This window comes from Cyclospora cayetanensis, unplaced genomic scaffold (genome assembly GCF_002999335.1).
Source record: "Cyclospora cayetanensis isolate NF1_C8 unplaced genomic scaffold, CcayRef3 CcayRef3_contig_23, whole genome shotgun sequence".
Lineage (NCBI taxonomy): Eukaryota > Apicomplexa > Conoidasida > Eucoccidiorida > Eimeriidae > Cyclospora > Cyclospora cayetanensis.
Genome location: NW_020312181.1, coordinates 34,202 through 136,177, shown reverse-complemented (window position 1 = coordinate 136,177; position 101,976 = coordinate 34,202). Strand labels below are relative to the sequence as shown.

Below are 101,976 nucleotides of genomic sequence, written 5' to 3'. Positions count from 1 at the left end.
CACGGAAGAGATGCATGCGACAAGGGTTTGCCATGTGGCCCGTTCTGTTGACTTCGGCGCGACTCGCTCTGAGATACGGAGGTACGTGCAATCTCGCTGCTGGGCGGGTACCTATTGTAGATGCTGCACTTGCCTGGAGGCGGCAAACGCCCTGGTTCCTCTGGTGCCAGAAAATGGCCGACAACCGCTTTAGCCTCAACTGAACGAGCATAACGCACACCGATCTTTTACACAAGGGACATTCAGAAAACGGCAACTAGGCATCAAAGCTAGCATTTTCTCAGTGTTCTCAGACGAGGCGCGGCCAGTCTTGCGGAGATCTCCAGGTACCTCCATCTGTGGGATGCACGATGATATGTGCTTGCGTAGTGGGAAAATCGAGGCGGGGTATTCCTGAATCGCGTAAGCAAGTGCAAAACAGCGAGCCAGACTTGGAAGTTTATTTACGCTGCCGACTGGGGATGAATTCAGCAGCTTCGTACCCCAGAAGCCATTGTTAAAGCACGCATGTATCCATGAAGCTCAGGGGGTGGGGGCACGATTTCTTGCAGGGCTGCATACCTATGGCATTTGTAGCCAAGGATGGAGAAGTATACAGTGCTGCATGTAGCGCCAGGATGGCCGATGCCGCTGAGGCAGAATGCCACAGCAAAGCACGCAGAAGGGCTCTTAAATGGGGGAAATCCTTCAAGAACAAAATGCCTACGCAACACCGCAAAGCTGAGCCATCCATGTGGGCGTATGTTGTCTCAAAGGTCAGATCATCGGCTCATGCTGCCCGGAAACTCAGGCTCTGCCCCTATAGGTGATCCCTTAGAGTCGTGGGAGGGGTTGGAGCCCGTAGACCCCAGGGCCCCTTCCACCAGCATACAAAACCTGCCATATCCCTATATGCAGCGAAAACGTTGAAGATAGTCTGCAGTAAAATGAAGACTTTTGTGGGAATCGGCATACCACGTAGACGCCGCATCTTGCGCCAAGTCGGCAGCAGGGCGCACACAACGAAACCACCCGAATCCCTGAAATCTCCTATGGAAGGAACAAGCCTATATACTAAAACAATTCGTAACAGGACGCGAATTCCTGCAATGAAGTGAACACCAGGGGCCTTAAATACGGTGCCAGAGAAATGACGTGGCCTCAGAAGAGCCCTGGGCCAAAGCAGAGAGTGGAGCGGTTCGGTCCCTGCAGTCACGTTCGTTGTAAAACGCAGTCGTGATGCTGCCACTGCTCCTTCCCCTTTTACTCCCATTTTTTCATCGATTTTAAATGAGAAAAATAGAATGAGCATGCCGAAGGGTCAGAAAAACCGAGGGAGTACTGGAGTCGATGGACCCTAGGAGGAGCCTGCCGGTCACAAGACGTTTTCTTTGCTTAGAAAAGTGCTGAGGAAATCTCTGCTATTAGCTGGATGTTCGGAGTAAGATAAAGCTTAAAGTGTTTATGGCTCCGGTGTAATGTGAAACTTCCTGCAAGGGCTTACAAATACCCCGATTACCCACCGTAACTAATGTGGACGGATTCTTGCAATATTCCCAGCAGTACAAACTGCATTATTACTTCGTTATTGTAGTATCAGCTCAGATAACAAGTAAGAGGTGATTCCTGTGAAGGACCCGAGCGTGCGTTCGCTAAAGCCTATATGACTGTTTATAATCACCCTCAGATCCTTGAAGGACACATGCTTTAAACATTGCTTTGCTGTGCTCTAGAGGAACAAAACTAGAGGTACCAAGACACATTACACCAGCTTGTATCGCTTGGGTTTAGGTGATCCATAGGGCACCTAGCTGTCGGTAATAGCAAGACCATCAGCAAAGGCGCTTACACAGTGGAAAGTCATGTAGCCGAGCTAGGTATAAAAGTGGAAGCCCTCACGTTTTTCGTGGAAACTACTCTCTTCTGTGGACACTTTTGCTTTCTTCACTAATTTTGCAATGGAGCTTGATGCCAGAAAGAGGAGTACAACTTAGTTTAGCCCTGCTCACTAATTAGGGCAGTGGAGGTCCCAAGAGAGGCTGTACAGCCGACACAGTCCCTGCTATAGATCAAATGGCTCCCATGTGTGGTCTGATCCTATTCATGGAGCATCTTTGTGCTCTTTCACGTACCCTCCTGAGGAAACACCGACTTTGGAATGGGAAGTTCGCCTTCGAGGTCATGAGAGCACACCAAGAGCCTTCAGAGCATGGGGAGTGAGGTATCACTCCAAGAGGTATATCGTCAGGCGGTCAAGCACTCCTGCACTTTCGTAATGTTCTAGAGACTTTAAAGTTGCGTAGACCAGCACTGGGTTGAGGGTGCCTATTAGCGCCGAGGCAGTATGTTTTCCTCGTTAGAGGGAATCGCCCCGCAACCGCCAGCTCCTAGGGCTGTGAAGGCAGAAATGCGTGAATTGCGGTCAGTCTTCAAATTATGCCAACTCCAAGTACTACAACGAGCTCTAATTGGACACTTCTTGCAGCCCTCATTCCTCTAGACATGATGAAAATCCGCCAAGCCTAGATGACGTTTGCTCTTTCAACTAGACAGCGCTGCTGTACTGAATGTTCACTGCTCTGCCTCTGGCACCTCAAAGCCTAGCATTGCTGTACTGAATGTTCACTGCTCTGCCTCTAGCACCTCAAAGCCGCACACTGCATGGGCCAAACAAAATGCCATCAAGTATCTGCCGTCCCTGGAGACCCAACAGTAACAGAACGATTTTACCGCCATTTTTATGCGGGCTACAAACCACCACACACATCTGAACAACTCCCTCTGGTTCTGTGGTGCACCGCGAGCTACCTCTCCTGCGCATTTGGCTGCTGTTTGCCCCTTCCTTCCCCGATAGTGGGGGGAACTGCCTTATTTTGAGAGCCCCGTGGATACTTTCCGGGGACCACGGCGGGAGGCGGCAGCCGAGGCCTCAGTATTGGACGCCAAACATGGGGAGGAGTTGACGGTAGCCGCTGCAACTGTTTGGGAACCACGCGGGGTGGAAAGAACTGAACATTTCCCACTGACGCCACAGCTCGCTTCTGGTGCTCGCTGTCATTTCCTAAGTTCCCTGGAAGACGTGGCGAAGTCGCAACTGCGGGAAGGGGAGCCTGTACTGCTCTAAGCATCTGCTGCGTCCTTTCAGCCGCTTTGGCGGGCTCACGTGGCGTGCTGTGGCTTTCGACCGACGCTCCGGCAGCTTCGTTTGCTGCTGCTGCTGCAGGCAATTCCGAGCCTCTTCCCTCCTCGCCAGAAAGCTCCCGAACAAACAGCGCCTTGTTAATAGAGGCTGCAAGGTCCAGGGCCGGAAAAGACGGTTCATCCAGCAGAGCATGCAGCGATGCCCGGTAGCTCTTCGCGTCCAACTTTGAGTTGCTCTTCGCTAGTAGAGCGGCAGCAGCAGCAGCAGTAAGGCCGTGCGGGCGCTTCGCCTGCGCGTCCTTGGGATTTGCAGGACCGCTTGCCGCTACGCTGGCAGCAATTCCCTCACTTGCGCTCGGAGGACCGCTGACGGGAAGGCGCACAGCTACAGACGTTTCGTGCCCGTGAGGCTGTTGCACTGCACAGCAGTTCGTCTGCTCCACCGGCACTGCCTGTTGCTGGTCTTGCTGCTGCTGCTGCTTCTTCTTGCGCTCCATCGATGAGGAAGACAGAGAGCTCTGGGGCGGTGCCAATGCGGAGTAGCTCGCGCTTCGTCTCGCTGCAGAGATTGCAGCAGCAAGCACAACATCGGCTGCACCCGTTGAGAGACCCTAGTCAGCAACGAGCCGGCAGGAAAAGCAGCAGCGGCGAACCGTGCTAAGCCTCAGAACCGGTGTGAGCGGATGGCAATGCTTCCAAGGCGGCACGCTAGCTCCTCTGCCTTAGCTTAAAGCTCAGAGTCGAAGACTGATAGCGAGACGAGACTTTGTCTTACGGGGGGTACAAGGCTGGTGATGGTGGTGCTCGGGCTGCATTAGAGCCGCGCCAAGCCCGCGAAGGCCTCTCGGTGTCGCACACGTAGCGGCAATAGGATCACTGCATTTGCGGGTGAAATGTGCATGCAGTTGTGATCCTGTCGTTGCGGCTATCGCTGGGGCTTTGAAAGTGGCCCCTTGATCCTTCTTTGGGAGGGCAGCTGCGAAGGGAGGCTCCCCGGGAGACGCTGACTCCCCTGCGGAGGGGGCCTCTTTTTTGCCTCGTCGCTCCTCCTCCGCATTCCCCTGCTTGGGGTCGCTGGTGCTGCTATTGGTGGCAAGCAGGACGGCGTACCGTTTCGGGTGCTGCTGTATATCCCTTAGCGTTTGCTTAAAGGTTACCAAGATGGCGGCTAGCGTCGAGAAGGGCGAAGCACGCATAAGACCACCCCACCCTTCCCCCGCCGCAGCGGCTGCCGCAGCACTCGGCCTTTGTGGCTCCTCTCCATAAAATCGAGCCAACTCTGTGACGCGTTCTTTGCTCGCTGCATACCTCTGCCGGACTCCCTGAAAGCCTAAGGCAGCTTCCCCGTGGAGGCGGCGAAGCTTTTCGATCTCTGAAGGGCCCCAAAACTCGTTCGACGGCTTTGCCTGCTGTATTTGCTGCAAAAGAAACTGCGTCTCGCGATGCAGCAACGCTGCTGCGACATCCAACGCCTCATCCGAGAGGCGCGCTGCCTCCTCCACCAGGGGCATCTCTTCGGGCAAGCCCTCCAGCCTCAAATCCGGCAGAGACGCCATCTGCAAATACATGTACATACATATATATATATATATGTAAACCGCCTCACCAGCATAAATCGAAACGCTTCCGACTGTATTCTAGAGGCTTTGACCTCTGAAGGCGCATCGATCCTTTCGGCCCACCCCACACGAAATCCCTGCTCGCCTATGAATCCCCCAAATATACCGCTAGCTAGCCGTCGCTCCATGCGCGCATCATCGCATGCAAAAAGGAAAGCGCGGCAGCCATGTGTGCAGTCTATCCGCAAGAGGCTAGTCCGAGACGTACCAGATTGACAAGGATGTAGTGCAGCGAGCTGAGGCGGCTGTCGACGGTGCTGCGAAATTCCATCAGCTTCAGGAGAGAGGTCAACGCAAACCCTCGCGTCGGCAGAGCCTCAACCGAGGCAGCAGCTCCTGGCAGCCCTCGTGCACTGTCTCCCGCTGCACCGCCTTCTTCTGAAGACTGTGTGCCTTCCGGGGTGGCAGCAAGTCGAACTCCGTGATTTACATAATTTCCCCACTGCAGCACAGCCTGCAGAAGCACGCGAAACTTGCGGCTGCTGCGACCCTGCGCAACAACAGAGGGGGGAGGGACAAGCGCAAACACGAGTCAGCTGGAAATCAGGTGTACATACACAGCCAAAGAAGCCGGTAAAACGCGAATTGCAGGGGCGGCACGCAGGGGGAGAAATAACAGACGAAAAGGGAGGAAGTGCAGAGGAGCACTGGCACATGTGCGCCAAAGTGCCAGATGGGCAAAAGCGGCAACAGCAAGGAGACTCGCCTGCTCGGCTGCTTGATCCACGAGGTCAAGAGCGTCATTTAGCTCCTTCAGCGTCTTTGGGGCTAAGAGGTCAAAACGGACGACGCGAGTCCGCAAAGAAACTCCAGTAAGCCGCACGAGTGGTAGCATTTCCGCCTCTACATCGCGCAGAGGAGGGGTGGTTGCTGAATCCGCTTTCGGATCCTCGGATGTCTGCTGTTGCTCCTGCTGCTGTAAGTACGCCTGGAAAGCTTCGAGTTCCTCCGGCAACGGACAGACCTGCTCTAACCGATCGAGAAGCTCTAGCGAAAAGCCGCTGCTGTCAAGGCACTGCAGCCGCCGAGCTGCTTCCTGCCAGCAACATCCAGAGCAGCATTACACCACGCCTTCAGCAGAATAGCACTGCAAGCTTAGGGGTTTTGCGCGGCAAAACAGCACGCGAACCGAGAGTGAAGAGCACACTTGTTCAACGAAGAACGGGGTGGGCAACATAGCCTTGCCACAGGCATCAGGGAAGGTACCTTGGTGGAGAGCGAAAGCCGGGCAAGAACTATGGCAACATTCTGAGCGCGCTTGCTCGAGATCAGCTTGACTTGCTGCACTTCCGGCCTCTTCGTTGCCCTCTTCGAAGCCGCTTTTGTTGCGGCTGAAGACTGCGTTCGGGAGAAAAGGCGACTCAGAGCAGCACCGTCTACAAGCGCGGAGGGTCCTAAGGGGCCAAGGGCGGGCATCTCGCTGAAGACTGTCCCCTGCGCAGAGAAAAATCGCGCGCACACGGGGGCACCCCTCGAGTTGAGGCGCGCCAGTAGGGGCAGCAACAGCGATTAAAAGACAAAAAGAGAGCGGCAGCCCCCAAGAATCCCAAGCAACAACCATGCAGCACACCACGAGCAACAGAGACACCCGCATGTGGCAAGAGGACTCCAGCGCGCTCGTCCTGTTGCAGCTGCGCTTCAAACTAAGTGCGTTCCCAGGAGCAGCAGCACCGGGGCGAAGAAAAGAAGGCGCGCGCGGGGGTGAGAAGGCCTCCCTAGCAGAGCAAGAGCAACTGGAAGAAGATCTGGCTTACATGGATCTTATCTCCTGAAAGCGCCTTCCAGTGTATCTTGCGGCCAAGTGGCAGCGCCGCCTCTGCGAGCGGTTGCTGCTTCGATGCTGCAGCCGCAGGCGGAGGCCTCTTTCCTCCCGGAAAGCCCTTAGGCGGAGGTCCTGGTGCCTTTGCGGTGGCTTTGGCGGATGGGGGGGGGGGCGGCTTCGAGGCGTTTGCCTTCCCCGCTGCAGCAGGAGCTTCCGCTGTCGTAAACGGGGGGGGAGGAGGCCTCCTGGGGGGTGGTTGCCCTGGTGCCTTGCCTTTAGATGCGGCAGGAAGGGTTTGGGGGGAGCCTCCTGCTGCTGCAGACATCTGCGCATCCTTTGGAGGGGAGGAGGGGGGGGAGGCAGCGGCGTCACCGCATGCGGAGACTCCCGGAAAGCTGGCCTTGCAGTCCTCGGAGGAGAAAGAACCTCTCGCAAGCGGGGCAGCTGCAATGGGTGCGCGTGTGGCTGCTGCAGCTCCTGCTGCATCAGCAGGCAGGCAGACGGCCGCTGCTGCTGCTCGTACAACGGTGCCTTCTGCTCCAAGATTTGCAGCCACGGCCACATCCGACGGAAGAGACACACGCAGCACCCGTCCATCAGGCAGCTGAATTGCAAGAAGCTGGCTACTCGATCCGGCAGGTCCAGCAGAGGGCAGGGAGGACAGCGCCGCTGTAGTGCCTGATGCTTCTCCACCTGAAGACGCGTGTGCAGATACCAACGCTGCCGGAAAAAACCCCACGCACGGCGTCTTTCGTCCTTCTGCTGCTCCCTCTGGGGAAGCCTCCGCCCCTTCCGAGGGCGGCGGCTCTCTACTGGTCGCTGCTCGCGGCCGTTCTCCGTCAGGAGAAGGCGTCTTCACCGAGCTCGAAAGGGCAGCCTCCAGAGTCGAAACACTCAAGGCACCTAAGATCGAACAGGTAGCCTCATCTGCAGTGCTTCCTAGCGTAGTGGAACTGCTCCTGCCGCCAGCGGACTTCGAGGCAGGAAGCTCTCTTGCTGCGAATGCCCCCTCTGCAGCGGCACCAAGGCTGGCCTCCCCTGACGCTGCCTCCGCGGCGAATACACCTTTCCGAGGCGAAGCTGCAGAGCCAGTCGCAGCTTTGGCTTCGGGGAAAGAGTCAGCGAGAACATGCGAAACAGCAATGCTCGACACGACAGCAGCCCCCCCCCTTTCGACGGAAGAAGGGCCGAAAGGCGCTCCAGGCTTTCCAGCGTCATAAGACATTTCACCGACGTTGCTTAGAGCTGCGACAGTGGAGGCTGGTGGTGAACCCGTAGCTTCTACAGTTCGAGACGCTGCGGAGGCAGACACACTTGCTGCTGCTGCTCTTGCTGCTGCTGCTGCAGTCGGTTGGGCCTGCTGCACTTGCATTTGCAGCTGCTGCGTTTGCACTTGCATTTGCATTTGCTGCTGCATCTGCATTTGCATTTGCATTTGCTGCTGCATTTGCATTTGCACTTGCTGCTGCTGTGGGGAGGGGGGAGGAACTTTTACGCTTGAATACTCCGCCTCGAGCGCCGCAGCGGGGAGCAGTGGCCTTATGGCAGGAGCATCGGATGCCTTGGGGGAGGCGGCAAACATCCCAAGACCGCCTCCCGTGGCAAGGGAAGCCGTGGAGAGGGGCCTCGTCTCTTTCGAGACGAGGCTTCTAGTGAGTACTTGCTGCTGCTGCTGGTGGTGCTGTGCTGCCGCTGCAGCAGCCGCTGTAGGAGACACTGCAGCATTCAATCGTCGGCTTTGCCCAGGCCTCAAAGGCACCGGAGCTATTCGTGAGGGCCTTTGAGAAGACACCGGGGGGGGCTGATGCAAGCTCCCCTGATGATGGTGTTGTATTATCCACTGCTGGTTATGCAAGAGTGGCAACGTCCTCGCTACCCCTGTCGTTGGGGCAGCAAGGCTTCCTGGAATGCCTGTACCAAGAAGCTCCTCCTCTCCATTCCCCCGATCGGCTGCGCAAGCCTCCCCGAATGTCGAGGTGCTCTCTTGGGGATGCTGCAGGGGGGGAGGCGTAATGACTGAAGGCCCTTCTGCTGGGGTCGCTCGCGGAGTCGGCCCTTGCTGCTCCTGCTGCTGCAACTGTAAGTAATGCGACACCTGCCTTTGCAGGAGGTGCTGCTGCTGGAGCCACGGAGGCGGCAGCGCGTGCTGCAGCAGCCGAGTGGCGTGAGCTGCGGCAGAGGCAGCAGCAGCAGCACCCGCAGCAGCGAAGTAATACGAGACCAGGCTCATCGCCATCGAGAAATCGTTGCTGCACAGCTTGAGGGCAACGGCGCAGCTGTCGCTGCTGCAGCCTGAAGCCTCCACAAGCATCTGGAGAAGCCTCTGCAACACCAACAACAACAAGTGCAAGAGACCCGCACCACACGGCACCACAATTATTGCAAAACTACCACACACTGCCACCAGCAGCACCACACCAAGCGATTCAAAAAAAAGGAATGAAGCCTGCGGAGCTACGAGCAGCCGCAACACAAGACAGCTTACAGGATCTAACCGAAGACAATGCCTTGCCGCAAACTCTCGACGGCTCGGCGTAGGACGCTTCGTGATGTGCAGATGTCGCTGGAAGCCTGCAGTCCTGCTGTCCCCTGCATGCGCTGCTGCAGAGGCTGCTGCTGCAGCGCATGCGTGCTCTGCAGCTCCCAGCAGAGAAGCCCCCCCAATATCAGCGCCACTCGTACTGCTGCAGGTGCTGCCGCGGCGGGATGCATGGAGTTCAAAGGCATGCAACTGCTGCTGCTGCCTGTGCTGCAGGTCTGTGCCACTGCTTAGGCCGAGGGTGTCCCTTGGCTGTTGCCATCGCAACAAAGACGACATAATACCGCTGACCAGAGACTTGCTCGGTGGCGATTTGCTGCTGCTGCTACTCATGCTGCTGCTGATGCTGCCAGCAGAGGGGGCTGACCCCACTGTCGAGTGAGCTGCTTCAGTGGAGACGGCTGCGGAAGCAACGAAGCCCGAAGGAGGGATATCCGCGTCTTCTTCTCGCTGCCCTTCTCCAGTCGTTGAGGAGGCACTGCAAGGAGCAACGCGAGAGGCGCTGCTGCTGCTGCTGCTGCTGCTGCTGGGGCCGCTCTCCACATGCTCAAATATGAGTGACACACGGAGGCGCTGAGAAAGTGGGGTAGACGAGTCCAAGTCCTCTCCCCGCAGCTCAATCACGGACTGCTCGGAAGGAAGAAACCCTGAAGCCGAAGGACGCCGCAAAAACTACAGCCGCAATACCAGAGGGCGCCTATTTAAAAAAAAAAGAGAAAGAAATAAAGAAATGAAGACAGAGATAGAGAGATAGAAAGACATGAAGAAAGAAAGAAAAAAATAAAAAAGACAGAAAGAAATGAAGACAGACAGAGATAGAGAGATAGAAAGAAATGAAGACAGAAAAAAATAAAAAAGACAGAAAGAAATGAAGAAAGAGAGAGAATTCAAGATCTCAGCCCTGCAGGCCTTCCCTACGGACGGGCAAAGTGGTGGCACGGCTGCATTCTTCACGCGGCATGCACACAGTTTTGTTCAGCGCTAAGCATCAGGCTGGTTAAACTTCTTCACCTGTGTGCAGCGAGTATGTGGCGTAGATGTGCTGCTGCTGCTGCAAGTGTCTGCGGTGCGAGTTGGCTTTCCGCAAACCCTCACACGCCCCCTGCAGGAGGTGTGAGCCTCCACTATCGGCAGGGTTCTTAGTCACTGGAAGCCTTGGCACAAGCTGCCGTATTGCAATTAAGACATCTCCAGAAAGCACAAGGTGTCGGGGGCTTCCATCTCGCGCGTGTGCAAAGTCGAAGACTGCTGACGCAGATCCGTCCTGCGCAGCGGCATCACACGCAGTCACACCCACTCCCCACAGGGTGTGCGTGCCACGCCACCTCCATTCCTACCACCTAGGTTGGCTCCTGAGGAAGCTTGTGCTGCTGTGAACGCTGCAAGCTTTCCGAGCCGAGAGGAACGGCGCGCCAACCGACACACACAATGCACAGACTTCTGCGTTCCGCCAGGCTTCACGCGAGCCGCTAAAAGGCCACACGGCAGCAGGTGTTACTGGTGATGTTGGGGTTGTTGCACGTGGGGTGAAAGCCGCTGCTACCCATTAGAGAAAGCACGCACCGACAGAGAGTCTGCTGCCATCAGCTGGTAATCCGAAGCGCATGCCTGCAAAGAGAAGTGCGTGTGCAGCTCCCGCTGGTGCTGCTGCTGCAGGTGTCTCTGCTGCAAATGCTGCTGCAGCTGTCTCTGCTGCAAAGCTGCAAGGGCACGCCCAGCTGCAAGGGCCCCCCTCCCGCCTTCGCATGCAGCGTGTGGAGCCTCTCCTGACGTCGTAGGAGACACTGGCCAGTCTGCTCCGGCAGCTGCGGAGGCTGGAGAACCGCCGTCTGACAGAGTGTCATCCGCGGAGCTGCTCCAAGACATGCGACAGGCAGATGCAACTGCTGGACAGCAACACGTTACTCTGCTGCTGCTGCTGCTCAGACACGGAGCAGAGATAGGTAGAGACACGTAGGCGTCGCAGCAAGCCCCTAGATAGCCGAGAGGCCCCCCTGGATCGAACAGCAAAGGGACGTCATCGGGGCTGCATGCGCTCTCGATTGCCGCCACTGCCGATGCTGCTGCACCCGCACACTCCGTAAGCAGCTGTGTCTGCTGTCTCAACGCTTGCAGGAAGGGGTGATGGATCTGAGAGGCATCGCTTGCGCAGCCATCCAGTCTGCAGCACCACACATCGACAAAAAGTGGCCTCCGCAGCACCGAACCATCCAAGCGGAAGAGTAGCCAGCCTCCTAGCAAGCAGTCGACGACACAGCAGCACCCAGCTCTACGCACAGCATTCAGGCAGGAACGTACTGCTGCTGGGATTTTCCGGGAGTGCGTTGCTTCAGAAAGTAGCCGGCAAAGCCCTTACGCTGCGATCGGCTGCCCCCCATATCTTGCTGCTGGGGAAGCTGCAGCTGAGAAGGCTGCGCAGCAGTGGCAGAAGGCATCGATACTAAAGGTGCTTGTTCCTCAGATCCGTTGCTGCTGCTGCTGCTGTGACTTTGCCGAACGGGGTGTCCAAGAGGCAAAGAATCTCCGGAAGCTACCAGAGGCACAGCTGTGGCTGCGCTTCCTGCGCTCGACGCTAAAAAGTGACGGACCAGCACGCTGCTTTGCTCTTCAGATCCTTGCCTCCTGGAGCAGCAGCCGCTACAGCAGCAGCAGCACGTGGCAAGCTCGTACACCTCGACGACAATAAGCGCAGCGGGCGCAGCAAAGTGATCGATCAGCACATTCTTCAGACGGACGCTACGAGCCTCCACTCCTGTCGCCTGCAGTTTGCCTCCCGCGCCTCCTTCTTCTCTCGAGGAGCTGCCCTGCGTCAGAAAAACAATTAGAAGCACAGAAAAACAATGAGAAGCACAGAAAAACAGTCAGAAGCACACAAAAACAATGAAAAGCACAGAAAAACAATGAGAAGCACGGAAAAACAATGAAAAGCACAGAAAAGCAGTCAGAAGCACAGAAAAACAGTCAGAAGCACAGAAAAACAGTCAGAAGCACAGAAAAACAGTCAGAAGCACAGAAAAACAATGAGAAGCACACAAAAACAATGAGAAGCACAGAAAAACAATGAAAAGCACAGAAAAACAATGAGAAGCACAGAAAAACAATGAGAAGCACGGAAAAACAGTCAGAAGCACAGAAAAACAGTCAGAAGCACAGAAAAACAATGAGAAGCACGGAAAAACAACAGCCGCCACGGTGCAATCACGAAAGGGCCGAGAGGCAACATATGCAGGGTTCCAAGGAGCGCCACCCAGGCCTGCAGAGTTAGCGCCCTCTAATCGTCTAGCAGGAGGGACGTGCGAGAGGAGACGCACAAAGCCTTGACGGAGAAGACTCTCAAAATACGAGAGGTAACGCCGACACGAGGGGGGCCAGCGATCGGCTGGCTTCCAGTGCAAAACTCCGCCTCCCCCTTGTCCGCTCACACTGCTGGGCTTGAGATTTCGGGGAGTGAAGGTACAGTCTTGAGCGGCGAGCGAGGCGTTTCCCAGCATCTTCAGGAGCTGGTGCTGCGACAAGCTCCAGCCTGCTGCGCCTAAGCTGCTGCCGCACGCCATGGCTGCGCATGCCAGCAAGAGCAGAGCGCCACAGCCGCTTTTGGGGTGTAAGTTGACAACTGCGAGGTTCAGGTGTCTGTCGAGCTGCAGCCAAAAGCGGAGAGAGGAGCAGAAATCCACAAGCAGCTGCAAGGGGGGGGACCCCACTTCCGTCAAGCTGAACTCGAGAATCTGCCACCCAAAGGCCTCCCCGAATTCCGCTGCCAGGCTGCTAGTGCCGCTGCTGATGGAGGCAGGAGTTGAGGCTACAGCGCTCGAAGGGCAAGGGGCCTGCCTGCTCGCGTTGCCGCTGCAGCTCCCGCTGCTGCGCTGCTGCAAACCGCCAATTGCGTGGCTGCCGCTAGCGCCGTTGTTACGACAACAAGTGGTGCTCCCTCGAGAATAGATATCAAAGACGACAATGACGGGGGGAGAAGCTAAGAGGCGTCCAAGCTGTCGTAGGGCTTCGCGACGCTTCATGTCGAAGCTGCTGCCATCTCCAGTGCCTTGCGCTGCTGGCAGAGGGGATGCAGCTTCTGCAGACTTCCCTCCAGCAGACTTTTCGCCCGCAGGCAAGACGGCACGGCCACTCTCGACTGAGAAGGGGGCAAGAGAGTGAAAGGAGGGAGCAGCAGCCGTGGTAGCAGCAGCTGCTGCTGCTGCCGCCGCTGCCGCCTCCACAGCAGCAACAGCTGCGGCAACAGCTGGCAACGCTGCAGCCTCCTCGCCTTGGAGCTCCAGGGCAGCCGCGTTCTCCAAAGCAGCACTGGCAGCCGCCGCTGCCTGCGCCACTAGTGAGAAGCCTGGCTTGCAAACAGGCGTACTCTCTTGCTGCTTCTTGATGAGGCTGTGGAGGTGTCTGTACAGTCCGTTGAGCAGCGTGAGTCCGGAAGAGCCGTCTGACGGCGTCGGCAGCTGCTGCAAGAAGCGGCGCAGCAGCAGCATCACCAGCTGCTGCTGCTGCTGCGGCGAGGGTGCCTGGGAAGGCGGAGGAGTAGGGGACGCATCTGCCGCTGCAGTGAGGACGCTCATGCCCTCCGCAGCAGCCGCTGCAGCGGCTGCTGCAGGGAGCACTGCAGCGGCAGCAGGGCAGTCCGCATCTCCTAGAGGCATTAGGCCCCCCCACCTGGCAGGAAGCAGCAACGACTGCAGCATGCACAGATAGAGCATTAGCTCGTTGATGCCATTACGCTGCAGCACACCCGAGGTAGAAAGATTCCATGGGCTCCTCATAGCCAACAAACGCGGCCCTATGAGGCAAATTTGCGGCGGAGGCGCTGCTGGCACTGGCAGGGGGGGGCACCATGCCTGCTGATTTTGGAGACACTGCGACTGCGCCGAGCGCTGCTGCAGTGGCTGCTGCGTAGGCAGCGGAGGCTGCAACGATGGCTGATTGCGAGGGTTGTTCGCGGGAGGCGTCCTTGTTCGCCATGCAGCAGATGCATTTTCCGCAATAGCAGGAGCAGCGATTGCCTCCTCGCTAAAGGGCCCTCCAAGCCCTCTTTCCAGTCCCCCTGGCGCTGCTGAGTCTTCTTTCGAGGACGGAGCAGCTGCCTCGGCTGCTCCAGATAACCCCTCTGCTGCCTCAGTTGCCGTTGTTGCTGCTGTTGCTCCGGTAGTAGCAGCGGCTGTAGTCGCTGTGGCGTGCTGCAGGGCCTCTTCTCCGGAGGATATCTTGGACGGCATCAGAGAGCTTGAACACGAAAGCTCTACTGCACAGGTCGCTGCCTCAGTCATAGTCGTAGATATCGCACCCGCTGCTGCTGCTGCTGCTACTGCTGGTGGTGTAATTGCTTCTACCGCTGCAGCATGTGCTGCCTGCGCCGTCTTTGCAGGATAGGACGCAGCTGTGAGATCCTGAGCTGTTGCACCCCCTGATTCGCGGCACGACGGCGTTTCTGGTAGCGATTCAGTTCGTGTCTGCAGCATCGTTGGAGAACCAGCTGCAGCAGCTCCTTTTGGCTCGGCTGCCACACAGGTGGGTGCAGTAAGCGCGTGGGGTCTCTCTTTCTCCTGCTCTAGCGTGCATGTGTCTTGTCTAGTGTCTAGGAGGAGACGGCTTTCCATCGGCAAGCGCGTGCTCTGCAGCAACATCTGCTGCTGCACAGTCCCCGTTTGCGCCTCCGACGATCTAAGAGGAACAGGGCGCTGGTCCTCGTGCTGCGAGCTGTGCTGCTGCTGAGGTTGAAGCTGCAGATGGGTGCCATCTTGCAGCTGTGGAAGTTGCGTGCGTGTGCGCAAGAGCGAAACTGGGTAGCTGTAGTTGCCGCCAAGCAGGCTAGAGCTGCTGCTGCTGCGGTGCAATATCTGTTGCGGACGGTGCTGTTGGAGACGCCGCAGTTGCTCCTGGGGAGATAAAGGCGCGGGGAGGCGCTTGAATGCCTCTCCTGAACCTCCCATGGGGCTGCTTCAGCGAAGAGATCAGTGGAGAACATCATGTAATCTGCCTGTTGTTATCTTCGCGAGGTTTGCTGCATTGCTGCTGGGGGATGCAGGGGGGGAATCGACGACACGTACATATTAACGTCCATCCAGAGACACAGGTGACTACAGCCTGTATATTGGCAATGATTTGAAATTGCTGCGTAGGGTTGTACCAATGGTGCTGGCGGAGAGTGTTGGCTATCGCTGTTGCAACATGTCCTCAATGGGGAGCGACGCCAGGCCGGTCCTGCTCGTGTAAAGGGGATACCGTCAGTTTGATGTCGATATCGGGTGAGGGATTAGCACCTCTTGCTGAATTGGTTTCAGTCAGCACCTGAAACAACACGGCTGTGCAGCAACAGCCGCAGCAGCAGCCGCTGCTGCTGCCGCTTACCTTGCTCTAGTATTAAAACGTCGTCTGTAGATTGACGTCTCCAATAACTTTCTTATTGTTTGAACGGTTATATTGTTGCTGCATGTGCTGGCAGCACGGGAGGGTCGCATGCATCGCACTGCGCTTGAGGCAGTCACCTGAAGCAAGGTGAGGGCATAAGATCAAAAACGCTAACGAGCAGCATTTGCACTAACTTCCCTACCTCAAGTACATTATGTAAAGCAAAGTAGGCAAGAGGCGAGCTTACTCAAGACCACGAAGACACGCGCTACTTTGTTCCTTGAGGGGCCGCCTGTCACCGTGTAACCGCTGCTGCGGCGGGCAAACATGCACAGACAGTAAATACAACTGTAGCTGTATGTGAGTGTATACGCTTCTCACCTTTTCCATGGTTATTTAGCTAATGGCACATTGAATTTTCGCGCAGAACGGGTTACTCCTATAGGTTCACTTACAGAACGTTCCTGCTCCAGAAGTCAAGGTCAGTGTGTGCGGAATCCCGCAGCGCCCAAAGGCTACACATGCTGACACGATGGCGTTCATTCCTTCTTACAAGCCAAAGGTTTCTGAGACGAGGAGTAGGAGAGAAGGAACCCTTTTGGAAGGCGCACAGTTTGACCCTCGTGCGTTTATTGCGCTCCTTACAAGGCATCCCCACATGGAAGCACCCTACGCAACAACATTCCACGAAGACTAACGGGAAAACATCCATTCCTTCAAAAGCGCTCTTCACCCTCTGTGCGCTCACCCAACAGGGTTCCAGCCTGATGAGGTGGAGGATAGCCAGTGTAAGTACATGTAGCTGCACCGTCTGTGTAACGGGCAAAGCTAGACACACTTCCTACTGCATGAGCTATACCTAGATAAGCAATGGTAAAGAATGAGCGTATTGCTTGTCTGTGCTTTGCACCTGTTATTTGCTGTAAAACAGAGTTTCCATACTAGCGCAAAAGGCAAACATACACATTTGGTCTTTTTTCTCTGCTGGCTAGGTTATATTGCAAATTATAATACATCTGCTTTATTTGGCTCATTCAATTTTCTTTTTGATGCAGAGCAGAGCAAGTTTATTACAAAAACAATCAATTCTGCATGCGTGTGGGCTATATGCTCTGTCTACCTAGGCGTGAATGCTCGGAGTGCTTCGAAGAGCAATGCAAACCCTAGATATCCGTCACCCCTCAAGTCGGAGCCCCGTGGGGCGCAGGCTGGAAAATGAAGAAGAACATTTGGAAAGTGCACTTCACAGCTGTGCGATATAGCCTCGTACTAAGATTGGGTTTCAGCGTCTTCCTTCGGAGACCTTAGATGGAGCATTTTATACGGTATTACAGCGGCTTGCAAGCCTGGATCAACTACCTCAACAGGCCTTCCACCAGTGTCAACTTCCATCTCGGAAAGGTATATTTTACCCACGCTGCTACCAAAGAAAAGCAAACTTAAACTACCCGAAGCCCTAACCAGCATCGAATGCCTATTGTAGGGAAGTATGGCATACCATTGTTTTCAGAGCCAGTTGATCTGCTGGGCGACTGCTGCGTCGAACCATGCGGTTCTACCAGCTTTACAGCTTCAGCTAAGGTTTATGGAACGAGTTTGTCAACCCCAAACCCAATTTAAGACTTTGTAGTCAAGAAAGTGACTGCCCTTATCATGCATACATACTCGATTCCCTGCTGGCGACCCTTGGGATTCCAATATGAACAAAGACCACCAGCCAGGTTGCTGCGAACTGGTGCCCCTTCAAAGAAGTCCGAGCATTCATATCTAGCTGCATTGAGCATCAACCGCACTCACATACAGCACACTGTCTTGTCGCTTCTTATTGTAACTAGTTTACAGTACTCTTCAAGCAATGCGATACGAGCGGCCAGACCAAGTAGTCAATTCATTGCTTAGTCCTCGCTGAATATGGCTAGCATAGTAAACATTGATTAGGATTAAGTTACTCCACTACATATTTCTTCCTCTAGTCCCCCCTCCTACCTCATTATGGTAAAAGGACCCCTTTTCCATGCCCGTCAGCTGAGTTCAACTGCGTGCAGGACAGCAGAAGAGTTCCCACCTTATCGCCACTCTCCAGGAGGGTGGAAACCTGAATAAAAGTAATAGTAAGAAAGGCAAAATGTCCACTAGCGTGAATATAACAGTAAAAGGGAAAGGGGGGACCTACTTTAGCCAGCAACATGCATTTTGACCATTCCAATACGATGGCGGCGGTAGGTTGCCTGGCTGTCATGGGGGTGGGGAACCAGGCGAGCCTCTAGCTACGATGTATCATAAGTCAATAAAATCGCCTGATGGGTATCAAAGCTTATGATATATCAGCAGTGTATCCCTTCGTCATCCAGAAATTTGTGCATGCCACTACAGCTGCGCTACGCAGCATAGCCCGTTTCAAGCCCCAAGAGAGGCACAAGCAACAATGTTGACACAACTAACCAGAGTGGCCTCCGCACTAATTTAACTTCATGAAGAGCGTCAACAATAATAATCGAGAACTTTCAAGCGGTAGTACCCATGGATAAAGGTTGCTCCTTCAGGCAAGGAACTTGCGCGAGGGTTGGACAATTTCCGGGAAAAGCCAGTGCAGTACAGGGAGTAGATTTCGATCCAAAGGCAAGCGTAAATGTGTTTGCAGGCAATAAACCCCGGAGCTGCTTTCCCGTCGACCACTAAGGTTGGCGCCCAAGAGAGTATCTCCTTGGAAACTCCCTCTAGCGTCTCCGCGCCCCAGAGTCGTAGTATCCAGCCACTCTACAACTCCCTGTGGAGTTTCTGTCTCCACATTGGCCCCTTTCCTGCCCTGTAAAGGTAATCAGTAATTCAAAGAGTTTTGAATATTCTTCAAGAAGTTAGCGCTGGAAGTTCCGTGGGCCTTCAACATCTGAGGAACTCGCTAAAGTAATAAAGAGAATTCATTTAAGGCAAAACCCCCGTGGTCTTAGCCATCTTGCCGCAAACTATATCGCTTGGTCGCCTTCTGGTACGCCTTGCAAGGCTTACCGATCCACCAGAACTAAGTCTCTGGGCTGCCAACACACAGCCAACTGCCGCTTTGCATCATTACGAGCATATCTGTTTTAAGCTTTGTGCATACGTTCACCTGCACTGGTCAGGTGTTCCCTTACCTTCCTTACTCTCTTTGCTACTAACGGAGGCTGCTGACCATGATTTGCCAGGTCCAGGCCCGAGCATGAAAGTTGCTCCTCGAGGAAGATCATGGTTGCGGAAGAGCCATGGGTAGCGTAGTGTACTATTGTAGTATGAACCCAATCAGCGTAAAAAACGATAATCAACCCAACAAATCATGATTGTGTGGTCATATGGCTGTAAATGCTGCAGAAGTGTGCTATTGGTGCGCTTTAGCTGCCCATCTTCCTCAGGGTAGTTTTCAATGGTCACAGATTAGGGCTAATATTTAGGCAGGTCACAAGGGAACGCAAGAACATACAAACGACCTTCGGTTCCTTATCCGTGATGATACTCCTGCGGAATCTAAAAGCCTTTATAGGATCATTCAGAATAATTGAACGGCTAAATGAGCCGCGAGAGAGCTAGGGCAAGGGACGCGATGGGCATATTTGGCAAGTTGGTATATCATGGTATACGTGCTATGCTGACCCTTGACTTCCGGCAGCTCAACAATGGTGCCCGTAGTCCCATCAGGCGAGGGCCTTTTAAGAGCCGAAATGCTTGCATCAGACCTGATCTAGCAGGGATTTTGTGACTTCAGCTGCTGATCAGCTGGGTATGAGACTTTAGTGGCTTCGCGCGCGGCGCGCACCGCAGGCCCAGTTGAACAGTGAGCGCTTTTTCATTGTAAATCTTACCATGGACTGATTTTCAAAGGTCACGCGTTTTCAAAAGTCGCCACTTTGGGGAAAAAAAGGAGTATGGGACTGTCGGAGTCCCCGAAGTTTTTCTAGTCACAGGTCATCCTCAACGAGGTAAACTTCCCCTCAAATTTTATTCTCGATTTTGCGCTGCATGCAAGTCAACGAAATAAGACTCTTGCAGTGTAGATTGGTACCGTGAGTCACAACATACGATAGGGTTGTTCTCCATATTAATGTCCGTTTGGGCGCTGTGAGAGCACCTAGGCAACCACCGTGGTGATACCCACAAAAAGCTTCACTGTACAGTCGTCCTGTAGGAGGTGGACAGGCCAGCGAAATGTTTGAGATAAGCCAGATCACAACCACCCTGTGCAAGCTGCACTGAAGACTGGTGGTTGACCTGGAGAGCAAACTAACGCCCATGTTAGAAGTCCCGGCTTATTCCGCTCCCCACCATACCGCACGGAGTTCCTCTTTCTGCGATGAGTACCGGTGCTCGTCTTTGATAAAGTGATGAGAATAACAAGCAATGAACTAGTGCTTTGGAAAACTCTAGCTTGATGCAAAAGGGTAGTTAGGACCCATGGGTAGGTCACTAATATCGGCTGACAGGAAGGAGTGACACAGGTAATCGACCAGCCACAGTACTGGAGGAGCTGTGGGGCTGCCGATATTTAGTAACTGCCCACCCCAATGGCCGTGATACGTTCCTTGTTCGAATAACCTTATCGGTGCAGCCATGAGGAGATCTGTCGGCTCAAAAATAATGCCTCTCACCAGCTGTGGAGCTAGCGCATTCACATCAGTTTGCACGGCCACCTTAGCGGGCAAAATTACGCTCTAACACATTCTACTAGTGTAGTGGCATTAAACTAATATTAATCAAGAATTTAGCAATTATTTTGTCTGTTCGTATATCTCATTTTTTGAAGGGTACTGTTAGCTCGCTATAATAAGAGATGATAGTGTGTGCCTGTGCAATAGATGCTATGTGCAACTAGGTGTGGGTGCTTCCAGGGTCTAGACGGTGCAGCTATGCCTTCCCTCGTCATCCATCTTTTCTCGTGCGAAGATATGACAGGCTTGGACAAGAAAAAGGTGAGGGTTTTCGAGAAACATTCACAACTTTCTCTTGATTCTGTATTGAATTTGGTGTGAAGTGTCTCCGACAGCGATTTCAGGTGAAGCGTCACTGAATTTAGTTGCTTCCACCTATACTGATGGTTTGGCATGAAGACTGAGGTTCATGATCGTGCTAGTTTGAAAGAGTGGATGATTCCATCATCATTCATTCTGGCAAAAGGTGGAAGAAGTAAACAGCTGAACTCAATGGCTTCTAAATGTCTACTAGACTGCAATTGAAGGGATTCAGGCAACAATGGACATTTTTCAGTGGGGCAATAATAATTGAGTAAGCTTCAAGCGAGCATTAGTTGCATGTGTTCACATATTCTTCCTTTCGCAAAATAGAGCTAGCTTCGCACCATGCAAATGCTTCAAGTTCTCAGGGGCAACAGCTACTAGAACCCACTTTAAAGTCCCACTCCTCACGCCGATAGCCTCTAGGTTAAAAGGATGGAGGAGAGGATCATTTCAAAAGCACCTATATTGAATTCCTGTGAAGTTTCAAAGGGGTTTTGGGGCTAAGGGCATTCTTATGGATGCCCGACGAGGGGTGGTGTGGCTAGCTTTGTAGCAGCTCGCTGTAACGTATGAATCACTGCAGCTAACTGCACAATTTTGGTGTGTGTACACAGGATTTACTGTGGGACCTCTGGAATCGGTACCCTGATGAGCGTTTTATGCCCTTATGCTAGGCTACCGGGGAGCGCGACTGTCCGATATGCGGCGAGCACAGCCAGCTGTAGCTCCGCTGGCCTCTCTCTTGATATCTATCCCATAGCAAAGCCCGGTGAATACAGATCCCTTGGCGAGGTTTAGGACGTTGTATTACATATTGTAGCTGTCCCCGAGGCTTTGGGCTTGGCACCGCTGCGAAGGGTATTACTCAGAAGCTCATCGTACCAGTAGCATTACTGGACTCATGCAATGTCCGCGAACTTTGTCCCAGCAGCGTGTTATGGCAGTGTGAGCATAAAGGCGTCTCATCAAACGCAATAGCCAAAAGAATTCGGTAACCCAGCACCCTGCTCGACTGGACGGGAACGGGACGCCGCTGCTATATTAAATGACCTAAAGAAGCGAACGCAGATGGCAAATCAGAAGCGAAACTAAAAGCAGGAGAAAAGCAAATCCTTTAATGGAGTTTCACTTGTAGATCAGGAATCTGGCGTCCGGCTGGCGGATCAGCGCCCCCCGTTGAAGAGCATTGGCCAACCGGCCTGTTGAAATATTCAACCCAGGAAATTAGTAAGTTGGGTCAAAAGGATGACTGCTCAAGAACTGATTCGGTCGCTATGTATTCTAAAGTGGCGAGGAGGCAGATATAGCTCGGACACGCAAAGTGCAAACTAGCAGCAGCGTTCGCGCACTCAGCTTTACAAGCGTGGGGAGCGCCCCCCACGTTAAGGCCTGAGCGGCGAGCCACTGAGGCAGCCGCCTCAGCCTGTCAGCCAAATCCTGGTTATAAGAAATTCGAAACGAGCTCTACTTCTCTTCAGAGTGAAGAGGCAGAACTTTGCTGCTCCTGGTTCCCGGGGGCGCCAGCGATCCCGGTAGGCCTTGAAGTAGGCCCGTAGCTGATGGGTTTCGCAGGGAGAAACAGAATGTGGTTTTCCTTGATCCCTAAGAGTCAGCAACTGCAAGACACGCCAAAGACATTACGCAACTGGCGGCCATTTCATCTTTGGTGCCTGACAGCCTAGGGGCTCTGGGATTCCCTCGTATGGTAATTCCGAGAAGCACCCGCCCCTAGAATCCTTCCCTTTTGGCACACTAACGCTTCCTAGTTTCTACACTAGTTGGTGGCACATTTCAAAGTTCCGTATGGCAAGAAGGAATGATTCTGTGGTGTATGTGGGTCCTTCAAGAAGTGTCCCGTTGCGCTCAGGTAGTCTTACATTGCGCGTATGACGCCGACTCAAGACATCGGCGGCAGCGACTTTGCTCTCCTTTCTCCCCGCGGGTGAGCACAGGGCCGCAACCGCCCGCCTGTGTGTATGTTGCAATCGTTGAGGCTGGGAAGACAGTGCGGCCGTACGAAGGCTTTCCCACAACGGTGAGAGTACATCCACTGGTCCTCTATGCACTCAGTACAGCTATTGCATGCCCAAACACTCTTCATACAGTATTGTTTAGGTTTTTCGCCACTATGTGCTGCAGAAGTGCTCCCGAGAATGAGTTCTCAGTCCAGTGCAAGCGCCGAGCTGCAGCACCAACAGCAGCCACAGGTCTCCTCAGGGTTCTTAGCTCAACGCCAGGATGGGCTGTTACAGCAAGATTCTAACAGGGCATCCGTTTCTTCGGTTCGGCTGTCAGGACATGATGCTCCTCGACAGATCAGCGCCACTACTCCTTCGGATGCCAGCAGCCAGCCGAGGCACTCCGGCTCCCAAGACGGCCTTGCTGATGGACTCGTAGACGCAGCAGTTGATTGCTCATTGCCGCTCCTGAATATGCACGGGCTCCAGAGGCCTTCTGTGCAGAGGACTTACGAGCCGTCGGCAACCAGCAGACCGCTACTGTCTGCACGGTCCGACGACCCTCCTCCAAAAGGAGTGAAGAAGGCAAGCAGCTATAGCAGGCATATAGCTGTTGCAATGGCAGCAAAAGGGGCAGCAGGACAAGCGATTCCCGTAAATCTTTTTTCTCAATTTTTTGTTGCTGTGTATGTTCAGGTGGAGCCTGCATACAGTGAAGAGTCTCAGGTTGCTGTTGGTGGACTCATGCAGAACTTGCTGGCAGAAAGCAGCGCAGCGCCTGATAAGGATGAATGTGGCTGCTGTAGGGATTCATGTGGCAGCAAGGACGGTGGCGGGAGCAGGAGTTCGTGTGTATGGGAGTCTGTAGCCAAGGCGTTGTTGCAACAGAGAATGGAGGAATATCACCAGCTGCCAGTAGACGCTGTTTCGGAGGTGCCGCAGCAGCAGCAACCCCCTGGCACGGCGACATCGAGTCAGGCAAGAGACACAGCAACCCACAATGCCTTGCTGGCGCTGATCCATCGGTTCGAATCCAATCAAGATATCTGTTTAAAGTCGGAATTTGAGCGCAAAGCAAGAGAGAGCACCATGGCCTCCCCCCTGACCCGTCCGGCAGTGGGCAGCAGCCCATCTGGTGTTGTTTGGCCTTCTGCAGTGGCGGCTGCTACTGGTGTTGATACCCCGTTGTATGGCCTGAACGACACCTCAGACGCAGCAGCTGTTTCTGCGCTCCTTAGTCTGCAAACACCCAGTAACATCCGCTTATTGCTGAATGAAGGCTCTTCTAGTGGGACGAGGAGTGGCAGCTCCCTACAAACCCTTCCTTTAGCTGCAGCTGCGCCAGCAGGTGCTGCAGCAGAGGACATTGAAAAGCTTAATTTCCGTCGCGCTACCACGACTGCACCGCCAGGCTGCTCCCAAGTGTCCATGGTATTACCGCAGGAGCGGCTGTTTTCTGCCCTAAAGCTGCACGAGCAGGGACAGGTGCACTGTGATGAGATGCAGGTGCAACGCGAGCAAGCAGGCTTGCCGTTGACATGGCTCAGGGATGCGGTGCAGAACGATTTGGGGGAGCTTATAGGACCTCTAGACAACGCAGGAGGCAGCGCTTACTGCCTCGGAACGTCGGGGTTAGGACGGCAACGAGGGCCTGCTGTCGGATTGCCTAGTCGCAGCTTTGCTACAGGCACTGCAGGAGAGGCACCGAAAGCTGTCTCCTCGTCGCAGTCCTGCAAGGAAAAAGAGTCACTCCAGCAGCAGCAGCAACGGCTCCCACCACACCAGTCAGAGAGGGGCGCCTCCCTCCACGAGGCGGAAGCCGATGCACGGTTGACGGCTTTCCTCAGTAGCATGTTTGGGGAAGAATCGAGAGGCACTATGCCTCCCGGCCTGCAGCAGCAGCAGCAGGAGATGTCTGTGAAGATGAGAGCTGGCAATTCTTTTGGAGTTATTGACAACGGCGAGGAGGTGTTCCTACATCATGCCCTCAGCACCCCTGAGGCTGCCTCCCAGCTGGCCACCACTGGAAATCCGAAGCTCTCTGGTGTCGAATTGAGCCGTCTGATATCTGCAGGAGGCATGCAGCAGCAGCTGCAGCATCAGCATTTGCAATACCCGGAACCCAAAGGTGAAGATGGGGGGGGGACAGAAGTGGAATCGGCAAACCGAGCTCTAGGAGAACTGAGGCCCGCCTGTTGCTACTTCCTCCTAGGGAAATGTGACTTCAGCCGATCTTGCGTTTTCTGGCATCCTCCCCCCGAAGCAGAACCGTCCCTGCTTGTTTGTAAATACGGGAGGTATGCTTCACCGCGAACTTGAGCAGTGGTTCCGTTAGCACTACAACAAAGGCACCAACAGTCAGGTACAACGTGCACTGCCTGCCTTTTCTGTGTGCTATGCTTGTAGAGTTTGCAACGCCCAACATGGACACCGCGTGTCCTACAAGGAATTGGCTGCCGTGGTGCATGCCTTTGTTCGGCGCTGCCCCCAATTAGCTCCTGGGGAGTCTGGACGCTTGTATCATTACCTCCGAGTTTCTCGCTCTCAGCCGCAACAGCAAATAAAGCAGCTGGGCGGAAGGCCAGTCCCCACGCTACCTCCTTACGTGAGAACTAAGCTAAGCGGCTTAAATACAGGCTTTCAGCCCCGAGAATCGTTGCCAGAGGTCGCTGTGCGAATCAATGCGATTGTCGCACCGAACGATGCCGGGGGGTGGGTGGGGGACGGGGGGTTCTTTGCGCTCGACAGTAATGCTGCTGCATAGAGTCCTTCCGTTTCCTTTATTTTGTGTGATTGCCAGATTGTACATCACTTCTACAGGATCTTAGACAGCGTGCAAGGCCGTGACCTTTCGGCCGTGAATTCGGTCTGGCGCCGTTTGTTTGGCGAGCCGTTCCCATACGCTATGTGGGTCATGTTTTCCGTGTCCCTCCCTGAAGATCGGGTTGAGACCTGCAATAGTGTGTGATTGTTGTATATATGCATACAATTTTCATGACCCCTACCTGTTGTCTCTCTATTAGCCTTAAGGTGGCTCGGCCTCCGTGTTGAAGTCGCTTAAGTTCCTTGGGATATCTGTGTGCAGGTTTGGTTTTGAGCAGTTGCGCACAGCCATTGCCTCCATCCCAGGTATCCAGCTTACAACGCGCGGTACAAATGTAATTATTAGCCGACGTAGCAGGAAGCCGGCAACTCCATCGGGGGACACTCACGTTTCTCTGTTGGCATTACCGGACCGCTTAAGGCCTCTCATTGAACAGAGACCGCAGGTATCTCAGCAAACGAGTCCTCATAGTCAATCTGCTACCTCCCTGGCACTCATCACTAACACTGCTGAGGCCCTCGTGGCTCAGCAGGCACACCAACTCGTCGCTGATACCTCGAGGACACCCGTGCTGATGGAGCGTAAGCAAAACAAAACAGCACATCTGGGCAATCCTTTATAGGGCACGTTCCCTCCCCCTAGCCCCGCACCCCTCCACCCCTCACCCGCCCGCCCCCCTCAATTTTACGCATGCAGCTTAACCGGGACGAAATAATGCGGCTATGGAGATAATTCTGCAAAAGGGCTCTAATATTAGCGTCCGTAACTATTGTGCCTCCATTGCAGGCATAATGAAACTATCGCAAACTGCGCCAGGTTCACTGTGAAGGGCCACAGGCAGCTAGGAGGCAGCCAGCGCCTCTGTGTACTTCTCTTTTGGGTCCTCGCTCTGTTGTGTAACATTGCATCTGTGTACTGGTCGATCCTTTTGATTAAGGATCTGTGTTTCAGGGCGCATTCCAGGTTGGCTGCTAGAAAGCGGCACTGGTTGCTCTCCTTGGACAAGTGTTGTGCCAGCTGATCTTGAAGGCTTCTGAAATCAGTGTACTATATATCAGCTGTTATTTTAATGACAAGTAATAGAAGCCCAATAAAGCCCTCCAGAGTCCCCACTCCTGAGGCAAGCGCAGCCGTCATGGGGCGCGTGCCAGTGTCTTGGAAACAGTTGCTCCGTTGTAGCGTTGGCTGGCACATACGGGAACCCGCGTCTTCTCTACACCTCTTGTCTATTCTCGAATGCCAGTGAGCTTCTTTACTAACTGTCTTGTATATATATTTAAGGTAGCCTTTTGTGGTACGTGCTTTCATGGTGGGCAGGACAGCTTGTATCAACAGAACCTATCGTTGCCTTTGTACCAATAATGCGTAACACATCAAAAGGGGAATCCTCAGTTAGCTGTTTCACTGGATTGAGGGCCAATTTAGAACAGTAGTAGTGATGGGTATGCAGTTTTCGGCAGAGCAGTTGGGTTCGTCGCTATAGCTATAGCAGCCAAGGCTGTGGACTATAGCTAAATGCCAATAGCGTCTGGGGAAAGGGTGCGTAGGGTTGAACCAGCAGGTGCTGGGCAGAGGCCTAGGGGTGCAGAAATAGGTATTTGTAGGTATTCAGTGGCTATGTGTAGGCAAGAGAACGCGCAAAAGGGGTGGTGCGAAGCAAGCCTACGTTGGATGGGCCGCTCTTGGGTGTGGGCAGCAGCTCGACTTGATGCCTGGAGTGCCTGCTCCCACACGTGGGGCAGTGGCATGGAGGAGTAGAAGCCATGCGTTGTAGTCACACCATTCGCTCAAATCCGTAGTACGGCACATGCGTTCAAAGTGTCCAGCTTGCGTTAGAGCTTCCACTGCTTAAAAACGCGCTATCGGTTATTCGTAGCACAAAGTGCATCCATAACTAGGGTGACCAAGGACCCAGGACACTGCATTCTACCGCAACAGAGGCTGTGAGATTATGCAGCATGCCCGTGTAAGCAAGCAAGCATAACTCCCTTACTAGGTGCCTGGCTCCTGTCAATCGTAAGCTTCATTTTGAATCTACATTTTTGACTCTGCTTCAAACGCGATTAGCACCTGGCTGAGACTCTGTCTGGCATGCAGGAGTGGCGGTCAAGCACATGTAAAATGCAGTATAGGCTAAATGATAACCTCTGCGGTGAACATATGCACGCTTTTTGGCGATCGAATGGCCACAGGCAGCAAAGTATCCCGCACAACTAGAAAATTACGTGCGGGGAGCCGGTCTCTGTACAATTACGCTAAGTAGGTTATTGCTTTGCTACAGAGCCAGATTTTATGTGAAGGTAGTTGTCGGTCCTTGCTAAAGTACCCGAGTATGTGTGAGGATCGAAGATAACATCAAATCGAGGTGAGTCTCCAGGACCTTATTTGCGTATATCCCTATGGACCCCCCTTCGAGGCCATGGTCATGAGAGCCCCATACCCCTCGAGTTCGCAGAAGAAACTCAGACCCCCTTATCGAATTGCTTCAGCAACGGTCGCTGGCTCTTGGGTGTCTTGAATTTGCAGCGCCTTTGGCCAAATGAACTTTTCCAGCTCATTAGCATACTTGTAGTATATCGTAGATGGTCCATTGTAGCGACGGCAGTTGGCGAACATCCGCCTTAGCTCGGAAAGGAATGCCGCCTTCGAGGGGAACTGCTTCTGCACAGTTACCGACACAGTGGCGCAACACACAGCTGCTGAGAGGGAGCAGAAAAAAGGGATAGGAGCTATAGCCCTATCCCGCCATTAAGCACTCCGTAGGGTCATGTTGGACCTAATACTTGAGCATGCGCACGCAAAAGTCGGGAGAAAACGCAGCTCTACCTCCCCAAGGTAACGCTGCACAGCGCCAACTGAGGAGCTGATGCCTTTATCTCTCTCTCTCTGCATAAGGGGAGAATTTCCGCTTCAAAGGATGGCTCGTGCCAGGAGAGCTGGAGCCCTTTCCCTTACTTTCTTCGCTTTTTTCTTCATAGTGGAGATGTCAGTAGGCTGCGTAATAATCTCATAGTAATCTGGAGCTTCGTCCTTTGCTACTGGTTTATGAAAAGGCCAGGCACTGTGATGCCGTGCAAGAACATCTAGAACCTGCACGATCTGCTCGTGAAGCGGCCGAGCCGCCGCTGCCCCTTCACTCCCGGGGTCAGTTGTCGCTTGAGGGGCCCAGCCGTACTCCAAGACACCTGGTACTTGAGAGGGATGCAACACGAGATTCGGCTCTTTCTGCACGCAACCAACAAAGGAGGCTGCCACCTGGACTTTTACGAACAACGGTTATTTAATTTTAGAGTGTGTCGGGAGCGCAGGAAGAGGAAGAGAGCCAGGATCCCAGGACCGAACGACTTGACAAACATCGTTACCTGCCAACAGGTTAGCCCAGGGAACACGCGGGGAGGCTTGAGTCGCATGATGGCTCTCTGCACAGCTTTCTGCTGGTCGTTGAGCATCTCGAAGAGACGCAGGTAGTCAACCTTTGGAGAGATGCGGCATTCCATAAGGGTTCCTCCTTCATAGTCTTTTATGAAGCCGAACCATCTCTCCTTTGGCATCGAGATCTTTTGTGTGAATCCCTGCTTCCGAAAATAACCCACAGCGAAGTTGTCTGTACGCAACACGCACACAATTCGGTACCTAACCACTTTACAAGACACTGCCCCTGCACCCGTGCAGCAAGCGCCACACCAGACAACGAAGCTGAGGGCAAGGGGGTCAACACCTGAAATTTACCTGCGTAAGTCAAAAAGTACTCAATGCCACTCTTTTTCACGTGTTCCTTGAGATGGTTCATCAAGCGGGTGCCATAGCCCTTGACTTGTTCGGACGAAGTGACAGCAAGAAACGCTACTTCTGCAAATTTCTGCAGACGCGAAACAGACCCGTAAAAGACCAAGAGAGACACTCATGACATCTTCGCGCAGTCACCTCTTGACCTTGTGCCAAGGCACGCAAGCCGGGTTCCCTCGCTTGCGTGCTCTTCGAGCACACTTCGGAGCTGTTTCCGAATTAGACCCATCCGGCACCCCTGTTCGAATTTGCTGTAGCTGAATAGATATGCGAGAAATATCGAGCCAATATGCAGCTCCTATTCGGGAGTGCGTAAAGCTCGTCTTCGCAACCACTTGCCTGCTTGAAGTAAGGCCTGAAACAACACCCTCCAATGATTTGCTGTTTTTTGATGAGACAAAAAGTATAGTGGCTCCTATCGAAGACTAGCCGTACAATGTACTCCCGAGGCATCTTAGGGAGTTGTCTGGAGAAGATGTTTTTCGCGGCAACAAGGGCCATGGAATGTAGCGGCTGGCGGTCGTTTGTCAAGCAAGCAAAAGAGATGAGGCCTGACTGCTCCTCCCTAGCGGAACCGAAATCGCGGCTCAAGAATCCCAGTCCCGACTCCGACACCAAGAAAGACTGTAACAACACACACAGGAACAGACATGAACAGGCTCGTCCTTGCCCTCAGCGGTCGTGTTACGTCCACTGACGCCTTATTTCAGCCACAGCCGCTCCAGTGCAGTAGTCATTACTGCGCTACCGAACGAGGAGCAGAAGCTCCCGAAGTGCTCAGATGACCATCAAAGCACACGCCAGCAATTGCCTAGGCTGATGCCTCTGCTATAATGCCACATAAAAGCAGCAGACTTTCGAGGTAGGACTGGAGGTCCAGGGCTGTATGTATGTATGTATATGTATATATATCTGTATATATATATGTATATATATATATATATATATATATATATATATCTGCATATATATAAATATCTGTATATATATGTACCTCAAGAGTGGCATCGTGAGTCGTCACTGACTGAAGCGCTGCGTGTCTGGAGGCTGGGCTGAGACTAGCCTCATCGCAGAGTCTATGGAAGACTGCAGCGCAGCAAAATCCTAGGGGCCCCCCCGAGAGGTCTCGCAACAGCGGTGCACAACAGCAAAGGAGCAGAGACCGCAACATGCCTCGGCCGAACACACAACTCAAGGATGCTCCTGTTGGCTGCTTCCGTTGCAGGAAGTCTCTCCACTCCCTACAAACACAGACATTAGCACCTCAAATAAAGCCGCAGCCGCTTCGATTCTGAACTCTAGGGGGGGTGTAAACCATGGCGATTCAGACACACACAATAGGGACCCGAGTGCACATTTCTGTGGGAGCAGACCCCCCCATCGACACCTCATAAGCGAGAGCGCGAGTTCGTCTACTGCGTTACTGGCTTTAAAGGAGGAGGATGCATTGGGGAGGTGGAATTCTCTGATCGGACCAATAGTTGGTTTCGTAGCTTCTGTCTGGTGGCAGGGCGCTGCACTTGGTCCGCTCCTCGGGAGTCATCAGCTGCATGGTGTTGAGCGCTGCAGCTACAGCCCGAGCCAACTCCTCAAGTGCCTCCTGTCCTAGAAGACGTCCATCGTGAGGCACGAGCACCAACAGCAGCCGGCTGTCTATTGCCTTGGGAGGGTGCAAGGACGGGAAGGACAGACCGTCTGAGGCAGCCCCTTCGGAGCGGCTGCTAAGGCCTCCTGCAGCTGCCGCTCCGGAGCTGCGACATGCAGCAGTCGCAGCTGCAACACCACTGGCTGCTCTGCGGCTAGGCGTGCCAGTGATACTGCCGCTTCCGGGGTTGCGCTGCTGCAGCTGCTGTTGCAGCTGGTCTAAATGCGTAAAGGTGAACGGAGACGGGGGGACAGGCTGCTGAGATTGAATAAGGATGGGCTGCAGCACCTCCTGCGTGATGCGATGCACGATATCGGATATGGAAGCTTCCAAAGGAAGCACTGATTTGAAGGCGGGCACTCCATTGCTGCTGCTGCTGCCATGACCAGTCCCAGGTGAGTACGCAGTAGCGCCTGCTGGATTCCTTTGGATTACTGCGCCAGTGGACCCCACCATGGTGCTTCTGCTTATGGGGAGGGGAGCTGATGCCACTGCTGCTCAAGCGCCTACTGCGATAAGGTTGTGCAGGCCTCGACCGTAGGTGGCGCTCTCGACAATTTCTTCGTTCACCTACGTGTAGCAGCAGCAGCAGCAGCTGCCGCTGCTGCTGCTCCTTCTCAATGTACGCTGCTGCTCGCGCCTCGGGGTCTTCTGGCAACTGATGGAGGGGAACTAATGCAGCAGCTGGAGGAGCAGCAGCATTGTGAAACAAAGGGGATGGCAAGGCCCTCTCAATAATGGCTCTAAAACCGTATTTCAACTTGTTTCATGTTTTCACGAGGCTAAAACAACAACAGTAACCTGAGTTCGTGGGGCCCTGCATGCAGAGTGCTGTACTAGGAAGTTCGTGGGAAGGGGCCCCCAGGAGTGCATCGGCGTCTGATGGCTCTGGACCGCAAGACTAAAGATACCTCAGCCTTTTGCTGTCAAGTGGCATAGACGAGGCCTCTGGACTTCCTCTATCCCTAAGACCACAAGAAACGAGGTATGTGAGGCCGTCCACGTAGAGGAGGAGACGATCCAAGACGAAGTTAGATTCAGTGACAATGCCTCCATAGGCATTCAAAGTCGTTATTTCAGTGAAAGCTGCCTCTGCAATAATAGGAAGGGCATACTGGGAGAACAGAGGCTCGTTGGCAGCATACAGCGAGCTCTACCAGCAGGTGTATTAGCTAGACATACACCACGAGGAGCCAAGGCGGCCTTCTAAACATCGTCGGCAATGGGGAGAATGAAGCTTACGCAAGTCGCATGAAGACTGCATGCCGCTACGATGCGGCAACCTCTTTTCTGCCAGCAGGAACAGCGCCTGCTGGTGCTACTGTTGCTGATGCTATGCACAGCAAGATTACCGAATTGTAGTTCATCAACCGTTAGCAGCAGTGGGCATGAGAGCAAGGTCTTTTGTGGAGGCAATCCAGCCGCGTTCTTGCTGAGATGCCCCTCCATGAGTCCGTGTAGCAGCTCCTCTGATGCGGCAGTGGCAACCAATGCAGCACAGTACCGCAGGGATCTCACTGATGGGCCACATGGCAGCGTGTATAGCGACAACAGCAAACGCCGCTCACAAAATACCCGAATATGGGTGCGAAAGGTATGTATATATATACATATATATACGTATATAGATGGCCACTTAACCTGCATGGAGCAGTCGAGATCGAAGGAGTGCTGCCTTTATCTAGTTAGCTATACAGCATAAGCACAGTGTTTTATGCAGCGTGCGCAGGTGTCTGCATGGGTGCGATATTGCAGTTTTTGAACCTGCGGGATCCTGAGGAGCCCAGGCCTGAGCTGTTCGATGTGCGATGGAAGGACTCTGAGCCGAAGGTAGCATGTAACACGAGTTGTCGCTGCCTGCCTTTGCCTTCTTCTTTGCCTTCGTCCACACAGGTGGCATAGATCCAGTGTGACTCGCCTTACGCTTTAGAATACTTTGACGGATTGGCTATGGTGGAATACTTATACAGGTGGAGGTACTTGCCCTCAAGGTGTCTATGACTTGCGTCTTCGCTCCTGACGGTACAACAGAGCCAGCCACCCTCCTCCAAGTACTGCCAGCTACCATAGTGCAGTTCCTCGAGCACGGAAAAGCCCTTGTAGCTTATGGTAGGTCTTGATACTGAGCAGTATGATGGCTTTGGCCCCGGAGTATCTTCCCCTTTGTGGCTGGGTGTGCATAGCGTGTGTGGACGACTGCTGCATTCTAGAGACTGCCATTTCAGGAACACTAAGTTACAGAGGCACAAGCGGCAAATCCTAAACCATGAGAAAATTAATAAAGCATTGAGAGCACGCCAGCTGTAGGGCTGCTTTGTGACTGTGCATGCTCTCATTCAGACGACCCCCTCCACAGCCACCGCTTCCTTAGGCGGTCAGTGCTTGGGATTTTGCAGCGCGTGGGGAGCAGCGGGAGTGGCGCTACTACTGCTGGCGCCAGCACAAACAACAGCACAGGCAGTGGAAATATGATTGCTGTGCATGCACAGCCAGCCACAGATTATGTCTTGGGACAGATCCTGGACGCCTCCGCCCTCATTGGGGCGGCCCGCGTTACCGTAAAGGGGAGACCCAAGAAGAAAGGCTTTGAGGGAGTCATGCAGCGCCACGGATTCAAAGGGTGAGATTACCTTCATGGCCACCCTCCCATGGGCTGTAGCATCCTCGACCCACCTTTGAGGAGCATGTAGGCATAGTAACCAGGAAACTTGGCTGAAGTAGAAGTTCGAAAACGGCCTTTTGTGTTTTTTATCATCAATTCGAATTTACGACAGTCCTGCGCAGCTGCTCTCTGCTAAGCTTCGGTGCCATGAAGAAGCAGCAGCCGCTTGTGACGCTGCTTCTCTTCACGCAAGAGTTCTATGCTCTACAAGCGCTTGCTGGCTTTTCTGCTTGCAGGGGCCCCGCTACCCATGGCTCAAAACATCACAGGGGCCCCGGGTCAACGGGGGCGGGGACAGACCCTGGACGGGTTTTGCCAGGCACGCGGATGGCTGGAAGAGACCCGAAGCAAACCAGCACAGTGCGGGATTTGCTTCTTCTGGGTGTGAATCTTAAGACTAACGCGCTGTTGGTGAAGGGCGCGGTGCCTGGACACCCCGGGAAGACCATTTTAAAGGTCCAGTGGGACAGAGCGAGGCAGCAGCACCTAGAGCTGCGCCAGCGGCTGGCCAAGGTGGCTGCAGAGGATTTCTTGCAGCAGAAAAAGGGGCGCGCTACCTAGTGCTTTGTAAGCGCTCCCGTGAATAGCGCTTTTCCTTAAGTACGATTTCTATTTCACAGGCAGCCATGGGGGCAGCATCTGCTTGTCCATTTCTAAGGAGCCGCTACCCAGCAAGCCGCACTGCCCCTGAAGGGCGTTGCCGGCACAGCAGTGTGCTGTAGGGGTACACTGCTGCAAGATCAGGAGTGGTGTTGCTGCAGCTGCGGGCGCTGTTGAAGCAACATAGAACACGATAGGATATTCAAGCTTCGCTGAACCTTCTAGTTCAAACGCTAGGCGCTCCATCAGTGTTGCCCAATAACTGGTACACCATATGGGCTCCACACTCCCAGGCTAATATTATTGGCTGGCTAGGCATATGTAGCTTCCCAAACGTCGTGATATCAGTACGGGCAGAACCACCCGCTTAGAAGGCACGGGGTAGGCATCTTCTGAGCAGCTGACATTCTTTTTGATGCTCCAGCCGCGACAGGATGCTGCGTGGTCTTGCTTCACTACCTGAAGTCAGCGAACCAGGCTCCGCTGGCTTGAGAAAGTTGAACGCTTCTCATTCCATGTCCTCTGAACCCTTGAAACTGCAGCTGAGAATTGCACTGCTCCTGCTTCTGTCTGTACTTGCGCTCCTTAAATACCAAATTTTGTGGCCAGGAATTGCGTCGTACGCCCTGCCACTCCTCACCCTGTGTAGGAGAGCCTAAAACTTCAGGTGCATACGCTACTGCCCCCTCACCAGCACCTCCCACTGCTACAGACACAGATGCTGCCTCGGCGTCCACCAAGGTTCCTGACATTGCTGTATCAGCACGCCCTACCCCTGAGGCTTTGGCTTGGCTGCTTCCCTCGATGCAGTCCGTTCCTTCCTTACAAAGCCCACTATTTGGACTCCCTGCAGCCGGAGCAGCAGCACGAACAGTGCGTGCAGCCGCTGCTGCCACTTTTGGCACCTCACTAAAGAGCAATACGTCCGACGCGTGTGGCTGTTGTTGCTGCACCATCGGCTCTTTGCTACTGGAAAGGCTATCAGCGTGCTGCCGCCGATGTGGGTTGCTGAGAGGATTATTTTCAGCTGGCCGTTTTCCAATTTCATGTTGCCGTGCCAAGGTTTTTGTGAGGCTCTGCATCGGCTCCTCCAGCGAACAATGCGAGTGCATCTGCTGTTGCACACGAGTGGCGTCCTGTTGCAGCCCCTGCATCGAGGCAAGCAGTACCTGCTGCTGGCGCTGCTTTCCTAGCTCCTTATTTGCTGACCATTCAGGCAAAGAGTTTATGCTTATACTCCCCTTCGATGTCAATAAATCTCGCTGACAGCTAATGCCCATCTGCGGTCCTGACGCTTTCTGATGTTCCTCTGAAACCTGGCTACCCGTAAGCCACGATGCGTGCTGCTCCGAGACAGTCCAATGCTGCGGGTCAAGCGCCAGCTGCTCGTTGTGTTGCAACTGCAACTCCTGTTTCTGCGAGGAGCCTTTTTCAGCCAGGTGCAGGTCCGCTAAATCCATCAACAGTTGCTCTTGGTGCTTTTGCTGCGCATCCGACAACAAAATCTGTTCGCTGTCGAGGTAAGCAGGCAAAGATGCCCGCTGCACATAACGGCTGGGAGAGGTGCGAGAGGCCACCTGATGCAATGGATTTAAAGGAGGTTGTGGGTGCCACTGCTCCCTCAAGCACTTGTGCTGCTCTTTTGAAATCAGGTACTGCAAGTGCTCTTCCTGATTTTCAGCACTCTGCGAGAGGGGCTGTAGCTGCTGAATAGGCAGCTGCTCTCCCGATTGGCGCAGCTGCTGCAGCACCGACTGAGGGACGTTGGTTCGAGGTCTCTGTTGCTTCTGACGTTGCCACGCACCTGGCAACGGCGAGGTGGCGTCCACCACTGGAGAGTGCTCCTGCTGTGGCTGCTCCACCTTGCTGCTGCGGCTGAAAAAGTCTTGCCGCTGGCGTAGGAGCTGTTGCAGTGTGTCTGGTAGGTGCTGCTGCTGCTTCTGCTGTGGAAACAACTGGCCCCTGTCATGCGCACCGTTCTCTTGGAAAACATCAGGCATACAAGGTTGTGGCTGGTGCTCATGTGGCAAGTCTCCTGACTTATCTGTCTGCCGCAGCGGCACGGTGAGATTCAGAAAATGCAATCCAATGCCTCTGCCAGCTTGGTCCTGCCGCTGGTGTAGCTGCATGTGATTCAGCATGTTTTGCATGCGATCATGATGCTTCTGTCGGGGCTGCGGCTGCTCCCTTGTTGAGCGCTGCCTCTCTTTCAATACGGGCGAGCCACGCATTTCCTGTTGCAGTGGGTGTACTTGCTCCTGGACAGGCAGGGGTTGGCTACAGCGTTTTTCTTGAGTCACGCTCCTTTCCTGTTGCAGTGGGTGTACTTGCTCCTGGACAGGCAGGGGTTGGCTGCAGCGTTTTTCTCGAGTCATACTCCCTTCCTGTTGCTGCGCTGGCAACGTGGCAGCGGGCTTGCGGTGTACTACGGCTGGCAAGGCCTTGTGGGACTGGCGGCAAAGGCTGCTGCTGCTGCGAACGCCTATTTGAGGTGCTTCTGAAGGCGCGATTCTTTGGAATTCTTCTGAATGGCCTACCTGCTTCGCAGCGTGCAGTTGCACGGGCGGAGATTGTTCACGACGCCTTGTGGCTTGCTCCACTGGTTGTTTTCGTCGCTCCTTCACCGCTGATAGACGATCTGGCGGCGATGAGCTTGCCGAAACTTGGAGTCCAAAGCGGCAGGGGTTGTCACGCAGCCGCAGTTGTTGCAGTTGTTGCTCAGAGGCAGCGGAAAGCATGGACTGGCACTGAGCTCCGAGTTGAGGAAGTTGTGTGTGACCAAGCCGTTCGAGCAGGTCGGCGAGGTTCGCTGGAGGTGCCTCAGCTAGCGACATCCTCCGCTGTTGTTGCTGGTGGTGCTCATGCACAGCCAACGGATAGACCGTCCTGGCTGCTGACTCAGACACCTCTTCAAGGGCAGTCGATTGCTGTGGCCGTTGTGCTTGGCCAGAAGTTCGCTGCGATCTGTTTGACTTTGGCTGCTGCGCGCTCTGCAGCCTCTCTTGTTGCCTTAGTACTTGTTGCCCACTGCTGCTGCTGCATACAGGCTTCTGGAAAGTCAAGTCTTCATAGTATTCGGAGCGTTGCCTGTCCACGTCGGGAGGTCGCTGTTTCTTCTGGACGGATGCTCCCCGCTGGTGCTGGTGGGGATGAAAGTGCTGCTGCTGCTGAAGCTGCGAAGACATCTTTTGGGCTGCTAAGGGAGGACTCCCTGCTGACGTGGAGCAGAGGAGAGCGCGAAGAAGCAGTCGATCTTCCTGAAGTTGCTGTTGATGATGAAGATTCTGAGCACTTTCTCCCCGCTGCCGCTTTTCCCAATCCTCTATAGCGGCGGCAACAAGTGCAGGGTCAGCAAGGGAATGGAGTGGTTCATCTGCGTCTGGCAGAATAACGCGGGCTTCCTGTGGAATGAGGCGCAGCAGCGGCCAGAAGATAGCGGCAGGCAGCGACGAAGCAGCAGACTCGAGGAAATACAGCCGTCGTTGCTGCTCCTGCTGCTGCATGCGTTGTAGTACTGCTTGGGCTGTCTCAGCAGCCTTTCGAAAGGCCCCCGCGAAGACGAGACGTCTGGTAGTCTCCTTGGCTGCTGCTGCGAACGCCGACGGGCATACATACAGCCGCCGCAGCTGGAGCAGCGCAGAGGCAACACGCTGGGCTCTGTTGCTGCATGCTAAGCCACGCTCATGGTACTGCCGCAGCATCAGACGTCCCCGCAGACAGGTGCACAGAAGTTTTCGCTGCTGCGAGCAGTGCCCTGCCCATCCCTGCCGCTGCCTGTGTGTCAAAAGCTTTTGCTGCTGCTGGAGCCGAGACATCTCTTCCATCGCTGCTTCCTGGTCAGCTGCAAGGGCCTTCAGCTGGTGCGCCGCAAAGTGGGAATACGCAATAGGAGGGGCAGGCGTCGCTGCAGCAACTGTGGAGAACGCTCGCGTGTGGAGGGACGTCAGTTGTTGCTGCTGGGTCAGCAGATCCGAGAGAGCTCTTTCTGTGTCAGCAGTGGAAGAAAGAAGCTGCTCGGCTGTAGCTTTAAAGCGTGAGGCGGCTCCTTCAACTTCCTGCTGCAGCTGCTGCACCTGCTGGAGTACCGCCGCGCGGTCTGCAAAAATCGTAGCTGCGAAGGCGCGAATGGCTGGGATGTTGATCAGGGATGCCGCTGAGAGTTGCGCTTCCTTTGAGCTGCTTTCGCCGCTCGCCGGCTGGCTGGCTGCTGCCACAGGATTCCTTGTGCCCCCCCCTGGGGGCCTACTGCTCTGACGAAGCTGACTTGCTGCAGAACTTGCCAGTGGTCCAAGCATAAAATCGACGAGGTGGCTGCTCCCCCTCGATTCGTGAGCACTCAGAAGATCTGAAGCGCCTGTACGCGCTGGTGCTACTCCCACTGCCCCGACAGCGGAAGGAGTCGAAGGTCCACTGAGTGGCAACCCTTCGCCTGCAAGAGCAGCAGAGACGCCAAGAAAAGCATGAGACGTAGCGGAGGCAGGAGAAAGCCCTTGAAAGGAGGCCATATCTGCGGCTGCATCCTTTTTTCCTGCATCTCGTTTGGCACCTTCGGGGAGAGCAGCAACTGGCATTTGCAGGGCTTTCCCCAGAAAGCCTAACTGCTGACCCTCCGTGTTGTTTTCCTTCCCTGTTGAACGCTTGTCAGCGCAATGCCTAGTTTCTGCAGCCAGGCCGCATAGCTCAGCCTCTACGAAGGCACCTGGTGCGGCACGACAGGCGTCTGAAGAGGGTGGCGTGGCCAAGTCTTTTTCGGGGAACTGTACTGTCGTGTCGGAGGGTAGCCGTTGAGGCATCGTGGATAACGGTATACAGGCACTTGCATCAGGAGTTTCCATCCCTGACAACGCTGTTGCAGATCCTGACGCTGCTGATGACGGCATTTGAAGCGCAGTCCCAGCAAGGGAAGCAGCAGACGCGTCGACTTTTGTGTGGCCCTCCTGAGCGTGTTGCTTCCGAGCAAGCTGCACAGAGGCAGCAGGGTTCGGCAAAGGCGTAGTGGTTTCAGCTCGTTGCTGCAGTTGCTGAAACTGTTCTTGCTGCAGTCCATCGTCCTGACTGAGCTGCTGCAGTAACAACAGCACGGGGTCAAGAGGCATGTGCTCCAGTTTAAGAAGCGCATCGTTAAACCCGATAACAAGGCTCTCTTGAGCTTGCGCCTGCTGGGAGAGACGCAGCTGTAGAGCATCAGTCCACTTACGGGTTAGCTGTGCGTGCCTCAGGAAGGACTCCAAGACAACCCTTGCAGCTCTACGTTGCCCTTGAAGACGCACCCGGAGATCGGCTGCCACAGCAGCAGCATCGCGAGCCGCGCTAAGGACCGAGGCAGCTGCCACTACGTTGCTACCAAAGGATTTAAAGGACACATCCCCGTCGAGCAATGCAGCTGCCCTGAGAACTTTCAGTTCCCCACTGGCAAGCCGCTGTTGGGTTTTTGCCCAAGGAAACTGGAAGCAGCCCCTCCTGCTACACATGCACTCTGGATGTTTCTCCTGACGAATCCCAGCACTCCCTCCTTCACTAGCAATTGAGGAGGCACCTGCATGCGCTTGTCGAGGGTCTGCAGCCGTGTGTGCGACAGCCACTCCCAATACAGGGCCTGATGGAACGTCTACTGGAGTGGCGTGTGTCTCGGCAGCAGAATCGAGCGGCAGCTGCGCTGCAGAGGACCCTGTCGCTGCCGTTGCCACTGCTGCTTGCACCTCGGCATTACTTATGCTATGCTGGAGGCACATCAAAAGCTCTGACCTGAGTAGAACAAGTCCAACTGGACCGTCAGACCGAAGCAGACTGTTAGTGTACACTGTGTTGCTGCCGCTCCCCTCCTGAGCTGCTCTTGCAGCAGCAGCCTCTGCTGCTAGGCTTCTCCCTGTGGCCTCCACAAGGCAAAGGCATCTTCGGGGCTCTGAAAGGCAAGAAGCACCTCTTTGATATGTTGTTTTTCCTCTCAGCTGATGGGGTTGCTCATCCTCCCCAGTCGTGAGAGGAGGAAGGTTTGGGAGAAGCTCGTGCTGGATGTGATGCTCAAGGCTCAGCCACGAGCACACTTCTGAGCCCTCGAAGGAACAATCCTGACCACCAGGTGTTGAATCATGCGGTTCCTTGCCAGAAGAACGGAGCGGCAGGGAGAACCTAAACGTCTCCCCTGTGAGGGCATCCAGCAAGACTAGCTCACGCGAGCTCTTCGGATATCCTTGGCGGAAAGTCAAGCTCTCACTTGTACCCCCGGACACTCTTAGTACACTGAGTGCCCTCATAGGCTGATATATGGCTTTGTAAATGGAGAGAGAAAGCGTGTGCTGCAGAATTGGTTAGCTGGTCTGAAAGAGTTGTTTGCGTTGATGGCTGCACAATAAGAAAAGAGAGTTGAGCCCTGATACAATTCCCAAGGAAAGACCTTCTTAGACTCCTTTCAATGGCACTGTTCTAATACTAGACAGAAACGTTAATCAAGGGCGATACCCCCGGCTCGCCTCCGAACGTAATGGAGACAAATCTATCGAGTCACAAATGCTCGTAAAAGGGCATTCCACCGTGGCACCTAGAATTCTGCTTACTAAGAGGTCCAGATCGCCACTGTGTGCGCTGAATCTGCAAACTGGAAGTAAGAAGCACAGTACTTCATGTGGAAGCCTCCTTAGCACACCACTGGTCAGACCAACACGTGTGCGCATGACCATCTTGCAAGAAGCCCCATACTCGAGCCACATTGTAAATAAGATGAAAACATGTTCTTTAATAAGACCGGATTGACCGTAGCTCAGCCCACTCTACAGCCCTGCTTCTGGCGCATGCCCACCAGTCAGGTTCGGTTGCTCGGGAAAAGCGCTACTGTTCACCTCAAGAACAATTTTTTACACTTCTTATTGAATGATACTTGAGCATATTGAGCCAACATGATGACCTTTATACCATTTGAGGCCCATGGCTGCATGTAAACTAGTGCGCGTTCTTGGACAGCGGCCAATTCAACGACTGCCAGACAGCGTTGTAGCCGCCGTCCTAGTAGGCACCTCCTCGCACACATACTCTATAAAAAGTGACCCTATAATAATGATTTAAGCAGTGTTCTATCTGCACTGGGCGCAATCTTGGCAAGGCACCCTCACAATTTCATGTAGAACAGGGCCTTCTGCACGCCTCACGACTGGTAAATCCTGTTCAATAAAAATTTTATTTCCCCGCTTATAATTTGCCAAACACTAGAATCACCTGACCTTTACTTTATCCTTAGATAGCATAGTTATGCCAAGCTTAGGATAGCAGCTGCTGTAGGGTGGTTCCTTGTCTTCATTTAATGTAAGAAAACTCAGCCCCCAAGTTATTCTGTTTGTCCCTTCACATAGGCCAGCCTGTTCCATGAGAGATTAAAGGCACGGCTCTAAAAAGTAGCCAGCGCGCGTATGTGGCTCTAGTGTTAGAAGCACTTAGGGGGAAAATCGAAATACCAGATGCCCGTATTTCCTGTCCATGTTAGGCTTGGCACCTAGCTTGCTACAATAAATCTTGCGCTGAAATGTCATAATGCTCCCCGCGGATCTCCATTACGGGACTCTCTGTCAAATTTTCTCAATTAAACTAAATTTGATGTGTCCATTCAGAAGGTCCCGTGCTACGAGAAAGCAAAAAGACAGGACAAATGTAGATGGATCCTAAATACACACTAGTTCAGTAGTTCTTAAGCACGTTAATACAGCTGGTACTTGAGCATGATTAATTTCCGAGCCCAAACCCAACTATTCAGAAGGTAAGGACAGCACACCAGGAAGTGCCTGCGCACGAAATTCAATTTATAGAACACTGTTACACTAGTGATCAGAACCCGCATTAGCAAATTGTCTGATAGACAACATGGACCAACTATTTTCTCAGGATTCGACCTCACAATCCCTTGATTACAAAGCCTAATTCACTTTGGCGTCAGGCACCAAGTGGCGTTCCGCACTCGCACTCGCTAACTCGAATATATGTTTGGACTTGCTTTCGCCCTAATCGAACTGCAACCGCAGGTTGTAAAAGGTTTTATGAGCCTTTCAAGGCGAGAGTGGCTGGCCCTACAGATGACTATCTAATATTTAGCTGAAGTATTCAAGAGCACCTACAGCACGTACGGCTTGCGCTTCAGCTGTTGCATAAGCAGAGATATGGGAAAGCACTCAAGTATTTGTTTTCCGTGAGACTAATTGGGTTCGTGAAATTCTCCGTGTCAGATGCAGGAATCGAGGCAGATGTAGCGAGAATTGAATCAATCATGGCGTGGTCGTTACCTTTGTGTACTTGCAAGGTCATCGAGAAGTCATTCGGGCTTGCGTCTTCCTGTCAAAGTTTCATACTAAGTTTGCTCGCATTACTGCTCTTTTGATTGGTCTTGGTAAGTAGTGGCATTCTGCGACCTGGAGAGGGTAGGTTAACCGCGCAGCAAGGGCGCCTATTAGCCGCCTTGCAACCCTAGAGTGCTCGCGCTGACCAATTATGCACGTGATGTCCTGCTAACAACCGGACCTCCTGACCTATCAGTGGGAACTATTTTCTTCCAACATGCTACGGGTTCTCGAAAGCAGAAAATTATTGCTTCTCCTTTTCTCGCTTTCATGAAACTAGAAGCGGCGGTGCCGACTGAGGGTAAAGAACTTAATACTGTGTGGTAAGGCGTACATAATGCCGGCACTTACTATGTTGGCGTTATTTTACAGCTTATCCAGCTCTAAGTCTTTATTTTGGCGTAGAAAGAGTTTCTAGATTTTTGATAGTCATGAACCAACTCGCTGGCTTGGGTGGCTTCTCTAGTGAACTATATAGTGAGGCTTTTTGAGGGCATCACCACGTGGTTGCCAATTTGCTCTCCAGGCGGCGCAAGGGTCAATATTGTGTTGCGCACCTGAACTTGTCGGTGACTATTTTCTGTCTCCATTGAAACGGCTTGATACTCATGCGTCCGCTACTAGCGTCCGAATTCATTATATCAAAAGGTTTAGCACCCCAACGTCGAAACTTACCTGGCGTAATCTAAAAGTGCAGGCTTCACCGCTTATGCATTTCGAATTCACCCAAAAATTTCGCGTGGCACAAATGCATAACCATGCTAGTCCGGGCTATGGTGGGATGTGCACTAAAGCAGAGGAGCTCGCAGGGTCCTTCTGTCGGCCTGAGATGCGTCTCGCGGAAGAAAAATATGCAATACTATGCTTAGAATTTCAGCAGATGAAACTCCGCGTTTCTCCTCAATACGGCGTTTTGCGTAGCCTTTCTGCTCTGAAGTCAATCGGCCTGATTTGACCATGGACTTCGTTGTTGGACTCCCGGAGGTCAAGGGTCGATAGGGCATCTACATTGCCGAGAGAAATGATATATTTCCCCATTCCACCTTGTGCTTCAGTTTCCTGATGGCTCAGGAAGTCGCTAATTTATTTTGACATATGTCTACAAGCTTTATGAATTCGTCAGGAGCATTACTGCAGCCAAAGTGCGCTAGTGCGTTCGTGTCTGTTTGGCCCACGTATGCCCGGCCGTATTTTGACCCCTTCAAATCGCTTGAGGTACATGGGCAGGTGGGTCTCACTAGCCGCACTCTTCTGCAGTATAAGGGGTTTCTTTCCACGTAAATCCAATATCTTAGCTTGAATGTATATCTTCTGCTGTGTGGCTTTATCTACAACAGTGTACTTGCCGGCACGTAGCACATCCCTATCCCAGGTCCATACTGAGACACCCCTCTGCGATCCGAGACTGGGCCTGGTGTTGTAGGTCCCGCAGACACCTTTCGCAGCGAAGCTATTAATATCACAGCAGGTCAATACATGCGGAATGCGCAAGGCTTTAGAGAGACGTGAACGGAATTACGATAATTGGCGGTGGGCCGTGTATACAAGAAAGCAAGCAGACGAACAACTATGCAGGTGGGTGTCAAAAGATCATCCGCCATTCTCTCTCGATCAATGCTCTTTAGCATTGTCTCGAGTTCCCTGCGATTCGGAGTTGCTATAGAGCTTTAAATTGATTTTCTATAGCTGTTCTAAAATCATCCTAGTTATTCGCGAATTTTCTCGCGCAGGCAGTTGATATGTGTAGACGCGGACTCTTCGCTAGGAGCCATAGAGGTGCTGGATTCTAGGACCAAGGAGAGCCAGGGACGCAATAGACGAAAATATTTGGTGGAATGGGATGGGTAACGCAAGTTGCGGGCGTTATTATCAATCGCACCACTGATTGTCGCTACAGACGTTTCTCCTTTTGTTTTTTGATAATTGGTGCTCCACAGCGCGTTTTCTGCCTGGAACACCTGTCTGGCTTCATTGGATATTGGTTGGGAAGCTTCGGGCTTTAATTAAGATGTACGTCCCCTCGGATGCACTTGCAGAAACTCTTCGATATGCAGGCTCTATATCCTTCCTCAGAGACTTTTCGGTGAGGCGAAATCGATCATGCTGCACACGCCGGGTGTTTAGGCTTCCAGATATTGTTCCACGAGGCTTGGAGGCATTGCTGAACTAGTGAGTACTTTGATTTCCTTTTTACCTTTAACATTGCTCTGTTTTCTTGTAGCAGTGCTCTGATGATGGCGAGTTGTCGCGCTCGGAGTTTTAATGACTTGTCCTCTGGGTCGTTTTTGGCTAGAGTGTGTCTCCTCGTCCCCTTCTATATCTTTCTACAGGCCGCAACTCCCTGTACCGTTCTCATTTGCACTGTTTTCGCGTTTCTGTCTGCCTGTGTGGTGGATCTGAAAGGAAACATTACTGCCCTGCACGCAGTTGGTCTCGACCGACAGTGGCACAACACGATGGCATAGGTTTCGAAAAAAAGGAAAATGTCGGCTAGGCCATACTTTGGCACCTTCTAACCCATAGGTCATATTCAATTTAAATGAGTAAACTAATTGCTTTGTTTGCTTATTTTTACAGAGCAACGTCAGCTCGATGCATGAAGATGAATTTTTGTAAGCTTGTGCACCAATGGCTATGAGCATCTAGGTATGCATGCTTAGAGCACTCAGAAGGTGCAGCTGCGCCTCCCCTAGCTGTCCTTGTACCCTTATCTCAAGAGCATGGAGGGCCACGGGTATGAGTGGGAGGAAGATTTTGGTCTTAATTTTATTACGCTTCTATTTAACTTTTTGTTGACATTGAAGCTGAGTGTCTCCCTACGAAGAGCTTAGATGGAGGGTTACCCTAGTTGTCATTGTAAAACAGCGACCCAAAGGTTTTGCCGTATGGAAATATAATCGGGTTACAAGGACCTTCCCCTCTCCTTGAACTGCCTGAGAGTGTGAGGTTTGGTTTTTATCAGGTACTAGCCCGCTACTTTAACCTCGAATGGCTGTCCCCTCCCCCTGCTTTGTAGCGCCAATCATGCGCTTCACGGTGTTGACACGCTAAGTCACTTCCTAGACATTCAAGGCTCACTAAATTTCGTCTTCGGCTGCCTTCTTATGTCACCTACGTAGGAAACATTCCAACCGCAATATAAACTCGATAGAAAGCTATTGTGGTTGTTCGAGAGAACTTCCACCTTCGTTGCCTGCGGCCTTTAAAGTTTCCGATATGAGGGGAGAGGGGCAGCTATGGTGAGAGTAGCTTCAGCATCTAAGCATTCAGAGCATTTACAGGTAGTTGCGCATGGTGTCAAGCGTACACGCACACAACATTGCGGTTCCATGTATTGAACTTACAGCAGTACCGAATAAACACTTTTTACAAGCACACGCGACCAAACAGTACACTTTTGAAGCTAGCTTATACTCAAGTCAAACTGGTGTAGCAGAAAGTGTCGAAGTGTGGCTTTGCTCTCTACAATAACCAAGGGGCATTCCATGCCAAGGAGCCACTATGGTTGTTGTGTCGACCAAAACACATTTGTAAGAAGTCAGTAGGGTCCACAAGAGAAGCACCAAGTATCAAAGGGTGTTTATCACTCCTGATGGAGGAAAGCTAGCAGAAGAACGCACTGAGAGCATCTAGGATTTGCGCATGTCGTATATGCGGAGCGTTACATTGTGGAACATACACTGTTCACTCCCTATAGACTGCACGACGCACAGAGTAGTCATTGGAAGCTAATTCTACACAAAATATGGCAATAGGACAAGGGTAAGAACTAGAGTGCTAAGGGCAGAAGCAGAGAAGCCCTACTGAGGTCCTGCAGCCGACTCCCCCTCCTCAGTCGGACAGGGGGGCCCTACATTTTATTTGCCATGTGTTACGAAATCAAAGACATTTCCTACATTTGGTTTAGCTAGTTTATTACTTCTTCACGTTATTATTCCACCAGTCTGCTGGTGCAGGCGGAAACCCCAGCAGACTGTTTTTCTCACAGTCGCCTCCGCTTGCGTCCCCATGCTTCTCCATGTTTTGCCTCCCGTTCCCTCCCTCCTACGTTGCTTCTAGTCCTGCCTCTTCGATCGCAACAGTGGGAGTGTTGGTGCTGCTACTGGCTTCTGCATTAGATAGGGGAACTGCATGCAAGCTTCTCTTCTAACTTTCCTGGTGTTTTACTTGGGACCCCTTAAGGTAAACCTGACTTCAGCCCACAGCAGGAGAGAAAGGGGTCTTCCGAAACGCCCTAAGGAAGTGTTTCGGGGTCCCCATTAGCTCCTTTGTAAGACAAGTTTGTTGAGGGGATGTTCTCGGAGATTGGCTCTTGGGTTCACGACGAATCAGACGGGCCTGATATCGATTTGGGCACCCCTCATCCTCCAGAGGTATCTGGAGGAGCAGGGGAAGCAGGGGGCCATCCACTGGATCTGGACGACTTTCTTGGGGACTATGAACAAGCACAGGCGCCTCAATGGTCTGCATCAGACTCATCCTTACCGCCACATGCGGCCGTCAATCAGAATATAGCTGTGGAGGCAACTCCCAAAGGAGTCAGAGATAACTGTCCCCTCCTTCTGGAAGAGGGCCTTTCCAGCAGTCACCCCAGCTCGCCTGCAAAGACTCCAACGATGCGCTCTGGGCTTGCGTCGAGTGCATCATCTTTCCCGAGTTCCCGAGGACTCATGGGAAGATGCAACCACTATGAATCTACCTTTTCTTCCCAGACAACAGGAAAAGGTCTTGGCGCTATTCTTTCGTTTTTGAAGTGTTTGGGCAATCGTTGGAAGAAGGGAATCCTTAGGGGTCCCCTATGTGCAGCTGGGTTTCGCGGATTGTGCAGGGCGGTCTATTACTCAAGGCTCATGGCTTATATGTATATTGGAGTCCTGGCCCTCAATGCGTGGATACTGATTCGCTACATTCTGTGCTCCCCAGTTGACTGTCCCCTCGTAATAGCTGAGGCATTCGTCAGCCTCATGCTTCTCCTGGAGGTAGCACTGCGGGCGCTTGTTATGGTAAGTGGTCCACCACGTAACTATAGCGTTTAAGGAATCATCATGTCTGACCCCTGTGATTTGTGTATGTCTCAGTGAATCTTCACTGTAAGGGTATGACCTTGCGTCCCATATGAGTCCTGCCATTCCTCCTTTATTCGTACTTGCGTGCCTGCTTGCTGCAGGGCCCTGCATTTTTCTCTTCTTGCGCGCATCTGTTTGACTGCGGCGTGACAGTCCTGTGCTTGGCTTTGCTTATTGGCAGCGGGGACCTTCAATCCCTCAGCCGGAGACCAAGGGCCCCTCCCGAGTCCCCTGATGACGTGTTAAGGCCATCGTTAACCGCCCTAAGAGTTTCCACTCAACTCATGCGCATCGTACCTCTGGCACTTCACCAGAAACGCGCCAGGGTAGGTTCGTCCCGCAACAGAACATGGCCTATACACCAATGGGTTTTGGTTTGTTTTGTCTTGGATTTAGAGCATGGCCCTTCTGTGGAAAATTTTGCTTTTAATGGGGAGTGACTAGGGGGTGCAGCTTTTTGCCGATTGCATAGAGTGGAGGAAGTAAGGCGCTCCACTGTAGCATAGCTAAATGCGTGCCCCTAAAGGTGCGTCTCTATTGTAATTGATGCAGCTGCCGCGTGACGAAGTTGACTTCTCCCGATTGGGCGTTGAAGACGACCTCTGAGGCATCACGCGCCCTGGAACCTGATAACCATTTGGGGCTGTCTCTTCCCAATGTTTGTCGTCGTTCTGGAGTTCACCGTTTACAAACATAACCTCGTCTTCTCATTCCCCTGTTTTTTCTGTTTGACAGTTCCTAGGAGTCCTGCTCGTTCCTGAGAGAGCTCTCCTTAACCCGAGGCTTACGCTGGCGTTAAGCTCCCGCAGTGTTGTCGAGAAGATTGCGACCTCTTGGCTGGTAGCGAGAGTATGAGGCCTCCCGAGGTCCTCAGCTTCCCATTTATTCGATTCTCTCGCCATCCAGCATAGCTTACACCCAATGAACCAGGATGTGGGCGAGGGCCAAGACCTCGGCGCCACCTTCATGTGAGTGATTTGTAGTTGTATCGTTTGTCAGTAAGCTTTGGATATCTCTATATGATTTTTTGTGCTCATTTTTAGGATGTGCAGCAGCTACTCAGCTACCGCAGAGAACCCATTACGCTACAATCTTATTGGGGTAGTCCTCTGCTGGTAATTGCAGCGTACGGTAGCCATGCAGACAATTTACTTGAGCAGCCACGAGGGTTCCGTGGCCCTAGGAAAGATGTCTGCAACTGAGACTCACAAATAAGGGACGCAAAAAGGGAAAAAAGGGAAAAAAGAAAAAAAGGGGCAAGATATTGAGAGGGGCAATCGAGAAACAGATTGAAAGACGGCAGTTGTCCGTTGGCCGTAATGGGTGCAGCATAACGACCTCAGACAGGATTCAAGGACAGAAGCGCCTTGCGCTTGCGAGAGCATGTGGCATGCATATAAATTCATCTGGCCGGTCTTTTGTCTCTTCACCCGCCTTAAAGAGACCTGGGACAGCCACGTTGAGCAACAAAAGCGCAGCATTCTGGCAGTGTCCTCCGAGAAGCTTCGGCCAGTTTGTAGGCGTAGCACACCACTAAACGGCGTCGTCAAGGGGCTGAGCCCATAAAGGAAAGTACCGGAAGCGCAGCACTTAATAGAGGAGTGGCAGTTTCCGGCACATAGAGATATCTGTGTGGACTTCTGGAGACGCAGGAAGAACGTTCACACTGTGCAGCGAAGGTATATAGAGTACAGCTGGTCAATGCATGAAAATGCGTGCGCAAAGCTCAAGGGAGATAATGCTGGTAGTGGCGTTTGGCTTTGCATTTCGACGGCGGTTATTTGGTTTCGGTGGATCAGCAGGCTTTTTGTAGCTGCGCCTAAAGGTGAGCAGACAAAGGCCCGTGCGGCCAGCTAATTAGGACCATTTGCCATTCCCTCTAATCAATACACGTTCCCACTCTACCGAGTCCCACGCAAGTTGGACGTGCCATGAGACTATTATTTTGGCTCTTTGAAGCAAGTTCAAAACTCCCCGTTATTATCGGACTCTTCTGCATACTCACTTAGCCCGTGTGGAGGCGGAAACTCCGCAGGTAGCGGTAGAGGTGCCCGGGTTCAGGACCACTCAGCGCTGATAATACACGACGGGGGATTCTATCAAAATGGGGTATGAAAGCTAGTTACAGTGGCTGATGGAAGAGTAATTTGGGTGCTATTGTCTGCGGAAGCAATTGTGACTCTGCTTGCCTCACACTGCTAAACTCCACGGACGGCACTCCTTGAGCTTCCTGCTAACTACGTTTCCCTCAATGCTTGTTCTCTGGATGATATGCCTATTTTTATCTATGGGTACTGCTTGAGAAACCTTCGACTTTAATTGCAAATGTGTCGAGTAAAGTCAGGTTTATGAGCAGGCGCCCTCACATCTGTTGTCCCTGTATTCTGCCTTTTGCCTCCTTTGGGATTTGAAATCGACTATGCTGCATACACCAGCTGCATTTGCATACAAAGTATTGGTGTATGAGGTGTGGAGGCACTGATGAGCTAGTGCGTATTTCAGTTGCCTCTACATATTTTACTGTTCTTTTTTCTCGTAGCAAGAGGCTCACACATTCGAAGACTCCGACGAGAGCGATTTACCGTGCCGCCTCATCCGTGATGCTCTGGTGCGTTGCTCCTTGCTGGCTAGTGTGCATGCTTTTCTTCTCTTGTATATTTTTCTATGGGAGTTGCTTACTTTGCTTTTCTCATTTGCACCGTTTTCCACGTTTCTGCGTGCGTAGGGAGGGGCGCGAAGGCGGGGACCTTTGCGCGGTGCTGTGCGTAGCTACTCTTCCGGAAAGGAATGGAGTGCAAAGGCGTATATTTGAAATTGCTGTGGGTTTGGTAAGAATCTGGGCGGCTGAGCTGGTCTACTGCACTTTTCCAACTTAACCCATTAAGTAAGAGTTTATGAAATGTTGACCGATTAGATTGTAAAAGTTCGCTTTTCTTGTGTATTGCAGGTTGGCGTTAGCTCACTATTATAAAACGGAATGTTGCGTGTGTGTGCGCTAAAAGTGAAACTAGCTTCGGGTGTATGGAGAGCTGAGTGGATGCAGCAACACGCACCCTTGCTATATTTGTCTCCTCATATCGAAACCCTGAGTGGTAGAGACAGGGGAAGGGATATCTTACAGAAAGCACTAAAAAGCCTAGTTTTTTTCATCATGCAGGTAAGCTTTTTACGGACACCTAAGACTGCGCTCTACATAATACCATCTTCTGCACACGCACGCAATATTGCTTTTGGTTGTATTGAGCAGTTGCTACGCTCTAGTAATTCAGATCTGCCAACACTTAAACCAAAATGGAGTTTCGATTCTAATTCTTAATGTGTAGGCAGTGTAGAAAATGGTGCCTCACGGCTGCTGTGCCTGCTACACTCCTAGGGAGTACAAGTAAGAAATGGAAAATTAACATTAGTGACGCCAGTGGGCTTCTACTTCTGGGCTTTCGTAATTCACTTTTTTCAATCCAGCCTGTGAATTCTGAGTCACCAAAACGCAGAAGCTCATTAGAAAAGATCGCCATCACGTCTAGTGGATGCTGAGGAGGTGCTTGAGGTTTAGAATCATACTCGAAAATATTGGTGTTTCGGTGCCTTGTAAAACCGCCTCCCCAGCAAACAACCGCGGGAGCACCCTGCATCAATCTGATGTCCTAGGATTAGTTTATCTCAGAGACTTAGTGCTACTGCAAGATCAAAGGGGGCACCATCGCGTGAATGCGCACTTTGTCTGCGAACGATGCGTTCATTCCTAATAGATTGTACTATTTTGCCTTATTGTCCAACTAATAGGCTTATCCTCATCACTTAGCGTGAAGCATGTGTGGTATGTGGGTGCCTGTGTTCTGCTTATCTTGTAGTTCTTCGTGCAACCACCTGTTTTTACACTTCGCTGGTGTAGACGGCGTTACAAAGAACTCAGCTGCAGAGGCCCTGTCGTAGCCGAATATAGCTGATTCTGATTTCTGTGAAGAAATCAATAATTCAGAATTCGTAACAATGAACTTTGTTTCATGCTGGTGCTAGAACGCTGCCGCGCTGCCCCTGTGGGTTACTGCCACAGGGGTGTACAGAAAACTCGGCTAGTGAGCAGCAATCCTTGTAGTGTCTTTTGATGCTTCTCCTAGTGTTTTTCGTGATTTCAGTTTTACTGTGAAGTAAAATTAAGCACATTGCAGGATATATCTGTAAAATTCGAGCACGTCTGCACCCAGCTCCTCGTCTTGCCTGCTCGTGTCTACTGTTGGCTGTGCTCCGCTATTCTTGGCACTGACGCAACACCAGGTACGCAGAATTCCTCGGTAGGTATTCTCTTCGGTGCGTCTAATGGACAGATCTTTAGATCTCTTTAGTGCCCTGGGGCCCACCGTGTGCATCCTTGGGTGTTTCTGTCCTGGGCCCTTAACTTTTCCTTTGGCATCGAGCTTCGCAGTTGCTGTCCGTTCTCCCTAGCTGAATTACCATCCCCCTCTCCGTTATGTGCCATTTGGAAAGGCTCAGGGATATCACATGCTTCACGAGATTATGCACACACGCACTTTGGTGCTTCCCCTGCTGTTGGTGCTAGTATTGCTCAACCCGTCTGTGCTGAGCTCGTTCCAGTTGATTGAGCCGGGTTTACTTTCGAAGCACTCGTTGGGGTATATTGGAGGACGCATGCCGGCGTCAGCAGCAGCAGTAGCAGCGTCAGTTATGGCATTTAGACCGGCCAAGATGCAATCAGCAGTTCATGCAACACGCCGCTGCTTGGTACCACTGTGTGATGCTTCTTACTTGGGCGTCCATTCTCTTTGTACTCGTGGCTGTTATCAAGGATCCCCGAGACCTCTTCATCCCTCTGGGGTGCAAGTGCAGCGCAGCGTGTCTCTGTTTGTCGCATCCAGAAAGAAAGGTGTCGCCACAATGGTGCAACCCCAGCCTCGCACAGTCAAAACTGACCCTGAAGAGATGCCTCTTACGGCGTGCTATGGCGCTACAAAGGTACAGAGCCCTTGCTTGCGTTTGGTGTTGCTGCTGTCGTGTGAGATGCCTCCACAGTAATTTCAGCGCCTCTTGTCTCTTTCCTTTCTTGTGTAGGTGTCCTTTTCAGTAGAGCCCCTTTCTGCCCTGAACAGCTACAAGGGAGACTGCGTGGTGTTCGTTTGCCGGGGATCGCTTCCTTCAGAGGCCGCGGAGTTCGATGCCCAACGAGGGGGCCTCCTTGCAGGTGCCCTCGCAGAGTCCGATTTCAAGGGAGATGCTGGGTGTGTTATATGTCCTCTTGCCCCTGATACCTTCTACCCCTCACTCTTTGATGGTGGTTCGCGTCAATGGGCTTGTTTCTGTCGCAGCCTCTCGTATTGTCTGTTTCTTTTGCTCATTGCCGTTACGGCTCTTCGGGCCCCTCGATCCGTGTATGCGCTGCTGCAGCTGCCTCTGTAGCGTGCGTGTGGGTGAAGACGGCCCTCGTTATTTGTGTGCGGTTGGAGTCGGGGAGCACAAGACATTTGATGCCACGGTGGTTGGTACTGCTGTTGCTGCTGCACTGAGAGAAAAGAACAAGCTGACATCTGTGGCGTTATATATCCCGGATCTCTGCCAAGGCTGCCCCTGTCCAGAGGCCCCGAAAGTCTTCGCCAGAAAGCTTCAGGCAGTACTAGAGACGATTCTTGTGGAACTGAACGCAGATAACAGGTCTGGTGCCGATGATGTAGCTGATAGTTTATGCATGCGGGTTCCGGAAGGTCACTTGGGCTGCGGAGGGCGTCTGGGGAAGCCAGTGTGCGGGGATCCTATGAGATGTACGACAGTTTACGGATATTGATTTCGGGTTTGTCCTCTGTTTGCGACATGCAGATTCAAGGGTACAGGCACCAAGAACCCTAAATCTTCCAGTTTGGAGAGGCTGACGATCTTTACAGCCAACGAGGAAGGGACACGAGTCGTTCTCAATGTGAGAAATATTGGGCGTTTCACGCTAGGCTTCTGCCTGCACGCTTCAAGCTTTAGAGCTTGATATCTGAAGGCTTTGCTGTTTGTCCGCGCAGTCTGCCCGCCTAGTTGCTGGTGGGATTCATCTGGCTCGGGAGTTGGTAAACGCCCCAGCAAACGTCTGCACCACTGTCACCCTCGCAAAGGCTGCTGAGAAAGTAGCAGCTGAGGTGAGTTCCTCTAACACTTTCATCTGGGCCTCTGCTGGAGTCTCTCAAGACTCAGTGTGCTCCATTGCGGTTGAACAAAGGCCATAATCTGCGCACGCCACATCGTATACGGTAGCAGGAGTGGCCACGAGTCACGAGTCAGGGCTCGCGTAGTTTAATTTCTTTCACTGGTGCATATGTGGAGTTCTTGAGGCAAGACCATCCTCATCTAGCATCTTTTAGGTGCATTTATGTGTGAGTGCGTATTGCAAATGCGTTTCTAGGGGGGATTGGAGTGTAAGATATTGGGTCAGTCTGAAGCAGAGGCCCTGGGGATGGGTTGTTACCTGTCTGTGGCCAAGGGTTCCATGTATCCTCCGCAATTTATCCATTTGACTTACAAGCCCCCGGGTGTCTGCAAAAAGAAGCTGGCGTTTGTTGGCAAAGGACTTTGTTTCGACAGTGGGGGCTACAACATTAAGAGAGCGGAAACGAATATAGACCTAATGAAATTTGATATGGGCGGCGCCGCTGCCGTGTTGGGGGCAGCTAAGGCTATTGCGTCTCTGAAGCCAGAAGATGTGGAGGTACACTTCATATCGGCCGCGGCAGAAAACATGGTCTCAAGCCGATCCTACAGACCCGGTGACGTCATAACTGCCAGCAACGGGAAGACAGTGGAAGTGGGAAATACCGATGCAGAGGGACGCCTTACTTTGGCAGATGCTTTAGTGTATGCGGAAAAGTTGAACGTTGATGTCATCGTGGACGTTGCAACGCTTACTGGCGCCTGCATCATTGCTTTGGGAGAGAGCTATGCCGGTCTCTTTAGCCCCGATGATACTCTGGCTGAGGAGATTCTCAAGTGGTAGGCGTGGGATCAGCACAATCCTGTTCTTTTTCTCCGTATCTGTGTCGTGTCTGACTGTTCTACTGGCTGCTCGTACTTCACATAGTGGGCCTTTGCATCTGTACCTGGATCTTTACTTCCTTGTAGAAGATTTCTCTGTGCCCTCATCTGCTTCAAACACTCCTGGTTGTCTCGCCTTCCTTATTATCCTCCCTGTTGCTAGACTGCATGGATTGCACTGTTTTTATTGCTACCCTCATGCCTCTTGCAGTGCCGACCGATCCTGCGAGAGATTGTGGAGGATGCCTTTTGTCCCGCGGTATCGAGATCTTCTAGACTCGAAGTGCGCAGACCTCAATAATGTGGCAACCAAGGGAAAGGGAGGCGGTGCCATCACTGCTGCTGTTTTCTTGAAGGAATTCGTTGATAAGGTAAATCACAAAGAATTAAGCCGAGGAACCGGCGATGCAGATTAAGAGGAGGCGGGAAGAAAGTGCGAAATACAGGAGCAGCATTTTCTCTTGGATTTGTTCGGTCTTCACTTGTGTGTGTACCTTGTTTCTTTCTCGCACCATACGCCTCTATCTTCTTGACCGGACGTCTATATTCTCAAATAATGTTTGTGTTTATTTACCTGCCTCAGACTCCCTGGGCCCATATTGATATTGCCGGGCCCGCATGGTGCTCCAAGTCCAGCAGCGGTACAGGCTATGGGGTCAGAACTCTTGTAGAACTCGCTCTGTCGGCTACTAAGTAATCCAAGGCCTCCAAATAAAGCTCCAGAGGGGCCTTCATTCCTCCACTGTTGCCCTTTGCAAAGGCCGTCTTTGTGTGGGGTTCTCTGGCATCCGAAGTAGCCACGCTACTCAAATAATACCGGAGCCACAGTCAGTGGATGCATTTGCTGCTTGCCGGGGTAAGAGCGAGACGCTGAAAGGTGGGGGTTCTGGGAGACTCAAAGGTCTCACCACCTTACTGGTCGCTTGTGCATTAGTTTCTGTGATGGAAGTTCTTTCATGTTTGGCTGCGGCTTAGGGCATAAATGCCTCATGCTGGGAAGATAAGGGACTAAATGCTTATTGGGCAATGCGTTTGAAGTCGCAAAGCAAACAAAACGCGCGAACTACACAACCCATTGAAAGATACGACCGGTAAAGAAAGGGCTCACCAAGACCTTGTTGCTTTTGATTGAAGTATCAGGAGGCTACCACATTTGCCTCCCATTTCAAGTTCAATCGTCTCTTAAAGACAATTTTAGTAAATATATTTTAGCCCTGTCTCTATGTAGCCGTGCAACGTGAGACAAGATGCTTCGAAAACGGTTGCGTCGTCTACTCACTCGTCCTGCGCGGTTAGGAAGGTAATGGCCAGTGGCATGTAACCAACAACTGCCTCGATGTGGTTTTGATGCACTTACTTTTGAAACTGATAGGATGCTTTGTAACTCACCAGGGTTTCAATATTGTTGAACATACTTCCTCCGCCAGAGCGGGGCACACACACGGACCAATTCTGTTCCTGTCCATCTAGCCGGATAAAACACCATTTTCTTCGTCTGTCAGATTTAGTGTAAGTGGAATAGTGAGCAAGCAGTTTATCAACTATGCATGCAGAGGAACGTTACCACGATACTAGGGCTAGAATTCCCGGTGCGCATGTGGGTCCTCCATTGCCAAGACGACGGGGCTGACCCTCAAGCTCAAGTTCGACGGCCACCGGAAGAGCCGTAGCTGAAGAATCTGGTCACTTATAAGGAAAGCCACACTTGTGCAGTTTCGACCCACGATGTCAGGTGCTGCGTGGTTTGATGTTGTCAAAGTAATGGGAGTGGCAACAGGGTGAAATAGTTCAGTGTGCTGTTGACATGCGGCAGAAATTAACGCAAAGGAATAAGTATGGTGTCTTGAATTAGACTGACACCACGTAGAGCACCTGGCGAAACGCCTGCAGGCATGGAAAGACCACTGAAGGCTCTTGCGTAAGGAGCATGCAGACGAAGTCTGCCGCATGGGTGTGCTTTGAAAACAGCGTCTCTTTCACGCCCTCGCAATACTTCTGCCCTCTCTTAATAAACGAATGGAAATAGGCCATAACAGACAAAAAATATAACAGGGTCCTAACTGCACTTGTGTTGCTTCACTTACAGCATGGATAAAAGAGTCACATGCCAAGAATCCATTAGTCCTGACTCTTGATTGTGGAGTGAACTGGTATGATGCTGAGTGCAGGCGTTTCGTGCAGTGTTTCGTACAACTCATTTTCAATATAACTTGCTGGCGATCTGCCGCTGAGCCCGAAGTCCTCCCACACGGTGGGCACGCTCACTATATCTAAGCAGGCGTCACGGTGCGTAGGCCAACAGGTACACGCAAGGGAGCATTTCGTGACGGAGTGCAGCGTGCAGTGACATCTACCTTCCCCTGTTACACTAGGGCGCGCCGGAGTCCATCCCCGCTTGCACGGGGTGCGATGATGAAAAGGTCTCGGAAGTTCCATGGAATTCGATTGACATTTCAGGGGGACGCAGCTCTATCATGTGGCAGATTTGCTTCTCATGAAGCGCATCCTGATAATTTTATCCGACTACCCTGAAGTGTCACGCCAGGTGGTCGCGCGGCAGGTAGCTATGCAGCGAGCAAGCAACCGAAGGAGTAATTCAGCGTTTGGGAGCAGACTAGCTCAACGTTTTGTCTTTGGCGGAAAAACAAGAGTCAAGTCGGGAGTTAGAACCTACATATTTGGGCCAAGCCTACAGGGCAAGGTGGATGAGGAAACAGAGGGAATTAGAGCTTTGAGATAGCTTCAGACAGCCGCTCAACAACACATCAGCTTCCATTGTCAGAAATTCCGGCATATGTTCGGCAAGTGTAAGAGCATTCAAAGATCCTAAAAGTTTGGACAACGGGACTGACCCCAGTTGAAGCTGGCTGCCTGGCTTGCAAAGACGGAGCATTAGAAGAGCGGCAAGCCCCCTTTAAAAAGTTTTAGTGCACTGAAGCCTTCAACAGTGGACCAAGCCGCCGCTGAACATCCACCACGCGTCGATTCTGTGCTAATACTAGCTCAAAACAGTGTCTAATAATTGATTAAGTTACTTGACGGTGGATGTGGAATGGATCTGCTATCCGAGGACACGGGACAGTAGTGCGACCTACCTATCCACTCGCCAGCACAGTTCCCAACGCTTGAATGTGCTCACCGGCGACAGAACAAAGAGGTTGGCCAGGCTACGGCAGTTTATAGCAGTTTCGAGTCAGGAATGTTTTAATTACCATGTTTCGAGGCTTCTATGCTGAATTCTTTCAACTTGATGCAATGCTATGTTTGCCACGGGCCACCCAGGGAATGCGCCCACGCAAGCAAATCTGCGTGCTGTGGAGGTTAGTGTGCCACACAGCTCTGACTAAAAAGCCTTTCTTGTCTTCTCCACAGCGACTGATCCATCCAAAAGGCGAGCGGGGTAGACTTGGTTCCTCAAAAAGGTGAGGGAGTGCCTCCACTCAGGCGGCTCAGCAAAGCATTAATAGACAACGGCTTCTGAGCATGCATGCTACCTTCGTAGCCCTGCATTTGGATTTGTATTGATGAGCTTGATTCTAATTTATAGCAAACAAAACCAGGAACGGGCGAATATCGAAAAGGAGGTGGCGAATGTGCTAATTGATGACGAGCTGCCGGAAGGATCGCAACTCTCTGGTGTACCAGCACAATGAAATAAGATAATGCTCGAGCCCACTCCATTCCATGTTTCGCAGTATTAGAAGCCCTCATGAGACAAAGCGAAACTGAGACCTGCCGTATAGTTGTTGAAAAAAGCAAAGTGCAGGAATCTACTAGCACATTTCAACATGAACCGGTGTTGCTGGCGGAAGAGGAAGAAGGGTAGTGTGTGTTCTACAACTCTAAGCCCCTAAATATGATCACTCTGAGGTAGAAGTATTGAGCGCCTCATTTGGACGGAGTAGTTACCCGTTAACAAATTATTTTACACATGACTTCGCAGACGCTTCGTAGAAGTCTTTGTTCGCCGAGACAACAGGCATCAGATGGCGTTTCCCGTTTGCTCTGCAAAATGGAGTGGAACTGCATGCCGCTTGGAATTGTAGATACCTCAGGAGCAGCAAGTGTTTTAGTAGCTGTAGCAATTAGAGATGTGTATCATGAATAAGTGGACGACTGTAAACACGGACGATGTCTTCGTTCTCTGCTGCAATGTTGGAGATCACCTACAACAATACGGCTTGCATTGCAGCTGCTGAGGAGAACAAGGTGATGTATGAGGCACTCAGGTATTTGTTTTTCATAAGACCACTAGTGGTTTGGGGACACTCTGTTTTGGCTCCATGGATCGGACCAGATCCGGCAACAATTAGAGCAAACGGGGCGTGTCCTCCACCCTTACAACTTCACAGGGGCACTGCAGTGCTTCCTGAACTCGCATTTTACCACGGAGATTTCCCTCTTATTTTGCTTAAATCGCTGCTAGTCTGATCGACATAGTTAGAATAACGCACGGCGTGATATGGATAGAGGAAGGTGATGCAGCAGGAAAGACGCATATCGGTCGCCTTCTTAACTTCTTTGGTACTGCCCTCTTACTAGCGTTCTGCCCAACAGCCGATGCTAGCAACGTATCAATAATTGTTAGTTCCCACCAGTAGCTCCCTCAATATAGTATGAAATTGTGTAACTTTGACACCAATGTGTCTGGTATTTTGGGTCACATCCAGCAAGGCAAAAAGGCAATGGACTACTACTTGGATAAATGCCTGCTGCGGTTTAGAACAGTACTCTCCATCGCCTGTACATTTCAACTTCATCCCGCAGTGCTTTGTTTGAGTGAAACCTATATCCACGCTCTGTGGCGCGATGAGCGAATTCATTTTTACGATGGCCAAGCTCTCACAGTCTTTTTGGTGACCTGAGATGCGTCCCGCGGCGAGGGAGTAAGCACTATCATGACCAGATTGACAGCAGCGGGAAGCGGCGCAATTCTTCCAAGCCTACAACTGATACAGTCGCTCAGTTCCTAAGCTGATTTGTATTGATTTGGCCGTCGTCTAGTGTCAGCAGCCACCTCTAGCAGCAAAGGGGTTCACAGAATAAATGTCTGGTGCACGTGGATGTATGCGCACGCTTTACAAGCGATGATGGAATTATGGCAAGCGATGACTGATATGTTTCGAGCCACTTTTTCTAGTCCTGGTGGATCGGCACGGTAAACTATGTCCACCAAAAGGTGATCAGACTCCTAATTTTGCGCCCAGGTGGCTAGGATCATTTGCTGTCCTCTGTTGATTTCCTCGAGTGTTGCAGTTGCCACCGAACTAATAGTATTGGCTTCCTGAAGGTGTTATAAAGCTCTCCCAATCAATTGTGGACTTTGCCGTGCATGCGAGAGGCTTCTGTGGAGGCGAATGATCCACATGCGACTGTTCAAGTGCTGTGCCATGCTAGCCTCGGTTGTTGAATGAGAAGTCGATAAGCGGGCTGTGCCACCTGGGTTCAGAATTCGTGGATTTGTTTGGCGCACAACGCGTAGCGCTACAGAGGATAGTTTTCCAGTTGGATGGTATCTGTGCTTCTCCCGCTTGTGCCCTATGGGATGTAGCTACCTTTGTGTGTGGGTACTTATTGCAACATTCCCAATAGTAATTGTTACGGTGCTACACATATGCGCAGAGCCTCTCAGGTATGCTGTCTCTGCGCTCCTCGTTTTGTTATGGGGGCTGGGAAGCCGACTCTGCTGTATGCACCCGCTGTATTGGCTTGCAGACATTGCTCTTTCAGATGTGAAGGCACTGCTAAACTACTGCGTTTTGATTCGCTCTACAAAACCTTTTGTGATTAATTCTTCTCGAAGCAGAATGCTCGCATATTTCAGTGCTCCTGGCTATCGAGCCATGGCACCCCTGCCTTCGCATTACATGGCTCCCTTGCTCGTTTTGGGCTAGTCCTCGTGTTCTTATATTCATTGATTTCACTTAATGGGCACACTTTGCCTTTCTCATTCGCAGTCCTTCTGCCTTCCCATCTGCATGGGAAGTGGCACTAGGGTGGAAACGCTTCCGTGTCTCTTCCGCTTAGACGTCCAGCTACGGAACACGCAGGCATGTGCATGCGCAGGGAACGAGACGAGCTTCTTTGAAGTGGGAGTCGACAATCCTCTATTAAGTTCGTATCGGCTCTGGGGCTAATCTCCTCCCTCCACAGATCCTTATGTAGCTCTGCAGCACGAAGTGCCTTAGTTTTATGTGATATTGAGCGACAGCCGGTTTGAGACAAGAAGCATATTCAAGCAATTGAGCTTAATATTAAAAATTTGATAGATGACTGAAAAAACTAGCGTTGAAGAGTATGTTCAAGCCTAGGTTGGCCTAGTGCAGTATATATACGTGGGACGGCCAGATGAAAAGGGCAAGGGCCACCAGGAGCCCCTGCCTACTTCGTTTTTCAAGCCTGAACGCATAGTTTAGTTCATAGGTATTTGTATGAGGGCAAAGGTGTCAAGGAGAGAAGGGATCTAGGGCCTTGAACACAAAAACAGCAACTGCAGGCCCCCAGGCACGCTGGGAAAACCAGGCACATAGTGCACTCCTGTTTGCTACGCTGCAAGAAATCTCTAGCCTGTTGCGTAGAAAGAGCAGCACATGGCATTATCTTGAAAAGGTGGAGAATTCACAGAGCTTAACTTCGTAGGGGGCCCCTCTTGCTCACCGACCCGAACACCATCTTGCGCTTATTGGAGATACCGCTTGCTTGCCCAAGGCCCAGTAGCTGCTGCTATTTTCATCCCCTGATCTGAAAACTTGTATTACCTTTTATGTGTTCCTTGGAGCTTAGCGAAAGAGCAACAGCGAGAATAACGGGGCATAAGGAGATTCCAGTTATATCTGGACACTGGGGGGAGGGGGGCCGCTACTATCCTGGTGCAGCTAGGGGTGGGGGCCCAAGCACCTGAAATGCGCTATTTTAATGGAAAGCGCGCAGATAAGAAGCGCCCAAATCCTGTGGCTGCCACACTGTGCCCTCTGAGGCCACGTCGGGCGGAAGGGTCTGTTCTGCTGGGGTCTCCAGAATACTGAGTCTCCCCCCTGCTAATTCGTTCCCTCGGTTCCGCTGATAACTGCCACGAATGAAGGCCACTTCAGCTCCGCGGATAGCCCCCCTTATGGCAGGATTTCCTGGGACGCCGTCAGGCCTGAGCTCAACGGCCTTGGGGGCCCTTGCCACAGCACCCCCGCCACTCAGTCGGACTCTCGGACGGCTGGGCACGGGTTCCTGGATGCGTCTAGCCTTAGAACGGTCGTCGGCTCTGATCTCTGGGGATGAGAAACTGGCTTCTGTGGATCCTCCCGCTTCGCAGCAAGTCGGCAGTCACCAGCACGAGTCCCCTGCACAGCCAGTTGCTGCTGAGAGGCAGGACCCCCCGACAATTCTGGGGGAGGGCCCTGACAGGCCCGCGTCTTCGTTAGATCAGAGGAGTAGACCCCTTAAAGGGAAGCGAGGCCGCGTAGGGGGTGTGGAAGCCGCCTCTTTCGAACCCGATTTGGAGCACCAGGGCACCGAAGGTGAACCTAATGAATCCGCAGGGGGAGCACAAAGACCCCGGAGGCAGGCTCCGCCTACCGGGAAGAAGCACAACAAGAAGCGTCGCAGAAATCTTGAGGAGGTAGCAGAACATGCTGGAGGCACACACAAGGGCTCCCGCGGGAACTCGCCAGCAACAGCAGCATGCGCAGCAGACCCTAAGGTGGTTGCTCTGGGGAAGGAACGACAGCAGGAGGAGCAGATGGAAGCGGCAGACGCCCTCGCTTCAATCAAATACGATGTGGATCTCCGGACAGGCCATGTACAGGCCCCCGAACAGGTGGTACCGCCTCAAAAATACCGCATTAGCACCAAAGGACTCCAGAGTGTCACTAGGTCCCAAAGGATCCCGTCAGAGATGGAGAGTGACGCTACCTACACCGAAGTGCAGCAGCGGTTGACAGACGAAGGACCATCACAGAATATTCCTGGAGGAAAGTCGCCAAGTGCAGGGGGGCCCTCCACAAGGGCCCCAGGAGACTTTTCCTTTGTTGTCGGACTCATTGGTGGTCTCGCCGTCCCTGCCGCTGTTGACTCTGCTACGGGGTCTCCAGAAGACGATCAAGAGAAGGAGCGGCAGCACGCAGAAGCGCGGCATGAAAAACGCCGTAAAGGGCACAAGGCGACGAGACGGAAGCACGATGAGGAATCCTCACACCCTACCCAGGGCCACCCCACAAGGGGTTCGTTGAGGACCTCGAGCAATTCTACTGGCACTGCCTCCGCGCAGCAGCAGTCCCAGCAGTCTGGACAGCAAGAAGATGTGGCAGACTGCAAGCGGCGCAGCGAGCGGCGTCAGAGGCGAAGGACCATCGAGCGCCGTCACCGTCGGCCTGAGGTTGCCTTCTCCCCACAAAGGCTTCCCCAGCTCTCGCATTCGAGCTCTGGAAAAGGCCCTCAGGAAAAATCGATTCTCTCGGTAACATCTGCATGCCCGACTTCGCCCCCTGGGCCTTCATGTGCCTCGGTTGGGATTCAAGCAGATGCGGCTTCCTGCCCCTTCTTTCCTTCGCTTTGGACGGGCGACTTTGCTGCTGCGTCTGAGCGGGCCCACAACGAGGAAAAACGGAAGCTCATGAGGCTCCTGGGCTCCTCTGAGGGGGGGGCTTCCCCCCAGGCTCCAGATCATGCACCCCAGTCGGCAAACCCTGAGGGAGGGGCCCTCCTGCGGCAGCCGTGGCCGCTCCCCGCTGCAGTTTCTTCATGGGATGGCTTTAGGAACGAGAAGGCAGCTAAGTGCCCTGTTGGAGATCCTCTGGACGAGGAAGGCACCTCTTCTAGCAGTGACTCTCCTGCAAGTCCCGCAAGAAGCTCCCAACGACACTTCCAGGGTGCCCCCGTTTTCAAGCCTCGTTACGTTTCTTTCGGCGGCAGTGTTAGCTGCACCCTGTTTGCTGCTGGTGGGGCGGCAGAGGCACAGAAAGAGAGAGACGCGGATGCCTCCATGGCCCTTGGCTCAGGCCTACTGGCCTCACCTGCCCAGTGGAACCCAAGCGGAGACTCTGCTCGCCTGATGAGGGCCCTCAGAAGGACTCACCGCCGCCTAATCCTTGGGGGCCAGTCTGCAGTGCTCCGCAGCGACAGCAGTAGTGAAGAAGAGAGTAGCAGGGAGCCATCGCCATGCCCCTCTGTGGAGGCACAAGATCCTGCCGCATCTGATGCTCCGCATGTTCAGGCTTCACCAGCAACTCTGGTTGAGACCGCTACTGCCTCTTCAGATCAAAGGGCAAAGGCGAACGAAGGCGATTCTGTGGATCCGACGTCCTCAAGGAAGATTCATCTGCAAGAGGACCCTGTGCTGCAAGATACAGCAGCAGCCACTGCAGCATCAGTTACTTTGCCTCCGGCAGCCTCAGTAGTTTTACCGCCAACAACAGCTCCACCCCCATCGCTGGGTGTGGCGAGCGGCCGAAGCCGCCAGCCTCGCAGCAGTGCACCCCCGGCATTCGGCTCCCACTTAAACTCCTGGAGACTCTCCAACAACGGCAGCGACTCGGATGGAGAGGCAGGGGCGAAGCCTTTGCAGCTAGATGGCAACAATATCAGCAATGACAGCGGAACGACCAACAGCAACAACGCGGTGGTCGCAGCGGGAGCTCCCCTGTCAAGGCAAGGTCCTTTAAAGCACCAGATTACAGGCCCAATGGAGGCGGCAGGAACACCAGTGGCTCAACACTTCAGCTGTGCTGCTGCTGCGGAGGCAATGGCCGACGCTTCCACCCCTCTGATAGTGGAGGCCCCTGCCGTTTCTGGTCGATGGGAGCCTCCGCAGATCTCAGTGGCGCTTCAGAACGAGCAGCAAGAAAAGCATAAGACGTTGATACCATCTGCATCCGCCGCTACTGAGGAGCTCGTCTTGGAGACCCCTAACGGGCATTCTAATGTTGTTTCTGCCATTGACCAACTAGACGCTGTGGCCATGGCGAGGCATCCACGCGACTCGCCGCCAATCAATCTTCTGTCATCTCCACGAAAGGAAAGGTCCTCCGAGGCGGAACCTATTGGGTCCCTCTCCCTTGAGGGAAGCCCCATGGGAACGTCTAGAGAAGAAGCTACAGAAGTAAAGGGGAGGCATCAAGATGTGTCGATTAATTGTTCAAACAGGTACGAGGGGTCTCTAGAGGCACCAAAAGATTGCCGGATATCTCAGGAAGCACAGGGGCCTTGTGAGGAGCCCCATGAAGAAAGCCTTCTTAAGAAATGGGAAGGCGTGGACGTTGAGGGGGATGAAATTGTTCTATCTGATGGGAGGAATCCCGAGGATGCGGAATGGATGGCCTCACCATCTCGGTCCGCACATGCCTCTCCCCTGGTGGTTTCGGTTCCAGATAGTGAGGTAGAGGTTGCTTCTCCACTATCGTTGATGCTTGAGGAGCAGCTGCAGCATCAGGCAGCCGTGAGAGATGCCGCAGCAGATACCAACGAGAATCTTCCACGGCAGCAGCAGCAGCAGAACTCGAGGGGAAATACCACCATCTTCGAGGAAGCAGAAGATAAGGCTCAGACCTTATTTGCGACAGCGCCAGCGGAAGCGGGGAAACCAGGCCTTTCAGCCCTTTGGTTTAGAAATTTGGGAGAGATAGGCCTTGATGAGCATCGCCCCGCTACAGAGCCCCGAGTGTCGCGCTGTGGCAGCCTGACTCCAGGTAAAGGACAAAGTGTCTACGGAGGCTTTTGAAGAGCCTCCAGCAAAGCCCAACCCGTAAGACCCAAGCACATAGCCGTATGGCCAAAATCACGTCGTTGTTCTGTGTCTGGTGTGCACTAGAAGATGCGGAAGAGGCAGAACGGCTGCTGGAGAGTTATGTCGAGGAGCCTCTTAGAGTACGCTACGGAATTCCCTTGCGCCGGTAAGCCCCGATGGAGAATTTCTGAATGCCAGATTGGCTGTATGGCACCCGCAGCCCCTGAATGCAGGGGGGCTGGAGGGTTTCCTTGCGACCCCTCTGGCTGACCGTTGTTGTATGTGCTGATAGTGGGAGGCCTGAACATTGCGTTGTGTGTGCATCTGGACTCCTGACTGCTATATGTTCTCAGACAGACATTGGAAGCAGTGGGACGGGGGGGCCTCCTAGATGACGAGGCAATTAATCTGTACTGCTCTTTGCTCCAAGAAAGAAACAACCGAGCACTGCTGTGTGGCGAAAAGTCAGACTCAGCTCCACCTATTACTCGGGAACTGCACGAGATGAGGCTCGGGCACGCTCATGGGTTCACGCATCGTATTTTGGAATTTGTACGACTCACGATTAGGAGTAACATGATTCAGGAGTCTCGGTTTGTGTTGCTTTGCGGATTGCAGAGTCCCCCGATGTCTGTTGCTGCCCTCCCACTTCTACAGTTCCCTTGCAGCAAATGGCTTTGATGCTGTCCGGGTAAGAGCGTAGTCACTACGTTCTTAAGATGCAAAGCTGCGTTTCTGAACTAGTGTTTAGAGTTGTAGCACTGTGAGGGCCTGACCACCATGAGTTCCTTCGTGGGTGCTTAGGGGACCAGACCAACCAACACTCTAGGGCTCTCCAACAAGGATGCCGAGGTACCGCTTTCTTCATAGCGTGGTAGCATTCACGGAGAGTTTGAACTCTTTATTATGTGTCTCAGCGATGGACTCGGCGTGGAGCGCTGGATATCTTTTCATATGACATGCTACTACTGCCAATCCATGTTCCCCATAGGGCCCACTGGGCCCTCGGCTGTGTACTTCCGAAGTGGGCAAAAAGGCCATGACGGGCCCCTAATGGGGCTTTTAAGACCGCTTTTGCCCTTGTTTAGCAAGTTGCTGGTGCTGATGTCAATATGGCAGCGGTAGCAGCCACACTCGCTGCAGTGTCCCTAGCACCAGTTAATTTATAATGGCTGAGAAGCAGTAAGCGGTAGTACATAGTTGCGGTCTTGTGTGCTGGAGAGCGTTCTCAGGCAAAAGAAGATTTTATATTTTGATTCGCTGAAGTTGGATCAGGATGCCATGAAGTGAGGCCCTTTTACGGTTCTGCACAGAAGGGAAAAATTCGGTGTTTGAGCTTTGGGATTTTGGTTCGCACTTTGGAAGTTCTGAAATATATACAAGTATTGGATCTACGTCTTATGATTTAGGGTTTCGAGTGCTTAGGTTCTACCGGACTGTCTGCAACTACTTGTCCGCGGAGCACCGAGACAAAAGGGGGGTCTGCTGCCCTCGCTCAGCATGGCGTGGTATCGTTCCGGTAAGTGTAGGAAGTAGCTGTTAAAGTTTAGGGACAAGAATTTTGTGCGCTTGCCTATTGTCCTTTTTGGAGTTGTACTTGTTACTTGCGTCTTTTGAACGGTGCTTCCTGAATGGAGATTTACTGAAGTTTTTTTCGATATGTGCAGCACGGGATACCTCAGCAGCACAATTCCGTGGACTGCGGAATCTTCTGTTGCGCATTCGCGGAATTTCTCTCGGATGGCCGAAAAGAGTTCCCCTCTCTCACCCCGCAAGCGATCAGAAACCTTCGACTCCACATGGTGTGTCCTTCAAACACGAGGCTTTAGACCACAGTCTGGGAATGATAATAGCTGCCTTGTGCTGAGGATAAATTTTTTATGAATATGATCGTATGCGCACGCCGTTTTCCTTCGCTGCAGGTCCTACAGCTGCACAAGGGCCTCGTAGATTAAGATCCCCATTTCGTTCGGAGGCTCTGTTTGGGTCTGATGTGGTCCCCTCCCGTGAGGCTTAGACCTCCATTAGGGGATATCGGCTTTGTTCTGAGTCGTGCTACGCAGAACATCATGTCTTTCCGCTGTCCAGAGGCCTCTAGTTCCCCCGGCGCTCCTGCCTCGCCCCCCACAAAAGGTCGACACGGATTATCTCCGTTGGATCACGAAGGCTTCTACTGGGCCTTACCCGCCATGCCTAAGGGAGCATAATAAAGCCCTTTGTGGGCATCCCTATACGTAACATTTGAAGTGGTTATTGAATTTGTTAGTAGTAATGCGACACTTTCTCCATTTGGCATTAAATCTTAGACTTCATCGAAAGTACTCTTCCTCGTACACAGAGCAACGTCTGGGCCTCCTCGAGATAACACGCAGAGCCCTGCAGTCTCTATACTTGCATTGTTTCATAATGACTCAGCTCATCTTCTTGAGGAGCACTGCAGAATTATCTAGCGAAGAGCAGACGATAACAAGAAAGGAAGCGAGGGGAACACATCCAGTAGACACCTGGACTATTACGGACTTAGTGGAAGTTAAGAGAGTTTACAAACTCCCAGAGGTGTACAGATCTTCTATGTGCTGTCAGGACCCTGTGGAATCTAAGGGACTCGCATGGGCTCCATGGGTGTCGCTGCCCAGCACTAGAGGACGTGTCGTAAGGGCGGTGGGTGCTTTCGTCTCCGGGCACAGCAGTCTCTACAGTTTCTGTGCTTGATCAGGTAGCATTCTTTCATTATTATCAAGTATAGCACGGCCACCAAAATCTACTCCTCTGACTAGTGTTTCCATACGGAGACACTTCGCCTTGAATCCAATGCAAAACTTCTTGAGCGTGTTGGGCTTAGCTACAAAAAGCACTTTCCACCACACTATAGCCAGCTGGGAATTAGTGAAGCATGGAACAGTTGGTTTGTCTTTTCATGTGTCTTATTGTCCCGAGGTAAGGCTTGGACGATACAAGAAGCAAAGGCGTGTGTATTTACTATATGTTATGTCCATGTAGCTATGACTACTCAAATTGCTTTACAGATGCAGATACGCGCACCCTAGCTGAACCGCTGACCCTCATGTTGGGTCGGGGAGGAGGGGGGCCGGAAAGTATATCTTTGGAAGTACTCAACAACGTCGATTAAGTGGTGGAGTCTGCAGTAGAGTGCTGCCTGCGGACAGCTGAGATAGAGCGTTACATGAAGGCTTCTCTAAAAAAGGCCTCCCTTCTTTCCTTACCCTCGCCTTGCCGCGTTGCGAAGTAATGGGAGAGGCGCAGCTAAGGCGAAAGCTCCTGTAGGCTCGAAACACTCCAAGCATTCACATCCTGCTGCATCTTGCAACTAATATACACAGTGTTGACTCTCATGAAGTTGCGCTTCCTTTGCTCTAAAAAGGATAACATTTGCATTCAGCAATAGCAGAAAATCAATTTTTCTGTTGATTCGTATTTCAATACAGCTATTATTACAGAAAGAGCCCACGTCTTGCTTGGCACGCTGGATCAACTAGCTCTATCGCTTCCGTTGGACAGTAAATAGCGAACGCTGAAATAGCTGCACTCGCAGCAGCAGTACTACGAAGGCAGCGAACCCAACAGAGCATGCAGCATAAGGAGACTTAAAAATGTATTTATTTTTCGCATTTTACTGAACAAGGCAATTTTGGACAAGTATGCAAGTTTCCTCCTGATGTGTTGATATATCACTGAAATTATTTTTAAATACATATGAGCTTTGTTGTTCTGTTAATACCCCCAAGATCTTTTATGCCTCTAGTACACTCTGCTGGGGGCCCGAAGGGGCCCTATAGAACCCCCGTGGGGAAAGCGTAGTGCACAGCAGGACCTCTCTATTGGTTGCGCGTGGCTGCCCCTCGGCCTATGGGAGCTTAATTTTGGTGAGAAATTTTTTCTATCACGGAATAATAACTCATCAGGGGCCCAAAGGAAGGAGACACTCTTGCGCCCCCCTCCAGACATCCAGCACAGAGGAAGGGCCCCCTGGGCCCTTCAGCTGTGAATAGGGATCTACACTCAAAAAAATCCCATCGAGGGGTGTCTAAAGGCCGTGTTATGGGGCAATGGGGGCTCCACAGGGCCTTGAATCGCGAGAATTCGCCCGTATGTTTCGCAGGGCATCGCCATGACGTCTCACTTGGCTGGTATGCTCGGGCTCTCCTCAATCCCCTTGTGTGTCTGCTTTGCTCTTCCCTTTATACTCATAAATAGGCTCCACTAGGGGCCATGAAGGCGGGGACCAAGCACACATGGGCCGTCTACACTGGGTTCTCTTGGGGTCCTTGCTTTTGCGGCAGCTCACCGCTGCAGCAGCAAGGTACTCTATAGTGATGGCCTCCTCTTTAGCCTTTCAAGGATACCCTCTTCCATGCGAGCTGCGTACGAGCTCCTTTCCCCTTCCTAATGTGAACTACGCCGGGAAAGGGCCTCGCTGCTGTGGTCGGTTTCCTCTAGGGGACTTGCCACAAGAAAGTGGAGGCTTTCATTCCTTACCGACCTCCTCAAGTACGGCCATGCATGCAAAGGGCCGTCCAGGGGGAGGAGGTGGTGTGGGAGCCAAGAAGAAGGCGCAGCCTCAACAGAAGCAGCAAAAGCAACAGCAGCAAAAGCAACAGCAGCAAAAGCAACAGCAGCACCTTGGAGGGTTTGACAAGCATAAAAAGGCAAAAAAGGCAGCAGGAGGTGGTCAGACTTCATCGAGAGACTCAGGCGGCTCGCATGTGCGCCGGAAATTACATCGTGCTGCTGAATCTAGGCCAGAGGCCCCAGATATCTCGAAAGCAAACCTGCAGGCTCGGGATCTGCCATATGATCTTGTGGGTTGTAGTCCTTTACGTGAAGACACCTCTCACTGCTGCCCCCTCTTTAATGCATTCTCTTTGAGGCTTGAAGTCTTGGATGTGGAGCCCACAATTGGGGTTGTAGCTTGGCTGTAAGGTTTGGGCTATTGTGTGACTATCAGGTGTCTCCCGATGTGTTTGAGGTATACAAGGCCTTTGGGAGGTTGGCAGATCCTTTTGAACCCCACGGGTCGCTGCCTCCTTCTCGTCGACTCTTCATGGATAGGCTTTTTAAAGGGTTCACAAGGTAGAGTTTGCACAAAACGCCTAAGAACTTCGGGTTTACGGGACTGCTGGGAAGAGCGAGTGTTACCTTTTTGTACCTCTCTCCTTCGTGCCCCTCTGATGCGCCTCATGTGTTCTTACGCTCTCCCTTTCCTTCTGCGTATCACTCGCATGTTGTCCTATGGTGCTGCCTTCAGGCTTGAGGGAATCACAGAGGACCAGTTTCGCATCCGGTTGGAGTATGACTGGCGTTTTGTCCTTCCTCTGGCGAAGGACCCTCTCGCACCTCCGCAGACTCCGGAGGCTCCAGGAGGTTCAAAGGCCCCTGAAGCTGCTGAGGCCGTGAGTGACGGGAAAACACCAGAGGATCAAGTAACCATGGATACAGCCGCGTCATCGCCATCTCCATTTGAAGCTCTTGACCTTAAACTATGCCAAGGTCTGCCTCTCCAGTCTTCAGGCAGGGGCCCTGCTGCCTTTTTGGCAGCCCCTGTACCCTCAACCCCCAAAGCATCTCACAATACCCTTGAAATTATCCAAGGAGAGATCTGTTACCAGGGAGGGAGGCCCCCTGTGGGAGATGCAGTTCCAGCATTGTTACTGAAGGGGGGCAGGACTAGCAGGGAGACCTGCAAATTATCCACGAGGGCATGAAGTGATGGATTAGCCGCGCTTTGGTTGATGAAGGTAGCGTGTATGCTTCCACCACCACGATCTTTTCTCTTTATGATGCTGCGCTGCAGCCTGGGCAGCAGCAAGGGGCCTCCCACTCGTTGAGGAGGAAGCCACTCGAAAGCAGCGCCAGGTGAGCTTCTTTCCCTCTATCATTCTGATCCCGCTAATAAGCCAAAACTTTTGTACCTCAAAGTCTCCCAGTGTGTGTGCTGCTAATGGTCTTACCTCAGCAAACCAGGGCCATGAGGCTGAAAACAGCCTTCCTGTGGGCTTACAGCCGCTTGTCTCCTCCCCACTTAGGACCGCAAGGAACTCCTGAGGCTTTGAAGGCTCTAACACCACCGGAGCCCTTGCCCCCCCGTCAGGTGCTAATGCAGGAGGCACGTCGCCGCATCTCCGCAGAAATAAACCAGCAGGGACTCCATCCAGCGATTCTGGAGGCCCTCTGGCATTTCTTTGCACAAGGAAACGCAAGTAAATGCGCATATGTTAGGGCCCCAGTCCCACGGATTGCTCAGGAGCTCGCGTCAGGGGGGTTGGGGGGTTGGGAGGCGTCTGCAGAGGTATGAGATCAGGAGGGGTTCACCGTACATATTTGATAGACCACGTCAGAATAGAAAACTTTACGTTCGTGCGGGATGGGTTGGCATCATGTCATGTTAAGCCTCTACGTCTCATTCGTCGCTTCTGGAGAGCCCTACTTCATATCTAGGGCCTGAAGAGCCTCCCTTCTATCTGGCGTGGCAACCCCTCTCTTGTGATCCCTTTTTAACACGAGTGTGCGTGCTGTCCGGCCTATTTCAGTATTAACAAAGGATCAGGCAGCGGAGCGTATGGACTTCTTGATAGGGGGCCCTTCAGGGGGCCCCCGCCTGTGGCTGGATGCATCTGAGGTTCCTGGGCTGTTGGAAGGGGGGCAAAAAGGAGCTCAGAAATCGGAGGCCCTGCATGTCAAGCATTTGTTCTTCCGTGGAGGCCGTCTGCTCTACAGGAACCCTGCGGCGGTGTCTGCCCCAGGGAGGAAGCCAAACCCAAGGGGCCTTCCCCCGCGCCTCTCGGTAGAACGGTTTTGGGGCTGTCTGGGACAGCAAGTCAACAGGCGCATGCAGAATTTTGATTGGGAGGCCCTCGAGGCACGGGAAGCGCAAATCGAAGAGGAAAGGACTATGTTTCTCAGCTGTATCCGTAAAACCATCCGTAAGCTGTGCTGACGCCCCGAATGCGAACGCCGCTGTTCTGCGGAAGATAGCTAACCTATAAATCTAGCAAGCAGGCGTTTTCAAAGGGAAGCCAGAGAGAGATTCTCTGTGGAGAGGGTTGATCTTTTTCTCACCCTAGTCTTTCTCGAGGTGTTGCTGGGGCTTTTGTGTCTGGTCAGCCTGGGCTCTTTAATGTATCTGTGTGCGTTTCACTTCTCAGAGCTACGACAACAACGTCGACGGTTTTGTATGGCTTCGCGCCGCCTTTTGGATGGCATTTGGCTTTCTGTGCTCCATTCGAGAAATACTAACAAGGCACACCAGGAGGCACTCACTAACGAGGCCCTCCTCCTTAAGGTTAAAAAAAAGAGAGAACACTAAGCAGACAAACGCATGAAAATTGCAACATAGGAATCTTCTGGAGGGCACTAAAAGAGTTCGCTGGGGAAGGCAGAGGAGCCGTACATGACACTGCCTCTAAAGTTGCAGTGAACTGCGCGGCAGCAGAGGCAGTGTGAAGCCATCGGATGTTGAGGCTTCAGTAGGGAAGCGTCTCGCTGAAATGGCTCACATGGTTCTTGACAGCAGTGTGGCTACATGCCGTGCATCGTTTTATTGCCGCTATCTCATCTTAAGCATTACTCGTATGTAAAAAAATCCCCAAAACGAAACAAGAAAGTTGATATAATGTACAAAGATGCACCTTCCCGAACCCCAATCACTAGGTGTTGTGGATATGACAGTGTGTCCGTTTTACCGGCTACGAATGCAGAGGCGTAAGCGTGTGAGAAGTGACAGTGATGTCGCACAGAAACCATTGCTGAAGGTGTTCTTTCTTTGTGTTCGTACTGCTTATGTTTTAACTATCGCTTCATCCCCATCCCGAAAGCCCTCTGGGGGGTTGGCTAGATCCAAAGACCCCCAAAATCGATGCTGTTGCTGCTGGTACTTGAACTATGGGAAGATTTGAAAGTTTCAAATAATTCTGCTCCTATACCAGAGAATAAGCACATAGTGGCATTCCGTGGATTACAAGGGTTAGAGCTTGAAATAATCTCGGGAGCGTCCACCCTAGCGTAAAGTGGGCCGTCCGAAGCCTCTTTAACTTACTACACAGCAACGAGTAAGTACTCAGCACAGTCCAATCTTTTTGGGAGAGTTTAGTAGGTAGTATTCCTCCGAAAATGGCGCTAGTGCAGTGGAAGTTACGGAGACTACGGTGTCTGGAGTGCATCAAAACAAGTGGGAGTGGGGCTATATTATGGACGAATAAGGCCTATGAGGTCCCATGCGAGTTTTCAGGCACTAATGCAAATGTATAAGGCTCCAGGCTGGAGCACTTGCTGAATAGCGTGTATGCTTTAGGCTAGCTGTTGTCTGCGTGCGAGCTAATGGATGGCTGCTTGCTGTCTGCAAACTTCGTGGGGAAGGGCCCACTCAGAAATCGAGGAATATGGCCTTTGAAGTCCTAAATTGCAAAGAAAATCCTTAAATACAGTAACAGAAAGGGGAAAGGCAGCTTAAAGTCGACTTATGGGGAATATCACCGAATACCAGTGGACCTCAACTAGGTGAAGCCTTTCTTGACTTCCGAGTGCAGCGGATGCTGAGGGGTTCAATTCCGTTCGTCATTTTGTTTTGTTTGTATTTCCAATCCTGTACCTTATTCTTTATCCTCAGTTCATACAGACCTGGGAAATGCCGGATAAAACAGCAAAGATTGCCGGGGACTATACTTGCATTGAGGGCCTAGCCCTAGATCCTTCCCGAAGTTATTCGACTTGGGAGGACCTCCTCTCTGCTTTGCCCTGGACAACCTCACGGGTTATTTCTATCTCTAGGGCCTCACATTCTCGAAGTTCTTTCAAATCAGAAGCCCTAACCCCCGCAGCAGCACAGGCCCCGTCGAAGTCCTCAGTAGCTGTCTCCAGCTTGTCGTCTGTGCCTGCAACAAAAATAAGCCAGCATAAGCCACTGAAGCGAAAACGAGGCATCTGCACCCACCCAAAGGGACTCTAGGGCCTCCGAGGTCTCTGCAACTGGTTTTAGGGCCTGGGCCCATGCAAAGCTGCTGGCAGCAAGGGCTCTGTAAGGCTCCTTCTTTGGATACTGTGCACTGTACTGCAAGCCACAGGACGCTTGTCTTCAAAGTGATGGACCTCTCACGGAGGCTCAGCTGCTTGAACACAGAATGCCATTGACCTACTTTGCGCCACAGAGCTTTTGCCATGTGTCCCCCGAGACAGCAGAGGTGGCCTTTTAAGTGCCCATGGCACCCAAGCTACCTTCCCTTGCATTCTGCGCCCATCTGATGACTTTTATATGGTTGGTTTGCTTACCTGCTCTCCCCTTCCTGCAGGCGCTTTCCCTTGCCAGCAGAGAAGAGATTACGGGAATTCTAGGAAGGACTGTTCTGACCATTGGCTGTAGCTGTCCTGGGGCTAAAACAGGACCCCCAACTAGAAAACCCACTAGGAACATCTGCATGAACGTGCAATTCGCGAACAAGCCGCTTGCTGTATCCGCAGTGCACCACAGCCTTTGCGGCCGTCTTCGTTGGGGTGACTCGATCGACGGTTACCAAGAAACTGCCTTTCTGCTTCTTCATTCTGAGAGCTTTTCTGCAACAGATGTGGCTATACTACTCAATACGGGCGGAGCCATTTTTGGTTCAACCCAGTGGGCAGACCCACCGAGGAAGCTGCAGACCTTCCCTGGTTTAGAGCTTCCCGACGCTCCTTTTACTGCCCCGCTACGCGCGATATGCAACAGTCCCACCCCTTGGTCTCTTGTGCTGTCTTTAGGGGGTTTTCTTTGCCGCTTATCTGTACGTAACCTATCATCTCACTCTCTGAAGAAGCCTTGGGCTCTTCTTTCTTTCGTTACCATTGTGCTTGCCAGTTTTATAGCTGTTGCTACCGTTGCTCGAGGTACGGCCTCCTTAGAGCGTTATAGGATAGTCTATGAATTCATTTTAGCCTCCCGGTCTAGTAGACACTTAAAGTGGAGCCCGGCGTGCCAACGAGGCCTGAGTGACCTACATGATAAGTCAGTTCGACGGGGTCATTACTCTGCTTGCTGCTCTCAAGGGTAGTATTATTTGTCCCCATCTGAAATTTGATCTTGAGCTACTCTCCAGTCGATAATATAGCTACGAGTTCGCCTATTATATGCGGAGTAGTTTTGCCTTGACTCTGGTGGAACTTCGACAGAGACCTGCACATGTAGACCGAGGACATCAATCTCAACATGGCAAGAATGCTGCTCATGCTCATGGGGCTGCTGCTGTAGCGACGGGCGCTACAGTTGTGAATGCCCTTACGACCTATGGCTCTGCTTTTCCTTGTAAATTTTCTTGCTGGTGCTGTTCGAGGTATTGCATTTCCAGTGACTCCCGTGCGACAGCTGCTACTAAAGTTTTAAGCTGCTGATATCGCTTCGCCTCCTGGAACTTTAGATCTTTGTGGTCGCTACAGCTCAGACGGCGGGCATCGGATTTGGGACGGTGGCTCTCTATTATCTCCCCTCTTGTCTTATAGCCTAGATGCTGAATGCCATTCTTCGTATGATTTTTCACCGTGGAACAAGCACAACATGCTTTATTCCGCTGGTGTCGTCCACGCGGAACAGCAATATATACAGGAGAAACCGAACAGAAGCAAGCACGAGAGACACTGGATCCTTATCTCTTGGCAGGAAGTAGGGTCTTCAGTATGGTAGGCAGTGTGTACATTGAAGAGAAGACCGATTTGACGCAGAACACTGATGGTAACACCAGTGGTCCTGGTATAGTGTGTTTTTTCGTGTGTTCGGGGCCCCACTGGTGGCCCCCCTCAAATGTGACTTGGTGGGTCGCGGGGCCTTCCCCCGGGCAAACCTTCGGTCAAGAGCACCACTGAGAACAAATCTAGAATAAGCACCAACATAGCCTTATGTAGGTGGACACACTCACCACGATGATGAACATGCAACTTGAAAGCGGCATCTCGAAACCCATGGCAAAGATGAAAATAGAGACACTCGCGAACAGCCCCGCAAAAAGCCTTATCGGGGCCCCTCAGAGGGATCAAAGCGCTTGGCTACTTCATAGCACATCTGGTGACTCTTCGGGACCATGGAGTCAATACGCTGAGCCGGCGCTCTCCTGAATGTCCAAGCTCGAGCTTGTCCCCACCGCATGTTCGGCGGCAGCTGCGTTAGCGTCAGGATCACCAAAGCGGTGAAGAAACTCTCCATGGTCGTCCTGGATGTAGGGGTAACTCTGAAGTCCCCAGCACCTGCAACACACCGGCATTTATTGATGGTGTCCACGTATCTTCGCTCTGCTGCCTAATGCTGGCGGTAACGCTTTCTCTCCGAGGTGTCCTAGGTGGACATTGCACAAAGGTAGAGGGCTTCTAAAGATCCGAACAATATCCAGTATGACCGTTGCGAAATGTTAAACGCAGCTGTTACGGCCACAAAAAAGGCCGTCGCTGGTTTGGCTCTGTATATCAGAACCAAGAAAGGCTTTAAAGTGTGACTGGCGCGGGGCGGGCGACCAGGGGGTCTCCTTAGAAGGACGCCCGCCACACACTCTGCTTCGACTCGTTTGCTTTGTCCGGCAATATGGTGCTCCGCATTCATGCTGATGACGGCACCAGAAAATATAGTAACCGTCGGAGTAAGAGGCAGCCAAAATTGCAATGTGAGCCCCAGCTGCCTGCATCAGCTTTCAAGGACTCAGGAGAAGATAGGCACCGCTCCCGATGGGCACCCTTGCACTACACGTGAAAATATGTGCGACTTCTGGGGACCTTGCAAACGGACAAGGCTAATCAGTGGAGTATGGCCCCCTATTGGATGAGGGTCTCTCTCGCGTGCCAGAAGCACTACTTAGGTTCCTGCGGGCTGACACAGGGTTTCGAGAAGGGCTTGATTGGGGACGCCTTGGGGCATTGTCACCGCTTCCTCACCGCCCCTCTTCTTGATCGCCTTTCGAAGGGAGAAATGGGCACAACGGTGCTCCTTCTGCAATACGAATTTTTTTAGATCTGCTCAACATACGTCGACAGGAGCATGTGGAGCCCCCCGATGATTGTTCAGATCCTAGAGTCACTGATACCAGATATTCTCAAGCGTCCGTCAGGTTCAAGGGGCGACCTTGGCTGCCTTCTTCCTCATCGACAGGGTCGACATTCCAAGGCCCAGTACTTTATTTCTCTCTGCACTGTGGTACTCTGCGGTCTGTCGATACGGAGACCACCGCCAAGGGACCTTCAGGGCTGCGATGGTGCTGACGCAGCCTCTAAATTTGAGGAGAGAGATATGTCCATGGAGAAGACTGCGCTGCCACAATGTCTCATGGAGGGCTAAAATGCGTAGATCTAGCTTCTGAAAGAGCCGGCAGGGAGACAGAAGCATATGCGCAATCCACAGTTCCAGAACAACAGCGACACCAATAACGGAGGAGGCAGCCTTACTCCTAGGAGAGCCTGTCCTCCAAGGATTTCTATGGTGAGTATTAGTTAGTCCCCAAATCTCTTTATAGACTAAGAAGTAAGCCAGCTCCATGCACACTGGTTAGAGGCAAGCCAGAGAGAAGGCAGAACAAGGGCTAATCTAAGGGGAACACTTGCAAATACGCACTACAGGAGGTGTAAGATGTAGACAGCTGAGGCTGACCTGGCCTAAATTGCGCCTAGCAATGCATCAATTGCTAGGGATGAGGGTTTGGCACGACGCATTTTGCCTTTGAAGCTTCCGCTCGCTTGAACACCTTCTTTTGGATGTATTCACTTCTATGAAGTCTATGTACCCACTTTGTGCAATGCAGACCACGGTGGCGCCTCTGAGTAGGAAAGTAACTAGCGACCTGGCTATTTGGCTGCAACCTCACGAAACAAGCCCCGCAAACGTGTTTATCGTTTATGTGCTTGGCCTGTGTTGCGTCGCCACTTAGCATCTGGAAATACATTGCGTCTAACATTTTTTGCTTGTCGTATCGACAAACCACTTACTGTATGAGAGCGTTCAAACACGCCCGCCTTGATGCGCACATCAACAACCTTCAAGGAACTGAAAAAGACACCTAGCAGTATGTTATGGATTCTTCCTGTCTCCCTTTGACTTATTTCTTTCCATATGGCTCCCCGTACTTTGAATAGCCCTGCCTCAAAACAGGCCCCTGGTAAGGTCAGCGCCGGTTTGCCTCCTTTCGCGCAGCTTGACCTCACTGGTGTATCCGTTGCATGCTCTTTTGCGTGGAGTGATGGTTATTGGTGGCTGGAAAATGAACCATATTCATTGCTACCCACTAATAGTGGGGCATCTTTTCTTGACCTTCGCTGCACCTCCTTCCCTATGCCGCCTTCTTTCCTATGTACTGCGACCATATATTTCAGTGTGAACGGCCTAGATTCGGCATCCTACTGCTTAAGAATTAAATCAGCACCACCATGGCATCAGCTAACCGTGTGACTATCTCACTGTTTCCTTTACCTGCCTACATTCAAGTTTGTCCGGGTGCCTTTCTGCGGTGTCTAGTCTCAGTCCCTACTCTTCCTAACCTTGGGTTCTGCCTTGCTTCTAGCATTTGGCGGGGGCCTCCTGCTATGGGTACTCGAGAAACGAAAAGGTCGCTGCAAAGGTCTAGTTCGTGCTGAGCAATATGCGATTCAACATTACATACGTACATATAAGTCTTCCATATGCCATTTCAGGAATACTGGATGTGTCGCCTGATATGCACAGCTGCTGGTGTTGCTGCTTTCACAGTTACACTATGCAACCTCAGATGCCTTCTACTCTTATAGATATACACATATAATTATGGTATATGAACTAAAACTTTGGTGTGCTCCTGTATCATAGTCTTTATTGGTTATGATTTGATGATTATTATATTATAGACGTGCTCAGGTTGCACAGGCGAAGCGGGTGAAGGCATGTTGTGCAGTCCCGTCATCCTGCTCAGTGACATGCTGCCCTCAATAGCTCAGGCAGCCAAGAGCGCGGCCCTCGGTTTAAGCAGCAGCGCCCCTTTCCACACGGTCTACCCGCGAGACATCCCTTTAGACACATCTGTAGCTTGCCCGCATTCGGGGCTGTTTATGCGTAGTGGCATACATGGAAAAGCAGCTTGCCTTTGCTACCTGTCTTTAGCAAGAGAATTACCGCGGCAATGATGACCGGCAAGCACCTACAGAACAGCTGAAATGGCTGCGACAAGGCGATAAGTATTATCACCGTAGCCCTTGGGGCTCCCATCTGTCCTTTGGAGCCAATGGTTTAAAGTTAAGCCGTACTGTACTGTAGCCCTAGGGAAAAGGCATCCAATTTCACTGCGACCCTGAAATACGTTTTTGCAGTACATATTCACTAGACCTCTCTTTGGGCAGCGAGCCAGTGTCCGTTCTCTTAGTTACACTTGTCTCATAAGGATGACAAAACTTGAGCCCCTTTTGCATGCTACTCCGCTTCTCTAAAAAAAAAATCACTCACCTTTGTACGTCCCCTGGATTGCAATGGTAGCGTACCAACAGGCTGATCTCTCGCCTGCACTTGTTTTTTCCCAAACATAGTTGCTCCCCCTTGTGCTACTAGTAGTAATTCGACTAGTACTGATTGGTCTTGGAATTTTTGTCGCTTGATGTAGTAGCATTTAATCCCAGTAATTCAGTTAACATACAAGGCACGGTTGGAGCCGTATTAAGCCATAGCAGCAGCAAGAAAAAAAGACGAATATTCATAATGTGCCGTTTCCCAGATAATCCGGGAAAATGTCTTCATGAATACAGTGCAAGGTGCTGAACCTAAGGGTAGTGATCTGTAGCTAAGAGATTGCTCATGACGCCCCAGAATAATACAGGACGAAATATTGTTCCAGTCATACGATTTGTTCACAAGCTAAGTGTTACTTTTATCACAGGGCTATACGGAAAGGGAGGGCATCCTGGCCAGTACAGGTACGAAGAAGTTTTCTGGTCTTTTGCGAAGTGACAAAATATTGCCTTTGCCTTTAGGATATCACACGCCTCATAGCCTTGTCTTGAATAGCACCACTTCTGGAGCTCGAAATTACTTCCTCGTGCTGTCTATGTGAGCCTTAGGAGTGTGTAATTGCTTTACGCAGTGGCCGTTTGATGTTCGATAAGGCAACTGCTCAGAGGGACTGGCAGAAGAATACACGCAACAAATAGTAAGTCCGGTGACATTTTAGTAAGCCAATAGAACCCAGGTCTTTGGTACTATTGCCTAATCAAAGGATTTGAATTTTTTTTCTTTCTTATCTTCAGTTCTGCCACCTGCATGAAGGCGAGGTCAAATGAGAAATTAGTGGTATCTGGTGAAAATTGTCTTTGCTACTCTTTTTCCTATAGGGAAAGCAAGCCTTGAGTTTAGCATAATTACACATGACTCTCCTTAGCTCTCGGGGGAAGGTGGAAGAATCAGTAAATCTCGATTAGTTCATTGGGCGTCTCTAGTGACCTTCGAGATGCAATGGCATCCCTAAAGAACCAGTGGACAAGCACAGAATCTCAGCCGTTGCTCTAATTGTTCCTTCCCCGGAGCGTCTATAAACTAAATCATATTGCTATGGTAGGGAAGAATGCATGAGAAAGTCTCGCTTTCATTCTCCTTGAAACGCCAAGGCATCGGTATTTGCCCCGTGATTTCATAGAGACACGAATCTCTGCTACTGCTTCCCGTTGCTTTTCATCGTGGTTTCGAATCAATATTCGTGTCCATATATAATTTTCACCTAAGCATTGAAACAGTTGTTTCCCCCCTTTCCTCGTCTTTTTTTCCATGGCAGCATGACGGTCCTTCGGCAGCATCGAGTTACTGGTATTATTGCTGTCGGTCGACTGGCTTTAATTCCGCCTTTCCGTTTATTTTTGGCTTGGTAGCAGCAGAATCATCGCAGTCCAGCGTGAGTGGTGATGGCTTCTTACGGAATATAGCTGCTGCTCCTCCCGGAGAATCGACTCATATGGTCCAAAAGTCTCTTATGATGCTAGACCGGGTGCAATGGCCACCAGATGCGGTCTCCGAAGAGTATAAAAGATTGCAAGCAAGATATTTAGGCGTGATCAGCCGCTTACAGCCACGGGATCGAGAGGGTGCCTTGGCCCATGTACAGTCTAAGGTGGAGGGAGGCGAGCATAGTGCACAGGCTTTCAGAAATGACTTTGTGGACGAAATCGCTGTAGCCTATTTCACAGGCAAACCAAGCCACCAAGAGGAGCTGAGGAAAAAAACTTTGTTAGGGGGGGAGATCGAAGAAGTGACCCAGGAGTCCTTGGTTGACGATATGGCACGCAGTGAAAAGGAGGCAACAGGAGCACACGTTTACCCCACTCTCCAAGGTATACTGCAGCTATACCAAAATGATGTAGACAGCAACAAGGCAGCAGCACAAGAAGCCATAAGAGGTGCACAAACACGGCAAGGAATAGAGGATGAGCAATCCTCCCTTTCCCTTGTAGACAGAGGAATACGAAAAAACAAACAGGCGGAGTGGACGGATGCCGAGAGAATGCCAGAATTAATCAATATAATTTTATCTTCCTGAGGTAGCCTGAGGTGTCGGACCAACAAATGTCTTCGATTACTTCGGCACTAAAGTGTGTTGTGGAGCACATTGAGGATGAGGTTGACTTAGACTCAGTCCCTTCTCATTTTGGCATTCCCCTCAGGCGCCTGTCTGCCACTTTACAAGCAGCCTCACTAGCTGCTTCAGGCTCACGGAGAGGAGTCTGGCCAGATGTAAGAGAGGACGGAGGCTACGATGCAGCAAAGGAGTGCGCGTTTCTTTGGGCAAAGTTTTGTTGTCTTACTCAAAAACAAATTTTGAATCTCTTGGTCGACATATTTCAACAGGGTTCCATAAAGGTCCACTTCGCTGCGAGCGCTGCGAAAAAGTGCAGTTCGAAGGGAGAAAGAGCTCTGCAAGGCAACAGGTGGTGCTGTGAGGCAAACGAGGAAAGTACATCGGCCACATGCTTACAAACGCACTGTAAACACTTGTTCACTCCAGATCCAACCTGCGTGGTCTGGCTCCTGATCTCGGTATCCCATGACAAGAGGAACAGGTGGGGAGTAATGACATCGCTACCCTAGCGGATAACATCGTCAGGAGCGAAAGCAGCACCATTACCCAACAGTCACCGAAGCAAAACACGAAGGAGGAACTTTTGTCCTTGTAGAGGTCCATGTATATACCGGACACCGACAGCGCGGAAGAACAGATGCACTTCAAAGGCAGTGGCTTCTTAGCAAGTGGGTGTTCCAGGTCATTGCGTATTGGGCAGTTTTGGCGCAACGTAATACATTTGCCACTTTGCACTGTTCAAGGCACTTTTTTGCCGTTCCACCAGATGACTCGCCATTGTCCAGCCACTATCCTCTTCAGGATTCTCAGCAACATTCGATGGATGCCCAGCTCAGCTCTAAACAGACGCCTCCTGGTAGTCGTTGCAGACAATGTCAATAACTTTCTCTGCTTCCCTCGCCTAAGCTGCCGGCTTTGTAGTTTTCTTCTGAGCTTTCTTCCTCATTCCAACTAAAATCAAGTCCCTTTCGAGTCCACAATTCTCAGTCCCATTTCCATAGGAGGAGGAACAGGGCAGAAGGCGATCGGGAGAGCTGTTTCTCGCACTAACTCTGGTTTTCCACTTTTTAAACTCTTTACCAGGCTCGCATTGTCCTTTTACCCCTAAGGCAGTCCCTGTGCCGTATAGTGGATGGATGGGGGATCTTGACGACAGTGTTGTGGGGCAGACTGGCAGGGCTGAACATCAAATATACAAGTACTGAAGGTAAGCCTAAGGGGCGCACACATGTATACAGCTTTTCAGAGGTAACGCTTTTGCCAATAATTTGTTGAGCATAGTCAATGGAGAGGTTGCACGTACACAGGTAAGAAGCCAAGGAACATGATTGCGCTTGGCGACGTACGTGCCCGAAGAACAGCGATTATCGCTCCACTAGGGATTGACATGATCTATGCTCAAGCGCTGAAATGGTTGAAGAATACATACGAGTGTACTGGAGGACAGCGACCTCTCTACACGATACGCATCGACTTTAAGTAGCCCGCAGAAAAACCACGCAGCAAGCTTCGCCATTTGGGGAGGGCGAGCAGCGGTAATCGTGACACTATCAGCAACAGCAGTACAGATAGAGCATTTTTCACTGAGTATGCGTGCGGGTATACGAGCGGCAGCTCGATTCGATGGAATATGCATACTGGCCGCAAAATATGCTTTCGAGACTCGCGCAAGACCCTCAGTTTGTAGGCAGCCTCTGCGTTGAGGTCCCCTACGACTCTCCACAGATGGTAAAGGAACTAGTGATCAGTTGTACATAAAAAACAATACGATTCCTTGAGCCTACAGCAAAAACTGTAGGAAGAGCGGCCTACAGCCATCCGCTGGCATCGAAATCTACCCGTTTGCCTTTATGGTGTGCGTTAGTGCTACTACGTGCCGAAGAAGAGCGGGCAGAGGGTGGAGCCGATGAAGCACGAACACCAGACTCTGGAATCGTCAAAGCTGCCTGCACAAAAAAGAATGGCATGCCCTGAGGCTGTTATCAAGGCCCGTTTACGTATAATTGTCTACTCTTAAGCCTCAATTTGCAAGCACGAAACTCTGTACTCTAAAATTTATCTAATGCCAATTGGGGGTAAGTACTGGGCCTGTGGCATGGGGGCTCTGCGGACGTTAGTAGTCTCCGCCTCCTGTGTCCCCAAGTGTCGCGCGACCGTCTTATCCCTTTTCCTTTTCAAAAGCCTCTTCTTCCTGATCTCCGCCACTCGCTGTGCTAAGTGGCGGAGCTCAGCAATGTTCTGAGGGCAACACAATACAAATGGATGGGACGTGGCAATGGTCTGTACCTTGCCTGCTTAACTGCCGGTCAGCTGGCTTTCCACCGGCTTGGTTACACGCACAGATGGAAATTGTTTGCAACAATTTTGTTCATATGGCTGAGATATGTGCTCAGAATGTCAGCCACTGTGCATTGCTGTTTATGATTTCCCTTGTCTGCAGTAATAACCATTTACTGACGCTTGCCTTGAAACACTAAACGGCTTGGCAGTGCCAATCAAACGCGCACATAGGCAAACTTATTAGCTCACCCTGTCCGCTGATTGCATGGTATCTGCTGGCATTGTCTGCAACTGCCACTCAGCCGCGTTGAGCTCAACGGTCCACAAAACATGAACTTCCTGTCCAAGGGAAACCAGATAGCACCAGAAGCAGCGCCACCACCAACAGGCGAGCGCAGTGGCAACATGTTACACTACAGCAGAATCAGTATGTGGGGAGACGGATAAACGTGCAACTATGCAATACGGTGAATGCAACGAATACCCCGAAGAGCGTTTGACCACGGGAGCACCTGATGGCGCTTGCCTGCGCATCCCTTGTCTGAAGTTCACGTGCGGAACAGAGTCTAGCACTTTATTATCATGTATTCATAAGACAAAAGCCTACTAGCAAGGACCCTTAGCTTGGGTCATTCCTAGGGAAGTGAACGGAAGCTACTCATGATGTGCGTTTCACGTCCCCGTGATGCGTCCGCATTTGTGCGTATCAAAGATGACGCAACCATTAGGCTGTTCATAGACTGTTTTTGCGGAACTTACTTGTGATGCTGTTAGCAATGAATGTTTAGCCCAAAGGGCATTTTCAGCGTTCTCCAGCTCATGAGCAATGGTGTAGTAAGGAACCAGCAACTCGTCCACTGCGTTCCGGTGGTCCTCTCTAAGACCTGAATCAAGAGCAGAAAAAGCGGCAATAGATTCAAAAAATTCTTGAACGAGCAAAGATTGTAGAGCACGAGAAAAGCAGCATGATTTCACGAAAAAAAGGCACCAAGTGAAACCAAACAAGCGGGGGAGGTCGTCTTCATTGCCTTGGCAGCAAAGAAAACTAACAGTGATCATCGAGCACCACTGAGCAACGGCACACCATATTCATTTACGCACATCTGAAGTTAGAGAAGGCTACTAGGCTCCGTCATCCCAGTACGACAGACGCCAGGTAGTCCTACGGTTGGCCTCAGGGCAGATGCACAAAGAGAATGACCAACAAAACTCGCGATAAAAAAAGGATTACTCGATCAAAATGAGAAAAAATCTGCAAGAAATTATCAACAGAGAAGGAAGGGTAACGAAAATATACGGGCGGGTGAATGGATGGCGAGAGGGAGACAAGCATCGAAGACAATCACACGGACGCAGAGGGGATTCACAACAGACTTGGTGAAGGCGACATACCAGCGACAAGGGCGGCATATTTAGGGTGCGTGTAATCTGAGCCTCCCTCCTGTATTTGCACGACTCTGGCCTGCGCCGCCTTCTCACAAACGTCCCGGACTGCTTTCTCCTTTCCCTCAAAATAAGATTCGATCGCTGCTGACTTTTCAGCCGCCTCAGCCTACAGGAATCGCAAGGAAAAAAGTATACCAAAGATTGTAAATTGCAGCAGGACCCTACCCTTTAACAACTGGACCCAAACGTGCAGCAATCCCTCCGATACCTACGGAGGTAACCAAATATTCGGAATGCGAAAGTATGCTCAGTAAATCCTGAAGCATATAAATTATAATAGTTGAAAAAAGAACCGCACGAATATTACTAGAAATGGCGCTATAGCAGTTTGCACTATATGCGCTGTAGGAAACATCCGGACAAACCTGAAGCTGCTGGTAAGCGGCGTAAACATTGCTGTATTCATATTGGAGACGATAGTAGGTCTGTTGGGCCGCTGTAATACCTCGCATGCGCACTTCTCTAGATAGCAGAACAGCTTGGTACGGGGTCATGTCACAGCTCTCAGACTGCTGAGATGTGCTAGGGGTTCCGCAATTTATCAAGTTTGAGCTCACGCCGAAAAACGACATCTTAGAAGTCTGTGAAGCTCTTTTGCGTAAAACATGTGGTTACATTTGTCATGGGTTGGTGAGTATGCATTTACGTGTATAAGCAAGTTTCTGTAAGGCTGAACACATAAGTATAGCTGCAGGGCTGGGACATCAAGCCATGCAAGCAGCCGCACAACACTGAGCCTCAGGTGTCATCAGATTCATCCGAATTCACTTGATTGTGAGCCAAGGAGTGCGGATGCCCTGTTGATCCAAACCCTGGCCGTGCTCCTTGTCAATGGCCAGGAGGCCGGAAAAGGTGGATGCCCTTCCAGCTCCTTCTGGTGTTCCCAAGTTGTCTATACTGAAAAGAAAATCCATTCGAAATTTGGATTTGTCATCTGCATATTCTCAGGAAAGCATAGGAGAAGGGCGCTCGCGAGTTGGGGGCCCACGCAATCAGTGGAGTAAACTTCTTGGAAAAAGTACTACCATAGGATAATTCTGACTCACAAAAGGGGTATTACGGAATAAGCAATTTTGTTCCGACACTGGTACCCGATATGAGAGCGTTGTTCGCGATAACCCTGACGATGAGCTACGTGCTTCTGCCAAGAGCCCCGCCAGTTTCAACGTCCTGCAACTAACCAACCCAGCGGTCAGCTTTATGAGAGCATCAAACACGCTTACTAGTTGGGTTTACTATATTTTCTAGCCCTTTTCAATGTTGTTACACCTTATTACTCCGAATGGCGCCATGAAATGCTTTGCTTTCCAATGCTTACAGCTGGTACAGTCGAGTGGATTTGCTTTTCAATGCGTACAGCTGGTACAGTCGAGTGGAATGGGCTTGCCCAAGATGCCGCATACACATTACGCGCTTCAGTCTATTCTCATCAGACTACCGTTAATTACGTCTGATCCTAGCTTTCCGCTGTTCTTTCACTGAATCGAAAGCTGTGGATAACCCAAAACGCTGGTGTGAACACCGCTGCCGACTGCGTCTTTCAGCGCCTTTCAGCGCCTTTCAGCAACTATCAGCGGGAAGTGCAAAGAGGGCTCATACAAGCAAATGATTCATCTGTTCATTTTTATCCTGTAGAGCCATTTTATGGAGTGCCAAACTGGCGAATGTTCCTCCTATTTCTGGGTGAAACGATGCGCGCTTGCTTACCCATGCCATGCCCCACTGAGGCCCTGCATTGGAGCGCAAAAGGTCCCAAGGAAACAATTTAGACACATTACCACATGTGCACGCCCATTTTGTTTCTTACTGAAGCATGTCAGCACCTTAACAGGGATTCTAACGTAGCTCGTCACTATCATCCTTCGTTTTCCTCTCGACTTTTTCGTATGCGCAAACTAACAACTTCCGGGCACTGAGACGCTCTTCATCCGTTCCTTCCTCACGCAGTTTCTGTAGTGTAGCAGGCATGCCACAGTACCGTCCGAAGGCCCCATGAAGTCCTCTGGATACTCAATGCTCTCCAGGGTCCCTCAGGGTCCCCCTGGGCCTCACAGCTGTAAAAGTTACGCAGATGAGGGAACTTGGAGTCGAGAAGGATTGGAATGGAGGAAGAATACGGAGGACACCGATGCCCGGATGTTTGTTCCCCAGAGCAGCTGCCTGCGTTTGTCTCAGTCCATGTGCTGGCGCAGCGGCGGCATCATCCTGCAGAGCCACGCAACTAGCACTAGGGTCATCTGTGCTAATCCACAACAAGCAGCCGCACCACAGGTATGCTTTTGTTCCGTCCTTATCGCCAGTTTTATTGAATAGGGGGAACGCCGTTAGGGTGGGAATGTGCACCGAGCTCCACTGCTTCAACCTTAAAGGGTCTGTGGACTGCAATGCGCAGCGTAGCCACTGGAATGATTCGCGGAAGAACAGCTACCATGAAGGCTTTGAGACGTCTAACCGTAGCAGCATGACGCAGCCCAGAGGGCGACAAAATCCACGAGGGGGTAGCCAGGAGCCAACAGGGTGCCCAATGCCTGGTCCTCGTGTCGACTCAGCCTCTCTGTTGAACGGGCACGTCGCGTGTGTCAGGTCCCCCGGGCCTGAGGTGCGCTACATGCAGGTTTTCCGAAAAGTGGAAGTTGTACAGCCAGACGGTTCTGCAATGCATCGAAGCCGCAGCAGGAGGAGCACTGTTAGCAGTAGCAATTCGAATAGTAGTACATCAGGAACTAAACCTATCGCCTTTTTCACCGGGCCCCAGGTTACTGAGAGTGAGCAGTAGAGTCAGCTACGCGTCCTTTAAGTTCCCTCCAGTGTGTATTCCGTGGCTACCTCCCATTTTTGGTGGCGAAGTCCTTTAATGTGTTTAGGGGAGCGTACCCGGAAGATACCTTCTAAGTAGCGGGTGACAAAAGTAGACATTCCTTTTCCCACGATTCTTTCGGGCCTGCTAAGTGCGCATATGAACTCTGCAGGTCTGCATTCTCGAAATTTGAGCTCAAAATCGGCCTTAGCCGCTCCAGAGTCCCCCTATAGGAAACCTGGGTGCTCCCCAGGCTTGAAGGACGCAGCTGCAGGTTGGCAAGGCTCTCTTCTTCGGCCCCAACAGCACAGGGAAGTTGTTAAACGCACTATGCGCATTGCATCTGGGAGCAGTGGAAAGGAACTTTTCTTGGGGTCCCCTACCACACCAGTTGCTGATACCTTGAATGGGTTTCTCTCCACCTCAAGCTTAACAAATCAGACCAAAGGAATGCCTGGCCTTGTGCGCCACAAGAGTGCGGGACCACCAGCCAGGCTGGCCTCTGTTCGGACTTTGAAGGGCCCTTGTCTTAGAGTTCAGCCTCTCAGACAGGAAAAAGAGCAAGCTAAATGCCCACCAGTGGCCAAAAACGTAGTTGTGCGCCCTCCGAACAACAGATCTGAGCGTGCGGCCTCCTCTGCAGCAAGCGGTGGTTTGAGGGTATCCACCGCTTCCTCATCTGCCGAGGGACATAGCGCATCAAATTCTCGAGGTAAAGCTCCAAAACACAGTGCTTCCGATAATATGGATTACTCTGAGGACGGCACCTCTAATAGTAGCAACAGAGGGGGACCAGGGGAATACTCTTCCTCCCTTCCCACTTCAGGGGCAAAGGAGAGTAGGAGCTTGTCCCTAACCAGTGAATCTATGTGGGAACGAACTAAGGGGCCTCGAATAATGAGCACAACTGAGGCATATTTTGGCAGAGTCCCCCGGGCCCCAATAGATATACAGCGCTTGGGCTTGCGAAAACCCCAGGGAGGATCTGTGACTAAAAGCTCTCAGGGGGGGTTTGAGTTATCGGATCCGGAGGTTCACGAGCGCTTTCAAATTGCTCGCAAGAGTACGAAGATTTTAGTAAATGGGGCTTTGCAGGAGAAGGAGTCCCCCGAGTCCTTCAAGAGCAACTCTGAGGGAGAGAGGCGGAAAAGCGATGTGATGCTTGCTGCTGAAGGCAGGGAAGCACCACGGAAGAAGAATAGGAGGACTAAGGAGAAAACTGACAATATACGAAAGCATCATGACACTCTGGGGAACAGCTCACGAAACGCAGAGGCCACAGCTGCAATGCGCGCCATGTCAGCAGCGGCAGCCTCAGCTGCGGCAGCAGCAGAAGCACGGTTAGCAACTGCAGGGCCACTCCCAGCCTGGCGCCAGAAACAGCAGCAGCTGCAGCAAAAAACCAAGAAGTCCTTATTTCTCCACCGGGGCATCAGCTTCCCGATTTCACTCTTCGCCAAAGTCAAGGCAAAGTTTAGCAGATTCAAGTCAGACAAGTCAGACTCACGTTAGACATCTATGGCACTATGTCTCCCAATTTTGGGTACAGAGAGAGGCATGCTTCGTGCGTGGTGTCTGCACTCATGCTGATTTGCCTTGTTTGCTACCATGTATCTATTGTCTCTTTTTATAAACCAGTGAATGTATATAAATCCCTGAAAATGGTGCGAAACTCCGTATAATGGATTTCTTTCTTTAGAGCTCAAGACCGTTTGACAATAAGCGGAAGATGGCTATGGGATGGAGATAGGGCGAATACTTGTTTCCCTGAGCGCCTTTCCTACCTTTGTGTGCTTAGCACTGCACCCAGTTACCCCCTTTAACATGAAATGATACGGGAGAATCTAGACAGGGGAGCAAACGAATGGTTACTGGACGTTTACATCACAAACATTACTGTGGTTACATGCAGCTTCAGCATTCATGAAGGGGAAGGTGGATGTTCATGTCTACCTATTGGCAAATAGGGGTTTTCTGCGAAGTTCAAAGGCTTAATTGTAGTTTAATACATATACTTAAAATGCAATACCACTTGCACCTCCATCCAGCCCTCCAGCTCTGGTGCCCCGCAAAATTGCATTGGAGCATGCAATATCGCAAGAAAGAGAGAAGTCGCATCAAGTATGAATGTTGCAGCTGCTACTATCTGTGCAGCGGTTGCAGGTGAGTAGAACGTTCTTAGGCAATAAAGTAAAGCTACTTAGGATTCGATATCCCTGCAATTATTTGTTCGATGCTATCGCTAGGGAACATCCAGACCCTCATACAGTCTATAGTTCGCTCAAGTTAAGCATATTTTCTATGCAAGTTGCAACGAGGGACACAGATGGAGTTATAGTTTATTCCTGAACAGCAACCACAACAGGCTGGAGACAGTGGACTCAGTCCCTGAGTCAAGATCTATAATGAATAAAAGAAAAACGACGCGCATTTTTAGCTAAATTTCTCCCGATTAACATATATAGTGAAGAAGACGCATGACAGTGCATCCTCACTTTCTAGTGCTTGGCTCGGACATTTAACGTTCCGGACACTGGACCAATGTCTAGTTCTCAAGTAGTAAGTTTCGTCAGACAAATGAAGAAAGGTTCAATATGCACATTTTACTCGTTAGTAGTGCCCCCATGAAATTCATTAGCAGCGCTTGGAGATTATTATTTAGGACAAAAGCGGGCTGCGCTGGCCGTTCTTCTTAAATTGATGCGACAAGGAGTTGAGATACCCGATCCCCCCCAAAGGAAAGAAAGGAAGAAGTAGTAAGGGGCATAACAAAATTGGATGAATAGCAAGCAAAATCCATTGTGGAGAAAGCTGGATGCTATTTTGCGGAAAATTCAGCCGCAGCCCTCTTAATGCGACTGTAGTGCCTACCAGGTAGTGATGCGCTCCATGGACGCTAATAATGCACTGCTGTCCTGGGAACCCATTTCAATTTCTGATAATAACAAACCTCCTGTACCTTATGACTCCTCTTTTTGTCCTGTGGAGGCCTAATAATTAATCATTGTTGTTTCTCTCTTGTGCCTTGCACAATCTGACCTGGGCCGACTCCTACCATTGCTCTCATGTCTGCTTGTATCGCCCTGTTCTCTTTCCTCTTCTCCCTCTTGAGGAAAGAACAAACGAGCATGACTCTTTATCCTATCTGAAACTGTATTGGCTGGTTCCCCACTCGCCAAAGCAGCCGAAGGCTTTTCCTATGCATGCCGTGTGCTGTTATTCCGATTCCTCCCCTTCTCCTCATAGAAGAGAAGCACCACTATGAGGACATACCCAGTATCTGTGGGCGTTCTTATTGCATCGTGCAGACCCTTGAGCTTTTGGGGGGCAGGGCAATATATGCAGCATTTGCGCCAGCAGTATGTGCATCGTCCTTGTAGCTCCCTTATTCTTTTCTCTCTCCTATTTTTCTCAGTTGTTGCCGGCACCGTGTTTCAAAATGTGGCCGCCATAAATACCAAGGGCACGACAGTGGTGATAGATGCTGGCAGTACAGGCACCCGGCTGTATGTATACACGTATTCGTATGGTTCCCCTGAGGACAGGGCTCCTCGTCGTTTGCAGGTAGATGTGCCTGCGCTTGCGACTAAGAGGATGAGCCCAGGGATAGCAGCGTTTGCGGATGAGGCGCTCTTGGGAGGCGTACGGGGTGCGACGGGGGAAGAGACATTTGAAGAAGAGAAGGAAGGGGCGTCGTTGCCTCCGCTGGACAGTGCGCTTAGTGGGGAGCAGTTTCACAGCGATTTAACACCGTGTAAAACATTTCAAGGATATATGCACAGGCTGAAGCGGGCGGCCCTTGAGGCCCTACCTACTTGGTCGGACAGAAGCCGATCCCTTATTCTCTTCCGGGGCACCGCAGGCGTGAGGGCCCTTCCCGAAGATAAGAAAGAGGCTCTGATGCAGGATATCTGCCATACCCTCGAGCATTGGGGGCTTTGGTACATAAAAGGTACTTCGTGTGGAGTTCTTTCAGGACATGAAGAGGGGGTCCTGGGCTGGCTTGCACTCAATCAGCTGCTAGGCCGCATGCAGGGGGACCTCGCTATGGTGCGGCTTGTAAGCAAAGGGAGTCTCCAGAAGAGTCCTCTGGAAAAAGACGTCAAACCAGCGGTCCAGAATGCAGAGACTGCTGCTATGATTGAAATGGGGGGGGCGTCGGCGCAGGTGGTATTCGAGCTGCCACAGTCTGCGCTAAAAGACGAGGATCTAGTTGCAGCAGCGGCGGCTGCAACGGCATTAGCTACAGCCGGAGTATCCAATGCCCACACGCCTAATGCAGGAACGCGAAGTTCTTTTCTGTATCCGTTAGAGGGCCATGAGGACATTAAGGTACTGAAGCTCCGTGGGCAGACTATTCTGCTCTTCACCAGAAGCTACTTGGGGCTCGGTAAGCTGAAAACTATGGCTATTCACACTCTGCTCAGATAGAGGAAGACAGGCGCAGAGGTAATAGATAAGGCCCTGCGTCTGGCTACACTGCAGTGAGTAAGAGAGAGGACACAGCATCTAGTGTGCTGGATTTTCTCTCTGCGTACTTTCAGGTCGGCAGCTGGCACTTGTGCGGGTTACAGTGCGCAGTCTTCGCCTGCATTATGAGCAGCACATATCGCATTTGCACAAGCATCACCGTTTGTATCCCTTCCCCTCTTCTCCGCTACTGAAGGAGGAAGCTGCGGCCTGGACTACGGAGGGCCTCTCCGGTGCGCCGCTGCTTCCGTCTGCCCCTCAGTACGAGGCGCCTCTTCCTTGTTTTCCAGCAGATGTCAGGCTATCTATTGACCTCAATAGCAGTCACTTCGTATTCGATGAATTTCTACACCACGATGCAGATACAACAGACGCGGAGCAGGAGCAGGGGTCCAACGATAGGTCCCTATCCGGAGGAAAGGAGTCTTCTGTGTGTGGACAGGGCGCAGCCTCTGGTAGGGTGGACAAAAGGAGAGCTTGCGTCATACGAACAACAGATGCAGATGGAGGTGAGGCTACTCCTTCAGCTGCCTCGCCGACTCCACTGGCTCATATAAACCCTCCTCATGCAGCTACCTGGGAGAAAGTTATGGCCAGCTCAGATGTGGAGGCGATAAAGGCGGAATCCTTGGATGAAGCAGAGAGAATTAGGCGGAAAAGGATTACAAGGGCCAGAGGGATAGCAGATTTTGAAGGATGCCGCAAGGTAGAAGGATGAAGTCTTTTGCGCAACGTACCGAAGTGTTCGTACGACTGTACATTTGTAGAGCACGGCATCGATTTACATTCCCTCAGCCTAATTGTTGCGTTTTGAATATCGTCGTACGGGAGAACTGGTGTCTCCTACGGCCAATTCAGAGGGCGTTCGGCAATGTCTCGCTGTCCCCTAAGCTTACCCCCTTTGCCTCAATGTTTTGCCATCAATTCCCCTCACCTCCGGATGCATTTTGTCGTGTTTGCGAACTATTTTCTTCTGTTCGTTATCCAGATTGGCGTATGCGATTGCTGAGCGCCGCTATGTGTCTCGACAGCATGGACCCCTGTACGTTACCTCAACCTTGTTGCTTCTGCCTCTCCTGCGCTGCAGGATGTATCTTCGTCCTGGGAAGATCATGAAGCGCTTCCGTTTGAGCTGCCTCCAGATATGCAACTGTACGGAACCGAAAATTTTTTCCACTTTAACGAAGTGAGATCAAAAGAAACAAGATACATATTTATACACTTCACTCCTGGCGTATCCTCTTCCCTCCCGTTTGTTGATTATTTTTTCTTTGAACTTCTCCGCTGCCTTTGTTTTAATTTCGCCCTTACCCCTGTCTTCACCTTTTATCCGGCACTCACTGTTCCTCTGCTCAGTACGTCATCCAATCGCCGTCACGGCCTTCCTTCTCCATCGCATCCTTCCGTCGCAGCGCCGCCTCTTTGTGTGCCTTAAAGAACGTCAAGGATGTGCTGAAAAGGATTCACCCCTCAGCAGCAACCGAAAAAGCACAAACCGGTTGTTTCGGGTTGGCCACCATTCAATTCCCATTCTTTCCCTGTTGCTACTACCGCTATGTTTTGGTGTTCGGTTGGTGGTTTGTGGAGCATCCCGCTCTAGCACCGCAAAGAATGTCTATTTTATTCCTTTTAACACAAAAAGTAGCTGCTTTGTTTTTGCCCTCTGAGGAAGGGTATGGCTGCATTTCTTCCCCCCTGCAGAGTCCGATATATTTAGAGTGAAAATGCAAAGTTCATGGACCAACATCGTGCTCGTTTTTATCTTCGTTCCAGGCTGGTGCTGATGGCACAGTTCTTAGAAGACATTCTCCGACTAGAGGCAGAGAGAGAGTTGCTCGCAGTGAACGAAGTAAGGAGAGGAGCATTGGAATGGAGCGGGAGGGCAGGCGTGCGAAGGGACAGAGGGGATGATCAATAAGCAGAACGTAAAGCACAACGGAAGCAGGATCTCGTTTAGTGTCTGTACCCCTCTCCTCTGTTGTCGATTTCTCAGGTGGAGGGCAATGAGGTCTCTTGGACCACAGGCATTTTGTTTGTGCTTCTACCAGATATCTTAGATAGGGAGCTTTTAAACGAAAATGGGCTTGCCGCCTCTCATGACGAGCTTTGAGGTGCACAGTTGCTAGCTGTGATGTGAATCCGCAGCTTCGGCCAACAAGGCTAGCGTATCTGTTACTCTCCTTGCTGCTCCTGGTGCCGCTTTTGCAATCACTAGCGCGTACCAAGCAGTATGCATATATGCAAGCTTTGTTCGTCATATGCGGGACACTTTATTTCATGCCGATTTCCGTTTATTACTCAGCATCTTCACCTACAGCTTGTTCCCCCAGTCTTTTCGCATTGAAGTAGTTATACATAGTGTAACCAAAGAAGGCCTTATGGCTTTCTAGGCTTTAGCCGAAGCCCCGAGGATAGGCATTGTAGGCAAAGTCATAGAACCATTGGGGAACTAACCAGTTGGCCAGTGGTCATCAGATGCCCTGTGCAGCCTAACTAGACGGCTAGCCTAACAGCAGGCTAGCCCACTAATCCAACTAAAGATCCATGAGCGTCTTTCGTCTTTATAAAGGGACCCCTTACTCTTATCTCTTCCCTTTTTTTCCTTAGGGGAGCCTTTTACGATGCCCTCGAGTTGACTGCTGTTGCATCTGCTGCAGCAGGCTACGTGCACCCGGCCTTGCTGGCGAGATACGAAGACGTGGAGAGTGGGGGCTTTTCTTCCTTTTAATTCCTGCTGCCAGTGAAATACAAGATAGTTCACCTACTGCGTGATCCCTAGGCCGCAAGCAATAAGCTCTAGGTTAGAGTCACGTCATCCCATTATGTCGTGTGCCCCTTTGAACCGTGGGTCAATCGTATAGCTATGATTCCCTAAGCCGCAACAACTCAATTCTGGAGCACACAAATCATAACAGCAAGTCCCTGATTTTGATCTTGTGCCTGCATCTTGCATTCTGCTTGAGTTGCTTCGCGGCATTAATTGTTTCAGAGCCCCTGAGCATCATTGTTTTGGCTCCCACCTGCTGTTGCACACTAGAGGAAGCGATAGACTCATTTTGCCATCAAAAAGTGCGTGTGGACTTTAGAAGAGACGCACATCTAGCGGGGGTGCTCTCTCTGGTTGTATATACGCACATGAATCAACGCTGACAGCATGGGAGGCAGAACCACATGACGAGGACAGAAAGGAGAGAGAGAAGTAGACTCAATGAGCAATAAGCGATGGCGATACGGAAAGCAAGAGGCATTAACACATAGATCCAATATTTAATACACGCTCGTGCAGATTCATTTTCTGGGTGTATCTATAGGGCCTCCCGCTTTGCGAGACGTCCCAAGTCTTGTGGCTAGGAAACATACTCTTCAGCATTGAAGCAGTTTTTTATCCCAAAAGTTTACACTGAAATCTTATTGAATAACATGCTGCATATTTCCAGATCAGCATAAGTGCCACTCGAGAAAAGCTGCTACGCAAAGTGGGCCCCAGCCAAAAGAGGAAGCATGAGGAACAGACAAACTACAAGGGCGAGGAAGTGAAGCGGGGTGCCAGCTAGAGAAGCCAAATAATCCTAATAGACTGTGAAATACTGTAAGCCCAGGTGACAGAGATATCCCCGTTCCCTTCCTCATGCGCCTTCCTCATGCACTGGAGAAAGGCAGCCCTTTGAACTTTGAATTTCGGGCCACTGAGACACCTCTCCGCGCGTACGCATCCCAACGAAAACACAAATCATCATTACGGATTGAGGTCCAAGGGGTCTTTCTTTGTCGACCATTGTAAGCCCGCTTGTAGCTCAGCATGAAGCCTATTGCCCCGGTTTGCATACCACTGGCACCTTATCTGCTGTGTGTCTTGCCAATACCCCTCTTCCCGGACATCATCCATTTGACCTTCTTAACCTGAATAAACCTGTCACTTTCTCCTGCAGTTCCTCGGAGCTTTCTATCAACGCTTCGTTTGAGCTGCATCGCCTTCTCTTTAGAAAGGCCACCTAGTCGTTTCTTCTGGCCCAGAACCACAGCAGACGTAAGCCGGGCGTCTTCTTCTTCTTCTCCGCCACTAGGAACTCCCCCAAGAGTCCCGTCGTTGTGGGTGGTGGCTTCGCGCTTCCTTGCTGAATCTGCAACTGAACGCGAGCGGGTGAGACGGCGTATCTTTGTGCGGAGGCGCTGACGCTGCTCTGCATCCTCTTCCAACGGCTCTGCCTCACCCGTATGACCACGGCGTGGTTCTGAGGGCACAATGATGACAAATGAGGCGAAACGCAATTGCAGCACTCCATCATCCGTCTACCCAGGGATCGTTAACACACAAGCTAGTACCTACCGTGCGCACATGACAATTTTAATGCTTTCCCACTACCTGCCTAGCCCCCTCCATGTTCCCATCTCTTCCTTCCCTTCACTGCCCTGCGTTACCTCTGTCCATGTCCCTGCCCCTCTTCCTGTTGCTCTCTGCTGTCGGATTGATCGACTCTTCCTGAAGAGCCCGCCGCGCCTCCTCCAGTTGCCGTTTCTAAAGGAAAACAGACCGATGCGGACAACCATAAAATTATTTGCTTCGATGTTAACAGTAGGGGCCTTTTAGGAAAAGCGGCAGACAAATCATACCACAGCTCCAAAAACCCTCCATTTATATCCCTCACCGTCTTTTTGAGGAGGCGTGGTCCGTTCTTCTTCTTCCTTAGCTTCGCCTCCATCCGCTTGTGGCTAATGCCGCGGTGCAGGCGGCTCAGCTTGGCTCGCACCGATTGCAGCCTCGTCAGCTGATCCTGCATAAAAAACACGACACTGCGGGAAGCATATGGCTTTAAATAAAAAAGCACGTTTTTGAGCACATTATGAAGGGTAGACACGTAGATGGAAATAGCCTTTCAGAAAAACCCACTTGGATTTCATCCTGCTGCTCGAGTTCCTTCTGCAAGAGCTCCTCTTCCTCCCTTTCAAGGGCTTGCAATTTTTGTTCGATCTCCGGGTCAACGAAATCCATGACGTTCTTGCCATCAAAAATCTCAGGGACAACATCGTACCGCCAGTCCTCGTTCGCAAGGATATGCTTTTCTGAAAATCCATTTAAAGCCACCCACAAGCAAAACGAACTCCATACGGGGAACGGGCAGAAGAGATTCTACGTGGGGGTGCAGTCGTTTCGCAGCGAAAAGGGGAAATAGCGAGTGTGGCAGATAGATGCATCGGGAGACATGATGCACAGCTGTTGCCTGGGATACTTACTACGCAAGTCGTAGCTATACACCCCAGGGCCTCCTTCCTCCTCCTCAATGTCCCTCTCTAGCCGCTGCTTCGGCGGCAGAAGTCCTTGCTGTGGCAACTCACATATGACACAATGGAAACAATCCCTTTATATAATCCTCTCGGAAGCCCTCAAGGAGGCGGCAGCGACAACCATCTCCTCAGCACCGTGTGCTGGCCTCAATTTATTGCGATAATCATGCCCACAGGCGGCCCGCTACGGGCCCATTGCTTGCCTTCTTTAGCTCCAGTTCCCGCAAGACGCTCTCCGGGATATGTGGTTGCCGTGGCTGCTGCACACTGGAAACATGAAGCATTGCTGCTGCAGGCCCCTTGACTCCAAGAGCAGCAGTAGCAGCAGCAGACGCCAAGGGAGTACTTCCTGTGGCTGCTGCTACAGCTGCTGCTGCGGGATCTGCTGAAGCCACAGCGGCTGCTTTCCGCATCATCCTTTGCTGCAGCAGCAGCTCGCAGGCCAGATTCTTAGCCTCGTCCAGGCCGTCACCAGTTAGGGTCGACGTAGCCGAAAGCGACACGTCTGCTTCTGCAGCAGCAGAAAGACACAAACACAATCCAACCCGTCAACACACTTCCGCCTGCCTAGAACGGAAAGAAAAGGCGAATGATACCGGCCTAAGGCCTACAGGCTGTAGTCCAGAGTCTATAAATGTGCGATTCCGCACCAGTCTCAAGCTGCTTGAGGAGCTGTTTTGCATCGAGCTCAAGGTCTTCAGGTTTCACTTTGTCAGTCTTGTTGAGGATAACAACTTTTGGCTTGTTCTTGAATAGTACGTGAATGCTTTTGAAGAGCGCCACTTGCTGGGCCACCGAATAGCCGCATTCTTCACTCACGTCAATCACAAATAACACTACGCACTGCAGAAACAGAAAAATGCAGAAAACAGACAATATTTACAAAACAGGCAAGACATGTATTCCAGAGAGACGCAATAATGAGAAGAGATTCCGCTGGCTCATTACGGCTTCATGCATCAGTAAAAGAAAATACCCAGAATATCCGCAATTGCTGCAGCCTGTGCACGGGGGGTTGTGGCCCTCCACAAACGAATGCCCATTCCAGGAATATATACCATTAGGCCCTTGTGCAAAACCAGGCATGAACTAGAGGAGAAAGAGAGGTTTAGCGCTGCGTTCCCCTAATATGGGTTCAGCCAGAAGGCAGATGAACTTACGTGAAGGTGGGTGAGGGCTGCAATTGCGAGCATCTCGATCAAATTTCTCTCCTCCAGAGGATGATCTAAAATCCCTGGAGTGTCTATTATCTGCAGAAACCACAAACAGAGACGCATGGAACGGTAAATACACTTAACAGCTACGATCATCACCCTCACGCCCTTCCCCCGCTTCACCGTGTACACCACAAAGGCACCCACCGAACACAGGAAGCATGTGAAGAAACTCGCGCATTACCCAATCCCCTCAGGTAACCGAAGAGGCAGAAAATTCATGGAAGGAGACAGCAACCAAGAGACTATTACAGCTACACTGCGGTTCTAGGCACCCCGCGGACTAAACAACGGCCCACCACACCATGGTCAACACAAGATGAAACATATAAGAATGGCAAAACACAGGGATAGAGCAACATGAAAAACAACATCTAGGGGTGAACAATCACATACCCATCTCAACCACCGAAGAACACATTACTAGGAGCAGGGACTACGGAATTTGTGCCTGTCACCCAGCGGATCATAAAGCTTAGTGCAAACTCCAACATGCTGTACCTGCCATCGTGTGTAGAGATGATCAAAGTGCCCGACAAACAGACTTTTCGTGGTGAACGCAAAGGGTTGCACCTCCACATTTGCGTTACTCAGGCGATTGACAAAAGAGCTTTTCCCCACATTCGGGAAGCCAGCAAGCAGTAATGTACGGGCTGAAGTTTGTATAACCGGCAGCCGCTGCAGATGCATGCGCACTTCTTCCAAATACTCAAATACTTTAGACAGTTTCTTCACAACTGTAACACAGCAGCACAAGAAAGCGCAGGAAAACGCGAAAATGCAGGCGAAAATACGTAGTATAAACATATAGTAATAAGAACGAAGAAATGTCCTTCCTCATATGCTTAGTGATCAACCTAGCGTGTGTGAAATACGCAAATAGAGAACTGCTACTGAGTTTCCCACACTACAAGTGCTGTTTATCCATCGCCTCGCATGATCCTCATTCGTATATTCTGGATGCCGCATCCAGCTTTCCTGTCTTCTCAGTCAATCCTGGCAGTACACGTTATGAATGCATGCTTTCAGTGCAGCATTTGCCACGAGTGCTTAGAAAAACAAAGACCACATACCCGTGCAATATCTCCCGAAGGCGGCAGTCTTCAAGCTCTTCGATTTGTAAAGGGAATCTGAGTACTTGGACAGGGTGATATATTCCTTGCTAATTCGCTCTATTCTGTTGATGCAAGCTGCCACCTGCCCGAGGGCCAACTTGTAGTGATCTCGGTCGTAGAGAATGTTCAGTAGATCCCCATAAAAAGGGTGCACGCTCTGATCAGGCGGAACAAATCGTGGGGGGCACAGTCGAGTCGCAAAGTTACAAATTTGTATACACCTAAGTAGATGATCTCACTGAGTAAGACCTGCCCCTGGAGTAAAAAACTACCAAAACTCGACTGAAGGCACTCTTAAAAGCCTCCCATGAAAGCCGGAGGCAAGTATGAATAACGATAGCCTTCAAACGCCAGTAGGGGCGTAAACTACTGAATTTTTCAAGGAAGAAAGAATCTAACGAAGTAATAAATACAGTCTGGTCACACTGATCAAAAAAGTAGCGCTTGCTGATGCGGTGAGGTGTCCGGGGCCTTACATCGAGTTTGGGGAACAAAACGATGATGGCTTTAAGCTTCTCGATGAAGAATTGGGCGCATGTCTTGATCTTCCGGATGTAGAATTTCTTAATGACATTGATGTTGCTCCGCTTATGTATTTCTGTTGGAGTCTTCCTCTGTGTCTTAGAAAGGCAAACATCTATGAGGGATGCCGCCGTTAGCACGGGCGGCAGATCCTGAAACATGAGAGAAATAAAGCGCATTATTGAACTCTCGACACATCATGTGCTGGATACTATGCCATCTAACGTTCTCTTGCTCAATAGAAGCCAGGCGTTACCTCACAAACTTACATACGCATGGCGCTGGGAGGAAAGAGTCACATGGTATTGGTTCCCCACAACGTCGTTGACGCTGTGGGATGCCCTACTTTATCGTATTCCAGACCCATAAAAAGAGAGTAAGCCTTATTGCCATCAACAAGAAAATCAATTGCCGCGTGCAGCAATGGTGTTCCTGGCCCCAGGCTACAAGGGGACATTCAGTAGTCTGTCGCTCACCTTGACCTTTAAGCCACCGAGATCCATCGCTACTCAGTTGTATTTAGACCCGCGGAGATGCAATTTGTTGATTTGGGGGATAATCAGACTTCTCGTCTTTCCTTGATTCTGTGGGGAGGCCCCCCTTCCGCCCCTCAGAATCCGTCTGCAGTCGGTCCACAGGAGAGAGCACGGAGCACCGCAAGCTTTTTAAACTGTTCCTTTTTCATTAATGAAAAAAGATAACAGTGGAATCTTTGTATATAGTAGACTTTAGCAATGCCTTTAGCGGAAAGCGGGTGGGGCTGCATACATTTGTTTTCAAAGCTTCCATTGCCTAAAACTGTACCGGTCATGCTAAAACTAAATGCAGGTTCAGTTTTAAGTTTTACATGTCATTTTATTGGAAAATGCGGCTTGGGGCAATTCACTTATAGGGTTCCTCTGCACAATAAAGCCGCATCGGTGCTGTTTGTGCCCTCGCTTCAAGCATTTTTTGAATATCTGTACTGAAACGTGTATCCTCCCACATTCAGTTTTCATTTTTCTACCAATTATTTTGGGCAGAGATGCTTTTTGCTTCGCTAGTTGGTTTTTTCTCCACTGGCTAGGGGGATGTTGAGCAGTGCAGCGAGCTGTTCGTAAAAAACCGTTATAATCGTAAAAGTTGCTGCACCTCCGCCTGGTCACACGCTTCAAATTAATTTTTCTTGTCTAGTCTATAGTAATCCTGTGGGGTATGCCTATCTGAGATGCATTCATTGGTGGACTGAAAGAGCCGATTCGTGCAATGTCAGGGCCCGAGCGTCTAGGAGACCTGAATTGGCCAGAATAACTCAGTATTGCAGCATATGAGCTAATTCGAGTGCTCACTATGCTCAGTCACTCTC

The 101,976-nt window shown here is 51.5% G+C and overlaps 13 protein-coding genes across 13 annotated transcripts; 8 read left to right on the top strand and 5 right to left on the bottom strand.

Moving 5' to 3' along the window:
- Window positions 1-2,783: 2,783 nt before the first annotated feature.
- Window positions 2,784-14,973, bottom strand: LOC34620900. The gene is made up of 15 exons (XM_026338104.1): window positions 14,380-14,973; window positions 12,352-14,247; window positions 11,339-11,844; window positions 10,604-11,201; window positions 10,052-10,304; window positions 8,987-9,687; window positions 8,201-8,824; window positions 7,999-8,062; window positions 7,004-7,782; window positions 6,494-6,901; window positions 5,946-6,173; window positions 5,446-5,775; window positions 4,948-5,229; window positions 3,896-4,676; window positions 2,784-3,679 (listed from the first exon to the last, which is right to left on the bottom strand). Exons 1-15 carry the CDS (start codon window positions 14,971-14,973, stop codon window positions 2,784-2,786), a joined length of 8,940 nt encoding a protein of 2,979 aa, XP_026193889.1.
- A 7,976-nt stretch (window positions 14,974-22,949) lies between these two features.
- LOC34624343 lies at window positions 22,950-25,777 on the top strand. Its single transcript, XM_026338103.1, has 4 exons — window positions 22,950-24,628; window positions 24,738-24,936; window positions 25,132-25,238; window positions 25,417-25,777. Exons 1-4 carry the CDS (start codon window positions 22,950-22,952, stop codon window positions 25,775-25,777), a joined length of 2,346 nt encoding a protein of 781 aa, XP_026193888.1.
- A 1,850-nt stretch (window positions 25,778-27,627) lies between these two features.
- LOC34624344 (histone acetyltransferase GCN5) lies at window positions 27,628-31,042 on the bottom strand. Its single transcript, XM_026338102.1, has 7 exons — window positions 30,417-31,042; window positions 29,936-30,182; window positions 29,281-29,565; window positions 28,885-29,014; window positions 28,518-28,759; window positions 28,111-28,380; window positions 27,628-27,816 (listed from the first exon to the last, which is right to left on the bottom strand). Exons 1-7 carry the CDS (start codon window positions 31,040-31,042, stop codon window positions 27,628-27,630), a joined length of 1,989 nt encoding a protein of 662 aa, XP_026193887.1.
- Window positions 31,043-31,837: 795 nt separating this feature from the next.
- Window positions 31,838-33,809, top strand: LOC34622741 (50S ribosomal protein L3, chloroplastic). Its single transcript, XM_026338101.1, has 6 exons — window positions 31,838-31,944; window positions 32,039-32,180; window positions 32,342-32,416; window positions 32,557-32,695; window positions 32,927-33,206; window positions 33,485-33,809. The coding sequence occupies exons 1-6, from the start codon at window positions 31,838-31,840 to the stop codon at window positions 33,807-33,809; spliced, it is 1,068 nt and encodes a 355-aa protein (XP_026193886.1).
- An 873-nt stretch (window positions 33,810-34,682) lies between these two features.
- LOC34622743 lies at window positions 34,683-40,102 on the bottom strand. Its single transcript, XM_026338100.1, has 3 exons — window positions 39,559-40,102; window positions 39,171-39,444; window positions 34,683-34,722 (listed from the first exon to the last, which is right to left on the bottom strand). The coding sequence occupies exons 1-3, from the start codon at window positions 40,100-40,102 to the stop codon at window positions 34,683-34,685; spliced, it is 858 nt and encodes a 285-aa protein (XP_026193885.1).
- A 6,356-nt stretch (window positions 40,103-46,458) lies between these two features.
- Window positions 46,459-47,838, top strand: LOC34622744. Its single transcript, XM_022735888.1, has 3 exons — window positions 46,459-47,169; window positions 47,334-47,558; window positions 47,785-47,838. Exons 1-3 carry the CDS (start codon window positions 46,459-46,461, stop codon window positions 47,836-47,838), a joined length of 990 nt encoding a protein of 329 aa, XP_022586905.1.
- Window positions 47,839-52,125: 4,287 nt separating this feature from the next.
- On the top strand, window positions 52,126-54,949 carry LOC34622745 (probable cytosol aminopeptidase). The gene is made up of 8 exons (XM_026338132.1): window positions 52,126-52,203; window positions 52,300-52,466; window positions 52,633-52,896; window positions 53,059-53,155; window positions 53,250-53,363; window positions 53,627-54,210; window positions 54,464-54,623; window positions 54,836-54,949. The coding sequence occupies exons 1-8, from the start codon at window positions 52,126-52,128 to the stop codon at window positions 54,947-54,949; spliced, it is 1,578 nt and encodes a 525-aa protein (XP_026193917.1).
- Window positions 54,950-61,327: 6,378 nt separating this feature from the next.
- LOC34622746 lies at window positions 61,328-64,960 on the top strand. The gene is made up of 2 exons (XM_026338099.1): window positions 61,328-62,919; window positions 63,001-64,960. The coding sequence occupies exons 1-2, from the start codon at window positions 61,328-61,330 to the stop codon at window positions 64,958-64,960; spliced, it is 3,552 nt and encodes a 1,183-aa protein (XP_026193884.1).
- Window positions 64,961-69,033: 4,073 nt separating this feature from the next.
- Window positions 69,034-72,290, top strand: LOC34622747. Its single transcript, XM_026338097.1, has 8 exons — window positions 69,034-69,073; window positions 69,182-69,786; window positions 69,933-70,057; window positions 70,233-70,474; window positions 70,779-70,840; window positions 70,941-71,190; window positions 71,515-71,907; window positions 72,130-72,290. The coding sequence occupies exons 1-8, from the start codon at window positions 69,034-69,036 to the stop codon at window positions 72,288-72,290; spliced, it is 1,878 nt and encodes a 625-aa protein (XP_026193882.1).
- Window positions 72,291-82,405: 10,115 nt separating this feature from the next.
- LOC34622751 lies at window positions 82,406-85,802 on the bottom strand. Its single transcript, XM_026338096.1, has 8 exons — window positions 85,596-85,802; window positions 85,177-85,336; window positions 84,544-84,668; window positions 84,034-84,123; window positions 83,571-83,742; window positions 83,327-83,446; window positions 82,942-83,241; window positions 82,406-82,674 (listed from the first exon to the last, which is right to left on the bottom strand). Exons 1-8 carry the CDS (start codon window positions 85,800-85,802, stop codon window positions 82,406-82,408), a joined length of 1,443 nt encoding a protein of 480 aa, XP_026193881.1.
- A 1,441-nt stretch (window positions 85,803-87,243) lies between these two features.
- Window positions 87,244-89,539, top strand: LOC113147454. The gene is made up of 2 exons (XM_026338095.1): window positions 87,244-87,529; window positions 88,200-89,539. Exons 1-2 carry the CDS (start codon window positions 87,244-87,246, stop codon window positions 89,537-89,539), a joined length of 1,626 nt encoding a protein of 541 aa, XP_026193880.1.
- A 611-nt stretch (window positions 89,540-90,150) lies between these two features.
- Window positions 90,151-94,415, top strand: LOC34622752. Its single transcript, XM_026338094.1, has 5 exons — window positions 90,151-90,190; window positions 91,443-92,417; window positions 92,572-93,203; window positions 93,854-94,005; window positions 94,271-94,415. The coding sequence occupies exons 1-5, from the start codon at window positions 90,151-90,153 to the stop codon at window positions 94,413-94,415; spliced, it is 1,944 nt and encodes a 647-aa protein (XP_026193879.1).
- Window positions 94,416-96,334: 1,919 nt separating this feature from the next.
- Window positions 96,335-101,134, bottom strand: LOC34622753 (nucleolar GTP-binding protein 1). Its single transcript, XM_026338133.1, has 12 exons — window positions 101,108-101,134; window positions 100,586-100,783; window positions 100,104-100,266; window positions 99,496-99,731; window positions 98,941-99,030; window positions 98,431-98,623; window positions 97,984-98,291; window positions 97,730-97,817; window positions 97,386-97,558; window positions 97,144-97,269; window positions 96,917-97,013; window positions 96,335-96,699 (listed from the first exon to the last, which is right to left on the bottom strand). Exons 1-12 carry the CDS (start codon window positions 101,132-101,134, stop codon window positions 96,335-96,337), a joined length of 2,064 nt encoding a protein of 687 aa, XP_026193918.1.
- Between the last annotated feature and the right edge of the window lie 842 nt (window positions 101,135-101,976).

Excerpts from the sequence above, each read along its gene's own strand:
- LOC34620900 (XM_026338104.1), bottom strand. The coding sequence starts at position 14,973 with ATGGGAGGTTCAGGAGAGGCATTCAAGCGCCTCCCCGCGCCTTTATCT. Across the intron at positions 11,845-12,351 it reads GTCTTCTCCGTCAAGGCTTT|GGCAGCTCCTCGAGAGAAGA; the intron begins GTGCGTCTCCTC and ends TTTCTGACGCAG. Across the intron at positions 3,680-3,895 it reads TCACCAGCCTTGTACCCCCC|CGAGACGAAGCGCGAGCTAC; the intron begins GTAAGACAAAGT and ends CAATCTCTGCAG.
- LOC34624343 (XM_026338103.1), top strand. The coding sequence starts at position 22,950 with ATGGCAGCAAAAGGGGCAGCAGGACAAGCGATTCCCGTAAATCTTTTT. Across the intron at positions 24,937-25,131 it reads TCCCCACGCTACCTCCTTAC|ATTGTACATCACTTCTACAG; the intron begins GTGAGAACTAAG and ends TGTGATTGCCAG. Across the intron at positions 25,239-25,416 it reads GAGCCGTTCCCATACGCTAT|GTTTGGTTTTGAGCAGTTGC; the intron begins GTGGGTCATGTT and ends ATCTGTGTGCAG.
- LOC34624344 (XM_026338102.1), bottom strand. The coding sequence starts at position 31,042 with ATGGTGGGGTCCACTGGCGCAGTAATCCAAAGGAATCCAGCAGGCGCT. Across the intron at positions 29,015-29,280 it reads TCAGGCCTTACTTCAAGCAG|AAATTTGCAGAAGTAGCGTT; the intron begins GCAAGTGGTTGC and ends TCGCGTCTGCAG. Across the intron at positions 27,817-28,110 it reads TGAAGAAAAAAGCGAAGAAA|AAGCAGTTCCCCTCGAAGGC; the intron begins GTAAGGGAAAGG and ends GTAACTGTGCAG.
- LOC34622741 (XM_026338101.1), top strand. The coding sequence starts at position 31,838 with ATGAAGACTGCATGCCGCTACGATGCGGCAACCTCTTTTCTGCCAGCA. Across the intron at positions 32,417-32,556 it reads GGAAGGACTCTGAGCCGAAG|GTGGAGGTACTTGCCCTCAA; the intron begins GTAGCATGTAAC and ends ATACTTATACAG. Across the intron at positions 33,207-33,484 it reads CAGCGCCACGGATTCAAAGG|GGGCCCCGCTACCCATGGCT; the intron begins GTGAGATTACCT and ends TTCTGCTTGCAG.
- LOC34622743 (XM_026338100.1), bottom strand. The coding sequence starts at position 40,102 with ATGAGGGCACTCAGTGTACTAAGAGTGTCCGGGGGTACAAGTGAGAGC. Across the intron at positions 39,445-39,558 it reads GTGCCTCCAGCATAGCATAA|GCCCTGTATTGGGAGTGGCT; the intron begins GTAATGCCGAGG and ends ACGTTCCATCAG. Across the intron at positions 34,723-39,170 it reads AGCAACGTAGTGGCAGCTGC|CTGTTCGTGCTGCTGCTCCG; the intron begins CTCGGTCCTTAG and ends CGGCTGCACGCA.
- LOC34622744 (XM_022735888.1), top strand. The coding sequence starts at position 46,459 with ATGTTCTCGGAGATTGGCTCTTGGGTTCACGACGAATCAGACGGGCCT. Across the intron at positions 47,170-47,333 it reads CACTGCGGGCGCTTGTTATG|GGCCCTGCATTTTTCTCTTC; the intron begins GTAAGTGGTCCA and ends TGCTTGCTGCAG. Across the intron at positions 47,559-47,784 it reads TTCACCAGAAACGCGCCAGG|CTGCCGCGTGACGAAGTTGA; the intron begins GTAGGTTCGTCC and ends TAATTGATGCAG.
- LOC34622745 (XM_026338132.1), top strand. The coding sequence starts at position 52,126 with ATGGTGCAACCCCAGCCTCGCACAGTCAAAACTGACCCTGAAGAGATG. Across the intron at positions 53,156-53,249 it reads GGACACGAGTCGTTCTCAAT|TCTGCCCGCCTAGTTGCTGG; the intron begins GTGAGAAATATT and ends TTGTCCGCGCAG. Across the intron at positions 54,624-54,835 it reads TGAAGGAATTCGTTGATAAG|ACTCCCTGGGCCCATATTGA; the intron begins GTAAATCACAAA and ends TACCTGCCTCAG.
- LOC34622746 (XM_026338099.1), top strand. The coding sequence starts at position 61,328 with ATGAAGGCCACTTCAGCTCCGCGGATAGCCCCCCTTATGGCAGGATTT. Across the intron at positions 62,920-63,000 it reads GCTCCAGATCATGCACCCCA|GAACGAGAAGGCAGCTAAGT; the intron begins GTCGGCAAACCC and ends GGATGGCTTTAG.
- LOC34622747 (XM_026338097.1), top strand. The coding sequence starts at position 69,034 with ATGGGGGCTCCACAGGGCCTTGAATCGCGAGAATTCGCCC. Across the intron at positions 69,074-69,181 it reads TGAATCGCGAGAATTCGCCC|GCTCCACTAGGGGCCATGAA; the intron begins GTATGTTTCGCA and ends ACTCATAAATAG. Across the intron at positions 70,058-70,232 it reads CTTTTTAAAGGGTTCACAAG|GCTTGAGGGAATCACAGAGG; the intron begins GTAGAGTTTGCA and ends TGCTGCCTTCAG.
- LOC34622751 (XM_026338096.1), bottom strand. The coding sequence starts at position 85,802 with ATGTCGTTTTTCGGCGTGAGCTCAAACTTGATAAATTGCGGAACCCCT. Across the intron at positions 85,337-85,595 it reads CCGCTTACCAGCAGCTTCAG|GCTGAGGCGGCTGAAAAGTC; the intron begins GTTTGTCCGGAT and ends CGATTCCTGTAG. Across the intron at positions 84,669-85,176 it reads ATATGCCGCCCTTGTCGCTG|GTCTTAGAGAGGACCACCGG; the intron begins GTATGTCGCCTT and ends CTCTTGATTCAG.
- LOC113147454 (XM_026338095.1), top strand. The coding sequence starts at position 87,244 with ATGCTCTCCAGGGTCCCTCAGGGTCCCCCTGGGCCTCACAGCTGTAAA. Across the intron at positions 87,530-88,199 it reads TTGTTCCGTCCTTATCGCCA|GTCTGCATTCTCGAAATTTG; the intron begins GTTTTATTGAAT and ends TGAACTCTGCAG.
- LOC34622752 (XM_026338094.1), top strand. The coding sequence starts at position 90,151 with ATGAATGTTGCAGCTGCTACTATCTGTGCAGCGGTTGCAG. Across the intron at positions 92,418-92,571 it reads CAGAAGCTACTTGGGGCTCG|GTCGGCAGCTGGCACTTGTG; the intron begins GTAAGCTGAAAA and ends GCGTACTTTCAG. Across the intron at positions 93,204-93,853 it reads ATTTTGAAGGATGCCGCAAG|TACGTCATCCAATCGCCGTC; the intron begins GTAGAAGGATGA and ends TCCTCTGCTCAG.
- LOC34622753 (XM_026338133.1), bottom strand. The coding sequence starts at position 101,134 with ATGGATCTCGGTGGCTTAAAGGTCAAG. Across the intron at positions 99,732-100,103 it reads TTCCCTTTACAAATCGAAGA|TTGTGAAGAAACTGTCTAAA; the intron begins GCTTGAAGACTG and ends GCTGTGTTACAG. Across the intron at positions 97,014-97,143 it reads CACGCCTCCTCAAAAAGACG|AAACGGCAACTGGAGGAGGC; the intron begins GTGAGGGATATA and ends GTTTTCCTTTAG.